Source organism: Girardinichthys multiradiatus, chromosome 12 (assembly GCF_021462225.1).
Source record: "Girardinichthys multiradiatus isolate DD_20200921_A chromosome 12, DD_fGirMul_XY1, whole genome shotgun sequence".
In the NCBI taxonomy this organism is placed as follows: domain Eukaryota; kingdom Metazoa; phylum Chordata; class Actinopteri; order Cyprinodontiformes; family Goodeidae; genus Girardinichthys; species Girardinichthys multiradiatus.
The window spans coordinates 16,020,731-16,164,909 of record NC_061805.1 but is presented as its reverse complement, the minus strand read 5'-3'; the positions used below and the strand labels follow the sequence as shown (position 1 = coordinate 16,164,909).

The 144,179-nt window shown below is 40.0% G+C and overlaps 2 protein-coding genes across 6 annotated transcripts; both read right to left on the bottom strand.

Annotated features, from left to right (window-relative positions):
• Positions 1 to 33,257: 33,257 nt before the first annotated feature.
• Positions 33,258 to 107,470, bottom strand: hmcn2 (hemicentin 2). The gene is made up of 81 exons (XM_047380853.1): positions 106,688 to 107,470; positions 103,791 to 103,861; positions 103,338 to 103,496; positions 102,409 to 102,531; positions 96,446 to 96,617; positions 95,278 to 95,384; positions 95,065 to 95,185; positions 94,709 to 94,972; positions 94,460 to 94,604; positions 92,500 to 92,621; positions 91,993 to 92,265; positions 91,458 to 91,599; positions 89,720 to 89,847; positions 86,916 to 87,029; positions 86,666 to 86,824; positions 86,384 to 86,578; positions 85,342 to 85,437; positions 85,116 to 85,243; positions 84,876 to 85,020; positions 83,251 to 83,363; positions 81,887 to 82,046; positions 79,685 to 79,844; positions 76,018 to 76,145; positions 75,584 to 75,835; positions 74,021 to 74,104; positions 67,455 to 67,646; positions 67,233 to 67,363; positions 66,968 to 67,112; positions 66,446 to 66,572; positions 66,211 to 66,368; positions 65,100 to 65,378; positions 64,874 to 65,016; positions 63,922 to 64,072; positions 63,583 to 63,795; positions 63,364 to 63,477; positions 63,102 to 63,289; positions 62,908 to 63,004; positions 61,581 to 61,742; positions 61,351 to 61,464; positions 60,972 to 61,168; positions 60,528 to 60,609; positions 60,296 to 60,427; positions 60,063 to 60,206; positions 59,807 to 59,966; positions 59,294 to 59,418; positions 58,448 to 58,631; positions 58,265 to 58,362; positions 57,900 to 58,178; positions 57,614 to 57,804; positions 56,136 to 56,217; positions 55,342 to 55,478; positions 55,105 to 55,246; positions 54,042 to 54,186; positions 53,801 to 53,928; positions 53,531 to 53,687; positions 53,298 to 53,419; positions 53,053 to 53,217; positions 52,362 to 52,469; positions 52,113 to 52,247; positions 51,800 to 51,934; positions 51,346 to 51,615; positions 51,074 to 51,264; positions 49,834 to 50,047; positions 49,594 to 49,728; positions 49,300 to 49,490; positions 48,614 to 48,695; positions 45,292 to 45,462; positions 45,012 to 45,164; positions 44,468 to 44,605; positions 43,520 to 43,641; positions 43,140 to 43,380; positions 43,001 to 43,060; positions 42,797 to 42,916; positions 42,532 to 42,666; positions 41,341 to 41,460; positions 40,136 to 40,261; positions 36,995 to 37,123; positions 36,613 to 36,906; positions 36,384 to 36,503; positions 36,168 to 36,294; positions 33,258 to 34,674 (listed from the first exon to the last, which is right to left on the bottom strand). The coding sequence occupies exons 1-81, from the start codon at positions 107,004 to 107,006 to the stop codon at positions 34,296 to 34,298; spliced, it is 12,660 nt and encodes a 4,219-aa protein (XP_047236809.1). The 5' UTR covers positions 107,007 to 107,470; the 3' UTR covers positions 33,258 to 34,295.
• Positions 107,471 to 110,221: 2,751 nt separating this feature from the next.
• ncs1b (neuronal calcium sensor 1b) lies at positions 110,222 to 139,462 on the bottom strand. 5 transcript variants are annotated; one of them, XM_047380848.1, is made up of 10 exons: positions 139,104 to 139,458; positions 138,797 to 139,024; positions 137,718 to 137,838; positions 136,517 to 136,656; positions 128,779 to 128,803; positions 120,623 to 120,761; positions 114,452 to 114,530; positions 113,215 to 113,303; positions 113,057 to 113,134; positions 110,222 to 111,922 (listed from the first exon to the last, which is right to left on the bottom strand). In XM_047380848.1, the coding sequence occupies exons 4-10, from the start codon at positions 136,578 to 136,580 to the stop codon at positions 111,824 to 111,826; spliced, it is 573 nt and encodes a 190-aa protein (XP_047236804.1). In that variant the 5' UTR covers positions 136,581 to 136,656; positions 137,718 to 137,838; positions 138,797 to 139,024; positions 139,104 to 139,458; the 3' UTR covers positions 110,222 to 111,823. The 5 variants fall into 5 exon arrangements, with proteins under 5 accessions (XP_047236804.1, XP_047236805.1, XP_047236803.1 ...); XM_047380849.1 differs by having other exon boundaries at positions 138,797 to 139,020; XM_047380847.1 differs by lacking the exon at positions 138,797 to 139,024.
• Between the last annotated feature and the right edge of the window lie 4,717 nt (positions 139,463 to 144,179).

Genomic DNA, 144,179 nt, shown 5'->3' with positions numbered 1-144,179 from the left:
AGCATGGCGAGATTTGTTTCCCTAATAGATCTGATTACTCTACACCGTGAAATGTTTTATGTAATGATCAAGCAAAACTCTCAGATCAAAACTGATTTATGAATAATGTCCAATTGTATCCATCTGTACTTTTAATTAGAACCTTTCCTAGAGAGTGCCACTGACTTTAAACTTGAAGGGAATTCCCACTCAGCTTTACGTGATGAAACTCAGTATGGCATTTTCCATCATTGTATCTCTACAAAGCATGCCTGTTTGCATGACCCTACCATGAATATTGACCCTACTGTAAATATTAAATTCTTGGCAATCCAGATGAGGACTTAAATGTGTTAAAGTAATCACTTATGCTGCCAATGATCTCCAAAGTACTTTCCAGCCAAAAAGTCGGAAGACTTTTTATAGATGTATTCTTTTTTTTTTTTTTTTTCCCCTACGGTTTGAGTGTGTTGACTGAAGGTAACAAACTTAAAATTTACTTACAGTGTCTTTGTCATATCCCAGACCATCAAAACCTTCCAACAAAGTTAACAAACAATCTTTGTAAGACTTTGGGGCTTTGAGGTATGCTTTAGTCTGGAAGTAGTTCTTGGTCCCCAAGAGTTCAGAAAAGTTTGTGTTCCTGCCACTGTACGGACCATGACCGATGTTGCTATTGTGGGGCTTTAACAGAATTTGAAATCAGACACTTCCTTCACAAACAGATGACTAATTTAGTGGTGAAGGTTTCCAAAATTTGACCCCCTAAACTATGTATCTTGCAGGAACGCAAAGTTTCTTTCCAAGAAATTACTGAAAGTACAACTAACATTTGGTGAGGTAAGGTTATGGAAGCATAAGGATAACATTTTTAGATTGTAGGCCAACACAGACCCATACATTGCCTTGTTTCACTCTCCACTACTTTTATCCCATCAGCCTGCCTTGGATTGTTAAACATCAGTCACCAAGCAAATCTAATATGGTCACATTAACAATTCAAAATTGAACACACCTTCCTGGTTCATTCTTGAACTGCATAGTCAACACAAACAGTGTAACAGGCATAACCCGATGATCCTTCTCAAAGTGTACTTTAACAGAGGGGAGGAGGAATGTCAAACTGTGGCAGACACAGAGAGGATGTGTGGCCGTTTGTCTCAACCAGTTGTCGCGAGGGTCATCTATCTTTTAGCCATAAAATTAATAGGTATACTTCTTTTACAGCTTAGTAATAAGCAACATATTCAGGTACATTGAACTGAATTCGGTAAAGGTAAAGTTAAGTCATGTCTGAAGAGAATCTGAGATTCCTAACTTATGACCTTAAAATTGGTGTAACCTTTGTACAGTGCCTTGCAAAAGTATTCACACCACTTTAACATTTTCACATTTTGTGTGTTTTCTCCATGTGTGTTCAGACCCTTGTAGTCTGATACCCCTACATAAAATACATAGCTACCAGTTGTCTTAAAAAGTCACCTAATTTGTAAATAGAGTCCTCCTGTGTTTATCTCAGTATAAATGCAGAGAACGTTTGTGAACAATCTGTGTCATAAAGAACACACTAGCCAGGTCATGGATAAAGTTGAGGAGGGGTTTAAACTAGGGTTAGGTTAAAAAACCACATTCCAAGCTTTTGTGAGACTAAACCTGAACCTTTTGGCCAATATAAAATTCTCCATATGTGTCAGAAAATCAACAAGGCACCTCACACCGCACATACCATCCCTACAGTGAAACATGCTTAAACATCTCTTTGAAGAAACCTACATAATATGAGCTATAACAACATTTAATTTCCCTTTGGGATTAATAAAGTATTTTTGAATTGAATTGAATTGAAATACATATAAGAAGGTTTTCAAGCCTATTGAGCGATGGATGTTAAACAAAACAAAAAACTACATTGTTTACATGAAAACTGGACCGCTATCATCTGTGCTGAGATTTGTATTTGCTGCATATCTGTAAATATAAAACCATTCGGCCATTTATAAAGAGACATCCGGCATAGAATGCTGCTTCATTTTTTCCTCTTTCAGCTGAAGTTATTTTATGTAATACAACCGCACAGGAAGCAAATGTGGATTAGATTTTTTTTTTCCTTTGCTGTCCCTGTAGTGAATTTTGTGGAGCAACATCTTACAAATCATTTGTTATGGTTTCCTCTATGAAAACAGTAGTTAATCAGGAGGTGGAAAACGTCGGCTGTCTGAATGTCAAAAACAGAAGGGAATCATCCTGCTTTGAAGGAAGAGCTACTTGCTCCATTTGTTATGATTACTTCTCCTTGTGTGAAGAACAAGCTCTTGAGTGAACACGGGAAGCTTTCCGCACACGGCCGCAGGGCTCAGCAGTACATCAGCATCTCCTCTTTCTGCTGTAATAGTAGGAGGATTGCAGAGTCACATGAAAACTTCAGAAAGCTTTAAACACTCATCTTTTAAAGGATCTCAGGAATTGAACTGAAGGTTAACTTGACTAAAAGTGTTACCTGTTGGTTTTCTCCCGCAGCCATCCTACTTCATGTGCTGGTCAGGACAAAAGGGCACTATTAGAGGGATATGGAAAAAGAGCAGGAAAGGACGGGGGCCAAGCGGGTGGCTGCGGTGAGCCAAAATTGCAGACTAGAGCGTATCTCGAAATCACAGAACCCATAGGATGGAAGAGGAATCCTCCTACAGTTATTGTTTCCCATGTTCTTCCACCCCCAATAATATTTTCCAGATTAAAGCATTCTCCCTGCTCTCACTTCAATGACAGGCCCCAGTCTTACAGGAGAAAACCAAATGAACCACAAAATGGGAATTGCTTTTCCACTGCATGAGAGCACACATGAGAATCTATGTGTGCTGCTTCGGCTGCCAAGGTTGAGCATTATTTCAGTTTTTCATTGCTCGCCTTTAAGCTTAGATAAGAGTTTCGGATTAACGAGAAGGTTACAGATGTAAAACAGTTGTAATAGTTGCCTGTAGTTTATTTAATTCAGCAGCTTTCAATGATGTAACGAGATTCCATCCTCTCTGGTTAATGAGAAGACAAGTCTGGAAGGATTTTTTTTTTATAAGGACGCTATACCATGAGCTTTCCCAATGCGGAGAAAACTGGCTACAAAATGTTTACGGCTGCAACCTAAAAATGGCTTAAGAAGCGCAGTGAGGCATTTTTTGGACCACATCAGAAAACAAGAGAAGTTTATTAAGCCTACACTTCTGTTCAAACACATGTGTGCACTTAGTGTCCTCTCAGCAGAGGCTGCTCATTTCCTACAGTAGTGAGATCATAATTTGGCTCAGTGTCTGCAGGCGTCTTGTACCATACGCTGCCTGGAACCACATAAAGACCAGGGTTGCATTCTTATATTTAAAAAACAACAAGGGCATGTTTAGTTTGGAAATTGATTTTGGAAACACAAATGCATGCAATTTGGAGCCTTTTGGTTCTCCCACTTCTTTGTTTCAACAAGGACTTTAAAGAGATTACCTTGAGATTTTATGTTGGAGTACTCGAACTGAACAGGCATGGCAGAGGTACGAAAGTAAATTCAATTTCCACTTGAGTCAAGGCTTTCATGAAATGTTCAGAATGGCAGCTCTTTAAAATGCGCTTTCACCAGATTCAAACAACGCTAGGGTCCCTTTTGTGCTCAATACTGAAATGCTAAAGTAGTTCTTCTAACTTCCCTCCAGAAAATAATTGCATACAGTGCACAGTTCATGGTGTCAAGTGTTTAATGTCATAAGTAGCCCTTTCATAGATTATGTACATGCCACATGTCACCAAGGACCTGAAGTTGGGAAATAACGATCTTGCTGAAGTTTGTCCTGTGAGTGCAATAAATTGAAACATTTTCTTTTACTGAGCTGGCAGTCAGAATCCCTATGGAACAATAGGGTTCCTGTCAGATTAATTGTCTCATGTGGATAAGTTTACAACATTAGCTGTTCCTCCAGAGCAATGCAGCGAATTTCTTTTCCAATTATTTTTCGTTGCACCCTTGCCTGGATGATGTTAAAAAGAGCGGTGTGCTGCACACTGTCTCAAAAAATGTTTTCAGTTTAGAGCAGCGCTCCAGCCAGACTCTTGATCAGACCAAAGCTCTAGTTTGGACAGCTGTTTATGCTCGATAATTTGTGGAAAGAAGACTGTTGTGAGCTAATTACTGGGATAATGAGTTGCAGACAAAAAACTGTTACCTAACAGATAAATTTAAACTCTTCACGTCATGTTTATTATACAGTATGTGTTTCAGCAGTCCGTTGACATTGCGAGACTCAAACTGTTACCTAATGTTTTAGTCAGAACTTCCATGTGCTTAGTGGCAATATTTAGTCTTAACAGGTTTGCCAGTTTGGTCAGTTATTTCCACTGGCCAGGCAGAGCGTGCCATCAAAAGGTCAGAAGCTCAGACAGACACCATTACACCAGTCTGTTGCTAACGATTTAAACACTGCCGAACCTCATGTTAGAGATTATTATGGTTAGGATTTATTATCAGGATGATTAGACTGGAGGATTGCTTTTCTTAATTTAGGAACTTGAGATGAATTTCAAAGTTTTTGTCTAGTCTTCAAATAGCCCTCCAGTGACCTAAGTTCTGTTCCGTAAATGAATTATAGATTATATATAAACCCACCATCTGTATTTTTACATTCTCTTACATGTACTAAATATACCTTTTTGCTGTCTGCAGCTGTCTGATTTATTAAATGATCTTAAACAGAGTTTATATCCTCCTCCTGGCACTGTAAGCTGAGAGTGGAGATGGTATAGCATTTTTGTGCTTTGACACAATAAACAAGCAATGGCCATATGGCAAAAATGTTTTATTAATTTATTATTTTACCAAATATTTTTAACTGAACTTCTTTTCTTCCTCCACAAGTCAACAAAAAGAGAACTTCACATGTTGCTCCTCGCCCCACAGCAGGTATTCAGATAAAATTGAAATCTGGAATCCTTGTTTCCCTTGTGGCTCAAAAAAGCTCTTCATGCTGCTTGTTTGGGGTCATGATCATGCTGCAGAACGACTTTTGGACCAATCACATGCCTCACTGACAGCACTGCTTGAACAAAAATGCCTCCATTTAAGTTTATCAAAGGTTTTTGCCCAGCTGTGTTACTTATTTTGTCTTTTGGGAATAAACACCACTATTTCATAAATTGACTTGTGTTTTCTGCATATAGTTAATAGACAACTGAACTTAACCATAAATAGGATAAGAGATGTCAGTTTTGGCACTACTGTTTGGTACATTTGCAAAAGCTGCAGAGCAAAGACATACAGTACAGACCATTCACCAATCCAATCCCAAGTTTTGGATTCTAATCAAACCTTTTTAAAACATTATCATCAGAGAACCCCTAACAAAACTCAGCTTCCGATAGTAGTTGTTGCTATTTTGTATACTATACAAAATAGTGTATAGTATACAAAAGCTTATCACATTATTTGTTCGGACAAATCTGGGGTTTTCCCAATAATCTAGGTGTTTTCACTCTTTACTTTGACATTCGCAGTGGAAGAGAGACTGCATTAGGTGCTGCAGGTCCCTCTCTCTTCAGCTCCGTCACGTCACTGCTCTGTGTACTGTGCTAAGACATCCCCAAACAATTCTCCAGCAAAATTAATAAAGCTGTCAAACAACTTTTCATAAATTTTTTTCACACACTATTAACTGAAACTGAACTGAAATATGTTCAGATCCCAGTGAGTCCCCAAAAAAGAATAAACATGGCCACAATTTCCAATAACCTTAGCTAACTGTTCTGTATAACAACATGATCAGCAGGAGGAGGACTTGAGTTTATTGGGGAATGTATTTCTTTGTCTTGACTGAGATACAGTACAGACCAAAAGTTTGGACACACCTTCTCATTCAAAGAGTTTTCTTTATTTTCATGACTATGAATATTGTAGCTTCACACTGAAGGCATCAAAACTATGAATTAACACATGTGGAATTATATACTGAACAAAAAAGTGTGAAACAACTGAAAATATGTCTTATATTCTAGGTTCTTCAAAGAAGCCACCTTTTGCTTTGATTACTGCTCCACACACTCTTGGCATTCTGTTGATGAGCTTCAAGAGGTAGTCACCTGAAATGGCTTTCCAACAGTCTTGAAGGAGTTCCCAGAGATGCTTAACACTTGTTGGCCCTTTTGCCTTCACTCTGCGGTCCAGCTCACCCCAAACCATCTCGATTGGGTTCAGGTCCGGTGACTGTGGAGGCCAGGTCATCTGGCGCAGCATCCCATCACTCTCCTTCTTGGTCAAATAGTCCTTACACAGCCTGGAGGTGTGTTTGGGGTCATTGTTCTGTTGAAAAATAAATGATGGTCCAACTAAACGCAAACCAGATGGAATAGCATGCCGTTGCAAGATGCTGTGGTAGCCATGCTGGTTCAGTATGCCTTCAATTTTGAATAAATCCCCAACAGTGTCACCAGCAAAGCACTCCAACACCTTCACACTTCCTCCTCCATGCTTCACGGTGGGAACCAGGCATGTAGAGTCCATCCGTTCACCTCTTCTGCGCCACACAAAGACACGGTGGTTGGAACCAAAGATCTCAAACCTGGACTCATCAGACCAAAGCACATATTTCCACTGGTCTAATGTCCATTCCTTCTGTTCTTTAGCCCAAACAAGTCTCTTCTGCTTGTTGCCTGTCCTCAGCAGTGGTTTCCTAGCAGCTATTTTACCATGAAGGCCTGATTCACACAGTCTCCTCTTAACAGTTGTTCTAGAGATGTGTCTGCTGCTAGAACTCTGTGTGGCATTGACCTGTTCTCTAATCTGAGCTGCTGTTAACCTGCGATTTCTGAGGCTGGTGACTCGGATGAACTTATCATCCACAGCAGAGGTGACTCTTGGTCTTCCTTTCCTGGGGCGGTCCTCATGTGAGCCAGTTTCTTTGTAGCGCTTGATGGTTTTTGCGACTGCACTTGGGGACACTTTCAAAGTTTTCCCAATTGTTCGGACTGACTGACTTTCATTTCTTAAAGTAATGATGGCCACTCGTTTGTCTTTACTTAGCTGTTTTTTTCTTGCCATAATACAAATTCTAACAGTCTATTCAGTAGGACTATCAGCTGTGTACTGTATCCACCTCCTACACAACACAACTGATGGTCCCAACCCCATTTATAAGGCTTGAAATCCCACTTATTAAACCTGACAGGGCACACCTGGGAAGTGAAAACCATTTCAGGTGACTACCTCTTGAAGCTCATCAACAGAATGCCAAGAGTGTGTGGAGCAGTAATCAAAGCAAAAGGTGGCTACTTTGAAGAACCTAGAATATAAGACATATTTTTAATTGTTTCACACTTTTTTGTTCAATATATAATTCCACATGTGTTAATTCATAGTTTTGATGCCTTCAGTGTGAAGCTACAATATTCATAGTCATGATAATAAAGAAAACTCTTTGAATGAGAAGGTGTGTCCAAACCTTTGGTCTGTACTGTACCTTGGCCAGATCTACCTTTTGTCTCAGATTTAACGTCTGCATGTTTTTTGTCTGTTGGTATATTCTGCCATAAAGACAACATGCTGATAGATTATACTAAAAACATCATACATTGCATTGTTAGTATTCATAAACCTTAATCTTTTAACAGCTTTTCAGGTTACAACACCAAACTTCAATGTGTTTTTTATGCAAGACCCACACAAAGTAGTGTATAACTGTAAGTGGAAGATATAGGATTCATTGTTTTTATAATTTTTTTTACAAATAAAAATCTGAAAAGTATAATGTGCTTATAAAATTAGCCTCCTTTACTCTAATTCCACTGAATAAAAACAAGCGCAGCCAATAAGTCACCTAATTAGGAAGCAGTGTTAACCAGTGGGCCATTTATTCTCAGTATTAATCCAACAGTTCTGTGAAGGTCTCAGAGGTTTGTTAGAGAACATTAGTGAACAAATAAGGTAGGGTCAGAAGCTATTGTGGAATGAAAGCCATAAGAAGTCCCATTTGCTGTTTGCCACAATCCATGTAGGGGACACAGCAAGCATGTGGATAAAGGTGCTCTGATCAGTTCCTATAATGTTGCTATTTTTCTGACATGCAAAACACTGAGTGGTGGAAATCCAGTGCTGGCAGTGGCAGCATCATGCTGTGGGAGTGCCTTTTTGAGCTGGGCAAGGGAAGCTGGTCAGTCTTGATGGTAAGATAGATAACTAAATACAGGGAAATCCTGGAGGCAAACATGTTCGAGTCTGTCACTGGGGAGGATGTTCATCTTTCAGCATGATGACTCTAAACCTACAGCCAGATCTACAATGGCTACTACACAACCATGTTCATGTGTTACAATGGTCCAGTCCTAAATCCAATTAGAAATCTCTGGCATGACTTGAAAATTGTTGTTCATGGACATTGTCTATCCATACAGATTGTGCTTGACCTATTCTGCAAAGAACAATGGACAAACATTTTGATGTCCAGGTGTGCTAAGCTAGCTGTAACAAACACCCACAGACCTGCATCTGTAAATGCAGCAATAGTTTCTCTATAAAATACTGATTCAGCAGGGCTGCAGAGAAGGGCTGCAGGGCAAAAAAATGCATGCAAATTTCTTTTAGGTTTTTATTTGTAAAGAGTTTTTAAAATCATATATACATTACCTTCCGCTTCATAATTATGTACTACTTTGTGTTGGACAAAGTGTAAAAACCTTCAAGGGGTACAAATACTTTTACAACACACTGTACTGTACATACCACATCTCCATCACACAGTCTGGCACATAATGAGGCACATTACAGGTCCTTCTCAAAATATTAGCATATTGTGATAAAGTTCATTATTTTCCATAATGTAATGATGAAAATTTAACATTCATATATTTTAGAGTCATTGCACACTAACTGAAATATTTCAGGTCTTTTATTGTCTTAATACGGATGATTGTGGCATACAGCTCATGAAAACCCAAAATTCCTATCTCACAAAATTAGCATATTTCATCCGACCAATAAAAGAAAAGTGTTTTTAATACAAAAAACGTCAACCTTCAAATAATCATGTACAGTTATGCACTCAATACATGGTCGGGAATCCTTTGGCAGAAATGACTGCTTCAATGCAGCGTGGCATGGAGGTAATCAGCCTGTGGCACTGCTGAGGTCTTATGGAGGCCCAGGATGCTTCGATAGCGGCCTTTAGCTCGTCCAGAGTGTTGGGTCTTGAGTCTCTCAACGTTCTCTTCACAATATCCCACAGATTCTCTATGGGGTTCAGGTCAGGAGAGTTGGCAGGCCAATTGAGCACAGTGATACCATGGTCAGTAAACCATTTACCAGTGGTTTTGGCACTGTGAGCAGGTGCCAGGTCGTGCTGAAAAATGAAATCTTCATCTCCATAAAGCTTTTCAGCAGATGGAAGCATGAAGTGCTCCAAAATCTCCTGATAGCTAGCTGCATTGACCCTGCCCTTGATAAAACACAGTGGACCAACACCAGCAGCTGACACGGCACCTCAGACCATCACTGACTGTGGGTACTTGACACTGGACTTCTGGCATTTTGGCATTTCCTTCTCCCCAGTCTTCCTCCAGACTCTGGCACCTTGATTTCCGAATGACATGCAGAATTTGCTTTCATCCGAAAAAAGCACTTTGGACCACTGAGCAACAGTCCAGTGCTGCTTCTCTGTAGCCCAGGTCAGGCGCTTCTGCCGCTGTTTCTGGTTCAAAAGTGGCTTGACCTGGGGAATGCTGCACCTGTAGCCCATTTCCTGCACACGCCTGTGCACGGTGGCTCTGGATGTTTCTACTCCAGACTCAGTCCACTGCTTCCGCAGGTCCCCCAAGGTCTGGAATTGGCCCTTCTCCACAATCTTCCTCAGGGTCCGGTCACCTCTTCTCGTTGTGCAGCGTTTTCTGCCACACTTTTTCCTTCCCACAGACTTCCCACTGAGGTGCCTTGATACAGCACTCTGGGAACAGCCTATTCGTTCAGAAATTTCTTTCTGTATCTTACCCTCTTGCTTGAGGGTGTCAATAGTGGCCTTCTGGACAGCAGTCAGGTCGGCAGTCTTACCCATGATTGGGGCTTTGAGTGATGAACCAGGCTGGGAGTTTTAAAGGCCTCAGGAATCTTTTGCAGGTGTTTAGAGTTAACTCGTTGATTCAGATGATTAGGTTCATAGCTCGTTTAGAGACCCTTTTAATGATATGCTAATTTTGTGAGATAGGAATTTTGGGTTTTCATGAGCTGTATGCCAAAATCATCCGTATTAAGACAATAAAAGACCTGAAATATTTCAGTTAGTGTGCAATGAATCTAAAATATATGAATGTTAAATTTTCATCATGACATTATGGAAAATAATGAACTTTATCACAATATGCTAATATTTTGAGAAGGACCTGTAAGCAACTGACAGCAGCAGTGATGTAAACAAACTGAGGCTTTAACTTTGTCCCCCTATTCTTCTTCTCCAGCTTACAAACAAAGCAGACAAGGACAACGAGCAAAAGTGTGAAAGGGATACTGTTTAGATTGTTGGTTTTTTTTGTTGTTGTTTTTTTGCATTTCCATTCCGGCTTATCTTTTACCAGATGATTTTTTTCCTGATCTGATTGATAGCAAAATAATTAACCCAGGAAAGAGTTATTCCATAATAAGAGATGTGGGAATTGATCCCTGAGCAGTATAAATCGCCACAATTTGCTTTCACTGTGAAGCTGCTACTTTAGGTACCACACTGCAGGTTTGACCTTCACCTGAACAACAGAGCTGGAGAGCTGATGAAAAAGCCATCTCTGCTGAGAGAGAGAGTTTATTGCTTTCCAGGCTTGCTGTCGAGTATGATGATATGTTAATGGAATGTCCAAAAAAGTGAACTTAAAGTTAAGTAAGACTTCCTTCCCTTTTTGTTTTACTCCTCAAAGCTTACATTTTTTAAGCAAGAAGAAAAGCAGCTTCAGTTTCTTGAATGTCAGCAGTACCCGAGCTCTAACTATCATGAAGCTTGTAAAAAAAAAACAAGACTTGTTTCTGCACACATGTTCTATGTGAAATGCTTGTGGAAGACATAGCTGCAGGGATGCCTACACTGTGAAAGTGAAAACCAATTAGGGAAGTAAAACTGAGTCCCTGACTTTCGGGCCATGGTATTGGGAGGTTTCACCAAACCATTTCTATATCAGATTTTACAGACTGGCCTGAGTCTGCAGAGTTTTATGATACTCACAGCTTAACCCTGAAATGATGTTGCTATCTTTAACTCCAGCCAGGTCACAGTTGTATTATGTATCAGTAATGAATAAAAGGAAAACAGCATTGCAATGTCTTTGCTCTTCAAAGTGTATGTTTAGATTAAAAGTTTTGAATTCAGGTAAGACATTTGCTTTTAATTTTTGGCCATAAAATGAACTTAACAGAATGTGACAAAAAAAGAATTTTGGCTTTTTATACAAGGTCCAAGGTTAAACCGTCCATTTAAGCTCAACAGAAAAATGGACTGCATGTATTGTCTCAGGTTTTGGGGTCAATGCAACTGAGCTAGGAAAATCCCACTGGTGGAAAAAGCAAATACCTATTTAATTATTTTAATGCAATCTTCAGTTTCTCTGGATACATTCCCCAGGTAAATTTAGACACATTTGGCAAATACATTGAGTTCCAGCAAAGGAAGGCTTTCTTTCAGAGCTTTTTTGACAAAACAAATCAGTGTTTTTTAAGTAATATAACATTTTCCCTGGTAAATGAAACATGAGAAACCAAACCATAAATTTGGCTTTTTGAAAATTTGAAGTGTTTACAGTATATTGTCATATTTTGCTGAGTTTTGGTAGGACCAACGTGCAGACAAGAGTGCTGAAGCCGTATGGCAAGTTGCTGAGTCTTTAATAATAATAAAAAAAATCTGATAACTTATAGGAGGCAATGAACATGGACAGGTATCCCAACATAGAACAGGTAGTGATCAAGAGGAACCAGTGGAGAACAATGAAACCAGAGAGTCTAAATACTGAGGCAGGGTGGAGAATGGACCAATGAACAAGGGGAGCTAATCAGAAGAAACAATCAGGAGCAGCTGGCGGGAGAGAACATGCAACTGAAGGAGGGAGGTTAACTGACACAGATGAGCAGGCAATCCAGGGGAATAGAAATAGGTGAACAATGGAACTAACTAAAAACATTAACAGGGAGGAACCAGATCTACAAATACAAACTAAAACATCTAACTCAGGAATACAAGAAGGTATTTAGAACACAAGACTTATGAATCATGATTCTAATAAACAATAATGAACTGAAATAACAGTTACTGAAGTAGAGAAAACAGACAAAGACTAAATACTAACACAGGCGGATTATGACAGATATAAGATGTTTACACAAGAAGTTATTATTTTACAAAAGTCCAAGAATACAGTGTAAGAAAATATATTTTCTAAGACGAATGTTGTTGTTTAAATGTGATGAAGCACCTGAGTTTTGTATTTAAGTAACCATGGCAACCACTGACTACATCCTTTTGGGCATTTACGTTTGCACATATTTGGCACGTACATTATATTTTTTCCTTTATATTTTGCTAAATTCTGCTTCCCTGTTTTGTTTATATAATTTGACTTCCAGAATGAAAATAGTTTCTTTTAAAGGTTTTTAAACCTGACAATTGTAGGTTTTGCATAAGTTTCCCCAATAAATTAAACATAAGAAAAAAAAAAAAGAAATTCTAGGAAATGTAATCTAACATTTTGCATGTTGTACTTTTTTTTATTTTGTTTTTTCTTGTGGACACCTCAATTCTTGATGAGATGATGCCCTTGAGGTTGATTGTTGTTAATGAGGAGGTGATGATGCACCTTTGGAGGAACCAAAGGACCATGGATTGCTCAGCCTCCCGATGTACATAGACATTTAGGCATTTTATATAAATAAATTAAAAATAAATTCCAGAAAATTAGCTCAATGTTAACATATACCTCTGTGTATTATTCATATAATTTGAAGTCCATCGCTGAAATAGTTTTTTTCAGAGTTTTTTTGACAAAGCATCAAACTATTTAGACTTTTCTTAAAGTTAAAATGCAAATCTCAAAATTTTCAATTTTAAATATGTTGATGTGCCTGAGTTTGTGTTTAAATGAAAATGTAATGATGCACCTTTTGAGGAGCCATGGTAACTGTGAAACCCTCAGCATCCTTGTGTACTTGGTGATTGTATTTTATTCTAATCAAGGAAGAATCTTTCCTGTGTACATTTCTGTTTTTGTTTTTATGTGAAGATGCACAATTATCCCCTTTGGAAGAATAGCAACCATGGCATAGGAACAAGAAAACCATTTTTCTTTTTTTTCTTTTCATAGAATCAACAGATATGGCATTTGTATTGTTTAACTGCTCACAACTAAAGGATGAATCCCTAACATAGTTGTAATGGACCAAATATTTATGGACTGTACTGTTTGTTGATTTTAAATGGTTGAAAATTATTCATCGTTTCTAGATTTGGGCTAGTAAGAGATACCCACAGAATAATCAACTTTAAAGAATATGTTTTCATAGTAACACAAAAATTATTCCGAAGTTTACAGCATTATATTACTGAAACCATTTCTTCCTACTCCGATTAAAGTTTTAGAACATGTTGAATAATAGTTATCTGTAATATGATTTTATCCTTTTTCAATTGATACATCAACTGTAGCAAGAATATGGAAGACGTGTCTGTTCTGTTTAGTAGTAGTTTGCAAGTGTTTTTTGTACAGAATATTATACCTTTTCTGTACTTTATTTTGCCCTAAATAGACTAACGCGTATAGCAAGCTGATAGGAGCTGGTCAATTAGTGGAGCTATCTGTTCAGGTAGCTACCCTGCAGTCAGTTACTTAGCAGACATGCTGCTCATGGCTTGCTAACTGCATTTCTAAAACAGTGTTACTTTAGATGGGTGGCACTCATTTAGTTTCTATGCCATGACTGGAATCATTCAAATAATAAATAGTTAGACAACAGAGTGTTTTCAGTCTGAGGCTTCATAGAGTTTGAGTGACTACAACATTTAATTTCCCTTTGGGATTAATAAGCAAAGTGTAGGAGCCTTCTCTCAGCCAGTTACCAAGCAGTGTGCTAAAATATTTGGGGAGGGGCAGCACAGCATTAAATATAATACTTCATGCAGCCAGAGAAAGCACTGATCACCCTGGCACTTTCTGTGCATCTCAGTAAAAAGGCACTTTAAATCACAAACACTGTATAACAGAACACTTTAGAAGTTTTAATACTGTGATTTGTTGGTTTGTTGGATACATGCCAATACCTGCAACCAAAATGTGCAGTTTTTTAAAGTCAGATACTCGCTCCACTGTTGCGAGCAATTAAATGCCAGCCTTAACTGCAAATAAAAGGCAGATCATCCCTTAATATTAAATGTTGCCATTTTAGTATTCACTTGAGTCTGAGTTGCTGATTCTTGCCTTCAAAGCTTACAGTAGGTCATTGCAGTTCTTTCACTGCAGCTGCCTCTGGACACTTTGCGTTGTTTTTCTTTTGATACCTTTAAGTGTTTCAGTCCTGTAGTCACATTGACCAACTACTTTCTCCAACAGATTTGGGGTACATGAAGAATGGCACATGAAAATAAAAGAGCATTTAATATAACATCTATGTTCATTGTAATATTCATAACCAATACAAGTGTTTTGTTTCTCTGTGAGTGCTGGACTTATTTGCTTCTTTAAAAATGAGATCCTCCATACAATTACAATCACAATTACATTGCAAGACTGAATGGTTCTGACAGTGAGATACTTACTGGGCAGACACATGCAGATGACAACCTGCCTGATGTCCAAGTTGTGTAAGTCTTTATCCTCCTTATACATGACACACACACACACACACACCTAGTGTCTTACTATCCTTACAGTGACCTAGCATTGAATTATATTCGTTGCGATAGCGTAACCCTGACCCTGACCCTAACCCTTACCAGTATGTAACTTACCCTAAACCTAACCTAAACTCAATTCATTTCTTAGTCCTCAACACAACCATTTACCCACATAAACCATTTTTCCTTGTGTGGACCAAGGAAAATGTCCACACATTGTTGATGTTCTGTCAGGAATTCATCCACACAAAGCTAGACAGGCATGCACACGTCACTCAGTCAGACCTTCTCATATATAACAGCTACAACAAATGGTTGTAAAATGGAATTAAAGTTGTGATTTATATGAGAACAATAAAATAATCTTAATGTTACTTTTATGTTGGTAACATCTGCAGCTCAGTGTTGTATCGCTAAAACACTTTTCTCCCCTTGTGCCTCACTCTTAGCCCTAACCTTTGGTTTGTGCATTCATACAGAGGGGTAGAGTGTCCTAACTGTTTCTGTGATGGAGATTTGGGGTATGGCTTACTAGTATATGATCGTGATTTTACATGTGTGCACTTGGAAACAGGGTAGTATGTGCTGGAAATACACATTTTCAGTATTTAAATATTAACTGGTGAGCTTCAATATATTACTCTTGGGTCCAGCCATGGATTACAACATTTAAAGGCCAGTTTGATCTTTTCTGAAATTTTCAAAATAAATCACAGTAATCTACTCCTAACTCAGCCCAGCAACAGAAGGCGTAACAGTGGACTTCCCGTGATATCACTGTTTGAATAAAAACCCCCGTTCCAACAAATAGATCTCTTTCCATGCGGAGACATAAGTTTCCTTGCTGGCAAGAAGACATGACTCTTCAACTTAGATCCAAAAGTGACTACGATCACATGCAATGAAGTTAAGTAATGATTTGCTGTTCGAGTATTCGGCATTCATTCATATAACGAGTGTAATGAGACAAGCTTGACTTGGCTTTTATTCTGAGGCCTCCAGAAGCAGCCCTAATCAAAACAGATTTTCCCCACAACCTGGAAAAGAAGGCTGGGACCGCATCATACTCCTTCCTGCATGCACGTCCAGGTAGCGAGAGCTACCCCTCAACATCGCAGCCACTAGAGGAGCCAAACGTGCCTTTGTCGTACGGTTCGGATAGGCCAGCTAAAAGCCCTTCCCCACAGCTACGGAGGTTAGCTGCAAGCTAACCCTTTGTTTACCCACACGTGGATTTTTCCTCAACGCCTATGGAGGTTAATTTGTCTCAATATTATTCAATCAAACAAAAAACTAATTTCCATAAAAAAAAATAATAATCTCAATCAAAAAAATAAATTGTGGTCAAACCTTTTGGAATATTCAATAAAAAAAAAACTAATCTCAATCAAAAAATATTAAGTTGTGATCAAAACTTTCAGAGTTGTAACAATTATTTTTTTTTTAAATGGAAATTTTTATTTTGGGGAGAAAAAAAATTGTTTGATAAAACTTTTTTTTGATTAAAATGACTCATTTTTTCTCACGAAGAAAAAAAAGTTTTTTGCAAAACAAACTTATTTGCGCATGTCAAAAATCTTTGGTTACGAGTCTCGCTTTTTTGGTTTTGACGCTCTCTGTTTTTGGTTGAACTCAACAAATTTTGAGTTCTGGGAACATGAACATACTGGGCGGGGCCTAAAGACGAACGATGTAAGACGTATCCCTATTGGTTAGCGCCGACTAAAGCCGCATACTCTGATCCCCCCCACCTCTGAACTTCTGCTCGAACTGCAGGGCTTGCAGCGTCGCTTCATTGAGGAGACATCAACTGTACAAAAGAAAACTGCGGTTAAGTGAGCCGACAGTCAGAAATATGTGGTCACGCCAGCCGACACCAGCTTTCTCTTGAAGATTAGCGTCGCGCATACAAGGTGCATTACGGTAATGGAGCAGAAAGGACCCGATCCTGGCAACGGTTGAGAAAATAAGAGGAAAACAGAAAAGTAACCTACAGAACATTTATATTAATTACATTTTTACAACTTTCACATTCATGTTTTATGTAAAAGAATAAATATTTTATATTTTACTGTACAGTTTTGGATAAATATCTTGTCAAAATACCTCAAAATGCCTCAACCATTATATGCATTTGTCCCACTTTCAGGAATTTATTTCTCTAAAACCATGAGAGGTGACAACACAATCTCTTCAGATTTTATTAGAGGGTTATCTATATTATAGCCAGAATTAGTATTTCATAATTTTACTGTAAAGGTTTGGAGAAATACACAACTACCCCAAGTGTTGTATAAAACAGAATCCATGTCGGGCAGATGGCATCCCATAATCCTGTGTGTTGTCCTCACCACCTGTGATATTTCCTTCCTCTCCTGTGCAGTTCCCACACCACACTGTCATGCTGAGACACAGAGTGCTTTCCACCGTGGCCCTGTAAACATCTGTAAGCAGCTGAGGAGATGAAGAAGAGCTGTTGTTGTACCTTCTTCAACAGGCGATGGGTGTTTCCGATCCAGGAGAGGTCAGAGGAGATCTGGATGATCTTGCACTTTAAGCTGTCCTGACCACTTCCCACAGGACCTCATCGACCTCACCAAAAATAAGCGTTTGTGGTACTTTGTTGGGGTAGTTGTGTATTTCTCCCGAAACCTACAGTGAAATTATGAAATACTAATTTTGGTTATAATATAGATGGCCCTCTAATATAATGTGAAGAGATTGTGTTGTTGCCTCTCATGGTTTTGGAGAAAGGAATTCCTGAAAGTGGGACAAATGCATATAATGGTTGAGCATTTTGAGGTATTTTGACAGGATATTTCTCCAAAACTGTACAGTAAAATATGAAATATTTATTCTTTTACATAAAACATGAATGTGAAAGTTGTAAAAATGTAATTAGTATAAATGCTCTGTAGGTTACTTTTCTGTTTTCCTCTTATTTTCTCAACCGTTGCCAGGATCGGCGTCCTTTCTGTTCCATTACCGTAATGCACCTTGGATGCCCAACGCAATCTTTAAGGAAGTGCTGGTGTCGGCTGGCGTGACCACGTATTTCTGACTCTCGGCTCACCTAACCGCAGTTTTCTTCTGTACAGTTGATGTCTCCTCACTGAAGCGACGCTGCAAGCCCTGCAGTTCGAGCAGAAATTCAGAGGTGGGGGGGATCAGAGTCTGCGGCTTTAGTCAGCGCTAACCAATAGGGAAACGTCTTACATCGTTCGTCTTTAGGCCCACCCCAGGATGTTCATGTTTCCAGAACTCAAAATTTGTTGAGTTCAACCAAAAACAGAGAGCGTCAAAACCAAAAAAGCGAGACTCGTAACCAAAGATTTTTGACATGCGCAAATAAAAGTTTATGTTTTGCAAATAACTTTTTTCTCTTCGTGAGAAAAAATTCGTCATTTTAATCAAAAAAAAGTTTTATCAAACAATTTTTTTTTCTCCCCAAAATAAAATATTCCATTTAAAAAAAAATAATCGTTACAACTCTGAAAGTTTTGATCACAACTTAATATTTTTTGATTGAGATTAGTTTTTTTTGATTGAATAATATTGAAACAAATTTACCTCCATAAACTCCCAGGACAACCTCCCCAGCACGGTTCACATAAGAGGTAGTTTGGGGGCAGAGAAGATTCGTTTAGAGTTAAATAATCTAAATAATGTTCGTTTAATGACGCTTGTCTTTACTTGTGTTGAGAAACTCAGCTAATGGTGTGTTCTGTGTTGTGTTTTTAAAGTGAAGACAAACTTTATTCAAAAGGTCTTTTTTAAACACATAAGATCGGTCATAACATGCTGTCCATGCTTATGCATTCCAACCCTTTTATTAGTGGTATTTTAAGGTATGTGTTTGATTCTGATGACAAGCTATACGTTTCTTTTGTTAGCTCCAACCGCTAACGGCTAAGAACACTCAGCATATTCAGTCGATGTTATTTTATTAAAATAATGTGTTATCTGATCTTGCATTGTGAAAGGTTGTTTGAAGGTATACCAATTATTGGCTAAATTCTGAGATTAACTTAACTTCATTTCCAGATTCTTCAAAATGATGCTTGGTTCTCCAAATAAATAACATTTGATTATGGTTTTCAACCATCTTTGATTCACTTGTTTATAGTGTACATAGCCCATTAGTCTTCCTTATTCTTTCATTGTGCTTGGTAGTTTAGTTGGGCTGTTTTAGCATAGTAAAGAGTTTGTTGATTGAAATATGTTTGGCTTTGAGTTTCCTTATTTATTTGTTTTATAAATTATTGTATTTTAAGAAATAGTGTGATTTCATTCTGTGTGTGTGCAGAGTTTTGGTGTTCAATAATGCCAGAGCTAGGCTCATCCCTTTCAATTTTGTCCTTGGGCTGATATTCACAGGACAACCCTTAACAGACCAAATTATTATTTAATAAAAAATTAAAGTATTAAATATTAATTAATATGTTCATAATCACAACATCACATTTGGGATAATTGTTTGCTTCTGTAGCACAAAAAACATGGATGCTGACAACGGGCTTATTGATAATGCATCTGTTTCTGTACTGGAAAGCAGGGCCAACGGTGTATCATCCTCATTAAAACAGATTTGCATTGACAGTGGATTATTTTTAATTACTGCTCTTTGTGGCTAGATTCAAGCAGCATGAATGGGTATCACAGGAAATGTGTAGTGGGAGGCAGAAACTGTGTGCAAAGGTGGAAAGACCATTTGGATGAATGTGATGTTTAACCTTCAGGCAGCACTGAAAGAGGAAAATTTAGGAGAGCCCGGGAAAAGCAGTTGTACTAGAGCATCTACTTATTAACCATAAAATATTTAACACACGGACTCGTGGTTTGTGTTGTAGTGACCGAGCTGTATTTCTGTGTTTTGTGAAAGTCATTGTTTCACTATGCAGTGAATCAAAAGGTACACCCCTTGAACCTTTTCAAATTTTACCTATTACAACCATAGCTTTACCTGTGTTTTATTGAGTGTTATATGATAGATCAACACCAAGTAGTGCTTAATTGTGGAGGGAAAGGAACATGAAGCATGGTTGTCACATTATGTTACAATAAACAATACATAAGTCTAAATCAAACGGAGCTGTGACAAACGGGGCCGAACAATGATTCATGTTTATCTTGCCTAAAGGCTCTCACGGCAGGACGGTATTGAAGAGGGAAATCTCTACAAAGATCCATGTGAGGGAACGACATCCAAAGGTTAAAACCTGTGATCACCAAAAGAAACACTTGTTGTAAGAGGTTGTTCACATCGTTATTAAACATGGCAATGATTGGAGGATGCTATACATCTTCATGGACTTGTTAATATAAAAAAATCTTTCACTGAATCAATGACTGAATGTTGTTCACCAACATTGCTATTTATTGAGATTGGTGTTTTAAAGTAGCTGCCAGTAATATGATACACTGTTGTAGTTTAATTTATCAGCATACATAATCTACAACACTGTGTGGTTTTAAGAAAACAAAATCTTGCCGACACGCATTGTGCAACAAAAGGTATGTATTTCAGGGGACTCTGACTGCCGGGGAGCTGCCCTTAAACTTGGTGAAAGGTTTTAGGAAACTGACTGGTCACAATAAAAAATTCTCATTACTTCACTGTGTGGCTTGATTATCCAAAGCTGACTTCCATTTTAGGTACTTATCAGTTTGATTACTTTTGGCTGCAGTGTTATTCACAACAACAAAGACGCAATGTAGCTCAATTTTGTTGCCCTGGTTAATGTTTCATGCAACAGCCATAAAATGTCATGTCTTATAAGTCTGGAGTATTTGTTGGCCTAGTCCACGTTGTAAAACATAGAGAGGACAAGCTAAATATAAGCAGGCATTGGATTTCAAGAAGCATGAATTGGTCAGTGCTGAGAGTAAAGGCTGTTGTAGCCATATTCCACAATATGCCCCTGGGCTCTAACCTAGATGAATGGCTGTCAGGACCTATACTACCACCCCACTTCCTGGGGTCACGCTGTAAGAGGTCAAATCTTTGTGTAAGTGACTCACAGGTCCTCCCAGCTCCAGGAAGAAAATCTCAGCTTTCGGTCCATCCTGATCACACATAAACTACAAAATGGAGCCAAAGCAGCACATGTTATTAGAGGACAGGAGATAACTAAACTGAGAAGCTGCCAAGGCAAACAGAGTTTATCGTTTGGGATGCTGTCTTTTGGTTGCCTCAGTCTTTTTGAAAAAATATACAATGTTGACTGACTCTTAGAAGTGGTAGGACATGGCTTCACTGAACCCATGTTCAGCCCATTCTTTTCTTCTGAGGTAATTCAGTGTTTTCAGTTATAGAGGGAGTGGATCCACTGATGTCACCCCCAATTTCAGTCTGTGTTTGCAGCTTTCTTGTCAGAACCTCAGTTTTAAGCAGAATTATTGCTTAACTGCAACATTTGATTTTTATGGAACTGGCATAAATGCTCAGAGTCATTACCATATTCATGCCCCAGCCACTTTGTGGGCTGTTTTCATCTTTACATCTGTGCTTTAAAGCCATTAATAACAATGGTAGCTGCAGAACATCCAACATTCTGCAAGTTGTAACTTGATGTCATTGATCATACTAAAGATATTTGTGCATTAAAGCTTATGTAAAAGTTTGGAAGGATTGATGTTGCTGATGTCTGGAGATTGGAGAGCAGCTATTGAAATTTCTTTTAATAAACAACTTGAGCTTTAAAAAGTATTTTTACAACTACGTGATTACAGATGTGGGTTGGTGGGCATCCGGCTGAACACGGGGAATGCTGTTTAATGTCTCGGCTTCAAGCTCGGTGAATAGTAGCATCTCTAATCTGCTGTTCATAAGGAACCTCCATCTATAAGTTGGAACTAATGGCGTATTTTAATTTTGAAATATGTTGTCTCTGTTGATGTTTGTCCTGTTCAAAGGGAGATGCAGCTAAAAAAGAGAGAGTGGTTTTCTTACTTTACAATATACTTTAATTTTGCCTTGTAATGAAACACCTAACATGTAATTGCATTGTTTCTCTGGGTGCTACCTCTTAGCCTTGAGCACTGGCATGAAAACTATTTTTGTAGCATCGGCCCTTCATGGCATGGGTTCTGTTTTCAGAGTAATAACTGAAGCAAGCTAGACAATTACCTGTTCTGTCTGGGTTGTAAATCTCTGCAGAGTGATTAGCGAAGCAACTGTGCGTCTGGTAAACGGCAGTTTCGGTCTCACTAACAGGGCACGCTAACTGAATATCCTGAGGGCTCGTCAAACTTGAATGGTGTGCCAAATGTTTAGCTCGCTGGTGGAGGGGGAGCGTTGCACAGGTACTCAGACAAAAGTCTTATTATCAGCAGTTTATTGAATCACACGGGATATCTATACAGCATGGTTACCTTTTGTTTAGTGCTGTTTTGCTTTTATTCACAACTCTTCTGCTTTTGCTTTCTACCAAATGCTGAGTATCCACACCCCTAAAACTATTTCACATTTTGTAAAGTTACAACAAAAAACTTTTAATGAGAAACAAAGATAATAGCGCGTTATGTGAATTGAACAAAAGGATACTTTTTTTTAAATGTTTTACAATTCAGAAAAATGTGGCGTGCATTTGTATTCCTTCCTCCATAATCTATCCTCCATACAAAACATTTATATGTAGCCCAGAAAGTTCAATTTCACTCATACCTGGTCTGTGTACATAGATGTTTAAATGTTGCTGCAGACACATGAATATGCTTTGAGTTAAGCCATTTCATCCTCAATATATATGGCCAACTGTGGCTGGTTCAACCACCCAGAGGACACCTTCCTGCTGAAAGGTGTCCTCTACCCCAGTCTCAAGTCTTTTGCACCTTCTAACAGATTTTCTTCCAGTGTTGCCCAGGATTTAGCTCCATCCATTTTCCCAGCAACTCTGACTAGCTTCTCTATCTGTGCTGAAAATATATCCTCCCCACAGCATAATGCTTCAACCTGAGCACAGTTAAAATTCGATCTCACGTGACCAGAGCACCTTCTTCCACAAATTTGCTGTGTCCCCTACATTACTTGTAGCAAACTGTAAAAGACACCTCTTTGGCTTTGTTTAACAACTGACTTTTCTTGCCACATTTCAAATGATGAGTTGAACAGTGCTCTGAGATCCAAAAGCTCCAAAGCTTAAAATGTTGTTCTATAACCTCACCCTGCTTTAAACATCTCCATAACTTCCTCCTGCTGTGTTCTTGATCTTCGTGATGCTGTTTGTTCATTAATGTTTTCTAAGAAATCTCTGCTTTCAAAGAATTGCTAGATTTATATGGAGATTAAATTACACACATCTGGACTCTCTTTACCAACAAGATGAATTTTGAAAGCAATTGAGTGCACCAGATTTTATTTCAGGGTATCAGAGTGAAAGGCACACCGCACTTTAAGGATAAAGAAAACTTGCATACTTTTCTCTCCACAAATATTGCTTATTTTGTGCCGGTCTATCACATTAAACCCCTTTAAAATACGTTAATGCTGGTGGTTGTAATGTGTCAAAATGTGAAACAGGTCAAATTGTTTGAATACTTTTGCAAGACACTGTAAATATGCATCTCTAGCTGAAAAATCCTCCTCTGAATTCTGGAACCTTTTAGCTGTCAAATAGTGCAAGTAAAATCAGATGGGTGCCTAAAAATGTTGGAAAGCTTAATTTAAGGGTGTGTGGCATTATACAAGCTGTGAATATTAAAATATAAATGGCAAAGTTGGCTCAATCACACAACAGTGGCTTTCCTGTACCTACCGTAAATACTTATCACTCACTTGAGTCTGGAAAATCATTTTCTTTGAAACAAATTATGAGTGTGAGGGTTTGGAACAACCAAAAAAAAATCTGACATCTGTGGTTCTGCTGTGTTTTCTGGGCTGATGTGAAAGAAATGAAATGCAAAACCAAACCCAGAACAGTAGCTTTGAGACTTCAGCTCTGAGGGCTGTGCATGTGCTTGCCATTCTACCTCTTTCCATTTGTAACAACCAAACGCTTGATATGATACAAGGCCCCCCTTTTTCCCCTTTTATGTGTACATGTCACTGGGAGTAATGGTAGGAAACAGGACTTGGCTGGCAGACCGGGAAGCAGGATGGATGGAACTACTGTGGTGAGGGTTATGGTGATGAAGTCAGTTTCTCGCTCACATAAAAACCCAAGCAGGCACATGGACTCACACAACAGCTTCAATAGAACCAACATGTTTAGAGCATGTGGCGGTGTTATTTTGATACAGACAATCCGATGCGTTTCCTGTTGTCAGCTGTTTGGAAATTAGGGAGCGGTGTGTGTGGTTCTGACAGGACATCATCCCAGTTATGATATCACTGACTGCAAATTCTCCAGACAGCCATAAGAAGTCTCACATGGGCCATGTAAAAGGTAAACGCTCTTTCAAAAACGTACTGATGTTCTTGGCGAGCCGGCCCCTTACGTGTGCAGGAAATACTGTCGAGCTGGCTGAAAAGAATGATGTAAAGGAAATCTGCCACACAGCATTTTGTGGTTTTATTGCCACGCTGTGAGAGGAGACGGCTTTGGCGGCTTTCATGTTGGTGCTGTCTCTTTGTGAGCTCATGCACACTCTTCAACACTTCTGTTCCAGATATAAATCTATGTCCATGTTCAACTCTTTCATCATCTCTCCAACTAAGATTAAGCTCAATGACAAAAATACATAATATAATTTACTTGCAAAATAGCCTTTCTCCACATTATCCCCTTATGCCTATTTTGTTTTTGTGCTTTTGTGCAATTTGTGCTTCACTGGTTCTATGGCAACAAGTAAATATTGAGATCTTGTCTTGTTCATTTGTGTACAGCTATTTGGCAGACGTTCAACAGGCTTGGGTAAGAATATACTGGCTATGTAGGTTGATTCTTAACATCATTATGTGCTTAAGAGGCATCTGAAGCTAGAAACCTGATATATCATCTGGAACATATGTCAGTGTTATAAATTTGTCTTCACATTTTTGACAAAGTGTGTGCTAGCAAAATCTATGAATGGCTTTCAAATATGTTGTCAACATCTTTATATTCAGACACTATGAATGAGGAGTTGTTTCACACATAGACAGGCCAGGGGATTACCAAAAGGACTGGACCGCTCAGTGCTTAACTGATTGTGGCCAAATAATCTCCTGGAAATTTAAGCTGTTTAGGTAATTGTGACATAGATCTAAACTCTAAAATGAGACCGCTTCATTTGTAACCTTTATGTTTTGTAAGTCTAGAGCTACAGTGCCTTGCATAAGTATTCATGCCCCCTGTACTTTCCTACCAGAACCTTGCTACAGATTCTCAAATGGATTTAGAATTGGACTTTGACTGGACTATTCTAACATATGAATAGGCTTTGCTCTAAACCATTCCACTGTAGCTCTGGTTGTATGTCTTGGCTCATTGTCCTGTTGGAAAGAGAACCTCTTGTTACAGGGTTTCTTACAGGGTTATGCTATATTTAGCTACATCCATCTTCCCAAGAATTCTGACCAGCTTCCCAGTCCCTACTGTAGGAATGCATTCCCACAGCATGATGCTGCCACCATTTTGCTTCACAGGGGTGATGGTATGTTCAAGCTGATGTTCAAGCTGATGTGCAGTGTTAGTTTTCCTCCATATAATGATTCTCATCTTATCACAGCGCCTTCTTCCATGTGTGCTGTGTTTTCCCTACATGGTTTATGGCAATTTGCAAACAGGACTTCTGATGTTTTTTATTTTTTTTACCAATGGCCTAATTCTTTCCCCTCTTCCATAAATATTAGACTTGGGGAGTGCCCATAATAGTTGCATAATCTCTCTAATAGTTGTTCTGTCAACAGATTGTCCCACCTGAGCTGTGGATCTGTGGAGTTCTTCTGGAGTTACCATGGGCATCTTGACTGCTTCCCTGCTTATTGCTTCCCTAACCTGGACTGCCAATTTACATAGGCTGCCTTAGTAAGTTAGTAAATGTGCTATACTCTCTTCTTTTTACATTTTTTGATGGACTGAACAATGCTCTGTAAAATACTCAAGCTTGGTATATTGTTTTCTAACCTACCTCTGCTTTAAACTTCTCCACAACTGTCTCGCTAAACTGTCTGCTGTGTTCCTTGGTCTTCATGATGCTGATTGTTCACCAATGTTCTCTACTAAACCTCTGAAACCTTTACAGAACAGCTGGATTTAAACCGAGGTTACATTACATACTTGTGAACTCTATATACTAGGTAGGTGACTTCTGAAGCATTTGATTGCGTGACATTTTTTCTAGGGATATCAGAGTAAAGGAGCCTGAATACAAATGTATACCAAACTTTTCAATTTATTATTGTAAAACATTTTGAAAAGCATACATCTTTTTCCTTTCACTTTACAAATGCACGGCCCTTTGTTTTAGTCTATAACATAAAATCACATTGAAATATATTCAAGTCAGTGATTGTAACGTGACAAATGTAAAAAGGTTCAAGCTGTATTGAAGCTGTTGCAAGCCACTGGAGATGTCTGGCATTGCTTTTTCTGCTCAACATCATTTACCACACATTTACCGTTAGTTCTGAGTCGCCACATCACAATTTTACTCAGTTTCCCCACTCATGGTTGCAGGCACACAAGCTTAGACTGTCTGAAACTTAAGCATTACTCATGCTTCTTACTGGTTTGGATTCCAGTTTTGGAAGTGCACTGTTGTCTGCGTATTTTAATGACAACTTTGTGGGGTGTCAGGACAGTTGTGTACTTAACATTTCAGTGGAAAAAGTTCACTTTTACTTTTTTACTGCAGTGTAAGGTTTTAAAATCTACATTGACCTTGACTCATTTTGTACTAATTTGCAAAATGTGGAGGTACATTTAAAAACACCAATCACATATCAATCTAAAAGACTGATGTTTTACTCTTAGCAGTCCCGTTCCACACTTTGCAAATTTTATTTAGTTGATGGGCACCTGATAAATGTATTTACTCTCTTCTTAGGCACATATCTGTATTTTTAGCTGCCTATTATTTCACTGTTTGCACCAGCTTGGATTATTTAAAACTGATTTTAATCTGATTGTTGAGATGTGCTGATTTGCTTTCCTTTCTGAAAACAGCTGTCTGTGTCTGGAAGCAATATTGACGAACCAAAAGATTGTGTGCAGGTTGTAAAAACTGAAACACTAAGACAATATTCAACCTTCTATTATCATTACTGTAACCCAAACATTTCCAGTTGTTTGGCATAATTATTTATATGAAAATGATGATGTGTGCAGCTGGATCTTGTTTAGGCTCTGGGATGTAAAATCAGGTCTGTATGGCTTTTCATCTGGTCATCATGTTGGACAAAACCAAATGTTTGACACAACTTTGACGTGAAGATTTTGTTAGCAAATCTAGTTTGTTAATGACGCTCTGAGTCCCATTGCTTATATCCTCTAATAGGCAGTAGCACTGTGCTCATTACTGACCTAGTACTGACATCCTAAGTGTGTAAAGCAGTAGGGGAGATGGCACGTGTGGCCATTCCTCGGCTTTAACTGTTCATTTTCACTAATAATAGTTGTTTTATGGTAAAGGGGACCCAGTCTTCAGTCTGCCTTACAGTAGTTTACACATGTTCATTAGGCTTAATGAAAACCTAATGAATGAATTGCCCCCAGGTCTAAGTGTATTCCTGCTGTTTTTCTAAGAAACTTATTTCTTTTTTTCTTTTACATGAACTCTTCTCAAGATATTTGCAACCTCTGCTTGTTCTAAATACATGCATCTGTTGAAGTTCAGGTCTGCAATGTGCAGCAGCATTGTTCTTTTAAATTGGTTGGTTTCCAGGCTGTAATCATAGTTTTCGAAATTAAAGTGTGGTTGATGTTGGGTCCATTCCAGAAAAGTCATCCTGCTGGAACATCTAGTCTTTCAAAGTTTTACTGTCTTGCTATCGCCTTGAAGCTCGGCTGAATAATAAGACGGGATTCCTCCTTTGTAATTATTCCGTGCACCTTGTGCAGTCTAACAATATCAATAACAGTAAAATACACCTTCAGCAGGGTGCCACCACCACCACCTTGGCAGTTTGACAGTTTTTGTAGGTTTAAAGCCTTTTCTTAACTACTCCAAACACATTTCTTGTTTTTACGAGCAAATCACCTAATTTTTGTTACACATGAAACCTTCTCGAGAAGGCATTTGGCCTGTCCATGTGGGCAAATTTCAACTGTGCTTAGAGGTGTCAAATTTGGAGCGGGTATTTCTTTTTTATTCAACACCCTTGAAGTAAGCTCTGTTTACTGTGGCCAGTGACGATGCTTTTCCAGCATCTTCCAGTTTATGAATAATATAAGACTCAGTGGTTCCTGAACCATTCCTGATTACGTTATACAATTGTCTTTCCACTAAAAGGGATAGTTTGGCTAAGATGGTTGCAACATGGACACAGCTGGGTGTTCCAACAGGACAATAATCCCAAACACACATCAGAACTGAGTTTGGAACAGAAAAAGAAGGCTAACATGAGGCTCCTGGTGCAGCCCAGTCTTCAACCTAAATGAAAATTAATGGACTACCTCTGAAAGCCAGGTACATGTCAGGAAACCTACCAACTTTAATTTAGTTCCACCAAAAAGGTGGCCAAAAATCCAGACAGATTTCTGACAGAAGCTTGTTCATGGACTGAAAATGTATGTTTCTTTTGCAGCTTGTGAAAGGACATTTATTTAAACATTAGTATATATTTGAGCCTGTATGTATAATTCTGACCCTGTGTGGCTGAGAGAAAATTCACAAAAAAATGTAAAACATACCTATGTTAGTTGTATCATCATTCTGCCCTGATGAAAGGTCGACATATGTCTTTAAAAGGTCAAAATAAATGATATCTATGCTCACAATGAGTGTAATCTTTTCACTGGTGCTATTCTTTTTTAACCAAATTCAGATTTTTATTGAAAACCATTTTTGACATAAGGTGGATTTTGCAGCTGTAAATAAAAATAAACCCTAAATATTTTAATATAACATTACATAAAATAGTGTTGATACTGTTTAGTTATTATCAAGAGTTATTATTTCAAAATAGCAAAGCAACCTCCTGCACACTTCAACACACACGCACTGAAGCGTCGGCACTGCCCCAGTACAGACCTTTCTTTGACCTCCTCCCATTTTTTTGAGAAATGAGTACGATAAGAGATAAAACCAATTCTTTGTATAGAATATGCCAAGTTGTAGAAGTTCTCAATTTTCAACCAGTACTTCTAAAAATACAAGGTGGTTTGTTTTATTTTTGTTGTTTTTCTGAAGTCTATTATTACAACTAGAACTTTAAGATATGAAATTAGCGGCAGCTGAAATACCAACAGTACTCTGTCATGCTGGGTGTAAGAGAAATGCTTCAGCATCTTGAGGATAAAACAACTGAGCCCTGCTCCATCTACTGAGCAGCTGAGGTATTACCTAAAGACAATGACCTCACTGGAGATTTCCTGTCAGCAAAGTAAACAAAAGGCAGAGACTGATCTAACTCTGAGGTCTTGAATGTTAATCTGAAATATGCTTTGTTTGTACTTCTGCCTTTTAGAAGGACTGGTCAGTGTTGGGATTTGCATTATTACTTATTTAGAACAATTCTTAGTTTAATCTGAGGCCCTGAGACAAAGACCACCCATTTAATAAGTTGCATAATTCACCCAACTTCTTCTAGTCAGATACCTGTATTAAACATCTGTGCACCTAACATAAAAATCCATTACATAAATACACAATTGCACAAAATATAGATATGTTTTCTGTTTATTTAAGTAACTTGTAATGTTTTTTTCTATTGTGTGGAAACTGTTTTTCTGAGTTTATTATAGACCTGTTTTTCTGTCTTAGTCAGCCTGTCTTTGTTGCTCATGCTTGGTCTGTCACGCATGATCTGGAAGTTATGTCATACAAAAATTGTTGTGTTCACAAACATCACATCTGATCTTTCTCATACTTTTTAAGTGTTTTCATCCAGGCCCTCCAACATGCCTTTGCTGAAAGTCAAAACAGCTTAATGCTGATTGCATTCTAAGGTTTTAAAACATTGTTTTGGCCCTGAAGAGCTTTGATCAAAAGTAATGTCTGACTGCCTGTGGACGTGCTTGAAAATATCTGTTATTAGATTGTTTTGATAGTTTGGAACTTCAGAAAAGCTTTTTAAATATGCTCTTAGTTAACTTTAAATGATTGTGTTAAACTCTAAATGTGGACTTTAAATGTGGAATGACTTTAGCAAGGAGATTGTGGTTTTACATTCCCAGTGTTTATTAAGTTTAAATATGGTAAAACGAAATATCAGAATCCAATTTTTGTATTGCCTGGCTAGCGCAACATGGCCACACATTTCCCAAAGTCTACTTCAAGTTGGCTGATCTGGCCCTTGCGACAAATCCTTCCCCTGGAGGCAGCGGGTTCCCAAGGGACCAGAGTTCTTAGACTTGCACTGTCAGAAAAATGTCCTTGTTTGCTCTAGGCCATTGTTACTTTTATCAAATTTTTGTGTGAAATTCCTGGAGATTTTCTTTTTCCACCACACCGCTGATTTTTTCCCCGGAGTGATCCAAATTGGATTACCATCCTAACATCTAAACATAACCAGCCACTCCATCATCAGAGCCGTTCGAACATCTGTTATGACAAGACTAGCCCCATCAGCCAACCTGGGAAACAGGTGTTGGAATATCAGGTGAAGAGACCCAGTCCGGTTTAATGAGAGGTGACACAGCTGGATCTGGGTCAATGTAAGGCGTTCTGCTTCTTCTGCAGAGACTTGGACTGGGTTATTGCAACATCTTAATTAGTTTTTTGCTTTGTTTTGAGCCATTTTGTTGTAGATTTGCTGCTGTGTTTAGTCAGATAGTCTTATATCTGTTTTAGAACTGGTATACAGGTATACAGAGGAGTTCATGGTCAACACCACCACCACTGTGCTTGACATTTGGTATGTCGTCGTTATTCTACTGATATCCTCCTCTTGGTTTTTTCCAGACATGGTGCTATGCATTTGACCAAACATTTCTACTTCAGTCAAATCTCTCCAAAATTGTTTGTGTTTTTGTACTCTTAAGGTTAGATTTATATAACCTCTAAAACCTGGTAAAGACCATACAATTTTTCCTATGCCCTCAACTGGAAAAGAGTGAACTCTCTTGTTCCCATGTCTGTACTGTAGGAATAAAAATTCATTAGTTCTGGAAAAAACTTAAAACACCCTTAAGTTGTTAAATTTGCAGATTCCTCCAGTATGCTTCTTGGTAAAAGTCAGACTGAGATTCCAATCCCTGCAATAAACCTCCATGATTTGTAGCATCAATGTGTGAATGGAGCACTAAAGCTGTTCTGGGGGTACATAACAGCCCTGCCTCACACTAAAGACACTTTAAAGCTGTGTTTTTTTTTACTTTTTGAAAATTAAAGGATTGACAGCAGAGATAAAGGCTCCTTTTATGAAAAATGTTCTGTCCCTCATAAGTATTATTTCATGGTAAGCTGTGGCAGACATGCTGTAAACAGCAGATGTTAGCCTCGGTTGAGGGGAGCAGATTGTAAGTCTGCTAAAGCTTTGGCTTATACTGGGCACTTTATTAGGTAGACCTTTTTAATTATGGTTATTTCAGACAGCGAGTCAATCAATCACATGGTGCATTTCAGTCTATATAGTCACCGAGACATGGGGAAGACAACTTGCTGAAGTTCAAACAGAGCATCAGAATTGGGGGAGGAGATTTAGGTAATTTTGAAGATTGCATGGATATTAGTGGGAGATGGGCTGGTGTGAGCATTTCAGAAATGCTACTGAGATTTTTAAGAACACTGATTTATCTGGTTTACTAAAAATGTTCTGAAAAATAGAAAATCTCCAATGAGGGGCAGTTTATGTAGCTAATACCTGGTTAATGTCAGCGGTCAATGGGCAGGCTGGCTTATCTATATAGTGTGGTTGTTGTGATACTAGAATCTCAATGCTGATAGGTTGCTTTGCAATATAGCAAGAACAGTGCACAAAATAACACTTATGTTAATATCCTTTATGCAAGTATTTACCTTGGTCTTATTTGTATTACTAATTTGGAAAACAAAATTTGTTTAGAGTAGAATAGGATCTGTTGAATTTCTGTTTTTTTCAATACCCTGAAGAATCTGCAGCACCTATGTGATGATTATTTTAATATAAACCCTAAAATCCCAGGAATGTTTCTGACACCTTGGTGAATTTATGTTGCAAAGAGTTAAAGCAGTCCTGAGGCAAAATGGGGTCCGACCCGGTGCAATCAAAGTTGACCTAATAAAGAGGCCGGTGAGTGTACAATAGAAATCAGGATAAACAACATAAGCAGGGATCATTTTGGTACAGTGTTGTAGAAAAAAAAGCCCTTTTATTAATACAAATATTTGACACAGTTACAACAACAGGGAGATTCAAACCTCTACAAATATTGTTTATAGTTAATGTTTTCATTAGTTTATCTTCTTGGTCATTTATGGCCCTGGTTGTCTAATGCCCGTTTTCCACTGGCTCTATTTAGCCCAGCTTTTCTCCACTTGGCCCGCTGTTTTTTTGTACCTACTTTCATACCTGCTTTTTCCTTGTTCCTAAGCAGGTACAACCGGGGCTGAGTAGGGGCTACATGTGACATGAACAGACTGCTGTTTACTGAAATGAGAAGGTTTTCAAAGAGGTAGTGGAGGGAAAAGTTAATAAAACTCAAGAGCGACTAAAATAATATTAAGGACCAGAATGACTGGAGTGGTTCAAATCAAAATATATTTTTACTATTTAAAAATCATAAACCATGTCTGAAGGCTGACAGAAAAGAGAAAAGACAAATCAGCTTTCTGAAATAAAAGCAGGTCATGCGCTGATTTTAATAACATCCTAAATCAGCTGATCAGGTAAAATCAGCTGTTCAGATGCACAAACATTTCCTCCAAAACACACAAAACAATACCACCAAGAAACAGCGTGTTTGGTTCAGACATCATGGTCCCTACGCAAACCCCCATCTGAAAGAGGAGGAAGCAGGCAGAGAGCAGCTAAAGAATTCCTACTAAATCCGAGGAGCGCAAATATCCAATATCCAACCTAAAACTAATTTCACCACAGTCAAAAGTCTGCGGTTTAGGGGTTTAAAGTCCTTGTCCTTGTTACTGCCATGGCTGACAAAAAAACTTTCTCATAAAGTCCAAAATTGTAACATCTTCAGGCAAACTTTGAAGCATAACCAGTCCAGACAGCAGCATCTCTACTCTCTGCTCCCCCCCCCCCCCCACCGCCAGCCCCCCTCACACCAAAACCCTTGAGCCTGTTCTGGCTGTGTTGTGTTCTAGACAATTATCCCAATTGATCATTTTATACATAAAAAGAAAACTAATTACAATCTTGCATATACAATAATACAAACATTTGTATTTTGTTTATGTTTTTATTTTCAATTTTTTTATAGTTTTACACAGATTACTTAAATGTGACAATGTCACAGCAACATTAATAGCGGCACAGCGCACTACACTGAAAGCTGGAGGCGGGGCTTCAGTCGCCGTAGCTCCAGCCGTCAGTGGGTCAATGGAAACAGAACAGGTTCTGTGCTGAGTACAGAGAGACCGAGTGGAGTGGAGCTGTGCCATATAAAAAGAGCCGGTGGAAAAAGGACATTACTGCTAAACTAGTGTTTATCAGGAAAGTATTAATCTGCTGAGGTTTATCTCAAGATACAAATGCTGAAAGGCATGTCTTGATTATTTTTTTTTAAGAACAGCCTTTTTCCTTTACACCAGCTCCAATCACACAAACTGAAAACACCTCAGTGACATTCAAAATAGCACCTTCTGACAGGACAAATCTAACAAAAAGGAGTATAAAATCATATAGGACTGTTTACAATGTGCCAGTACACCAGTAGATCTATGACACCTTAAACTCCATGTTGCTAAGATTTGTTTAACGGAGTCCTCTTTTCAAATGAGTTAAATAAATAATATGAGGGGGATATTAAACAATTTCATAGCTGTGGAAAAATTTGCTGTTTACTCGTACTTTCAAGTGCAAACTATAAAAATATCTATGTACCAAACTTGGATTTTCAACATAAGAATCAAACACTAAACAATGGATTACAGAACATTCTGGAGGAAAAAACCCTCTAGATTGTAAATGGAGACCAGACGATGTTACTGGTAGGTTTCCATTCTATTTTTTAGCATTTTCCTTTGGATTTGCATGTTAAAGAATATGAAAGTGTCACTTCCTTCCCATTAGGGCACTTAGCAGACATCTTCACTACAGAATGCTCAGCTCCGTAATCACATGACAGCTTTCTCTGATGTTGACAATAAAGCAATGTCTTTTTTTTTTTTACAGGGGTGCTAAAAAAAACTGAAATAGAGTTTCTTTATTTGGTCTTATTTGTGCTGGGGAGGATAGAGTCATCTGTTGAGCAACAAGTGAGCTCAGTAGGGGTATGCTGAGATGGAGATGTAGATGATGAAGATGCTCTGGTATGTTATGCGACCTTGTTCTGAGATGGTGGTGGCCTGCACCTTAAGCCTTACAAGTCCAGGTCTATCCAGGACCCGTCGAGTGAAGATGATCCCCCTACCAGCCTCGTCTTTGATGTCAAACACTCGGCCCACCATACCCGTAACCGATTCTTGCTCAAGTATAGTGAAGGAGGTACGCTCTTGCAAGATGCCTGACTCTGAGAATGCTGACAGTCGTACTACGTTGTGATTGAGCGGTATGCCAGAGGGAAGAGTGAGCAGCTTGTACTGCAGGAGCAGAGGAGAGCCTCCCGTGGTGCAGTCCAGGGAGCAGGGCCTAAAACAGGTCCTTTAAAAGTAAGAATGGAAGAGGAAATATGGAATTATTAAACAAAACCTAAACGTGTTTGCAGAGACATGGTCAAAAGGTTTACAACTGAAGAAAATGCTTTGCACAGATTTTACCGTTTCAATGTTGTTAGATCTCTTTAAAATATAATGGAAACATCTGATAAAGTTCAATATGTTTCAAAGGCTTTTATAGAGAAATGCATGAAGTTTATCTGTTCTTTTCTTTTTAAGATTAGCATCCAGGCAGTTTCCTGGCAAATCTAAATATCAATGATTTGACTACTGAGCCATTTAATCATCACTTTTGCTTTGAGACACAGTGTTCTGACATGCTGGGAAAAACATTGTTCATCAACAAATTGTTCCTGGATGTCAGTCAAAATTGCATTTTGACTGTTTTTTTTTAAATGATTTTTCTTGTGGCACTAATGGCCTTTATTTTTGTTATTTGAAAGTAGGCAGACAGGAATTGGGGTAAAGAGAGGTGGAAGTAATGCAGCACAGGTCGCTGGGGTCAGGATCCGAACCAGAGACAGCTGCTTCGAGGACTGAAGCCTCTGTAAATGGGTCGTGCGCTCTACCACTACGCCACACCCTATATTGAGGAGGTTTTGATCCCATTCTTTCATTATAGCAGTGTTTTAGGCAGAATTGTGAGTGATCCCAGGCGTTCGGACTAGAAGTAACTCCACACATGAATGGTAAGAATGATGGCAAGACGCAGCGTTGACTTTTTCTCCACACAGTCAGTTTTCCAGATGTCCCAACCGAAGCTTTCCTGAGTCCTCTTCAGTTCAGTCCTGGTACCTCCTGCAGAAGCCTGTCCTTGACAACAGACTAGGATTCAAATCTCTTCACCTTACTGTGTGTGCAGAAACATTGTCTACTGCAATTCAAGAGCAAGCTTTGCACCAGTCGCGCCCTAATCCATCAGCTGACCTCTTTTTAGGAGTTGGTCATAACACTTACAGGACTTTTCTTGGGGCGCTAAAGCTTTCTCCCCAGCAGCTGAACCCCTGACTGAAGTTCTTGATAATTTGATAATGCAGAATTCTTGGCAATGAAGGACTTTTGACACAAAGCAATGAAAACTGCACCTGTTTCCTTGGAGGTAACCATGGTTGACAAAACTGAATGATTTAAAGCACAACTGCATTTTAAAACAACCATTCTGCACTTTTAGTTCAATCAGAAAAATAGAGTGATATGAGCCTCCCAGCCCTTGTTAACATTTTCCCCTGAACCAACAACAAGATCATTGCAATGATGCTTACAGCTCATTTTGTGGGGCAAAATCACTGTTGTCACAGATTTCTAATCAATTGTTTTTCAGCTAAACACTCCTTATGCAACGAAGAATTGCTGCAAACTGCCACCTTAAACCCTGAAACATTAAAGTAAAAAAAAAAAAGATTACCATCAGCCTTAAAACCTAATATTTAGAGACTGATTTGTATTTTAACTGCAAAAAGAAACTGATATCCTATTTACCCAGGACGTCCTCCACTTTGGTAGGAAGCAGGGCAGGGCGTATCCAGACACTGGTATCCCCCTCTGGTATTAAAGCACATCTGACTGTGTCCACACTGAATTCCTTGTTCAACGCACTCATCAATGTCTGTTAAAAAGAGGGGATACCACTTATCTGTATTTATAGGGCGTTTAGAGGGTTGACGTTCAGAGCAGTGTGGTACAGGAAGCTCTTACCTTTACAGCTCCTGCCATTGGGCAGAAGTTTGTAACCCGGGGGACACAGACAATGAAAGCTGCCAATTGTATTTCTGCATTCATGTTGGCATGGCTTCTTCAACAAACACTCATCCACATCTGTGTAGAAAATAATGTAGAATTGTTAAAATCTCTGAGAACACATTTGAAAGCAGCTGTTCTGCTGTCGTTAAATGCTTCCTTAAAACAAGCATGGATTCAAACCTACCCACACACGACCCATCTCTGCTGGTGTAGCCCACAGGACAGCTCTGCCTGGTAATGCGAGATACTCCGTTAGAGCGAGATAAGATTGGCCTGCCATGGGATGACACCAGCTGTGGGCGGAGTCTTGCGCTGATTCTGGTGCCATTGGTGAAGATCTGCCCTCGCTCAAGCCCTGCACAGGAGCGTCCATCCCCCAACAGCAGAGTCCCAGGAGGGCACAGACACCTGAAGCTGCCAGGTACGTTACGGCACTGGTGCGCACAAGGATTTGGTGTTTGCAAGCATTCATCAATGTCTGAAATGTAAAATAAAATTAAGGTTGGATTCTATACGGGATCCTTTGAAAGAGGTGTTTCATCAAACAGAGAGAAATAAAATCCTACCTAGACATGGAAGTCCAACTCCCTGAGATCTGTAACCTCTGGGACAAACGCATCCGTACCCCCCGACTGTGTTCTGACAGATCTGACTGTAGCGACACATGTGACTCCCGTTCTGGCACTCGTCAATATCTAGGAAAAAAAACAGGAGACAACAGTAGTTTTTTAAGGTTCTACAAAACTTTATTCAAAGGTTTGTTGTTCACATTTTGTTTGGTGCTTAAAACCAACTTAAAAAAAACTAACATTGCCCATAATATACTCATAATATTGAAATTAAACAGACAAAAAGAAGTTAGTTTTGTTTTTCTAATTCCTTTTACACGTCTCTTCTGTTGTTGAAACTATGAATTCTCTGTAATAAATACTTGAGTCTTTTTGAGGATCAACTCTGAATCAATCATTTTGGCTCTCTGAGTGACAGACAGTGTCTGCATAATTACCCTAAAACATTCCTATTAAAGTCAGCCTTTTGTCATGCGTCTTAAAGTGCCCTTAAGCCTAAGTAATTTCAGTTTTTTACTGTGACTCTTAACACATGCACTTGATTGAAATCAAACATTAGGGCACTTTTGATCATTAATATTTGCTACAGTTTTGTATCTATATGTAGCATATACATGTTCTAATGTTAAATTTAACACAGTCTAAATCAATAGAGTAAACACACACAGGGATTCACCAATCCAATCCCAAGTTTTGGATTCTAATCAAACTTTTTTAAAACATTATCATCAGAGAACCCCTAACAAAACTCAGCTTCCGATAGTAGTTGTTGCTATTTTGTATACTATACAAAATAGTGTATAGTATACAAAAGCTTATCACATTATTTGTTCGGACAAATCTGGGGTTTTCCCAATAATCTAGGTGTTTTCACTCTTTACTTTGACATTCGCAGTGGAAGAGAGACTGCATTAGGTGCTCAGGTCCCTCTCTCTTCAGCTCCGTCACGTCACTGCTCTGTGTACTGTGCTAAGACATCCCCAAACAATTCTCCAGCAAAATTAATAAAGCTGTCAAACAACTTTTTGTAAATTGTGCTCACACACTATTAACTGAAACTGAACTGAAATATGTTCAGATCCCAGTGAGTCCCCAAAAAAGAATAAACATGGCCACAATTTCCAATAACCTTAGCTAACTGTTCTGTATAACAACATGATCAGCAGGAGGAGGACTTGAGTTTATTGGGGAATGTATTTCTTTGTCTTGACTGAGATACAGTACAGACCAAAAGTTTGGACACACCTTCTCATTCAAAGAGTTTTCTTTATTTTCATGACTATGAATATTGTAGCTTCACACTGAAGGCATCAAAACTATGAATTAACACATGTGGAATTATATACTGAACAAAAAAGTGTGAAACAACTGAAAATATGTCTTATATTCTAGGTTCTTCAAAGTAGTCACCTTTTGCTTTGATTACTGCTATGCACACTCTTGGCATTCTGTTGATGAGCTTCAAGAGGTAGTCACCTGAAATGGTTTTCCAACAGTCTTGAAGGAGTTCCCAGAGATGCTTAGCATTTGTTGGCCCTTTTGCCTTCACTCTGCGGTCCAGCTCACCCCAAACCATCTCGATTGGGTTCAGGTCCGGTGACTGTGGAAGCCAGGTCATCTGGTGCAGCACCCCATCACTCTTTTTCTTGGTCAAATAGTCCTTACACAGCCTGGAGGTGTGTTTGGGGTCATTGTTCTGTTGAAAAATAAATGATGGTCCAACTAAACGCAAACCGGATGGAATAGCATGCCGTTGCAAGATGCTGTGGTAGCCATGCTGGTTCAGTATGCCTTCAATTTTGAATAAATCCCCAACAGTGTCACCAGCAAAGCACCCCCACACCATCACACCTCCTCCTCCATGCTTCACGGTGGGAACCAGGCATGTAGAGTCCATCTGTTCACCTCTTCTGTGCCGCACAAAGACACGGTGGTTGGAACCAAAGATCTCAAACTTTGACTCATCAGGCCAAAGCACAGATTTCCACTGGTCTAATATCCATTCCTTGTGTTCTTTAGCCCAAACAAGTCTCTTCTGCTTGTTGCCTGTCCTCAGCAGTGGTTTCCTAGAAGCTATTTTACCATGAAGGCCTGATTCACACAGTCTCCTCTTAACAGTTGTTCTAGAGATGTGTCTGCTGCTAGAACTCTGTGTGGCATTGACCTGTTCTCTAATCTGAGCTGCTGTTAACCTGCGATTTCTGAGGCTGGTGACTCGGATGAATTTATCGTCCACAGCAGAGGTGACTCTTGGTCTTCTTTTGCTGGGGCGGTTCTCATGTGAGCCAGTTTCTTTGTAGTGCTTGATGGTTTTTGCGACTGCACTTGGGGACACTTTCAAAGTTTTCCCAATTGTTCGGACTGACTGACCTTCATTTCTTAAAGTAATGATGGCCACTCGTTTTTCTTTACTTAGCTGCTTTTTTCTTGCCATAATACAAATTCTAACAGTCTATTCAGTAGGACTATCACCTGTGTTCTGTATCCACCTCCTGCACAACACAACTGATGGTCCCAACCCCATTTATAAGGCTTGAAATCCCACTTATTAAACCTGACAGGGCACACCTGGGAAGTGAAAACCATTTCAGGTGACTACCTCTTGAAGCTCATCAACAGAATGCCAAGAGTGTGTGGAGCAGTAATCAAAGCAAAAGGTGACTACTTTGAAGAACCTAGAATATAAGACATATTTTCAGTTGTTTCACACTTTTTTGTTCAGTATATAATTCCACATGTGTTAATTCATAGTTTTGATGCCTTCAGTGTGAAGCTACAATATTCATAGTCATGAAAATAAAGACAACTCTTTGAATGAGAAGGTGTGTCCAAACCTTTGGTCTGTACTGTGTATCATATTTAAAAAGAAATGGTAAAGCTATACAGATTTTATTTTTAGGACTCCCTGTGAGGAAAGAAGAGGAGTAACTGTCAAGAAAAACAGATACGGCAGTGTGGAGAATGTCATTGGTAACTAAGTGTAATACAAGCAGTGGTATTTTACTGCACTTTAAAGGTACCGTGTTTTCAAGGATGTATGTGGTATTGATTTTCTAAAATGACTCAGATCAGTATCAGGGAGAAAAATCCAGATGGACACATCCCTTGACACAGTTAATGTGTGACACAGTCACTAACCTACACAGGCTCCATTCTCTGCCATGGTCATTCCAGGCGGGCAACTGTCAAAACACTGATATCCTCCATCGGTGTTGCGGCACTGCTGATGCGTTGGGCACACATTTCTCATGCACTCGTTGATGTCTGGTAAAGTGAAAACATTACCACTCAACTGGTAAAATAATGTCACATGCCACATGACTTTCACATATTTGATAAGTCCTGGAGTACACACTGACAGACTGGTTTCAGCAGACTTAGGATCATACATCATACGACTGCCCCTGCTGAGGGATCCAAACTCACGAGGTTGACATGGTAAACAAACAGACCAAATAAACAGGCGGTAAATATAAGAAATTCTCCGAATTCTGACGGGCTATATTGCTGTTCCAGTCAAAACACTTCAAGCTTATCCAAGCTTATTCAAGACAGTTTGATTTGGACAGTGTATTTTTTGTTATACTGATGTTGAGAGTTTGGAGTATTCATTTATTTTCAAGTGAGGCTGTTAGTGGGTTTCAGAATTACTTTCAATGTTGGCTTTAATCTAAAAATAGTTTGCTTTCTACCTTAACAGACAACAGTATAATATTTGGACTGAATTGTGCAAATAAAAATTTCAAATTTATGATACATACATTTCTTTAGGTTAAGCTTAAGCTTAAGTCTTTTTCCTTTTTTTATATTTTTGTCTCTCTCTTTATGTTGTTTTGTGTTTAAATATGTAATGTATAGGTACAAATGTATTTAAAAAATAACAAAAAACAGCTCCCAGCTGATTTTGTGTTCCAGCCTTTTTTTTTCATTGGCTGTTGCAGTCTGGTAGGTAATCAATACACACTACCCATCTCCCTCAACGTTCAGCTCCAAAAATTCAAACATGTTTGTTTAACTTCGGCTGATGTTGGGTCGAGACGGTTCTCCTCTCAGACCTGCGGACTGCAGTCATTACTCTTTTCACACCAACAGATTTTAAAGCCAACTCGCCCTGCTGACTGTCCCAAACTACTCCAGACCGATGCAGACTTTTCCCTACTGAAAACCGGGGGTAAAACCTGGCAAAAGAAAATCCAGTAGTGTGTCCTCAGCTTAAGCTGTTCAGAAATAAATCTTTCTTATCTGTGTTTGAACCACTTTCAGAATTTTCTGTCACTAAACCAAAGTGGGTCCTCTCAAACACAATGTAACCTTCAAAAGGGAAAAAGAGTGAACTGACTGACCAATGCAGCGATGTCCTGACAGCTGGTATCCAAGATGACAGATACAACGGTAGGAACCCAAAGTGTTGAGGCACTTATGGTGGCACGGGGAGATAACAGACTCCTGGCACTCATCCACATCTGAAATACAAATTTGGCATGCAAGGTTTCATCAGTCCTTCTATATGCCGTACCTTCTAAAGTTGTTTATACACCTTGAACCATTTTACATTTTGTCTTCTTTACAGCACAAACTTTAATGGGTTTTATTCAGATCTTATGTGACCAACACAAAGTAGTACAAAATTGTACTACTTAGGCAATACTTTCCAGAACCACATTTTTCTGCTATTGCAGCTGCTAGTCTTCTGGGGTATCTCTTTAGCTATGCACATAAAGGGACTGAAATTTAGCAAATTCTTCTTTGGAAAATACCTCAATCTCAGCCATGGGCAGGAAAATGTCTGTAAACAATCATTTTTAGGTGTTGGCACATTTTTCTAATTTGATTTAGGTCTGGGATTTGACTGGAGCATTCTGATATATGATTACGCTTGAAACCCTTCCGTTGTAGCTCTGGCTGTATGCTTAGGGTTGTTGTCTTACCCCGTCCTAACTCTGTGGCAGTCTGTATGGGGTTTGCTTCCTGGATTAACCTTTGTTTACCTCCATCTGTCGTCCCATCAACTCAGACCAGCTTACATGACCCTGGTAAAACCCACAGCATGTTGCAGCCACCACTTTGTTTCACTATGGGCAGGTTGTGTTAGGGGTGATGCGTAGTGTTAGTTTTCTTTCGCACATAGCAGTTTGCTTTAAATTTTGGTCTCATTTGACCAGAGCACCTTCTTCCTCACATTTGCTGACCCCTGCTTGGCATGTGTCAAACTTTACAACTGGCGTTCTACAGACTTATTTTTCTTCCTTAATGATTAGATTTGTAGAATGCATAACTAGCAGTTGTCCTGTGAACAGATTCTCCCACCTGAGCTGTGGATCTCTACAGCTTCTAGGTTTGGGATATTGTTTTATAAGTTATGTTATTAATTTACACAAATAAAATCCAAACACAAAAAAATTTTAATTTGCAGTTGTAAAATTACCAAAATGAGAAAAAGAGATTTATAAGGCACTAGCAAATGTTGTACAGAGTGCTTATACATTTGATAAATGCCTGTAGTACAGTATATCAGAGATTAACAGTGATAAAACCTTCACAGCTGGTTCCTGTGATACTGGGTTTATATCCTGGTCCACACCTGGCCTGGCAGCGGTATGTGCCTACTGTGTTGACACACTGCTGATTGTAGTGGCACATGTGGGAGCCCTGGGAGCACTCATCAATATCTGAGAGGGATGTATATAATAAAACAACAGAATGAAAAAATGACCACAACTAAGTAAATGGTTAAAACAGATAATATTTTTTGTTATTTACATATAATATTACTATCCCTCAAGTTATTTAGTGTCTCACCGTGGCATGTGTTGGTCTCTGTAGAGATAGTGAAGCCAGAAGGACAGACACAGGTAAACCCTCCCATGATGTTGTTGCATGAATGAGAGCAGGGAGACTGCGGCACACACTCGTCTTCATCTAACAGGAAGATGTTTTGTTACATTAATAAAACTGCAGCATTTAGAAAATAATGCCAATAAATGTTACCAGAAAATGTCATACCAGCACAGTAGGAGGCTGTGTCAACAGTGAAGCCTTTTGGGCATGTGTCTTCATAACCATCTGCAAGAAAAATTATTATATAATAATTAAAGGGATGTAGAAATGTTAGAGGTTAACTTATTCAATTTTTTTTCCAAACCTGGTACGAGGAGGCTGGTAGTGATCTGGAAGTCCAAACTAAGAGTAAATATGTTGTAGACACTGTTTATTCCGGAAACCTTGAGCAGCTGAAGTACAGGGCCTTGGCGCTCCTCCTGGCCCTCATAAATGATGGTGTGATTACAGCGCAGCCCCATGGGGCTGCCTCCTCTCTGGTGGGTCTGCGATGACCATGAGTACAGCTGTCCTTGGCCCGTCTGCACATATGACTCATCAAAGTCCTGTGGGAAGAAGGTGAAGTCAGGTCAGATAAATTGAAGACTGTGGAAATATGATGAGATCCAATTTTGTAGTAATGTAACAGGAACTCAAGATATAATTGATGTCCTTGGATACACATAATCACTTCAACAAACACACCTGAAGGCCCAGATTAGATGATGATAATGATGGAGGAATAAAGCCGTTCATTACAATGTCAATCAGCAGAACTCCCTCAGAGTCCAATCCCCTGGCAACATGGGTCAGACGGAGAACCTCTCCTGTGACAATTGAATAAAATATTGTTCCTTATACAAACTTGGAAATGTTCAAGATAGCGAGTGCTGCCATCTATGGGTTGTGTTACAAATAAGGTGTCACAGAAGATTTAAGTACAATGTCCTCAAAGAAAAGAGGACATTATAATAATGTAATATTGTCCTCAAGATTGTTTTGTGAACTTTTCATTAGATAACAAATTAGTTTTACACAAAAATGTGATGAGGTGAAAACTGCATATTATGTGAGTAAATATTTTATTCACCAAGCATTCTAAATGTTACTATAAAAAGAGTGTTACCCTAAAGGAATTGAATGCAGGAAATATTGATTATTTAATGAGCAGAAACAAAAATGCTGAAAGAGTTTAAATAGTTTAATAGAAAGGTGAAAAGACTGGCTGAAACACAGCTAAAGAGACGATTGGATAATACACAGCATAGATACTCTAACTTTACCAATGAAGTTTTTAGTAACTGTAATGTTGATATGGTAGTTTGTTTAGATATTTAAATACATTATTTTTTGATATTGTAGTTTACATATGATTCTTACATGTTGAAACCTTTTCCTGTTTTAAATTGCTGTTTTCTTGAGGCTTTGAATGTATTTCATAATGATGTGTTATGACTATTGTTGCTTTGCATTGTCAAGTAGCTTAACTGAGGATAAGGATAGTAAATTTGTTAATGGCAACAAAAATCCTGTATTTAACACGTGTAATATGTTAAACTAACCTGTTATAATGTTCTGACTGCATTGTATTGGACAAATAAATACATAAATGAAAATAATGTTGAACATGGTTTCATTGGGACCAAAGCTCACCAGTCTCAAACTCCAGCTGAGACTCCTGTCTGAAGTGGCCCTGTGTAAAGGAGAACCCATTTCTGGTGGCTCTGCTTTGAAGCACAGTGGTCCAATAGATGGGAGTGAAAACAGACACCAGAACCTTCAGCAAGGGACCTACAGCAAAGCATTAATTCTTCATCCGTTACTGAACCACAGACAAACAGCACAGTTCAAAGTTTAAAGTGTAATATTTTAAGCACTTTACATTTTTTCCCTTTTCACCTTGTAAAGAAATTACAGATGGGTGTACTCTCCTGTAATAGTTATTTAAGTATTCAATAAAGATTAGTTAAAATGCCACGTCAACAAAAACAGATAAAAAAACTTGAAACACTCTTTTTTTTTGTCAAAATGGAGCCTGTTTTTCATCCAGAGCATTTGAATCAGTGGGATTTATTACAAAGGGTTTCTAAACCCCAGTACAGCAAACATAAAAGGGTGAGTGAACAGTGTGACTTGCTGGAACAACTCATTTGTACTGCAGATATGAAGCTGCAGTATATTATGTACAGTGACTCACCCACAGTGGGAGGGATGTTGTCCAGACGTGCCTCCAGAGTGCTTGTGCCTTGTTCCTCGTTGTCTGTAATGTTGGCCTCCAGGAAGGACACACCAAATTCTCTGTCATTCACCATCCCTATCAGACTGCCTCTAGTCTTGTGTGGAACCTCACCTGTCAGGAGAAACCCAAACATAAAGATAAACAAGAGTTATGTATACCTTTACAAATGGTGTGTATATGTTACCTTGCTGTGGAAAGTAAAAACCAAATGAAATATAATATGGTCTGTCAACGCTACCTGGACACAAACCAGTCTGACATTTCCTTGAGTCGGTGCTTGGACCGCTGCAGGTGCGGCCTCCATTTGCTGGTGCTGGATTGTTGCACAATCTGATTCGTTCTTGAAAACCTTGGCCACATGTACTGCTGCATGGACCCCATTCCCCCCAGCTGGAGTAACCTCCATGAACTACGGTAGAGAGGAAGAGACAATAATAATGGCATGGATGAGTTGGTTTTTATCACCAACCATGTGGAAAAAGGCTCTTGCATCACACAAAAGCACAGTGCATTATTAAGAAATGCATTTTAACTTAATCTGCCTCCACATGCAAGCTTCAGTTGGAAACTCAAAAATCTGATTTTTTTTTTTTTCTTCAAATTATTGAATACACCATACTAAGGACCACCAGCTGACAATATCACTCTTTAGTGTGAGCGCAGTTACTGAGGGAAGAAGGCTGTTATGCTGTTTTCAAAATAAAGACAGAGGAAGAACAGAAATGTAAGAAGCTCTTTACAATGAAACTGTATTATCCATGACACACAATGACATGTCTTCAGCTTATTCAGGCTGCAAAGGAGAACAGTGGATAACAGAAAGCTGAATGAAGTACCCAAAAGTTGTTCAGTTTTATCATTTTGATCTTTAACATCTCTGTTATGGAATGTACTAGCTTTGAAAATGTTGGCACCCTTTTGTAAATCTCAAGTTAAGGTAAGGATCTACATTCCCTAAAATACACACCTGGACTGCTGTTTCTGTAATGCCAGCCTGGCAAACAGTGCTAATTGCTAATTTATGATGCTAAAGAGAGTTTAAAATGTAAGATCTGGAATCATTCTGTTTTACTGTAAGAGTAAAAAAATGTGCTCTCTGAAACTAACAGTAAGACCTCCCCAATGCTCCTAATAAAAATTATTATTGGCTGCTCATGGTAGAAATGGTAGAAATGTTAGGAAACGTTTCTTTCAGTCGAATTACTATGGGATATTACCGCTGCATGGTTTGGCTGAAGCCACCTCTAATCACGCCTCTAAGCAAATGATGTGATGACGACAAATGACAGGCCCTTTTTTCACTATGTACCCATTTGTCATCACCATCATTACTCAGATCTTACGCCCTTCACCTCGCTAAGAACATCTCTTGAAGTCAGGCTAGCTGGCTGCTGCTGGTTAGCTATGTGTTTAGTGAGGCTACCTGGTGTTAGCTTAACGGCTTCTGTTGGAATTAGCCACTGCTACCTGCTGGTAAGCCTGTCTACCCGCAAAGCGCTAATATTGAGTATTCTAGTCTGGCTTTTGTGGTTCAGGATGAGTACGAAGTTCAATTCGTCCCTGTCTCCAATGGGTGCAGCTTCTTGCTTCATGTCAAAGACCATCCCCGTCTGTCTGGGGATTGTTAATGCTCGGAGAGCTTTGGCGGAGCCTGAAGCATGTCCATCATGCCCTGAGCTCCATCACTATGCTCCAGATGTACCATTTGATGTGCCTGGTAAAGCTCGGAGCTCAGACCCCGCTGGAGAGCCTTCTAATACCACTCCTAAATGCGATAAGGATCACCGCACACTACATCCTCTGTGTGTTCTGCTGTGCAGTGCCCTGGGCAGAGGGATTGAATCAACAGTGGTCGTTGTCTACCTGGATGAACCAGTGCTGGCTGCCGGGCTGCCTCTTGATGCCATACAGGTGAAATCTGAGCTCAGGAAGTAGATGCAGACAGAAGCGCTGCGCTGCAATATTCCCAGATATGACGTGAGACCCAAATCCAGTTCGGGCACTCACAAACCTGCTGTTTCACCTCCCCTAGCAAAGAGGGTGGTGGGCTTGAGTTCCCAGCTGCCACAACCACAGAATCACAGCCAAGGTACCTGCCAGATGGCCTGCAGCAAAGGCTCCCCACTGGGACTTCAGAAGGACTCGATGTCATGCAGTAAGAGGAGACAGTACTAGCTAAAGGACTAAAGACTAAGGGGCATCAAGACAGGGAAATGTGCTCACTATTTTTCAGTGGTTGACTAAAAGGTGATTTGTTGGTGTTGTTTGGGGTCCCAGTGCCATGAGGCGCTGTTGTTTTCCCAAAAGGGAACCCCCAGTTAGGATGCATTAAATGTGTCTAAGGGCGCAGCAATTGTTTCAAATGTTTGTATGAATGTTTTAAATGTTTTAATAAAGACTACCTTTTCAATGGAAAGAAGTCAAAATTAAAAAACTGTATGCACACTCCAACCTTGGGTGAAAAGAACCATGGCTATGGGTTATCGCTTACAATTTCACCTGAGACCTTGTTTTGTTGGTCTGCTAAACACTGTGGTCATGACGAAAGCAGCACTGGTTCTGTGGGAGAAAATAAATATGCTGTTGGCAAAAGGAGCTATACATATGGTTCCTGCTTTGGAGGTGAAAGGTTGGCAAAGCCGTTATTTTGTTGTTCCGAAGGAAGGGGGCAGGCTATGTCTGATCTTGAGCGTTGAGAGTTTTGAACAAATACATCAGAACATACAAGTTCAAAATGCTAACAGTTAAACTGATTTTGAGTGATTCTCTACAATTGACCTGACAGACGCTTACTTTCACATAGCGATACACGCAGACCACAGACAGTTTCTGAGATTCGCTTCCAAGGACATAGCCTACGAGTACCTCATACTTTTGTTTCGGTCTCTAGCACCTTGCACCGTTAGAGAGGCAGCGCTAGCATGCCTCAGAGTGCTTAACTGGACAACTGGGCTTTAGGAACTCCAGAGAGCAGGTGACAGTACAACTGTCTTGGGTTCTGTCACATATTCAAGCTCTGTGGTTTTCCCAAAAAGCTAGTTAACCCCAAGTCAGCAGTTTTCATTTCTTGGGCTGTAAATATGCTCCCTGACAAGCAGAGCGCATCTTCCAGACAGTTTCAGTTGGGACACAAACTACCTTTCCAGATGATCTTATGGCATGATGGCGTCTATGATCGCAGTGGCACCACTCGGCCTGCTGAAATGCGCCCGTTTCAGCAATGGACCCACTCCCACATTTGTGTACCGCGAGTCACCCCACAGAACGCTAATGATAACCACTTCTTTTATGTTGGCTCTCCACTCTTGGAGGGAACTCGGCCTGTGCTGAGGTTCACCGATCTGGAGAGTTTTCTTTTGAAAATCGGTGTCCACAGATTCCTCCCTGAGGGGGAGGTGGGCTCTGTGAGATGGCGTGGCAGTGAGGGGGGTTTGGATGCCAGTATAATTTAAGCTCCACATAAACAACCCAGAGATTTTAGTAGTTTTACAGGCTCTTCAGTTCATCTTGGTAGTAATAGATTTATGCATAATCTGTGAAGTTACATTATCTGAACTTACTCTGAACCTTGAGAGTAATGGTCCTCTCAGCTGTTCCAGCCTCACTTTCTGCCACACACTGATATTCTCCTTCATCTGCAGCCTGTTGATTGAAAAGGTGGATGAGACAAATTTATCTCAATTAATATTCTACCATCTAATAGTGGCATCACAATTCTTCCAAACAAAACTATCTTTAAATCAGTTACTTTTACAAAGAAATAAAACCGAACATGTTCAGTAAAGCAGCTGATTTTACTCTATTATGTTTGCCATGACAAGCAAGGTTTGTCCAGAGAGGGGAAGATTTAACATTAGAGTCTTCTGTGGGAAGGACAGTTATCTGTCTGTGAGAGTCTCAGCTGCAGGCTGTTCAATTACAGCTGCAGTAACAGACCATAACAAGGTTACAAATGAACGCAGGTGGGGCAGGTCTGGGAATATGTACCGCCCTCTTCTTTACTTCCCTCTGTGGCTAATGCTGTTAGCTTCTGTGGCTGAACTAAATCTGATTTGGACGGAAGAAGGAACACTGCAGTACAGTCACAAACTGTCCCTACACCCAAGGGGACTGCAAATGAAGCTGGAATTGGATAAATGATGTAAAACTTTTTTTTTTGCTTATTTGTTCGAGGTTAAGTTACAGTGGTTAACAATCTGGATATAGTAAGATGTAAAATGCAGAATGATAAAATAAATATAATTACAGTGATGCTGTAAATGACCAAAGATCCATTGTGGAACGTTTGCATTCGGAGAAGGCGGTGTAAGGGCTTCCCATTTCTTAGCCAGCGGAGGATAGGGCTGGGATCTCCATGAACTGGACAGTTGAGAATTGCAGCGCCACCATGGACAACTGTCTGAGACATGTGGGCTTCACCCTTTAACACTGGAGGCTCTGATGTTGCACCGAATACATATTTAACAAGGAAAATTAGTAAAGTATGGTTTATTTGCATGTAAATCTTAAAGTAGAGAGAATACTTTAATTTAAATCTCACCTCTGATACGGACAAATGACAGTGCTCTGATGGAGCCCACACTGTTCTCTGCTAAACACACGTAGGTCCCAGCATCATTCAAAGTCACATTCTCAGTGAGGATGGAGCTCCTCCCTGCCTCATCTATAATGGCTCCTGAAACAGTTTGGATGGAGTTAGAACCCAAAATACTGTCATAAACCAAGATAACTATCCATCACAGAGGAGCAGACAACACAGTGCTGCACTTAGACTGAGTACCTCTATAGGGCTTGTTGTTGGTCGTCCAGGAGATGGTGGGAGGAGGTGTTCCTTGAGCATGGCAAAATAATGCCAGACTCTGGCCTTTGTTCAGGGTTACATCACCTGGCAGCTCTTTAAAGACAGGCCGGGAGTTGATGGACAGGCGGATGTCTCGTCTCACAGAGCCCGCGGGGTTGGTGGCCACGCAAGTGAATATACCAGCATCTCCCAGCTGTGTAAAGAAAACTGTCAAAATGAATTCTTCTGCAACAGCTAGAGCCAAATGTGCGCTATTAAGCAGTTAACAGCGGAGATGCAGCAATCAAAATTTTAGAGCAGATTTGAAGTGATTGGGAAAGCATTCACCTTCAGGTACCATCTTTAGTCGATTCCTATATCTCTTTAGGAACTATAATATAGGATTGAATATACAGATCTCTCTAGCCTTCTTGCCATGAAAACGTATTAATTATGTTTAGCAAAGGTAACTTCACACTGCATCTATGTAGCCTTTATTACTTTGTAAAATAACTGCTGTTTTACTATGATTATAATATAACTACAATAACTCTTAATAAATCATGTAAAGGGGGAAGCTGGTATTGAACTTGCAACTTTCAATTAGCAAACCGTTACTTATCCTGGGACAGTCATGTTGGCTGTGGCTTGGTGGGTAGAGTATTTCCTGGGCAATCAGAAGGTTGTGTGAGTACAGCTTCCTCCACCACACGTTGGGCTAGGCACCTCACCCCAAGTTGCCTAACCTTCTGTATGTTGGTGTATGAATGTTCTGATTATAGTTGGGTGATTATGATGGTAGTTTCTGTGTATGACTTGAAAATTCAGACCCTCACATGACCTCTGATATTTTCAAACGGCTGCCAACATTTTCAAATCTAGTGGTAACTTTGTAGTGATAAATTCTGCCTTTCTGTTTGAACCACAGATATGTCATGACATATTGTAGAAAATAAAGTTGTCTTTTAAATAGTTTCTTATTTACCACCTCAGTGCTACCTCTAATTTCATTTTTAAAACACATTTCTCATACTGAAACAATTAACTTAGAGTTTTCTTCACCCAGTAACAGCTTCCACACTGAAGTGTCGTCCCTTTGAGCTGGTAGCGCTCAAGTATGGTTTGTTGCCTGATTTTTGACTTTTTAATCAACTGCTCAAAGACAATTGAGCTAATAATTGGACGATTCCATTCAACAGCCAAATTCTCTGCGAACAGTACATATGATAACATGTACTACCTCTGCCCTCTCGATAATCAGCTCTCCAGATCGTAGGGTGGTGAATTTGCCAAGCAGGTTTGGGACAGTAGCACCATCCTTCTCCCATAGCACTCTGGGTTCTGGTAAACCCTGAGCTGCACATGGTAGTAGAGCCTGAAACCCCTGAATGACTGACAGCTCAGTCTGTGCTGGCTGTATCATGGGTGGAACTGAAATGTAATAACAACAGTTGTGAATGTCTTATACTCCATACACAATGTGAGGTGCAGTTAAACAGAGTCTCTGATCACCTTGAACAATTAGCCTCATATCATGGCTAGCTCTGCCAGCCAGGTTTTTAGCTGTACACGTGTAGATCCCTGCATCACTCCGCTGTGTGGAAGTAATTGCCAAAGTTCCATTGGCAAAGATGCGCATATGACCACTGTCAACCACAGGCCTCCTCTCTTTATGCCAAGTAACTTCAGGTTGAGGCTGACCATCAGCCACACACTCCAGACTGACTGACTGGCCTAAGACAGCAGTGTAATCAGTTTGAGGCACACTCAGAACCGGTGGAACTGGAAGGAAAAGCAGGGGAGAAAATTCACATTCATAATTCATAATGCCCCATAAATGCTTCAAATAAATTTTTAAGGAACGAGTAGTAACACTTTAAATACGAGAGAAGAACTGGAAGTGTTTTTGCATTTGCACATGGCATTTCTATTGCGACAACAAAGCATTCATGCTGAAAATTTTCACCTTGAAGAATCAGTTTGGTTCTTGCTACAGCTACACCAGCCTCATTCTTTGCCAGGCACTGGTAGGTCCCAGCATCTCCAAGAGTCACACGAGAGAACTTCAGAGCTCCATTTGAGAGCACAGCCAGCCTGTGACCTGTAGTAGTCACATGGGTGCAATCAATAAAATCGGAATAAATAATAATTCTGTGAGGACTGTACATGACAATGCCATTATCCCAGCAGTAAACATGTCAGAAATACTTTGAATATCAGTACATACAGTACATTACATTTGATTTTGTTTAAAAAGAAAACTCTCGTGTTCTTATTACCAGCTGCTATAGGAACTCCTTCTCTCTGCCAAGTTATCGTTGGTCTGGGGAATCCTTGAACCTCACAGGGAAGAACAGTTCCATGATTCAACAGTACCTGTACTTCCTCTGCCATTGGCCTGATCTCTGGTGGTTCTAGGGAGGAGGAAAAGGACACAGTTTATTATTTCAGAGGGGACATGTTATATGAAAATAATACTCATCTAATTTTTTTACCCAATGACTGGCCTCAGGTCCATTAGGGCCTACCTTGTATGGTCAGAGAGATATGCTTGTGAGCCACTCCAGCTGGGTTTCGGGCTGAGCATGTGTATTTGCCAGCATGACTCGGCAAAGCAGCTGTTATCTCCAACACCCCTTCATCAAAATGACCAAAATGCAAATTTTTAACAATGCATTTACACAATATTCTTGTGTAAACCTGAAGGATTGTTATTTCAGTAAAAAATGTACAATGTAAGGAGCTATAAAACCTGCAGAGCAGGCACAGATCGTTTTCTGGTAAGAAGATATACCAAGGATTTAAAAAGTTACGGTTTCAAAACAACTTACATTTTACAATCACACTGTTCTTACAGTCTAAATTCTTTTAAATGAAATCCCAGAGAAAGCAGCAGTTCAATTTTGCATTATAATCACTTCAAAACTACTTTTAAATTTTGCAGCCTATATATTCTATATTTTTATTTGATCTATATCACAATCATTATTATAACTGCAATAATATATCCATTATATTTACTTGCAGACAACATTACAGTTATGTCAACATTATTATAACTGTATTGATAAATGTTGGATCATTTTATCAGCAGAAGAATTACTTTGTTTCTTTGTTCTAAATGGAAACAATTAGATCATACAGTTTTCTTTTCATTTTATTTGGAAATCTCATGCTGGCCCATGCCTGCTGAAGAGTTACTCAAACCAGTTTTCTTACCAGTGGGAAGGACCCGATAACTTCCTCCCCTGGTGCCCAGCATGGCTCCTCCCTTCGTCCAGGTCACAGTGGGTTGAGGCAGTCCTTGTACATGACAAGGCAACACCACAGGAGACATTTTCGCAGCCTTCACTGTTGTGACGTCATCCACAATAGAAGGTGGGACTACAGGGGAATATAGAAAGTCAAGTATTAAGAGATCTGTAACAGCATTCTGCATGTGGTACAAAACTTCAAATCATTACCTTGGAGGATGACTTCGATGACCCTGCGCTCCTCTCCAACATCGTTGAAAGCTGTGCACTCAAAATAACCTTTATCTTCATCAGATGGAGACAATAGAACAAGAGACCCAGAAGATAGTAACCTGGATGAAGAAGGGATAAGGCAGAACAGACTTCTGTATCTTCAGCTCTGTGTGTTAGGTTGCATCTTAATAGCATATTCAAAGGTAGTACACACACGGCTTTGTGTTTACCTGTATGCACCAGGTTGCTGGTTAATGTCAAGTGGAGTACCATTCCTCTTCCAGGATATTTTAGGTGGTGGTATGCCTGTGGTCTCACAATTAAGCACAGCTCTACTTCCAATGGTTACTGTCACATTAAATGGACCTGGACTGATAGACGGACCCACTAAGAAGACACAGAAAAACGTTCGATTAGAGGGGGAAATACTTTTTTATAGGACCTATAAATTACAGACAATACAGTGGCTGATTAATAAAGAAACTACATGAGGTATTTACCAAATACACGAAGATCTGTTGCGTGGTGATCTGAGCCAGCCTGGTTGGACACTGTGCAGTAGTAGCGACCAGCTTCAATTGGTTGAGCCCCATGTATATGCAGGGAGCCCTCAGATAACATTGTGTATCTAAAACAAACACACAGTTAAAAAGTTAATCAATATGCTGTAATAATATGTGTATGTGATGCTTCAGGAAGTGTGAAGTGACAGATGCTTTGACTTGATATCTTAGGACATACTTTTTGGTATCTTTAGGCACAGGGAAGCCATCTTTCCTCCACATGACTGCAGGTGAGGAATCACCTTCAACTTCACAAGGTAAAACCACATCCTGGCCAATATGAACTGTTACTAAGGAGCTGCTTTCCTTTATTACTGGTGGCACTGCAAATAGAGACAAGTGGGTACAGCTGAACATATATGGATTCCAAGCATTGCGCAAAGCATTATTTTCTAAAATCCATTAGGGGTTGACTGTTTGAATACAGAAATTGCTGTTTAATATTTTGGAAAAAAAATATACTGGTTTTGGCAGATAGAAAAGACTCCTACAAATCACTTCACACAACTAAGTAGATCATAATAACAAATAAAGAGAAGGCATTTTAAACAATTTAAAAGCCTTTAAACATGATTTATTGCAGCTTCCTAAAAAGCCACATTAAATTAATAAACAGTATCACCAGAAACACAAAAAGTCAAATGTATAATAGTTGAATTTGAAAGAATGATGTAAAATGATTTTGGGAAATGGATCACATATAACACTTTGCAAAAGCATTCACACATTTTGTCGCCTTACAACAACAAACCTTAATGGATTTTATATGGATCTTATGGGGGAACCTAACCTGAGTACATAACTGTGAAACAGAAGGAAAATGGTAAATGGTTTTACATTCCCTTCTAAGCACAGTAATAACAAATCTGAAAAGTGTGGTGTGTATTTGTATACAGGGCCCTTTACTCTAATACCATGCAAAGCATCTAAATAGTAAATAGTTTTCGCAATTTATTCTCAGTATAAATACAACCGTTTTGTATGCCATAGAGGCATACATTCACAGTGAAATCAGTCTTACTCACTAAATGATTCAATAAAATCAGTGAAAAGACAAACACACTTGAAGATGTCCCTTATTTATTAGGGTATTCCCTAATAGATACAAATTGAGAAAATGTAAACTGAATGTAAACTTAAAATGTATTTTAAATAAAATTAGGATAAATGCATTAAGCTTTTAGTATATGCTGTACTTTTTATGTATATAAAATGTTTGAACATATTTTGATTATACTTACAGAGAATCTCCACTGTGAAGAAGAGACTAGTGCTTCCAGCCATGTTAGTAACTACACAGCTGTAATGGCCACTGTCCTCAGGCTTCACCTCCTGAATCTCCAGGTACTGACCTCCTGCCAGCCTTTGGATACGACCACCGAGCTGATGTGACAGGAAGAGACAAGGAAAGGGCAAAGTAAGAGTCTGAGGAATGCAGTATTATATAAGTGTTCAGCTTTTTTTGTTCAACTCTGTACCTGCAGCTTGGCATCATCCTTGTACCACTCTATATCTGGAGGGGGCTCACTGTCAGCCAGGCACTCTAAGGTCAGATGTCCATTAAATGGCATGGTCACAGTCTTCACCTCACCAGAACCAAGGAGTGTCGGTGGGACTGAAATACAAATACAAATGGCTTTCATTGAAATGAATTACTGACAGCAAAAATCCTGAGGTGATTGATGAGCTCATTTTAAGCCTTAGAGAGTCTGATCAGGGGGTGGAACAAATAAGCAAGCAGATTAGAACATATTTGCAACTCAAGTGTTCAAACTGCAAAAATATGTGCCTATCTTTCCACGCAACACAACCTATGGAAAAAAGGATCAACTGTAAAAATGTCACCATAGATAAGGTTCAGTCAGATTAGTTGAGACAAAAAGGAGGTTGATGATTGCGCCTTTACAGGTTTTACTTACAGCGTTAATCTTAGCAGTTTTGCAGGCCCCAATAAATGTTAAATTCACATTTATAGAAGCCTCAATTTGTTATAGCATGAAACAGGAGGTGGAATAAATGAAGTATGCTTAGAGTTTTACAAATCAAAGCTGTCTCATCAATCAAAAAAAAAAAAAAGACACATTTCCTCACAGTGCATTTTGTGCATAATATAGCAGCAAACAGCAGAAATGTCTGTCAAATGTCATGTCTGTTTCAGCAGATATTTTCTTCTGAGCTTTATTCATCATGTCCTAGGTGTAATTAGGAAAGGAAGTGAGGACACAATGTATTTCTCTAATGTCAATGATTTAGAAAGAGCAGCTTTTGTCACCTTGGACTCGGACCCAGTGATTTTTTCCATCCTCTCCAGCAAGGCTGCTGGCCAAGCAAGTGTACAGACCTGCATCCTCGACCTTTAAAAGAGAGCACATTTATTGGTTTGGATGCTTGAGGCAGGGCAGTCTGTTTATCACCTAGAATGGTGTTATCTAAATTATGACTTCCATTTATTATCATTATTATTTATATTTAGAGGAGTTCTCAGGCTGTTTTGATTATAGCATATTTTTAGGTGTGACTATGTTTATAAAGAAAATAAATAATTAAGGGCATCTTTTCTATCATGCAACCAGTTTTCATCTAAGACGTCTTCTAAATAGTAATCAGAATCCATCTGAGTCAGCATAAATACAGCTATTCTGTGAGGTCTTCAGAGGTTTGTTAAAGAACATTAGTGAACAAACAGCATCATGAAGAGCAAGGAACACATAACTCGGGGAGGAAGTGTGGAGAAATTAAATCCAGCATTAGATTTTAAAACAATCCTCCAATCCTTGAACTTTTCGGCTAAGTTTATTGTTTGCAAATCAAAAGACTTTGCACAACTGCTAACAAACTGACTGGACTGTGCAAGAATAGCATTAAGCACACAAAAGTACCATAGTAACTCCGTAGGAGCTGCAGTGGTCCACACCTCACGTGGAAGAATTTGCTGACTAAACAAATTATAGTTGTGCAGTCCAGAAATCTGGTTGCTATGTAAAAGTGGGTAGAAGAAAGTCATTGCTGAAAGAAAGCTATTAGATCTCCAGTTGCTGTTTGCCATATATGGCACACAACAAACATGGGGAAAAAGGTTGCTGTGGTCACATGAGACCAAAAATGAAATTTCTGGCCTACTAACACTGCACCTCACCCACACGACATGCCATCCCCATGGTGGTGGCAGCATTATGGTGTTGGGATGTTATTTCTTAAGTAGGGACAGGGAAGCTGTTAACAGTTCATAGAATGATAGGAAGGCTTGAGACTGAGGTCCAACTTCCAGCTGAACAGTCCGAAACACACAGCCAAAAGCTACAATAAAACTGTTTTGATCAAAGTAAAATAATGTGTTAGAATGACCAAGGCAAAGTCCTAAATTCAATGGATTTGAAAAATCCTCTTCAGAGAAACACACTATCCAAACTGATTGATCTAAGTTATTTTACAGAGGAGATTAGGCAAAACAGCTCTCTAAATGTGCCAAGCCAATACACCACAAAAGATTCACAGCTGTAATTGCATTAAAAACTAGCTCTACAAATTATTGTCTCAAGAGGGGCTGAAAAATATGGACACCTTATTTGTTAGACCTCTGTTGTAAAACATTTGAAAAGCATGTATTGTTTACCTTCCTTTTCACGATACTACACTACTTCATTTTTATCTCAAAAAGTCACAATAAAATAAAGCAAAGTTTCTTGTTGTAGTAATGACAAAATGTAAAATAGATCAATGGGTATGAATATTTAGCAGGGCACAGCATACCTGAACTTTACTGATCCGGAAAATGTGTCCATCCTGCTGAATGATGGCAGCTCCCTCCAGAGGGCGACCATCCTTCAGCCAGCTGATGGTGGGAGGTGGGACACCCACAGCCGAGCACTCCAGCTCAAGTGGACTGTTTACTGGTATGGTCAGCTCTTCCGGAGAGCTGGAGTGGGAAATCTTTGGAGGCTCTGGATCAGAAAGTAGAATGTTTTGCTTCCTTGTTTATACAATTTTACAGAATGACTTTAAGATGTAGAGAGAATAAATGCAACGATTGTTCTACCAAGCACGGTGAGGTTAAAGCTTTTGGTGGTGCTTCCCGCCTGGTTACTGGCCACACAACTGTATAAGCCTTCATCAGAACGAGTCACATCAGGCAGCTGCAGCTGCGTCTCCTGTCCATCCAGCAACAGGTTTCTGTGTAAAGACAGCGGCTGTCCATCCTTCATCCAGGTCAGTGTGGGAAGGGGAAACCCACGTGCTTCACAGGTTAAAGTCACCAAGGATCCCTGGACTACTTTAACTGGCTCCACTGGTTCAACATGATCGACACCAGGGGGCACTGCAGACCAGGGACACATCCTGAATAAACTCTTCAGATCCACATTTATTTGTCTTGTCTGTAAGGTAAATTAGTTTGGATTTTACCTTGGACTTGCACATCATAGTTGATCTCAGCAAGGCCAGCTTGACTCCGTGCCACACATGTATAAACCCCCGCGTCAGATTGTTGCACAGGAGCAATCCTTCATTTCAAACAAAAACATGAAGAATGACTTCATCTCTGATACTCTGATTATTTACGAGATATCTGCTATTATCTAAACAAACCTCAGTAAAGAGTCACCAGAGAGAAGGCGTGTGCGAGGAGAGAGCAGCAATGGATGGCTGTTCTTCAGCCAGCTGATATGAGGTGGAGGGTTTCCCTCTGCGTGACACTCCAGAGTCACAATGCTGTCCTGAGTCACCTGCACCTCTCTGGGGACGGTGGTCTCACCAGAAATAGATGGTGGGACTAAGATAAACAAAGCAAGTTGGATTAAATTATCTCATACAGATGTGGACAAATATGTTGGCATCCATGGTAAAGATGTGTAGAAAAAGTTAATATAGATTTATCCTTCATTGTGTAGCATAATCTTACACTGGAAATTTTAAAAAATCCAACCTCAACCCAACCTTTGAGTACATTTATTCAGTGAGGAAAAAATCTGGTTAACACAATATTGTTTTAACAGATCTATCGGTACCTCCTAACATCCATCCAACTATCCCAACTTATCCATCCAGGGTTGCAGGAAGGCTGGTGCCTATCTCCAGCAGTCACTGGGTGAGAGGCGGTTACAACCCGGACAGGGCAACACAGAGACTCACAGGACAAACAACCATGCATGCACACACCCATACAGCATCTAAAGGCAATTTAGAGAGACCAATTAAACTAACAGTCATGCTTTTGGACTGTGGGAGGAAGCTGGAGTACCCGGAGAGAATCCATGCATGCACGGGGAGAACATGTAAACTCCATGCAGAAAAAGCCCAGGCCAAGAACCCAGGACCTTCTTGCAGCAAGGCTACAATGATACCAGCTATGCCACTGTGCAGCCCTTACCTATAACAAAACATTCAAAATAGATATAACAGATCACTTTTTACAAATAATTGATTAAAACCAACCTAAAACAACAAGTGTGTAGATTTTGCTTTCCTGGCCTGCGGTGTTGACAGCCAAGCATGTGTATGTCCCAGAATCCTCAGGCCTCAGCCTCCTTACAGTTAGTGTGCTGCCACCAGGGGTCAAACTGCAGGGTTACACATAAATACACACCCACGTAATGTTTTCACATCCATTTCCCCTGTCAAAACTACTCCACCTCTGAATCTAAGCATTATTTTCTCATCATTATCAACAACATTTTCCCATGGCTTTCACGCAAACACATATTTGCTCTCTCTGGCTGATGCGGTTATGATGATCATATCATGAGGAGAACAGCTGTGACACAGCTGCTCATAGTACCCCTGTCATGGTGGAATTAAAGCCATTTGTCTGTGCTTCCCTTGGTCATGCCTGTTATTATGTATTATGATTCATACTGTATTACTCAGAAACCTCCATGGAACAATTTTAATCACTTCTGACATTTTAAGTGCTAATCACTTCATACAGTAGAGCAGTGAAAGTCTTACGAGATGAGATGTGTGTCCGATCCCTCTAAAGATTCTCCATCTTTCAGCCAGCCGAGGCGGGGTGTGGGGATTCCATTTGCTCTGCAGTCAAGGGTCAGCTCCTCTCCCACAAGTCCACTCACATCAGATGCTTGGTCAAAGTTCAGGATGGTGGGCGATACTTGGAGCCACACAAATTACACAGAAGTACCACCTGTAAATCTTTGCTCTCATACAAAATCAGAATAAATCAGGGAATGTAAGGAAAACCCCTTACCTAGCACTGTGAGTACGTAGTCTTTCTGTGTTTGTCCTTCGCTGCTCTTTACCAGACATGTGTACATCCCAGCATGAGACAGAGTGAGGGGGCCCAGCTCCAGCCTGTTACCTCGAACAGACCACTGCCACTGTAGACTGCTTTCTGGATTGCAAGCATGTCCACTTACTTTAGCTGTCACACATCAAAAGTTCATACTTTTCTTTTTTCTCACATCATTGTCTTGCTCTTACCTATAGGAGTTCCATCTTTCAGCCAAGTGATGCTGGGGACAGGCACTCCTGTGGCTTCACAAAGCAGGGCTACATGGGAGCCCAGGGTGTAATTGACAGACTCACGTTGAGGCCCATCAAGCACCGGTGGAACTTTGTGAATAAATGAGCATGGTAATCCCGCACATATTACCCATAACTTTTCCTAGATAGATGCTTAAACTGTTAAGGTGCAGTTTAGAGATATTCTTACCATGAACTGTCAGCTTGAATGTCCTGTCCACCTGTCCAGCCACATTGGACACTTTGCATGTGTATATACCACCATCTGTAGTCTGTGTCAGAAAAAAGTGCTCCTTAACAGGGTTTTTTCCATCCATCCATCCATCCATCCATCCATCCATCCATCCATCCATCCATCCATCCCTCCACAGTATTTTTTTGCAGGCTTTGTGTTAAAAGCCTGAAGCTTGTAGAGATATCAATGTGCATATTTGTCGTGAAGTTTTGCATTTTTTGAGGAAGGCTGAAGACAAACAGATGATACAAGCATTTGCTAGCTCAAATATGTGCTCATCGGACAACAAACATCAACAATCTGGTGAACAGGTCATGCTGACAGCCACTTAATGCCCTTATAAAGATTTTGTTTTATTTCCAGCCTGACACACACATGATGTAATGCATTTCTTCCGACCTGAACTCCTATGATCTCCAGCTGGTGATCATTTATCTTCAGCCCATTCCCTGCAGCCAATTGCCGCCCATTCTTGTACCATGTGACCTCTGGCTCAGGAACACCATTAGCCTCACATCGCAGGATGACTGAAGAGCCAACTTGAGGGGTCACATCATCAGTCCCAGCATCATGCCGAGGTTTCAGGGAGGGCGCGACTGTTTGTTTGAAGACAATGGAGAGTTTGATCTATTTAGACTCTGTATGATTCAAAGCTAACCTGTCGTCAGTCACAGCTGGTTAAAGATAAACATATTTTATTGCATGGACAAAGTGTCAAGATCTGATCATCTGTATATGAATCTGTAATGTGCAGATGGGTCATCGTGTGTTTGCTCACCATAAACACTGAGGAGAAAGCTCTTCTGGTCCTGCCCTGCTGAGTTGCTGGCTGTGCACACATATTGACCTGCATCTTCCAGTCTCGCCCGAGGCAACTGTAACATCTGGCCACCTTTAATGCATGTTTAGATTTATATATATAAATGTAATCTCAGTGTGAGGATTCGATTGAGGGACTAGAAATGTAGCTGATGTAAAAATGATATGAGCAGTTGACCCCTGGCTGACCTGGCAGAATGTGAACTGTGGTGCTAAAATGGAGAACCTGCCCATCCTTGGTCCAGGTAATCTCTGGGGGAGGGTACGCTTGGACATCACACAGCAATGACATCATAAGGCCCCCAATCACGCTCACCTCCTCCTCTTTAGGACCAGTTATTCTAGGAGGCACTGAGAAATACATTTGTTTAGTGCATTCAGAGGCGTATGGTTATTGCAACAGTATTTATACCCAAAACCTTGTTTACATTTTGTCACATTACATCCACAAACTTTCACATGGCGTACCAATATAGAAGAATGCAAAGTAAAATGAAGTTAATATACGGTGTTTGAATTTTTTCTTCCCAAATAAAAATCTAAAAAGTAAAGAATGCTTATGTGTTCAGCCACCCCCCGGAGTCAGTGCTTTGTGGAGCCACCTTTCATGCTTTGCACATCTACAGAATGAAAACGTTGCCCCATATTTCTTTTTCGAAACAACTGAAGCTCAGTAAGATCAGATGTAAGATCAGTCTGTAAAAACAAATTTTGAAGTCCTGCCACAGATTCTCAGTTGGATTTGGGCCTGGACTTTGACTGGGCTATTCTGACACATTCATATGATTTGATCTAAACCATTCCACTGCAGCTCTGACTATATGTTTAGGGGTGTTCTGCTGGATTGTGTATCTCTGCTCCACTCCAGTCTTTGCAGCCTCTGACTGTTTTCCATGAAATCTGATCCTTGTCCCTGGCAAACTGTAATTGGAATTTCTGTTCTTTCAACAAAGTCTCATTTTTTGACATTCTCTCATAAAGACCAGGCAAGAGGACAAGTTCACCCACCTGAGCGGACAATCTTTGCTGCTCCTCCAGTTACCATGGGCCTCTTAGCCTCTTTTCACTTTTTGATGATGGATGAATTGAACAGTGCACAATTATGTGTCAGGATATTGTTTTATAACCTAACCGTACCGTTTAAACATCTCTACTACTTTATTAACCCTGACCTCTCTGCTGTGTTTCTTGATCTTCGTGGTATACCTTCACAGAACAGCTAGATTCATACTAAGATTAAATTACACACATAGACTCTATTTACTATTTAGATTACTTCTAGAAGGGATTGGATGCACTGGATTTAGGGGTATCAGAGTAAGGGGGACTGAATACAAATGCTCACCACATTTGTGACTTCTATGAGTATTGTATTTCCAACATTTCACCTCAAATTATGCATTACTTTGTGATGGTCTATCACAGAGAAATTCCAGTAAAATACATTGAAGATGTAAATGTAACATGAGAAAATGTAAAAATGTGTATGGGGGTATGAATACTTTTAATGTCTTACCTTGAACTGCTAGATTGAAATGCTTCTCAACTGTTCCAACCTTATTTTCAGCCACACACAGATAGTCAGCCATGTCTGAAACCTGCACACTGAGAAGCTGAAGGGTTGAGAACATTGTGTTACTCCTCAGTACAAAACCCCCTGCTAGATCTGTCTACAGACTGATAAAACTCTGCAAGTAAAATACATCTAACCTGAAGTTGTGTTCCATCCTTGCTGATGTGGTGCTGCAAGTCTGTGTGCACTGGCTGGCCATCTCTCAGCCAGGAGATCACAGGAGGGGGGTGTCCAGTTGCGTCACAGTGTAGAACCACAGTGCTGTTCACCACTGCTCCCATTTCCTCCACAAACTCATCTGATGCTCCCATTATAACAGGAGGAACTATGAAAGGAGAAAATGAATGTGTATGCATGTCTTTTATTACAAATATCAAAGCAAAAAGGGTGTTTGCTTACTGAGGACCTCCAGTTCAAAATGCATGTGATCCTCTCCGGCCTCATTTACAGCTTGGCACGTGTACTTTCCACTGTCCTCCTGTTGCACACGTGGGATATGTAGCACCTGTCCTCCTAGCAGGATAAACAAATAACCCTTAAAACTGCTTGAATTATAGATATGAAGTCTTGGTCATACAGAACAAATTAGAGATCACAGTTAAAAGAGTTTCCACTGACCTGGTTGCAGCATCACTCCGTCAGCAGAGGTGAGTTTTCTTCCATCCTTGTACCAGCTGAGATTTGGTGGTGGGATGGCATTGCTCTCACAGGACAGACTGACTGAGTGACCTAAGGCAATGTGCTGCTTTTCCACCCTGTCCTCATTGTCCCCTTCATGTCCCAAACCCCACGCTGCTTCCCTGTTTGTCACCCGCTGGAGGATTGGTGGAACTGCCAAGAAGACAGCACTCTGAGTCTGATCACTCTCCACTGATGCAAAAAAAAATCTTCAAACTCAACAAGAGATGTTGTTTTAACAGAAAGTTTAAACCAAATCTAAACCAACTGTGTGCATACCTTGAACAGTGATGCGAAAGTCTCTCTTATCCTCTCCAGCAGAGTTGGACACCACACAAGTGTATTGTCCTTCATGGGAAAGAACGGCATTCTCTATGTGGAGGAGGTAACCACTCTCCTGAATTCCAGCCTGATAGTTTCCAGTCAGCAACTAAACAAAAATATGCATACATCAGATTTGAAAATCTTTATGTATAATTCTTAGAGTGGGTCAGTATAAAAAAAATGATGAGATTAAAAGCATTTTATCAATTTATATGTTGCTGGTACGTGTGCTGCCTTTATGTTGGTATAACAAATGCATTCAGTGTCATGTAAAATCTGCAACCCACTGGTTACAGGACCACCTTAACCCCCAGTTAGGTTTAAAATTGTCTTTTAGTTCTACCAGCATGTTTCATCTGACTGTAAGAAATTATATTGTGGAGTGCCCCAACCAGAGTTCAGACTTGAATCTGATAGAGAAAGGTGAAGATTTGGGTGATGACAAAGAGTCCTTGCAATTTCAGCGACTTGGAGCTCATCACCACAGATTAATTGTCCAAATACTTGAAAAAATATGTTCCCAAACAACCATACTCAGAAAAAAAATTATATATAATTTAATTTTTGCTTTAGAAGCTTTACAAACTGTAAAATGGGGAATAGGGGGGGGGATTTACATAATGGACAAAAACGTGCAGGTTGAGAAAGGAAACAAATGGCAGTATTTTACTGTCAAAGACATTCCATTTATTTACTAGGTTCTATTGGGACATGATTTTGCTATAATTAACATGCTTACTCATCACCCAAAATCTGTAGTGGGGGTGATTTGTGCAAAGGGGTCTTTATGTTGTTGAGTGTCTTGTAATTCATACTTATCACCACCAGAGGTTGATAGAGGTTAGATCTCAATGCATGAAAATCTGAGGTTTTAGCTTTGAATATATATCTACAGCACCACACCAACCTGTCCATCTTTAAACCACTGAACTTTGGGTTCAGGAAAACCTTTGGCCAAGCAGGACAGAGTCAAACTTCCGTTTATCCGCACCTTCCTTTCCTGGCCAGAAAATGTGAAGGATGAGGAGTCTCCTTCTATCCTTGGTGGGACTGATGAGATGGAGAAAACAGTTAATCTTCCAACAATAGTTTCTCCAGTTTCTATACCCATCCCTGCTATGAAGATGTCTTACCCAGAACACTGAGAGAGTAATGCTTAATGGCTGTTCCTGCTGGATTTGTGGCCCTGCATGTGAAAAGACCACCGCTGTCTCCCTGTGCTGAGCTCAGGCGCAGAGCCTGCCCACCGTGGGTGTACGTCAGCTGAGGGGTGGACACGATGGGCTGACCATCCTTCAGCCATGTGATGATGGGTGAAGGTGAACCCTCAGTATTACAGGAGAGGACTGTGGGGAAACCCAGTACAACTGACACCTTTGAAGTTTCATTTGTGCCCTTGATGATGGGTGGAGCTAGAGAAAACGAGAGCGAGTAAATTTAAAGCAAGGCACAGAATCCACACAGCCCTGCATGAAGCCTCGCACAAAGAGAATTATGCGCTGAAACACCAGAGGACCTAAGCTATGAAGCAAAATAACCATATCCTGTGTTTTATTAAGGAATGTATCTTAACTAACCATTGTGTAATGCAGATTAGCCTTAGTGATACTTTTAAGTTGTTGAGAGTCATTATTTTCCACTGTTGCCACATGCTTGCTCAGGAGAAGAGACAACTGCATAGTCGATGACTTAATGTAGTTGGTTAGATGTCCTTAAATTTATAACTTTCTTGCTTTCTAAACTTATTTCAGCTACATTTTTTTTTTATAACTAGGATTACATTGGAATGTATCTGATTGAATCTGTATCTGTGTGCATGACTGGACTGTACTGGATTTATTTGATTATATACTCTGTATATGAATTCACCCGGTTTGTTTGGTAAAGTGTCTTGATGCAGTATTTGTTATGATTTGGCGGCATTTAAAATGAACTGAATTTAATTAAATTATGAACTTGAAAGGCCAGCTCAAAGTTTCTAGATCTGGATACATGCGTTTGTGTAAAACATGTGGACTTGAAATCAGAGGATTAATAATGAATAAACAGGAAGAAAGCTTGTAACAGAAAGAAAATTAAAAATATGCTAATAGGCAAATGAATCTCAAAGCTTCATCAATACAGAACACATGGACTTAACATTGACCATTGCATGCTTCGTGTAATTAATTTGCTGCAGGTGTTTGTTCATGATGACATGATGGAAGATTTTAACCTTTTAACTAAAGCAACTAAAGCAAATACCTTGAACTGTGAGTCTGAACTGACGCATTTGAGTTCCTGCACTGTTCCTGGCCAGACACTGGTAAAGGCCCTGGTCCCTCAGTCTGACTGATTTCACCTTTAGGACCTGGCCATCTTCCAGAAACACCACGTGAGGGTCTCCATCAGGGGACAGAACCCTGGACACAGATACAAGAATCAATGATCAAATCAATGTTACTGTTCCATCCCTCATGTGCCGCCGTTAATTACTTACTCTCCATCACGGCTCCATTCCACTCTTGGTGCTGGTCGCCCGCTAACCCGACACTGAAACTCCACCTCCTGACCCTGCACCACAGTTAGCTCCTGAAGTCGGGATGCTCCTGAGATCACTGGAGGAGCTTGAATAAAATAATGCACAGGTGCATGTCACAAATCAGAACAACATCTAAAACTTTATTTATTTTAATTGTTCAAATTAAAAAGTGAAAGCCAGATATTATACAGGTTCATTACACAGAGTAATATATTTCAGGTATTGATTTTTGAGTTAATTTAAATTAATTATAAACATTTTTCTGAGAAACTGAATGTTGGGTTTTTATTAACTCAATTTCTAAAATTACTTAAAACAGAATAATCTAACTTAAATTAAAAATGTTGATAAAATGGTAAGATAAAATATTCATTTAACATAGGAAAATGTGAGCAGTTTTTTTTTAATTCCTCTGTTTCTTTTTTTATTTTGTTGCCAGATAAAATAAACAACACAATGACAGTGGGTTAATGAACTCACCTTGCACCACGATGTTGTATTGTCGTCTTGCCTCTCCAGCTGAGTTATGAGCTGTGCAGGCAAATTGACCTGCGTGTTCATGCTGAACTTTGTAGATTCTGAGCAGTCTGTTCCCGTTCTGCAGATACACACCAGGGCTGTCCACCTGGACACAGTGATCAGCTCTGTAAACCTCTGCATTTCTACTGTCAATGGCACATCAGCCACTTGGTGGCATTGCACAGCTAGAGATAGAAATGATACAGTGTACAGGTGACACACTCACAGCATGACCATCTTTAGTCCAAGTTATCAGTGGGGCGGGGATGCCAAAAGCATCACATCCCAAAGTGAGGGGATGCTTCAAGGTAACGGTAAGGTTCAGTGGCTGGCCATCATCCTGGATCTCTGGAGGAACTAAAGACACACAATAAAAGTATTTGTGTCATTACTATGTCTGCTGTTAGGGGAAGAGAAAGCAGGTATGCAGCTATAAATAAGTCCGCACCGTTTACTTTTAGCCTAGTCTTCCTCTCCACTGAGCCTGCCTCATTGGTTGCCACACACTTGAAGTCTCCACTGTGGCTGGCAGATGCTGCACTAATTACAAGAGCTCCATCCCTCACCACAGAATACTCAGATTGTTCTGGATGTATCTCTAGGCCATTCTTAAACCAGCGTACCCTAGGATGGGGTGAACCTGCAGGTGGAAGAGAGGAGCATAATTTAGATTCTGAGTGAGTACAAAACAAGCTTTATATTGACCATGCCCAAAAAAAAAAAGAGAAGTTACTCCCATCTCACCGATTGTCGAAAGAACTTATTGGGCACGCAGCCCAGACTAGAAAATACCAGCTCTCCATTTATCTGCAGGACAGCAGGCAAGACGCTGCCAAAATGGTTAGAGTCCTAGCAGCCAGAGGCATTCTATTTCCAAGGTCAGTCTCATATAAAACCGAAAACAAAGTATACTGGAGTGAGATGTAATATTTAAGACTATGGCCTCCAGATTTATTACCCAACAATTAAATGAAAGCTTTAATCTGCAAGAAAAGAAAAGAACAAGCAGTTCAAAGGAAGTGACGATTCAAGCGAGGAGCCTGAAACATGTGTTTTGTGGATTACCGAGCAAAGGAGAGGTGAAAATGGTCCACTGGAGGAAGCTGGAAGGTGAGAAAAAAAAAAGGATTTTCTACTCGACACAACAGAGTGACAGCGCAGCAGTCCTAGAGGAAATACCGCTTGGTCTATTTCCAGAGGTGTTACATACAAACACCAGCCCCGTGAGGTGGGGGGAAAAAAAACACTTTTCCTCAATCTGTAAAACGCTCACCACAGGACACTGCAGGCAATGTTATCATGTGCTGCTTCTTTTAACACATGCTCACAGTTAAAGAGCTTTAATGCAGATTCATTGTCATTGCTGGGAGGAAATGCATACAGATGGTCTGTCTGTTTTTGATGCTAACAGATCTCATTAGTATGCTTTTTACTTAGAGTCGTTAGAAGGAGAGGATATCTTCCATGCGTTTCTTAAATATTTACCTTGATCTTCTGGAACACATTTGTATTAATAATATCCTTCTGCCAGAGATTTGGCTTATTGCCATGATCTGCTTAAACAGATTGATCTCAATAAAACAATGCAGGGAAGCTTGTGTTCTGCTGCAAATTGCCTCTCTACAACATCAAGTACTTCTCCATGAGCCCCATAAAGCACATGGTGGTATCTGACTTCCTGTATAGCAAAGATGTAAGAAGGGCTACTTTGGCTTTATCTCCCTCTTCCTCTGCTTCATGGTGCACCTCAGACATCTCTGTCCTTTATCTGCCAGCAGCAGCCTGTAATTAGGATTCCTCTCCCAGCAGGCCGCGTCACACAGGAAAGCAGATGTGGCTCACTGTGGCAGCCGGCAGACTGATGTTCCAGCTGTTCCTCCACATTAGACACAGTCCTCACCTTCTCTCATTGAGCTGGTTACCATGGCAGAGCTCCACACAAACAATGCTTGTTTGCAGGAGCTGTCTAGTAAGTATCACTCAGCGATTCCAGGGACAGGCACCTACACCTGTTTGCTGTGATAAACCAGAAAGTTCTTGGAAAGCCTAGCTTGTTAAGTGCACAGATTTCTAAATATGAGGACAGCAAAGGAGGACGCTGCAATCATGCAAATTCACTGTGAAAGCTGACCATCCCATTGAAGAGGCACAAATATAGAGTCCCCTTTTCACAGCCTTGCAAAAATATTCACACCTCATGAACTCTTTCCAAATTTTGTCATTTTACAAACACAAACTTCAATGTATTTGTTTGGGATAGTGGAAGACAATGACTTGTACAAATACAAATCTGAAAAAAAGTACTATGTGTTTATATGTAGCCCGCTTCACACTGATATCCCTAAAAACAGTGCAACTACGTGCCTTCAGAAGTCATCTAAATAGTAAACAGAGTCCACCTAAATAAGTATAAGTTCAGCTGTTCTGTGAAGGCCTGAGCAAACAGCATTATGAAGACCAAGGAGCATATCGGGGCGCAGTTTTAGAGAGGTTTAAAGCAGGGTTAATTTATAAAACAATTTCCCAAGGTGTGAACATGTTACCGACCACTGTTTACTCCATAAGCCTAAAATGGAAAGAGCATGGCCCAACTGCAAACATACCAAAACAAGTCTGTTGGGGCCATCCATTTTGGTCGCACATTTTGACACACGCAGCTCAACAGATGTCGCAGCTCTGACGTCACTAGGAGTATAAACCAGCTGAGATGGAGAGTTTTGTTGCCATTTCCCGCCTGTCTTACAGGACAGCGCAACGGAGGCGGATATCTGGAGAAAAAAAAGCTCGGAGGCAAACTTTTGCTCCACAAGGCCATTCCCAGAAGAGCTTGAAAGCTGGAAATCTGTCTGATAGGAGAAGATCAGAGGATTTATTTGCCGATCGAAGACCACGCCGACACCTGGCGCAGGTGGAAACCCACAGAGGTTCTACAGGTCCTTCTCAAAATATTAGCATATTCTGATAAAGTTCATTATTTTCCATAATGTCATGATAAAAATGTAACATTAATATATTTTAGATTCATTGCACACTAACTGAAATATTTCAGGTCTTTTATTGTCTTAATACAGATGATTTTGGCATACAGCTCATGAAAACCCAAAATTCCTATCTCACAAAATTAGCATATCATTAAAAGGGTCTCTAAACGAGCTATGAACCTAATCATCTGAATCAACGAGTTAACTCTAAACACCTGCAAAAGATTCCTGAGGCCTTTAAAACTCCCAGCCTGGTTCATCACTCAAAACCCCAATCATGGGTAAGACTGCCGACCTGACTGCTGTCCAGACGGCCACTATTGACACCCTCAAGCAAAAGGGTAAGACACAGAAAGAAATTTCTGAATGAATAGGCTGTTCCCAGAGTGCTGTATCAAGGCACCTCAGTGGGAAGTCTGTGGGAAGTAAAAAGTGTGGCAGAAAACGCTGCACAACGAGAAGAGGTGACCGGACCCTGAGGAAGATTGTGGAGAAGGGCCGATTCTAGACCTTGGGGACCTGCGGAAGCAGTGGACTGAGTCTGGAGTAGAAACATCCAGAGCCACCGTGCACAGGCGTGTGCAGGAAATGGGCTACAGGTGCTGCATTCCCCAGGTCAAGCCACTTTTGAACCAGAAACAGCGGCAGAAGCGCCTGACCTGGGCTACAGAGAAGCAGCACTGGACTGTTGCTCAGTGGTCCAAAGTACTTTTTTCGGATGAAAGCAAATTCTGTATGTCATTCGGAAATCAAGGTGCCAGAGTCTGGAGGAAGACTGGGGAGAAGGAAATGCCAAAATGCCAGAAGTCCAGTGTCAAGTACCCACAGTCAGTGATGGTCTGGGGTGCCGTGTCAGCTGCTGGTGTTGGTCCACTGTGTTTTATCAAGGGCAGGGTCAATGCAGCTAGCTATCAGGAGATTTTGGAGCACTTCATGCTTCCATCTGCTGAAAAGCTTTATGGAAATGAAGATTTCATTTTTCAGCACGACCTGGCACCTGCTCACAGTGCCAAAACCACTGGTAAATGGTTTACTGACCATGGTATCACTGTGCTCAATTGGCCTGCCAACTCTCCTGACCTGAACCCCATAGAGAATCTGTGGGATATTGTGAAGAGAACGTTGAGAGACTCAAGACCCAACACTCTGGATGAGCTAAAGGCCGCTATCGAAGCATCCTGGGCCTCCATAAGACCTCAGCAGTGCCACAGGCTGATTGCCTCCATGCCACGCCGCATTGAAGCAGTCATTTCTGCAAAAGGATTCCCGACCAAGTATTGAGTGCATAACTGTACATGATTATTTGAAGGTTGACGTTTTTTTGTATTAAAAACACTTTTCTTTTATTGGTCGGATGAAATATGCTAATTTTGTGAGATAGGAATTTTGGGTTTTCATGAGCTGTATGCCAAAATCATCCGTATTAAGACAATAAAAGACCTGAAATATTTCAGTTAGTGTGCAATGAATCTAAAATATATGAATGTTAAATTTTCATCATGACATTATGGAAAATAATGAACTTTATCACAATATGCTAATATTTTGAGAAGGACCTGTATGTCCAAGGAGAGGAGTTTTCCCTCCTTGTGTAATGCAGTCAACTAACGGTTCATCTTTTCCCCTCCTGGACAGATGAGAAATTACCGTTTTTTTCTTTAATTTGATCACGGACCCGTGGTCCCCCTCCCCTCCTTTTTCTTCAAACCTGATCCATCCTAAACTGGTGGAGAGGAGAAATCAACTTCAAAGTAATTTTGTTCCTTTCATATTAAACCAGATAGGTGCATTTAGAGGTCTGGGCAGGATGAGGCAGTTAAGGTGATGTAGGATCACCAGTAGTTAATCACAGGTATTAACGTGTTGTATGCAATACTGATGGAATTATGTTATGCTGAGCTGTGTTTTGATTTGGTGCGCAAGCGCTGCGGAATTGTGGTTAATGTTTTTTCCAGGTGATCTCAAATCGGCCAGGAGTTAGAAGTTGGACTTTTAAAAGTTTTTCATTCAAAGCAACTGCGGTCTCGGCCTCACCCGACCACTCTTTGTTCCAGTTTTATTGCTGGAGATTTTCCACTGAGTTCCCGCCTCAGAGTTTTATGACTCTTTGTCAAGATTTGAAGCGATCAGCTGATAGTGGCTAAAGGGGCGTGGCCTCACCGTTATATCAACTGATTACTGCAATCGGAACATCAGCACAACAAGAGGACTTCTTTCCATTTAACCCAAATTACATATTTTGTCCATAAAACTAATGGTTTGTTCTTCATAGACACTAAATGTGCATATATATTTTTCTTTTCTTATTATTGTTAGGTAGTCATTGTTATCCCCTTTGTGTAGAATGGTGCTCGTTGGTTAGGTGAAGGTTTTTGGACCAGAATAATGGTATATCAGGATTATTTGGCTTCAATAAATCTTCATATACATAATTAAGAGAAGCGTTTGTGTTTATTTCGTGCAAGAGTGATTTATCTGTCAAAACAAGGTCGAAGATCCCCCAGCTTCAGTGAAGCGGTTGAATAAACAGTGACAGTTTGTGGTTTTGGTTAATAATTTGTAATTATTAAAGAGCTTTGAGCCCATAATCACAACACCAGAGGACATCTCTGATTTCTATTCGTAAGTAATGATTTTGGTTAAGAAATTATTATTTTTTTTTATTATGATTTTAAATTATAATTCTTGATAAATATTAATTAATCAATAATCATAGTCCTTACATGTCCGTTTAAATAATCTGACAGACCAGGAAAGGAAAGCATCACCAAAGAGGCTCAAGGTAACTGGAGGAGCTGCAGAGATTCACAAACCAGGTGGGGAAAACTGTCAACAAGACAACTATCAATTATGCCTCCACAAACTGGACCTTTATAGAAGTGTGGCAAGAAGAGGCCCTCTTTAAATTTGGCTACAATCTATACAGGGCACAGCAAACGCAGTAAAGACAACATGTTAGTCCAAAGATTCAATAACCAAACATATTGACCAGCAAGCAAAGTGATATGTGAGGTTAAAACTAGTACTCTCATCAACATGAACACACGGTGGTGCAATTAGACAGACACTGAAAAAAGAGACTGCATAGCTGATTAGACTTAATGTGACAATGAATGGAGTTATCTTGGATAACCCTGGAAGGAAACCTGTTAGAAAATACAAAGAACAAACCCAAAACTAAATCCAAATGAGAATCTGTGGCAAGACTTTTACAGAAAACGTTTACAGAATCTTAAGCTTGAGCTATATTGCAAAGAATAATGGGGAAATTAGTCATTTTATATACAGCTGTAACTGAAGCAAAGGGTGGTTTTACAGAGTAAAACACTGGGGCTACAAAATGTATATTAAGTCTCAAAAAAAGTGATCGTATGCATTAATTATATTAGTGTCATGAATTGATGTTCTGCATACCATTAATATAATTGGTGATGTTTATTGTTCAGAGAAGTTAGGGTGTACTGCACGTCATTGAGAAAATGTATTGTCAAGCAACTAAGCTGCTTCATTTCCTTAACAGTAACTGTAGCCAGATGCAAATGTGTCCATATAATCAAAAAAATGAGATTGAAATAAACTCTCTAATTTTTTTTTCAGTATGTGCATACACAGTTCACTATCTGGGATATTTGTTTGCAGGGAGCCCGAAGCAAAACGACATCAACACTGTATACGTCGGCATGTGTTTGGTTACTAGAAGTCATCATTCTTACATTGCATAGCATTATTATGTCATTTGTTTTTAAGGTATTGTTCTATAATTGAGGCCTACAGAATACAAATGCAGGCTATACCCTTTAAAGTACTTCCCCTTCAAAGTTAGGTAGTAATTGTGGTTTGTCACCTAAAATCCCAATAAGAACAGTGAGGTTAGCATTTATGGTGTGACAAACTGTGACTAGGTTTAAGGGTTATGTTTATATGTATATGTCTTCTCACCAGGTTGTGGACGCAACTGCAAGAGACATTAATGGTGGTCAGGTAATGCCTCACCCAGCAAAAGTGCAGCTTTTCAGTTTAAATCATTTCATACCTTTAGCATGACAAGGGATGACAACTTTGCTGTTCACTACTTTCTCCATGATGGCATCTCCAGGCTCTGCAAAGGACGGGGCCTCTGTAGGGACAGAGAACCATGATAAAGTTAAATGTGCATAAGGAGAGCTAGTCAGATATTCATTGTGTGGAAATAAGAAAGCATCAGGATGCCTTTGGGCATATGACTAACTTCTGTTCCTGTGACATTTGAGATCACATGTGTAATCTGAGGTCATCAACAAACACTGTACTACAGTGACTGGCAATGAAAGATTTGCACCCAGACAGAGTGCAGTGCAATGATTACCAGACAAACCCTTGGGCTTTCATACAACCAGTGATGCACTTGGACCCACTGCATCCTCTCCTATGGCTAGTCAGCCCACAGCTTTTGTAAGTGGCCTTACGATTCAACAAATCGGCACCAGGTTGGAGTAGAGTCCAAATTTATCCCACACATGCTCAGTTGGGGAAAAATCAGGAGCCAGCTGGCCATGAGGAGGACATGGCTCAGACTGTTGTCTAAAGCCACACGTGGCCTAAATGTACAGGTATTGTCCTGTTGAAAGACCTCACCAGCATGCTGTCTCAGGGGGTAATTGGAATGTATGTACCTGACTTTTGTGAAGTGCCTTGAGACAACATGTGTTGTGAATTGGCGCTATATAAATAAGCTGAATTGAATTGGGGTAAGACATGCATATGAAGGAAATAAAAGAATTGGCATGGTCATAGTAGACCTGAAATCACACTCTATGCCTCTCCACATCCTGAGGCAAGAAGTAACTCTGCTGTGTCCTTCCACAACACTGGCGGGAAGGGTTCTGTCCTGTTAGCGCAGCCATGTCCATGGAAATCTGATGACTGTCATCCTTTGGTGTTGTACATCTTAGATAATTAGAAACTTTGCAACCACTGTGGGATTTGTTAGCTACCTATTGGTTCTAACTTTAGGCTATTGTGACATCTGTCCTCACCTGACCTCACGTGTTGGGTAATCTCACTGTATGACTACCTGGGCTCATCCAAACCACAATGTAATCAGCAAGTCCCAATAATGCTGTCTACTGAGTCCTTGTATGAGGATGTTCCCTCAGTGTTCTGATGGACTGTCAGAGCCTCCTGATATTGCCTGATGATACCATCTCTTTGCTTATGTACCACCACTTGAGGCCCGGAGGTGCCTGTTCTACATGTGCCAGGTCCTTGGAAATCATATTATTTACATGCCTTCTATTGATCTGCACGTGTACCAACTCAAATGCAGATTGGAACATATATTCCAGGTTCTTAACTGTTACTGAGTGTATTTCTATGCATTAATGGTTGCTTCTTTAAGGGCAACAAATGTTTTAATATAATTTATTTTGTAATTTGTAATTTCAATTTCAATTTCAAGACTGATGAATTAATGTTTTGTGACCCCGAATTTGGGAACATCTATTGTATACAAATTGAGCTAAATTACACGTATTGCTTAATTTATTGGTTTATTGTTTTTTGTATGCATTATAAATTGTTCATACAGGGTCTGAAGATGTGAAGTTGTGATATTCACCAAGAATCTCTAGCTTAATCTCTAATGTCTCCTTTCCAGCACTGTTTTTGGCCACACACTCGTACGTGCCCTGGTCAGCAAGGCCGACCGGATGGATCCTTAGGGGTGTGGAGTTCTTGTTGCCAACACGCTGGCCATTGTGGAACCAGCTGATCTCAGGCCTCGGCTCTCCTTGGACCACACAAGGCAGAGCCACTGTATGACCAAGCATGGCTTTCAGGATAGATGGTGCTGGCTGGATTCTGGGCTTGGCTGAGAACAGAAAGAAATATAGTTAGTGAACTGGAATACAACTCAGTAACAACCCTCCTTATTTAAATATTCATTTGTATTGAGTATTGTCTCCACATAGGTCACATGACAGACAGCATCTCTGCAAAAAGTTCTAAACTTTAGAAGAAATTCAATTTACAAATGAACCTCCACCAGGTTACCTTGAATGTGTAAATTATAGCTTAGGGACACATTCCCTGCTGGGTTTTCTGCAGTGCAGGTGTACAGTCTACTATCAATCAGACGCACATCAGTGATCCTCAGAGAACCTGAAGGCAAAATGGTGAACCTGGAGCGGGGTAGGGTACAAAGACAAAGCAATGGAGAAAACACGTTATCACAGCAGAATTGCAGTAACTGCTATTTAAAAAGCAGCTTCTGTCTTGAGAAAAATAATTTTCTAATAATGTAATATTAAAATTGTAATGAATGCACATGGATATATGAAAACAAAGGTAGTGAAATTCATTGCCCCCCAAAAAATATCATAACCACTTTTTTAACATTACACCCCAGAATTGTTATAGATATTATTGGGATTTTAAAAGATGAATAATCACAAAGTCAGGTATTATTCTGAGGTGAAAGGAATTTTCAAATCTTTCCACAGATTATCGATAGGATTAGGCCTGGATTTGGCTGGACCATTGTGACATGTTCTATTGTATTGTTCTACTGTATCACGTTTTTTTTCCGGAATTGCCCTGGCTGTAACTCCATCCATTATGCCATCAATTCTCACCAACTTCTCTGTCCCTGCTATAAAGAAGCAATCCCAGAGCATGATACTGCCACCACCATGTTTTACTGTAGGAATGGTAAATTAAGGGTCATGTTCAGAGTTATTTTCCCCCCACATTCCTCATGGCAAAGTACAGTGGCTTTTTTCTTGACATTGTTGACCTTCTCTTTCCACGTCACAATTATGAACTACCTTACGTTTGCCTATCATATGAAGATCCAATAAAATACATTGAGGTTTATGGTTACAACCAAATGTGTAGAAGTCCAGGGGTGGGAATACTTTCATAAGACACTGCAACTGTTGAATGCAGCCTGTCTGATGTTCTTATAAACTTCAATCTCCAGATACAATAAGCGCATTTGTTTAGTTTGTTCTAATTTATTTGTTTTAATCGTTTTAAGAAAATTATTAAAATGAAGAAATGTAAGGGTGGAAATACAAAGTAAAGCAGCCATTTGTTACCCTTTATGATGTCATTGTTTTGTTGCAGAGAACATAAATGGATCTGTGATGACTGACAGAGATGACTAAGTAAAGTCTGGACCTCAACCACACCATATTTATGTTCCCATTGAGCAATTAATTTCACATTTATAACTGCGTAAAGCAGTTACAGTATAAAAAGGTAAGGGAAGCTTGACCATTATGGTCAAATTCTTAAAAAGACCAATTAATTACTTCCTGTTGGGAACAATACTGTGATTTCTTTTTTTTTTAACACTGAGGGCTGAGGACACACAGAACATGTGGAAATCAGATGTTTACTAAAGGTGATGTTAAAATGCAAGGTCATTAAGGTCTTCATAATCAACGTTTTGCTTGTCAGAATAACCAGGTACAGACACTGTTTATGTTGAAACATCCATTTGTTCTTTGGATGTTTGTCAGGAATAGTCCTCCATAGGACATCTATAGATTGTGGCGTTCACTTAAACTAAACTGTATGTGAAAAAGATGCTTTGTTGCAAAAACAACAGCAGGAGTTAAACGTATGTAAAGTTAAATGTAGGTCAGTCATGTTTCATGATTTTGTGATGATATAAATTACTTCAGAAGCTGTGCAGCTGTATAACTTTATACTATTCATAAAAGTAAACACACCTCTGCAATTATTTATCTTAGATCATTCTTTCTGCTAAGCAACTGAATTATAACAATAACATGTTCATGAAAATGGAGCCCCAGCTGCATGCACAAAGAGCTCTCTATTTCTCTATTTCTCTGTATCTGTATGCTATAATATCACCCCCACGACCACCCCCACCCAAACTACAGAAAGAGAAGCAGCAACATCTACAATCAGAACCGACTGGCTGCCCGGTCAGTCCCTGCAGCACTTATGCTCAGCAGCGCTCAGACACAGAATAGTTGAGCCATCTCTCTCATTCATTTATTCCTCACTCCCAACACTGGTGTCAAATCACCTGAGTAAATAGCCGGATTCAAAACCTAACTGGGACTCGTCAGCACTGGGTAGATAATAAACAGTACAGTAGATTAGAAAAGTTTTCATACCCCATACAAATCTATACATTTTATGTTCGAACAACTAATGTTAATGTATCTTATTGGAAATTTATGGAATAGACCAAAACAAAGTAATTTAAAATTGAGTAGTAGACTGAAAAGTATACATATTTTTTTCAAATCTGAAAAATTTGGCATGCATTTGTATCCAGCTCCCCTAAGTCCATACTTTGCAGAACCACCTTTTGCTTTAGGTACAGCTGCAAGTCTTTTAGAGTAGGTCTCAACCAGCTTTGCAAATCTAGAGATTTAAATTATTTCTTTGAAAAATACCTCAAGCTCAGTTGGATAAGATGGAGGGCATTTGTGAACATTGATTGTACAGTCTAGCTTCAGATTCTTAGTTGGATTTTTGTCTGGACTTAAGATTTGGCTATTCTAACACATGAACATCATTTGATCAAAATTATGCCATTGTAGCTCTGCTGGAACGTAAACCTTCACGCCAGTCTCAATTTTATCCAGCCTCTAACAGGTTTTATATCAAGACGGTCCTGTGCATATCTCCATCCATCTTCCCATCAACTCTGGCCAGCTTCCCTGTCCATTCTAAAAAAAACACATTCCACCATCATGATGCTGCCATGTTGCAATTGGACAGAATGAGAAAAATGCATGACTATCTTTGCAAGTCACTGCATCTCCTGATCCAGTGTCTCTGTGTCATTTTATAACTCCATCAGGGTTTTTGCAAAAACATTAATAGATATGGAAGGAAACTCCACTCCCACTCTTTCATGTTATTTCAACAACCAGTGCCCTCTGATCATTACCCCAGAGTTTGTGGTGCAAAGAGCAAATCTTTACACAACATTGCTGTTTTCACAGGTCCCCCATATGCAAACCATAGGATGTGGGTGTTGTTCTCAGAAATGTGTTATTGTCATCAGACAGAACTAGTAAAGAGTCAGCATGTTGTTTTCTGCTCAAACACACCTGGGAATCCAAGCATCAGGCAGACGGGCTTGAATCTCCATTTCTGTTAGTTCATAGCCCTCCTTTTTTCCTGGCATTCCCCACTCCACCCCCACTATTTCCTTTCCATCTTGCTCGCGTAAGTCTTACAGTAACTGAGTCAGCATGACTCTTAGCCCCATAGTCCCTGTCATTCTCCCATCTACCCTTCCCCAGCCTGTGTCTCATAACCAGACAGCATATGCTGTCTGGTTATGAGATTTTGCCCATGATCTATCCAATATGTTTCTCTGATCTGTCAGACTGTCTGCACCTAGGGTGACCACACATGAAAATAAGGAACCAGGCTATGTGGAACCAGATGTTCCTCCTCAGTTTAGACTGTGGGTGAGGCCTACACACAACTTCTCAGTAGACAGTCACTGACTCTTCCTTGCTCCAGTTTAAGGCATCATCAAATTAAATTTAAACATCAGCAGTTCTTTCAAATGGCAGGCTATCCTCAGCATCTCCTTGTAACTCTGGCTGGCTGAGATGTTGGTATGGTTATTGGTATAACAAAGGTGAGAACCTGGTTCATTTTCTGGTTAAGTTTATTATGATTGCAAACTGATTTCCGGAAAAAACAAAATAATTCTTACCCAGCTGTGACAGGGGGGATGGGGTACCCATTTCGGCTCCATGTGACCAATGGAAAAGGACTTCCCTGGGCCTCACAGGGTAGAACCACCTCAGTCCCCACCTCTGCAGCCATCTTTATGATATTGTCATGGCCACTCACGCCCATTATCTTTGGAATAGCTTAAAAAAATGGAAGAACGGGTTATGGCAAAATCATTCTGGGTCTTTTGTCTTGTAAAAGGTTGAATATATAACCTGTCTACTGAGTGGTGATTGACCCAGAAGACTGCACCACCTTGCTATTTCACATTATGTTTGGCTACAACCACAAACTTTGGGGTATTTTATTATGGTTTTATGTGACAACTCAAAGTAGCACATAATTGTAAAGTAAAGTAAAAGGGGATAAAGTTCTAAAAAGTGTGGTGCGTAATGCTCACCCTCTACCGATGATCCACATGGGCCTGTCTTTTAGTGTTTAACCCTTTCTCTCTCCTAGACATGGTGATTGACTGAGCTTTTACTGTGACTAACTCTATGTGCTCTCTTTCAGACTCTAACCATGAAAACTGGCTCAGAGTTTATCTGTTCTTTCCTTTTAGGTGAAACGACTAAAGAAGCTACATCCATTAACATTTACTTTTCCTTCCCATAGAAAGTACTCCTGGATCAGTGCTTCTTTGTTCTCTTTGTGTCTCTGCTCTGTTCTCTCAAACCCCCAGTCGGTCGTGGCAGATGGCTGCTCACACTGAGCCTGGTTCTGCTGGAGGTTTCTTCCTGTTAAAAGGGAGGTTTTCCTCTCCACTGTCGCTACATGCATGCTCAGTATGAGGGATTGCTGCAAAGTCAACGCCAGTGACTGTCCACTGTCTCTACATGCTCATCCAGGAGGACTGAATGCTGCAAGTCACTGACTGGATGCAATCTCCTGGGTTTCCTTAGACAGAAAAACTTTTTATCCAATTTGAATAAATAACTAACTCTGACTGCACTGTTCAATGGTTAGGATTAATTGGAATGTATGTACCTGACTTTTGTGAAGTACCTTGAGACAACATGTGTTGTGAATTGGCGCTATATAAATAAAACTGAATTTAAAATTGAATTCAATTTAATCTGTATTCAGTCCCCTTTACTCTGCTACATCTAACAATCCAGTGCAAGCATGTGCCTTCCGAAGAGAGCCCATGTGTGTATTTTAATCTGAGTAAATTCAGCTGTTCTGTAAAGGCCTCAAATGTTTGTTAACAAACATCAGTGAACAAACAGCATCAAGATGACTAAGAAACACACCAGACATGTCAGCAAGAAAGTTGTGCAGAGGTTTAAAGCAGAGTTAGATTATAAAACAGATTCCCATCTGATGGAGAACACATAGTACAGCTGCATTCCTACCATTACTCTCTACTTAAACTGACTGGCCAGGCAAAGAGAGTATTAAACAGAGAAACAGCCAAAAGGCCTATGTTAACTCCAGAGGAGCTATGGAGGAGTCACAAAAAGACAGCCATAAAAATCCTGTTTGCACTGCACCACAGGTCATGTAGGGGACATTATAAACATTTGGAAGAAGATTATCTGGTCAGATGAGACCAAAATTGAACTCATTTGACTATATGTAAAGACACACTTCAGTGCACTGGACACATCAAGGGTGGCAGCATCATGCTGTGGGTATACTCTTTTCAGTATTGAAAGGGAAACTGGATGGAGTAAATGCAATGGCGATCCTGGAAGAAAGCTTATTTTGACATTGAACAGTACTCTAAACTGGGCTGGAGCTTCACTTTCCAAAAGAACAACAATCCTAAACATACAGCCAGAGAATGGTTTAGATCAAACATATGTTTTAAAATGGCCCAGTCAAACTTCAGACCTAAATCTAATTAAGGATCTGTGGACATCATGAAAACTGATGTTCATATTCTCCACAAAAAACACGCAGCTGCAATTACATTAAAAGTTGGTTCTACAAAGTATTGATTCAGAGGAGATGAATACTAATACCAATTTTTATTTGGAAACAATTTTGAATACCCTGTGTCCTTTTACTCTGACTTCACAATTTGCACTAGCATGTGCTGCTCTTTAACATAAGACCACGATGAAAAACATTCAAATTTGGGGTTGTAATGTGACAAAATGTGAAAAAGTTCAAGGAGTACTAATGCTTGCAAGACAGAGTATGTCTCGGACTTTGTTGTCAGGGTTTTTTCTCTTACTATTGACACTGAGTTGGATCTCTCGGCTAGCATATCCCACAGGACTGGTGGCAGTGCAGATGTAGATGCCTGCATCATCAGAAATGGGGTGGGGGATGTGGAGGTATCCGTCAGAATCGGGATGAAGAGAGGAGCTGTCCCTGTGCAGAGGCTGCCTTCCCTGGAAGAATGGCAGGCGTAATGCCCAGAAACAATTCACTGTAAAAGTTAGATCCACACCAGTGCAGAGATGTTCAGCTTAGTCTAAGGGTTACATCTCAGCCTTTGATGTCAAACGTAATTACAGACCACCCGTTGAAATGCTATCTATTTGCAAAATGGACAGAGAAGAATGCAGCCAGCTCTGCAAGTACTTGCTTTAGACATAACAAATGTGTTTACAGATTTGCTTTTATCTGACCAGAAAAAATATTTATGAAAGTGTAGCAGTCTGAAAACAAAGGCAGATTCAGTGAAGTATGTTGAAAGAGTAGCTTCTTGACCTTACCTCAGCATTTAGGAATGATAAAATGTGAGTTGACATGAGTCTTCATTAGCCCTGATTACAAAGGATCATCTCACTGCCTTTCCTGACTTTAGTTGCTAAATTAATTGTATAAATTTAAATGTGTGACCATGTGAGTCGACATTTGCTTGTAGAGAAGTTATTTCACTGATCAAACTGATCAGTGAATTCAGTGAATCATCAATCAGACAGAGGAGTTGGACAGTGTGATGTATAACTTGCAAGAAAATGTGATAAAGTTCATGTCTGGCATCCTAAATGAAGAAAATCTCTTTGTTTCTGCCTGGACGCATGAAACCTTCAGGGTTTTCCTCTCATGATGTGAAGAAGCTGTCACAAGAGGTTTTAAATAGATATCTAAGGTATTATAAAATCCTGAGTTATTTTCCACAGCCGAGAAGCAACAGGGTAGAGTTGCCATGGTTACATCATCTCTTTTTAGAGGATAATCAAGGTTTGATTGCAGCACAAACTATTGTTGACAGACAAAAGAAAGCACTGCATCGAAAAAAGGAAAGTGCATAAAAAATAATGTTTATGTTAATGTAATCACAATAAATTACAGTGAGTGTTATTTGTGTAAAAAGTAATGGCCTCGCAATAATCTGGTTATGCCTCTAAAACCCTAGTATTGAAAATGTTTTGCATTATTAAGGATTTTGAAGTTAAATATGTAAAATGTTACATTAATTAATTATTAGGAGAAAAATTTTGTTTAATCTTTGATATTTCTAATAAAAGGACAGGAATGGCTTGCATCCTGGTGTTACATTAACGGTTAGATATAGTCGATTATATATATATGAGATGCAAAAATCGGTCAGTGATGAACATTTGGGTTTTGTGTGTGATAACCTACCTTGGACCAGACAACAACTGGTTTGGGAACTCCGCTGGCCTCACATGACAGTGTTTTGGCTACTCCCTCGTTGGCTATGTACTGATACGGTCCAGCTCTGATCTCTGGGGGCACTGCGGAGGAAGTGGGTTGTAAAACACAGCTGTCTGACCACAAGGGACCTGTCCATAGCACCATCACTGCACAGAGCCTGCCAGTATTAGTAGCATTTGAGGTATGCCCTTATTACAAACTGATGATGAATTATAATCTGTCCAGTCTGTCAATGCCTGCCTACTAACAAAATTGCCCACTCATCGAAGCATGCAGTAAATGACTCTCCTCTCCGTGATTGGAGCAGGTGGATGAACCACCAACATATTTTGTTTAACACTGTCAGCATATTTTTACACCTGCCAAGGAGAAACTCTAAACAAAAAATTGAGCAAATAAGCTTTTCTGCACAGTTAGATTGTAAATTAAAGTTTACTTTGATTCATCAAACAATGTGAAGCAAGAGGATTTTAGCCTATTAGCTTAGCAGGAAGTGTGAACAAGAGGGTGAAGCAGGTGGGGTGGCTTGAGGTGCACTATGACATTTCTGCAGATAGAATGAGGTCCATTAAAACCTTCAATTATTGACCTGAAACTTTGGCTACCTCTGCTAACTATCTGCTAGTTTTAACTTTAAAGTAAATATGACTACTAATTAGGCAAGAAATTGTTACATATCTTCAGCTATACTAAGGTTTTTAAATGTTAGGGTTGTGAAACCTGACAAATGTTACTTCATGCTGTTTCTATTTTTTAAAGTGCTGTTCTGCCACGTAACCCTCCAACTCGGGGTACTATGCAATGTCAATGAACTGGCTGAAAGAAGTTTTGTTCATACATACAGAACATAATTAGGCTGTTTGGAAATATTTATGGTTATGAAATATACCGGCAGTTATTCTGTGGAAACTAAGAGAGCACCATCCATCACTCCTTAAGATAACAATGTTTTAAAACCACAACTGGCCAATCAAGAGCTGGCTGGCAAGCTGTTTAAAAAAAAAGAAAACTGTTAGATCTTGTATACATATTGTAACACTGTTAAACAAATTGGTATTTGTACTGAAGATAACCATAAGGAGCATTTTCATTGCCGGGAACTTTTCTGGGAACCAGGGTTGATTTCCGGGGCCATTCGTTTTTAGCCGTGGTGTTCTACAGCAGTAACAAGGGCCAGATCAGATTACCAGGGTAGACATTCATCCCAGAAAATGGCACTGATAAGGAGGGAGTACTTTTTGAACGGAACCCGAGCTATGGGTGAAGGTTTTTGGTGGAAAAGGAGGTAAACATTTTTCACTGGTTGACTATTCATATAATTTTATTTCACTCATCTCCCAGTTAATACTTGTTGACAGTCAAAGCTTTCTGTAAACTTTAAATAATAAAAAGTATTTGGTATTTGTGTTTGCACCCACTTTAAACCCATTCACTCAAATACATTATTAAATTCTGCTAATCTTAGTTAGATTAGTGAGATTCTTGTGTTTTGAGATAGTCGAAACAAACCCATAGGGTGAGAATTCTTCCCAGGCCTACTACTAATAGAGTGACTAAGCTTTCTAAGCTTTTCCCTTGCATTAGTTTCCTACCTTGGATCTCCAAGTTGACTGTAATGTTCATGGAGCCTGCGACATTCACTGCAGTACAAACATATGTCCCAGTGTCTTCTGGGAGGGTTCTTTGTATGTACAAACTGCCATCACTCCTTATGAACATTCTCCCATTCACTTGGACCTGTTCAAGCAGGGGAAAAAAACAAAACAACCAAACTCTTCAAAAAAAGAAAGAGAAATATTCTGAAAAATATATTTAATTCCAGTCAGGCTTACAGGTCTTCCATTTCTGGACCAGTGTCTTTCTGGAAGAGGTATTCCATCCAGCAACATGCAAGGGATGCTAAGGGACTGGCCAGCTCCTGTGGTGATGATTGGTGGAGCTTGGGCTAGGACAGGGGGCTCTGTAGGGAAAGAAAGTTAGAACAACCACCAATAAATAGAGTAGAAGGGTGTGAGAATTAGGCTTTTTGGATTGGTATTATTGTTGCTGAAAGCCTACCCAGTCCAGTGACACTAACTCTGGCCTCAGCTTTAATGGTTCCGAACTGGTTCTTGGCTTCACAGATGTATACGCCTTCGTCATGCAGCCACACACCTACAGTAACAGTAGTGTCTTTAGAAACAGATCACATGTGGCACTGGAACATCTCGAAACTCACTCTGAGAAAATGCTTTATGTAGAACATCAAGCCCCTGTTAATAGCGGTTAAAACCTCTTCTCAATAACCAGTGTTATTATTGGTTTGACGGCCCTGTAATTACTGGTTTAAAAATAGAAAAAAAAGAGGGATTAATGGGCTGAGCTCAGCTGCTAGCCAGCTGACACACAATTCCCCTCTTTGGTAAACTCCCTGGACATTACATGTGGTGAAATTGACCTATAATTAAATTCTTGCGATAGGCTAGCCAGCTGATGGTTATAGCAGGTAATGACATAAGCATTAACGACACAGAAAGTCAGGAGAAAAAGCATGAATGTAAAAATAAGAGGTGGATTTGTGCATTACAGAATGCTCATTGCTTGCTGTTTAAAACAGAACAGGTAAAAATTTAAGGAATGCAACACATCGAATAAATTAGGTCGGTCAGGCACTTCAAATGGAAACAGTGACAAACAGTCCATGCAAGTATGTCCATTCCTCTGCAGGGTTATAAATTTAACACTATAAACATTTAGTCTCAAAATCTGTGACCAAGCCAAAGGCACTACTAAATACTAAAGAAAAATGTATAAATATCTGACTTTTAAAAAAGTAAAAAATAATTATCTCTGTCATTATTCTGACGTTCAGTAAATCTGATCTAAAATAGAAAATATTTAGTCTGATTTATTGTCAGACAGTGTGGAAAAACAAAGCTGTAACCTTTTCTTCATTATATGTAAGTATCTGGTTTCAACGATATGTATATTATGTATGTATATATATATGTATATTATATATTATGTTGGGGAGGAGTTACACAATATAAGGCATCAAGTCATGCAGAGTGACTAGGAATATTTTAAAAACAGAGGACATATATGACCAAAACTCACTCACTCTGAATTAAAAGATGGCCATTCTCTGTCTGCATTGTCCGGCTGCCACCGTCTGTCCTTGCAAGAAACTGTCTGCCATCCCTCCTGTGCCAGCTTACGGTTGGCGGCGGGAAACCTCGGGCAATGCATGGAAGAGTGATGTTCTCCCCCACGTTAGCACTCATGTCAGCCGGAGCCTCAGAAAACAATGGGCCCGCTGTGTAAGTGGCACAAAATGACTTTTCGTTTGTTTGGGTTTGAGAGTAACACAATCTTTATAAAAAACAGTAAATTGTGGTCTTACCTCCAACCTCCAGATGAACAGCGCCAGTGGAGGTTCCAGCAGAGCTGCTAGCCACACAGTTATACTGACCAGCATCAACTTTCTGCACCCCTTGAATTTGCAAGGTCCCACGGTGCACATCCTGCTCTACAAAAGGAGCAGAGCCCACCTCAAGCTCACCTGGAATCACAAACAAAGTAGGAAGACTGCTTTTTAACAAAAAATGTCTCCACACTTGTGGTAAAGATTCCACTGCTTGTCTATAACTAACCTTTGAACCAGTGGATGAGGGGAGGAGGAATGCCTGTGGCTTGGCACTCCAAGGTTGCATCACTACCAACAGATACTAGCACAACTTGCTGTGTAACCGTTATTCTTGGCATCTCTGGAGAAAAATGTGCCAAAGATGTTTATATTTTAGCAAAATACAAATAAAAAAAAGTAAAGTAGAGACAGCGCCTTGGAAAAGTATTCACAATGCTTTACCTTTTACTCATCTTGTCACATTATAATAGTTAACAGTATTGTTTTGGAATTCTATTCAATAGACCAACACAATATCGTGCAAAATTTTAAAATAGAAGGAAAAAAAAATGGATGATTTTCAATTTTTTTTTACAAATGCAAATCTGAATACTTTTGCTTGCATTTGTATCAGTAATTGATATCAGCATTGATATCATTGATACACATTGTTAAAAGAAAGCCATGAAAAGTCCCATTTACAGTTTCCCACAGGGCATTTTGGGGACATGTAAAAGAAGCTGATCATGATTTGATGTGATCTAAATGCAACTTTTTGGTCTGCAGCAGAAGATCAACAGCACACATGATCATGAACACACCAACTCCACCAGGAAACATGGTGGTGGCTGCATCATGCTATGGGAAAGAATATCTTCAGAGCAGATAAAACTGAATAGAGCCAAATATAAAGCAGTCCTGGACAAAAAAACGCACAGTCAAGGACCTAAGAATGGGGCAGAGGTTTACCTTCCAACAAAACAAGAACCTTATACAGGTCCTTCTCAAAATATTAGCATATTGTGATAAAGTTCATTATTTTCCATAATGTAATGATGAAAATTTAACATTCATATATTTTAGATTCATTGCACACTAACTGAAATATTTCAGGTCTTTTATTGTCTTAATACAGATGATTTTGGCATACAGCTCATGAAAACCCAAAATTCCTATCTCACAAAATTAGCATATCATTAAAAGGGTCTCTAAACGAGCTATGAACCTAATCATCTGAATCAACGAGTTAACTCTAAACACCTGCAAAAGATTCCTGAGGCCTTTAAAACTCCCAGCCTGGTTCATCACTCAAAACCCCAATCATGGGTAAGCTGCCGACCTGACTGCTGTCCAGAAGGCCACTATTGACACCCTCAGGCAAGAGGGTGAGACACAGAAATAAATTTCTGAACGAATAGGCTGTTTCCAGAGTGCTGTATCAAGGCACCTCAGTGGGAAGTCTGTGGGAAGGAAAAAGTGTGGCAGAAAACGCTGCACAACGAGAAGAAGTGACCGGACCCTGAGGAAGATTGTGGAGAAGGGCCGATTCCAGACCTTGGGGGACCTGCGGAAGCAGTGGACTGAGTCTGGAGTAGAAACATCCAGAGCCACCGTGCACAGGCGTGTGCAGGAAATGGGCTACAGGTGCCGCATTCACCAGGTCAAGCCACTTTTGAACCAGAGACAGCGGCAGAAGCACCTGACCTGGGCTACAGAGAAGCAGCACTGGACTGTTGCTCAGTGGTCCAAAGTACTTTTTTCGGATCAAAGCAAATTCTGCATGTCATTCAGAAATCAAGGTGCCAGAGTCTGGAGGAAGACTGGGGAGAAGGAAATGCCAAAATGCCAGAAGTCCAGTGTCAAGTACCCACAGTCAGTGATGATCTGGGGTGCCGTGTCAGCTGCTGGTGTTGGTCCACTGTGTTTTATCAAGGGCAGGGTCAATGCAGCTAGCTATCAGGAGATTTTGGAGCACTTCATGCTTCCATCTGCTGAAAAGCTTTATGGAGATGAAGATTTCATTTTTCAGCACGACCTGGCACCTGCTCACAGTGCCAAAACCACTGGTAAATGGTTTACTGGCCATGGTATCACTGTGCTCAATTGGCCTGCCAACTCTCCTGACCTGAACCCCACAGAGAATCTGTGGGATATTGTGAAGAGAACGTTGAGAGACTCAAGACCCAACACTCTGGATGAGCTAAAGGCCGCTATCGAAGCATCCTGGGCCTCCATAAGACCTCAGCAGTGCCACAGGCTGATTACCTCCATGCCACGCTGCATTGAAGCAGTCATTGCCAAAGGATTCCCGACCAAGTATTGAGTGCATAATTGTACATGATTATTTGAATGTTGAGGTTTTTTGTATTAAAAACACTTTTCTTTTATTGGTCGGATGAAATATGCTAATTTTGTGAGATAGGAATTTTGGGTTTTCATGAGCTGTATGCCAAAATCATCCGTATTAAGACAATAAAAGACCTGAAATATTTCAATTAGTGTGCAATGAATCTAAAATATATGAATGTTAAATTTTCATCATTACATTATGGAAAATAATGAACTTTATCACAATATGCTAATATTTTGAGAAGGACCTGTATGTTAAGCCAAAGATACCATGAAATAGTTTACATCAAAGCCCATTCATGTGTTAAAATGGCCCAGCCACATTCCAGGCCTACATCCAGCAGAAGATCTAGGGCAAAACTTAAAAAACAAAATGTTTAAGAGGTATTAATTCATTTGCAAGACTGTTCATATCTTATAAGTAATATCTGATTTGATACATGAGTGTTAAACATGACATTCAAACTCAGTGGGTGTATAACACCGGTTGACTTAGGAGGAGGCTGCCATACTCCATCAGTGTTAATGTTTTCGTCAAGGATAGACTGACAGCTCTAACTGACAATACAGATCTACAACTGTGAGGACTCAAGAAACAAGAGGAGAAATATCTGAGAGTGTGAGGCAGAGCAGGATGTGGCCACATTCACAACACTTATTACAGCATAATGATAACTTCCAGCAGACATGGGTAAAGATTACCTGCATACGTTAGTGATGCAGACTGGGAGGCACTTCCAGCTTCATTGGTTGCCAGACAAATATAGTCCCCAGCATCCTCTGGAAGGGCTCTCTGAATAGTCAAAACTCCATCCTTGTCTAGAGTCAACCTGTATTTTACAAATGAGAAAAATTATTTTTTCTGACATATTCCAATGTGCAGATAGAGAAGTCCTTCTTCTGTAGTGTGAATATTCATTTTTGTTATGTGGAGGGTTCAAAGAGATTTAAAAAAACTGTTTCAAGAAAGTACATGATTTGGTTTAACACTTTAAACATGAGCATGAGATTGAATCTACTGTACAGTGACTTGCAAAGGTATTCATAGCCCTTGAACTTTCTCACATTTTGTCATTACAGACCATAAACCACCATGGATTTTATTGTAATTCTATGTCCTAGAATAACACTAGGTAGCACATCATTTTGAAGTAGGGGTAAACTGATATAGAACCACTTTTTGCTGCAACTACGGCTAAATAGTCTTTAGGGTATGTCTTAGCTTTCATTGCATATTTAAAGACTGAGATTTGTGCCTATTCTTTGTTAAATAGCTCTAGTTTGTCTGACGGAATGGAGAACATCAAAAAACATCAAATTTGACCTATACTGAATTATATTTTTGTGGGAACTTTGATCGGGCCATTCCAGTACACAATTTTGTGATCAGCTAAACCATTTTAGGTCACTCTGGTGGTATGTTTAGGGTTGTTGCCCTGCTGTAACCTGAGGCTCACTCTCTAACAGGTTTTCTTTCCAAGATGTTCCTGTATTTAGCTCCATCCATCTTCCCATCAACTCTGACCAACTTATCTGTTCCTGTTGAATAAAAAATCTGATGGATTCAGAGTAATATGCAGTGTTAGTTTTCTGTAAAACAAAGTGTTCTCCATGTTGGTCAAAAGGTTTGGGTTCATCTGACCACAGAATGTTGCTCTGTCCCCAAAGTGGCTTGTGGTAAACTGTATGGGAATGGGAATTTTTATTGCATTCCATCTACAATGGCTTTCTTCTCCCCACTCTTCCATAATCGCCAGCTTTATGAGTCGTCCTGTGGACATATTCTCCCACTTTAGCTGTAGATCTTTGCATCTCCTTCTTGACTGCTTCTCTAACTAATGCTTTCCCTGTCCACCTTGTCAGTTTAAGTCTTAGTAGGTTTACAGTTGCGTCATACTCTTTACCTCTTCAGATGAAGGACTGAACGCTGCTTAGGACATTGTTTTATAATCTAATCCTTCTTTAAACATCTCAACAAATTTCTCCTTGACCGGTCTGCTGTATTCCTTGGTCTTCATGATGCTTTTTGTCCACTGATGTCTCTAACAAACCTCTGAGGCCGGAGCTGGATTTCTACTAATATTTATACTTATAAGATTGAACTACACTGTACACAGGTGGACTCTATTTACTCTAGGTAGGTGATGTCTGAAGACATCACCTGTCGGAGTACAGGGAGGATTAATGACTTTTCAAATTGGATTTGGAAAAATATTTAGAAAAAACAACTTTTTTTGTGGCTTTACAATCATGCACTACTTTGTTGGTCAAAAATATAAAAGTCAAATAAAATCAAATTAATTTTATGGTTGTAATGTGACAAAATGTGAAAAAATAAATTGAATAATGCATATTTTAAAAGGCACTGTAAAGGTGAATTATGATGATACTGACTCCTCCACAGTGCCAGAGGTGTTGAGTTGGCTGAGCATTCCCTTACCTTGGCTGATTAGTTAGGAACATATTTCCATGGCTCCAGATGATCTGAGGAGGGGGGGAGCCGGACGTAGAGCAGACAAAGCGAACCTCATCCCCTCGGGAGAACATTTGGGTCTGGGGGTGAACTTCTACAGAAGGAGCCTCTGCAATTTGAGTGAAACACAAGCAAACAAAGCAACGGCGATGAGTCAGTGCATTTTCAAGGCAGCATGATGTCATTTATAACTTCCTATCACAAGATTAACAACAGAAAACTTAAATCGATTAAATGTCTGACATCATGACCGCGAACAAGTTTCACATTTATTTTTCTGTTTTAGATACTTACTGAGGGCATGTCTACAATGAAAAACACATTTTTCTTTAAACATCACATTTGGCTGATGAGCTCTTTTTCTGTAAAGGAAGTAGCTCACTCTGACTGCATGGAGGCTAAGAGAGTAATGGAAACCAGATGAAGCGAGCCTGAGGAGCCATCAGGGCCCAGCGTGTTAAGTGTTTAAGCAGATGATCCACAGGGTATCTTCCTTCCGTACCTGGAACAAGAAGCCACACTGTGATCCTGCTGTCTCCGTGGGTGTTGGTGGCCTCGCACTGATACGCTCCAGCATCCTGAACCCGAACTCCACTGATTTGCAGTGACGAGTCAGCCAGCAACTTCACCCTCCCTACTCGGGCATGGATGGGTTGACCAGCTCGATGCCATGTCAGGTTGTGACGCATGTGACCATCCACCTGACAAGACAGCATGGCCACGCCTCCCACAGAGGAGGTCACGTTCACTGCAGGCTTCAAGACTGGAGCAGGCTCTGTTTTTGTGGAAACGCAACCAAAACATAAAAACTGGAATTATCAGCGGTAAGCAAGCACTACAAAAATAGTTTACCTTTTAGAGCAAATGTTTGTGCTGGCATGCTCAGCATCTGGTAGATAAAGGAAGGATTAAAAAAAAAGCCTGGAATGTATTTCAAAGCTTTGCAAAGACAGTGATGCATGGATGCTAAACTCCTTAAAACTTCAAATCACATGTGTGTGTCATATACCTTGAACAGTAAGCTGTGTTGAAGCCCGTCCTTGTCCTGCACTGCTCTGTGCTACACATTCATATGTGCCCTCATCCTCACCGGATGCATGTGCAATCTCCCAAGATGCTACAGCAGAATTCCTAATATAAAAACACATGTGGTAGGTGGGAGTATGACAACATTTAAATGCCAGAGATGTTAATAAGTCATTTTTTCCAAGTCAATTATTATGTTTCTATTGATTTAGATTAACATTAACTGACCTTAACTGCAGCAATTGAGGCCTGCAGTGCTTTAGATGTGGTTCTGGGTGCTTTGTGACCTCCTAGATGAGTCATCAAGAGCTCTTGATGCAATTTCGGTAGACTGGCAAGCTTTACAACTTTTCTATGCTTTATTAATTTGTGAATATTGGCTTTCACTGTGGTTTGCTGGAGTCCTAAAGGCTTTGTAATCCATATAAGGATAGATAGATAATTAAGCATTTATTTCTCATCTAAATTTCTTTAGACAGGACCATGATTTTTTTGTTTTGTGTGCCGTCTACTTCATGTTATCAGACAGGTTCAACTAAAATAACTTCTTGATTGTAGAGGTATGGCAGTAATCCAGCCTTGATATGGCTGGTAAATATGACCCCAAAAATTTTATTTTTGTAATTTGAGATTTAACAAGGGCGGCTAGTTTAGTTTGGATAACTGAATTTCTCTTCACAGCTCATAGATAAATGAGTCATATGAAAACTATGTTTTATAATCAGGTTATCCTCGTCTTACCATTTGTTTGATCATTTGAAACATTTAAGTTTGACAAAAAAAAGCAAAAATATAGGTAAGCTGTAAGGGGCAAATAATCAGGGCACTTTTTAATAAAAATATGTCAACAACTGTAAATGTTGGATTTTCAAAGTAATGAAACAGGAAGTGCTTTTTTTGACGAACCAATAGTGCCTTCGTATTGACATTGTTAAGACCTGTAAATTAAATGTAGCACATTAAATGTGGTTTAGAGCAGAGGTTCCCAACCACTGAGCCACAGGCCAGTACCCGTTTTTCCATCAACACCGGCCAGTAAGTTAAAAACTGAATATGTTTCGAGATTTCCATGGTACTTACAGACTGTAAAAGCAAGTTTGTTTTGAAAACGTAGAAGCATCACTCTGCTTCTGTTGGTGTTCTTGGCAATTAGGAAGAAAATCAGCTAAGAAGGAGCAGGGAGATAAGCATGTGAGCTACCATGGATAACGGAGCGTGTGGCACAAAGGTTAGTTACTATGTTCATATTTGTGATTGTCACAATATCCCAAAAAGTAGAAAACATGGAAGCTGCTGTTATTGACTTTTAGTGGCACATACTGTTGAATATTTAGTACTATGGCATTAGGTTTTTAAACGGTACAGCAATTAAGATAAAAGCATGTTCTCAAATGATTCACACTTACTAGCTTGGGTTCACCTTTGATTAGATGAGATAATGACTGTTCATTAGGATCAAGTCCCTGACCTTGAGTCTAACTAGAGTCTTGATTCTTTAGAGAGTAAGTCTATGTCAAGTATGCAGTTTCTGTTTTTGCTACTTAACTGCAACTCGATTCTTAGCCACAGGCTCTAGCCCTCATCTCTGGATAATGCACATAGTTTTTACCAAAGGTCAGTCACACTTTATAAATGTAATTCAAAACAGATTATCAACAGACAGAAAATGGAGAAGCTTTAATTTTTTATGATGACATAATTGAATATGTCATTTTCTCTAAAAGGCACTGTGTAGACTTGATTCTTGACAGATGAGACAACAAAATGCAAGAACCAGGAAAACTAATGCCTTACAGCCATGCTCAGTGGGGGGAGTAGGGAGCAACTTGATTAGCGCCGTCTTTGCTGGTCATGGGTGCTTGAAGGTGCAGCATCTTAAGGAACCTGATTGAATGCAAGGCTAAATTCTGCAGAGAGCAAAGGAAAAACAGGAAAAGACTCACTGAAAATGTTTCTCCTCTTCCAGAATGATCCCACTTCTGGTGAATCTTAGTCTGTAGGGAATGTCACTCTGCACCGAGCAACCGATGGCAGCAGGCTGCATGTAAAAGCCCTTCACTACATTAGGCATTCTCACCACTGGGGGATCTACACGAGGGATGAAACAAAGGTTAAAGTTACTAAAGAGAAGATGAGGTGTTAAAGTGGCTTTGGTGAAATATTTCTGAAAGGATAGCAGGTCGTAGCCTTGCCTGGAATGATAGTGGTGTAGGAAACACTTGACAGCCTGTGGAAGCGGAAGCCACCCTCATCATTGCCTGTTACCTTGATGAAGAAGCTCTGTGGTGGGGTGCGGAACTCCGGAAGAGTCCATAGCCCCTGTTGGCCCAGGTCAGTAGGCAGAGAAACAGGGATAGTGCGTAAGGAGCGTCCTGAGACTGACATGAGCTCCACCTGGCTCAGATAACCTGGGGGCTTCAGGCCCGTACATTTTAGCATGACATGGGTTGGAAGCCCTGGGAGGAAAGAAAATATTGTGTGTCAATTATCTTAAACACACTTTCACCTTGACATGAAACTAAAAAAGCTAACAGCAGCCTGTCAGCACCTTTAATTGGTCTCTCCCTGGTGTGGTTGAACTCTGAAACAGGCAAAGTGGAAAAGCCGGCCCGGAAGTCTAGACTGCTGACCCCAGTAACCCTCAGAGTATGGCGCCCACTGCAGCTCACCTTTAAAAATAAAATAGCACAGGTAAATTAGCTAACTGTAAAAAAAGGACCTAAAGAACAATTTCCAATGCACCATTCCCAAGAACAGGTACCTTAAGTTTCCAGAATCCAGGCCTGGGAAACTTCAGGTTAATGACACGAGCGGAGTTTGGAATATTCAGCAGTTCCTTAAGGCCCTGCTCAGCACCAACTACCCGACCTTGGGAAAGAAGCACAAACAGAGATTATTCAGAGTAAAAGGGCCTTGTAAAAGACTTTTTCACTTTTTACCAGGTTACAGCCACAAATGTAATGTATTTTATTGTGATTTTATGTGATGGAGCAATACAGAGTGGCCAACAATTGTGATGTAAAAGAAAACTGATTAAAGGGTTTATTTTTATTTTTTTTATAAAGAAATCTGAAAAATGTGGCATGCATTTGGATTAAGCTCTTCTGCGACTTGGGGCCAAAGTGTCGTTTGAGGAATGTTTCTACCAACTTTCTCCATCTAGAGATTTACATTGTTGCCCATTTTTCTTTGCAAATTAGCGCTAGCTCAGTCAGACTGGATGGAGAAAAGCAATATTCAAGCTCCAGAGATGTAATCGTGAACTCCGACCAGCTTTCCTGTCTTTGCAGAAAAATAGCATCCCTATGGCCATAACCTGTCATGTTTTATCATGATTATGGTGTGTTCTTGTCAATGTACAGGGTCAGTTTTCTGCTATACTCTGCATTTTGAATGTAGGCCAAAAAGTTCAGGTTTGTCCTCATCCAACCAGAAGTTCTTCCAGAAGTATTCTCTGTCCCTTCATGGCCTGAGGTAAACTATAAACTAGATTTCATCTAGCTTACTTCAGCAATGGTTTCTTCTTCCCACTCTTTAATAAAGGTCAGTTTCATAGAATCCACATCTAATATGTCATTCTCCCAGACTTAGTTGTGGATCTTTGCAGCTCCACCAGAGCAACCATTACTTTTTTTGGCTGGTTTTCTGCATACTGATCTCTTTTCCTGGCCTTTAGGTGAACGACCAAACATGTCTTGGTAGGTTTTTTCCATCTCTGGCAGATTGTTTGAACAGTGCTCTGTGACATGTTGAAAGCTTGTGACCTGTTCACTCTGTGTTGGTTCATCACAATACATCTAATTAAAGAGAAAACGTAAAACAGCAGTTTGCTGTTTGCCTTCCACTGTTAGATGTTCATATTTCAACATTCACTGGTAATTCTGTGAAAGAATAAGTAAAGATGCATGGAAAAAAAACTGTGTAACAACCAAAGGGGTCAGTGAGCTCGATCTGTGGCGCCGGTCCGCTGAGTGAGACGGTGACCTCTCTGAGGCTGGGGTCAAAGGGCACTTCCCACTTGTTTTCCTGGGCACTGTCGTGGTTGGAGGACAGCAGGTGGACTTTCATGGCCTGAACCGTCTCTTCTACCCACTTTAAAACCTGGCAGGAGAGTAACAACAGCATTATAAAACCAAAAACATTTTTTAAAAATCTGAAATGCCACTCGAGACATGATCATTAGGCTAACCAAAGGTCTCCCTTCTTAACCTAAAATACACAGCACAGGAACCGGAAAGACTTCCTGGCACACATCCCCTTCCCTGCTCTTTGTCTTTAGACTTTTCTTTTATAGTTAAGTATTCCAGAGAGAGGTTTTTGCATAAACAAAGGACAAGTGAAATGCCTCAGCTGTCAAACTGATAACATACAGTTTTCTGCACTCTCAAGCATATATTCCCAGAAGAGCGCCTCGCACAGTGGACGTTTTTAAGGCAGTAGCCCCTCCTGCAGCACAGATTTCATGAATTACGGCTTCCTACTCAGAATGAAAAGCATTGATGGATCTGGGGAAACAAACTTGCATAGTGAACTGCATTTTTTCCCTTGGTTCAACCTGAATAAAACAATAACAGACACAGAAGTCATTCCACCTTTCCAGGGAATCCATTAAATGTACACAGCCAGATTAGGTCAGGTGGTGACACACAGGGCTCACTTTGTCATCCCAATGCTCAAAGAAAAGATTTCCCAAAAGTTGAAATAGCCACAAACAGGTTGATTATACCTAAAAGGTAATGGTAGTTATTACTCACAATATCAAGTCTCTCAGCAGCTCTCAGGACACACATCTGATATTATAGTCTCTCGGTTTTGACAGCTGCTTTACTCTATATGTATAGTAATTATTATGATAATGATTACCAAATACAATTTTACTCTCATTTTCAACTGAAATGAAGACAGAAACAGCAAAAGCCATTGACATTTCCCAGCGTCTCCTTTAATTGGACACAACAGACCCAAAATCTTCCATCCTCTGAAAGCTTAACAAGCAACTGATGTCTAGTGTTTAGTTTAACCTGCTTTGGCCTCTTAGTCTTTATATTGGAACTGGGTGTACAAGGGAAACAAACTGAATCGCTTTATTTCTAGTAAAACAGTCATGCAGTCAACGAAACATTAAAAGAAGTTTTTATGTCTTTGTCAAGTCTCCCCTTTTTCTACATGTTTCAATTGAGTGCTGATAGCAACTGGTCTCTCTTTTAAAACTGGAAACAGTTGTAATGACTGCCACATGTGCAGTCATCACCAGCAGGGCAGGAAACTGCAAACCAAGAGTCCTACATCTGCCTCAGGACAGCGTCCGCTCCTTGTGCAAGACAGGAGGGAGGAGTTAGAATTAATCTGCTCTAAGAGCTCAGATAAAAGAAAGGGAAGCACAGACATGGGACAACTTTCTGTCCAGGCCACGGTGGGGCTCTGCAGCCACACCTCGTCTTAAACACCAGGAAGGCAAAAGATCTTAAGTCCTGAGTAACTTCATCCTGTGTGTCTCAGATGAACAGGGTTACAGGAAGGACTCCCCTCTGTTAGTCAAAGCAGCTCAACAGATGGGACAGAGAAGGAGCGGTAGCACAAGCTTGAGTGCTGCTGGATTCCCCCAGACTCATGCATGTATGTTACCCAAAGAGAAAAATATGCATCAACGCTGCGGTTATAAAGCTTGACTCCAGACATCCCAGTGGGCAGGGGTCAGTTTAGTCTTTACTCAGGTTTAAACACTGCAACCGCAGACATTTGCTGTGAAATGTCCCACTACAAATAGAGTGGGCCGCACCAGATGGAGCCTCTGCTCCTTCTCAGCGGGGGCCTTGACATAAAGAAACTCTTGCTGTGAAAGGGAGCTGTAGTAGTGGGAGGCAGCTCGGACTTGGAGTGAATGATACCTACATTTTTATTTAATGCATGAGAACCATTACCACCCCCTTAACTCACAACTGAATCCACATAATGAGAAAACCAGAAGGGCGACACCACACACAAATTTGAGCAAAACAGAACTCCTTCAACAAAAGCCTAATAATTAAATCAAATCAAATCCAATTATTTGAATACTCATTTGATAGCAAATTATTGGCTATTATAATATTAAAAGTCATTTACCAGCATTTAAAGATGTATTTGTAGTTTATTTTCGCCACTCTTCCATTTAGTTACGGCCTCTGGCCTTGCAGTCGTTTCTTTTATGCAGATTCAGGTGTGGGAGCACACTCAGATGATTGGCTGCCTGGAGGCTGCTGAGGAACCTGATTGGACCTGCTGAATCACCAAGCCAATTGGTGGATGATGAGACCCACCTGCATCCTACAAAAGGTTCCTGGATTCATTGTTTTAGTGGGGCAGCTTTTGGAAGAGGTTTTGTACAGCTGACCCCTGCTTTGCTTTGTGTGGTTTGTTTGGAGACTGTTTTGGCAGCTGCACATTATTTTGGTATTGCTGACCCACCTTGCTCTGCTTACCAGTTTGGTTAAGTGCTTGTTTGTTTTAGCTGGTCAACCCATCCATGCATAAAATCCCAATAAAATATATTGAAATGCGTGCTTGTAACGTGAAAAATGTGGTATTAAAGTATTAATGCTTTTGCAAGTAAACCTGTACCTTTTAAAAATGTTTTCTCCTGTCAGTAGGCAGGCATGATAGCATAGCTTTAATTATCTGGAGGCCAGCAAATAATAAAAAATAAAAACAATCAAAGCCCTCATGTGGAAACAGGATTTTAAGCATTATTATAAATGTCCAGCTCACACTCCAGCATAATAATGCGCGCTTTCCCTCTCTGTTCAACCTACTCGTTTACACATTCCCTCTCAGATCATGACTGTAAGGACTGTGTTATGTTGAGATGAGAATGGGCTGCAGTGTGAGGACCTAAGCAGCTGTGTTGGAAGGAGCAAAACCATTACAGAGCATATCCTGGGATTAGAGAGTAAAATAAGTGCTCTGTATTAACTCCACTCCCTCCCTGCACACAAAAAAAAAAAGACTTTGTATGTGTCATTTGTCTGCACATTATTAAACTGTTATTAGGGGGAATGTTTTGGTCAGAATGGAAGTACATTTGAAGTTTTTAGGAATTAAAGGATTTGCAACATTTTCTAGAAATGTATGCCACACAAGAAGTATAATCAAACAGGTCAAAAAAATAAAACAAGTATGCACAGGTTTATGTGTAACCATACACTGAGGATCTGGTGATATACAATACTTACAAGAGTGAATCGTCTGGAGATGGGGTGTGAGTATGAATCCAGTCTCCTAATACTCCATCAAAAAAATCACATCCAGACTCTCTTTAAACAGCTGGCAGGATTATGGTGTGATAATAAACCCGAGCTGCCCCACACGCAGGCAAATGTATGCTATACATACAAGCATAATTTGACAGGAAACAGATCTACACACGCAAACACTTCAGAGTTCAAAGGTTCAGTGGGCCACTAGTATCCAGCACGTCTGGCTCCAGCCCTGTGCTGCCCAGCCATCTCTTGTGTTGACATGCAGGATACCAGTGTATCTTCTATAGGAAACTCTGGCTTCTTTTACATCTGACTGGGAAGTGAGCCCCGCTGTCTTTGGCCCAGAGAGAGGGGCTTCTGTTACAAGCTCCTTCCGATATAAAAGGATCCTTCATCCGTGTCATATGAACAGGAAGTTTTAATATCAGCACGGGAATCGTTTGATTGAACTGAATGAAATTGCTGCTGTAGCAGTCAGATAGGCTCTGTGCCTGGTCTGCTTCTGCTCTTTTTCAGACCTGGTAGTAAATACAACAGCACGGAAAGCTTGGACAACCCTGGTCAAAATTTATGCAGCTATGAATAGCTGTGTAACTACCAGATGGCATGAATGCATTACATCTAAGCTGACACATTTCTTTAAAAATGCAGGCAAGCTTATTAGGTTTCAAATTTGTATGGTTTCACAGCAATGAAAAAGAAAATGAAAATGTTTTTCCCCCCAATATCATTTTCTTATTACGGTAATACCAAAAAGGGTTATAGGAAATGTTCCTAAATGGCCTGAGGTTTTAGAAGTATAATTTCTGAACACTTCTGTGTTAAGATTATTCACTGCTTGTTGAAGGCTAAATGTCATCATTTAGAGCCAGAAGATCTAAAAATGTTGTAAGTTAAAGCAAATAATTACACATTTTTCTGACAGAAAACGAGCGTGTAGAGCAATGACCCAATAAAACAGAACAGCACAACCATATATGGATGGCAACATGTCGCCAAGAGCTGCAGAACATCACTGTTTACTGTAAACAGAAAACAGGTTGTTTTTATGAAAAAAAGGTCATTCTAATTTTAATATGTTGAATTGATATATGGTCCCATATGGACAACACAGAGGGTGTATTCACCTCAGGAAAGTCCTTTGGTCTGCTTGTTTGGTCTGGACCAAAAGAGGACGTTATGTTTTTTTGTTTGGTGCAGTTCTCGGGGCGGGACAGAGCACAGACCAGGAAACGGAGGAAAACAATTGCTGAATGCAGCATTGCATATATATGTTGTTATTACAGCTGCAATATCATTGTTAGGGTCAAGAGCAGCTCGTTCAACACAGATTTTGCGACATTCTGTTTCTAATTTTGCAATCGTGTGCTGCAAGCTAAAGGAGACTAGGGCTCTACGTGCCCTGTTCCACAACATGCGGGTGGCAGCGTTGCTAAGCAACATACAGCTGATCAGGTATGATTTCAGTATACACCTTTGCGACCAGCTACGGTGGCTTGGTAAGTCCCAAGGTCCACTTCCAAACGCACTCTGGTCCTCAAAACACGGGTCTTGGTCTGCTTGTTTGATTCAGACCAGGGTTCGCTTGAGTGTATTCACACCTGCACAAAAGGTCCGGACCAAGGGGGGAAACAAATTCTGTTCCGTTTAAAGTAGACCAAAAAGTGGCAGGTGTGAATACACCCTGAGAGAGAATGGAGGGAGCAATGTTACCTTCCCCAAAGGTTCGGCTATGCCTAACAGCATAATCACTCTCTCCAAAAGTTCCTCTGGCATGTTTTCCCACTTTAGCTGCAGCAACAACTCACTTTCTCTCAGTGTCTGAGCTAATTAAACAGAGATTGTATATCAGCATTCTGACATCCCTTCCAAACATCTTATGTGTGACATTAGCTTGAATAGACTTTTTATAGCCAAACATATTACCATGAGAAAACTAATCATAGAGAATGAATGGGGGGACAGACATGTGTCCTCTGATTAACATTTTGAAAGAGACATTAGTACAGAAAAGTCAAACCCTCAAGGGAAAAGCAGACGGATTTTGTGTCAAACTAAGACTTTCAGCTGCTTTCATTCACTTCTGCTGTGTTTCACACAACCATGGGACATCTCTCTACTACCATATATCCCCTTTAAAACAATGCACCACTGCTGCAGAAAGTGCAGCATAATTATAAAAAGTATTTTCTAGTCTAACATGGACTACAAGACCAGATCTTGACCTAACCTGTTAACTGTCACTTTCTGTTTACATAACGCATGAATGGCACAGCTACCTGAAAATAATTAGTAACCTTCTCTCCTTCATTTGCTTTGTGGACAATGATTCTATACATTTTCAGAAAGTTAGGCAGTTGTTTACAGAAAAAACAACTGTATTGCTGTGGAATGTTGAGATATAGATCAAAGGTAAATCAGTCACTCCAAGAAATGTCTATTTATAAAGTCTTCATTCTGAGCACACAAAAACATGTTTGCATGTGAAGTATAAAATGAACAAAATGTTACAGAACGCATAATCTTTTACGTTGCCTTCAACTCACTCATTTACATTACCTTTAGTTGTTTCCAGATGTGTTAAAACGGTTTCGTACAATGCTTGTGTGGTTTCATCATTCATTACAGTAAAGTTCATTCTGTCATGCTCTCACCTCGTTCACCTGCTGCTTGTCCAAGTGAAATATTTGTCCTGAGGAGGTGGCGGCGATCTCCTCGTACGCCCTGTAACCAGGCTGGGAGCGGTCACCGCAGTCTCCGGTCAACACAAATACAACCTGCGGACAGAGGAGACAGAGAGTAAGGAAGTTTACTGTGTTAATTACAACATATTTATAGCTCTTAAAAGTTCACATAATTTGTCACATTATAATTACTAATGTCAATGTTTTTCTTTGGCATTGTATGAAGTAGATCAAATATTAAAGTAACGGATAACTGTGAGATGGATGAAGAAGAATACACGGTCTTCAAAAATGTTAGCAAATAAAACCTGAAAGGTGTGACATACATTTGTTTTCAGCCTTCTTAGTTAATAACTTGTAGAGCCACTTTTCACAGCAAGACATTATGTTTAGGGTGAAAACTAACACTGCACATCACCCTTAACACACAATTCCCATGCTGTCTTACGTAGTCCTTCAGCAGGGACAGGGAAGCTGGTTAGAGTTAATGAGAAGATTAATTCAGCCAGGGCTAATAGGGGGATGGTTTAGATCAAAGCATTTTCATGAGTGGCCTAGTTGAAGTCCATACCTAAATCCAATAGAGAATCTGTGGCAAAACGTGAAAATCGATGTACACAAAACATTTTATATCCAATCTGCGAGCTATTTCTGCTGTCTCTTGGCATGCAGAGCTGCCAGAAATATACACCAATAGAAATCTTTGACTCATGGGAGCTGCAAACACTCCACAATTTTTCAGATTTTCATTTGCAAGAAAAGGAAAACCATGTATCCTGTTCTTTCTAGTTCTGTGCTACTTTGTGTACGCTTTTCATGCAGGTCTTTATTTTTAAAGTACATACGAGTGTCTTCTAAATCAGTATAAAACAGCACAAATTTCAGTCTTTGGTCAGTACCTGTGATTGACGGAGCTGCACCAGCCGTAGGACGTCTCTTTTCAGGCGGTAATCTTTGGCCCGGGCATCAGTGAAGACATAGATGAAGGATCCAGGCAGTGAAACCTCCAAGGCCTGCTTTATAGCTCCTATACTCATCTCAGGGCAGTCGCCCCCACCCTGTATGACAAAAGCATGCTTACTTGTGCTATATGTGAAAGATGTGCCATTTAGGATGAATATGTCAGATTTTATATACATAATACCCTTAATCATAGCAGCACTATGTGAATAAAGACAATTTCTCCCGTGGAAATGAACACACACTCTTCATTAGAGAATTTACCAAAATCACACTATTGTTCCCTGTGGCTGCAGTGGTTGCTATTAACCTAGGGCTGTTTGTAAAGTGGAACTATCTGAATTTGTGTCTTAGTACTTTGAGATAGTATCTTTGTGTATTTTCTTTCCCACCTGGACAAACAAGTCTTGCAGATCCTGCTGGAACTTCTTTGGGTCAGTGGTGATGGACACAGGGCCGATATCTGTGAGGTGAAAAATGTCATCAAGAGATGTATCTCAATTTTTGAGTGAACACCTCAGATAAAGTAATTTCAACATGTTCTGGTAGCAAAGTTTTCATCATAACCCCATCAGAACAACTGATTTAGTTGTCCCATCTTAGCGGATTCCAGTTTTACCCTGTTGCATGTTCATGTTGCAGTGATAATAAAGATGCATTCAGCTTTATTTAGCTTGGCCACAGAGAACATTTACAAAATCAAATTGCCTGATAAGTAACAGCCAAATCCATTAGGACCCAAAGATGTCCTAAAGCATGTTGTGTGAAACATGGGTCTAATTTTTACACTGTGCACTGCTGTAAAAAGGATTAATGTACTAACAGAATTACTACATTCATTTTTTTTTTAACAAATCACTGAAATCTGGCCACAGCTTGGACAAAGACACAGGAATCACTTTCTAGTGCAGCTGTCAGCATTTTTATCAGAGTAACTTCCCAAGGTCTGGAGAAGCAGCAGACTCCAGATGATGGATAGGAGCCAGTTAGAGCCCGGTGCTCACTTTGAAAATCTCTGCAGTCAGTCAGTGAAGCAGTAAACATCAGCAATGACACAATGAATGTATTGTTCTCCCTATTGAACACTGTTGCTGCTGTATGTGGTGGTTCTTACAAAGAAGACCCTCATCAGGTAGGGTGGGGCCTCATGAGTTCTGTCTCTGATTGTTATTCTATCAACAGCCATTTTGGCATGTCTTTATAAGAGTAATGATGCAGAGCTTTCAGACATGTGTCAGGCTGATATTTCATACTCGATCATTATCTTTTTTAGTTTTGCTGCCTTTCAAGTTCCCTGCCTCCTCCTCGGTGCCTGTAAAACACTGACAGCACTGTCACGACTCTTTGTTTGTCAGCCGCTGCTGCTTCTTTGCAATCTTGAAAGTTTACAAGGTCCCCGAGGGCAGGGCACATTAAACACAGACAGCATGTGTGGTGTTAGCCACCGCCACCCCCACATGCTCTCCCCAAGGCTGGCTAAACTGGGGGGCTGTGAGGGTTTTCCAGAGGGTGGGGGGTTGGGGGTAAGCTAAGTGTGTGTGTGTATGTATGTTTGTGTGCTGAGACGAGGGGGGACGATTGGGGTAATTACACACAAGCAGTCGGCATATGCTTCTCATCAGAGGACAAACACCACTGGAGCACTCTTATTTTCAAGCTAAAGCCTTTCCAAAGAAGACAGATGCTGGTGGGGGAAGACACTTACCTGTTACTCTACAAGCTCAGACTTTCCTGCTTGATGTATTGCTTGTTTGGGTTTAATGTGCTGCTTCATGACAGTAAACCTCTGAAACGTACGGGCTGGACTACAAGTTCTACTTTTCTCATGTACGAAATTTTTTCCTGTGATTAAAATGTGCAATCTTCAGCAACATTTAGATCAGAGGAAATGGAAAATATACTACATTGTTAAATACTGGATATCCTCACAGGGTAATCTGAGCAGAAACTCAGATTACCTATATAGTAATCTATGCAGGAAAAGCAGTGTCCATGGCATTTGGTAACCTAATTCCAAGGCTATATAGTGCCTTGCGAAGTATTCATCCCTCAAACTTTTCCACATTTTGGTCTATTATGATCACAAACTTCAAGCAAAATGAGGCATTGTTCTCATAATTATTTACAAACATCTAAAAAGTGCGGCCTGCATTTGGATTTAGCCTACTTTAACTCTGATACCCCTAAATAAATTCTGCTCTAACCAACTGGCTTTAGAATACTAAATAGTAAATAGTCCACCTGTGGTGAAGGAACAGACAGACAGGTTGGGGATAAAGTTGTGAAGAAGTTAAAATAAGGATTAGTTTATTAAGCAGTATCCCAAGCTTTGAACATCTCACAGAGCTCTGTTCAATCCATCATCTGTAAGTAACAAGAATCAAGCAGCACATGGCGGTTCACCTGAACTGGCTGGCTAGGAGAGTCTTATTTAGCGAAACAGACAAGAGGCCCAATGTGACTCTGGAGGAGCAGTAGAGCATTCCAACTCAGGTGTGAGAATCTGTCGACAAAATAAAAACTAGTTGTGCCCTTCATTAATCTTGCCTTTATGGTCGAGTGGCAAGAAGAAAGGCATAAGACCTCGTTCTCAGCAATGTAGGGGACACAACACGTTGGAGAAGGTATCCAAGTCAGACGAGACAAAAACTGAACTTTTTATATATATATATATTTATTTTTTATGCAAAACCTAGAGTGGCTATATGGACATCAGTCCTAATACACAATCACCCTTGTAATACACAGCGGTGGAAGAAACATGTGCTTTTCTTCAGCAGGAAAGCCAAAGCTGGTCAGAGCTGATGGGAATAGAGTGGTTTAGATCAAAGCATATTTATGTGTTAGAATTACCCAGTGAATGTCCAGACCTACATCTAATTCAGAATCTGTGAATTAAAAATTGCTGCTCACATATCCTCGCCATCTAATCTGATCTCCAGCTGTTATGCAGAAGTTTCACTTTCTGGATGTGCAAAACTGGCAAGGACAAACTCTAAAAGACTTCAACAGCGAAAGGTGGCTTTACAAATATTGAGTGGGCTGATTGTAAATGTGTTAAAAGGTTATTATGGTAATGTCTAAGAAAAAAATATTAAATCACTTTACTTTCCATTTCCAATTATGTGCTCTTTTGTTGGTCTGTTACATAAAATCCGCATAACATACGTCAAAGTTGAATGAGTATTAATACTTTTGGAAGGCTTGTTACATCATACATCTTTTAAGAAAATAAACATGTGTATCTTTGGCGCTTTCTGGAACAGATTTGTGTGTTAGTAGACCGTACCTGGGTCATGGAAGGGAACCAGGACAAAGTTTTTGATGGGTCTGGTCCTCCGGCTGAGGGTCTTCTCCAGGATCCGTGAGGCCCCCTCTATCACCTGTTTCAAATCGTCGTACATAGAGCCAGTAACATCGAATACAAAGGCCAGCGTTGAGGCGCTGTCACTGGATTCATCTCCCTCCTCAAACCGGGGGAGCACCAAGGAGTCTGCCAAGAGTCTGTGCACGCTGACCAGGAGTGCCAAGACTAGGCACTTCAATAAGGCACCGGACATTTTTATTTCTCCACAATTTACAGCATCTGTCCACCGGAATGAACACATTCACATAAAAATAAAACAAAGAGAAAAAAATTAAACATGAAATGAAATGGCTATTTAAATGAGTCTGGGACGGCTCCAGGTAGAAAAGTTCTTTGGAACATCACGGCTCGGCTGAAACACATCGAAATCAGGTTTGCACAACTTCCAAAGGAGAACATCCGTGCGTAAAGTTTGGAGGAGCGTGAGGACTGGCTGTGCGCTGGAGAGCCCCGGGAGAGCTGGTGCTCTGACGCTTCAAACCGGGGGCGGAGATGGCATTAAAAGGTTCGCAAGACCCAACCTGCTTTTTTTTTTTTTTTTCTTTCCTTTTCTTCTCGTGCGTGTGAGTGTGTGTTTGTAACACGACCCCACTGGCTTAAACAATCTAACATACAGTTTGATTTGCTCTATGAATCGCGTGGGGCCCCTTGTGACACGGTTTTAAACAGATTTGAAGTGGGTCTGTAGTCTGTAACGTGGACTCGCTGACAACATTGTCTTAGTTACAGCCTCGTTTTTAAAAATAACCGAGGTTTATATTCAGCTTGACACCGGTCTAATTTTACACGCAGTCCACGCCGAGAAGCAGCCTCTTGGTAAGTGGTATATCAGGGTGCTCCCATCTTGATCTGGGTAGAAATGTTAGATCATTTAACATGATAAGGTTTTTATTTAAATATAGATTAAATGTCATTAGTAAGAAAAAAAGATCAACAATATTCGGTGGCGGTTTTTGTAAGAATGAGCAAAGCCACTAATATGTTGACCATAGTGTCTTTTGCTTCACTTAAAATATTTCCAAAACAAGGACATATTGACATACATTTATAGTTATATATATACACACAGACAGAAGATTGTTACTAAATATTCTGAAAGGGGTTTTCTGTGTTTTAAATGTCGTTTGGTTTGGTGTGCTCCTAACTGACAAAGCTGTCTGAGGCCTTTACAAAGAATATTGTTGCAGTTTATAGGCTGGTGAGGGATTTAAAAATGGAAATCAGCTGTATGGAAAATATTCTACAAGTGGTTAACAGTCATAACTACTGCTAACATCCAAGCAAGTTCATCCTAAAAAGCAAGCAGAAAAATGTTAAAACAAGTGTGCAAAAAGACTCCTGCTACTTTTGATATGAAAGTGCATGCCTGAAAAGAGACTGCACGGGTTTATTTAATGGGAGGTGTAAGAGGGGGAAACATTTGCTCTCTATGACAAACCTAAAGGCCAGACTGAAGTTCTCTATAGAGAATATAGATAAAGACCAGAACTTCTAAAAAAAAGTGTTTTTTGGACAGATGAGTCTAAACTAAATTATTTGGACACCAGAATATTGGACATATTTGGCATAAACCTAATACAGCATACCAGGAAATGAACTTAACCAACTGTGAAGTAGGAAGTGTCATGGTTTGGGAATGATTTGCAGCAGCAGGACCTGCCCAGCTCACCATAATGAAATCCACCATGAATTCTACAGTCTAAGGTTGGTAGAGAAAATTTGTGAGACCCTTTAAACTGGACACCCCTATGGGGAGAGCTAAATGCAATAATACATTTAGCTTTTGAGAATGAGATGATATTTTTTTTAAGAGTAGTGTTTCAAATAAGCTATTTTCAGTGTAGAATAACTCAGTGTGAACAGCTTTATCTTGCAATGTATCCCAGTGAATTGAAAAACACCTAGGTGGGTGTAAACACGAAGAAATGAGAGGAATTTGTTGGAACATCCAGTCATGTATGTCACTTTTGATCCTCTCCTTTCCTGACATGCACATAGGCGCATATGTACGTATCAATTGAGATCAACTGTTTGGGAATCACAGAACCCAACTACATCAGGAACCAGGCAAGTTACTTTAGCTGTGACATCACCGTCTTGTTTGTATTATTTTTATTTTGTCCACATTAGAAGGATCAATTGACTCACTTAAAATTAAATTCCAATCCTCAGAGAATCTTAAAGTGAGAGAAACCTCTGGATAACGTAAATTAACTTATGTCCTGGGTCATTGCATTGATATTTGAGTTGTAGTTGCATTGACTTTGCAGCAACAGTGCATTTCTGCGCTATACATGGCATGGGAGAGTTGGGTCATCTAACAGATATATTTATTATTATTATATATATATATATATATTTATTTGCTTCCTGTCTGGTTACTAAAGTAAGCAGACAGGAAGGATCCTGGATAGAAACACTGAAATAAGAGACGGGTGTAAGCATTTTAGATGATGGAGTAGATCAAATGCTTATCATAATCCTTAAAGACAAAAAAAAAGGCTAAAATATAACATGTCAAATCAGAAGCTTGAAAATCAGATTCCAACATGTTTGTCCTTTGTCCAGTGTAAAACCATGTTACATTACTGTGTTCACACAACACAGGGTGGCATCCTCTCCTTAGTGACTGGGTAAGCAAATAAGCAATAGAAAATACTTGCAACACAAGCGAGAAATAACCTTTTCCCCAAAGTGTTCCTGCTGACCCCACATGCTGTTGCGCCCTGGTCAGTAAGCCACACTGTCCATATTGAGAACTGCTACTGCATGAATAATACATGAATGCAAATAGGTTGTTGTTTGCCTATAAAGTATGTGGCGAAGAACCATTTTTGAAACACAAGGCTGGTGGTTCCTTTTTTAAACACGCTTGTGTTTTACTGCAGTTTTTAGTATCACATGCTACAAATACAAAATAAAGGAAGGATGGATGGCCTTAAAATGACATTCATACATTTGGATGTTTCTTCCTTCTGGTATCTCATGCATCTGTCTTTGAATTTTCTTAGCCTCGCTGCGATTTTTTGTTTCCCTCATCAAAAGCCGCCAGGTCTCATTAATTCATCCATCACTGCCACATGCAGCAGTTTTGTGTACTTCATTGTTCATTACACAGCCATGCAGTGGAGGTGTACACTGCAGAGTAAGCTGGCACATTGGATTCTGTGTTGGAAAGCAATAACGGGCACTAAAGCTTACCATGACTCTTCTCATTATACGTGATGTTGCAGTGGAACAATGATCCCAGAACACATCCCATTTTAGCCTTAATGCAATCTTTGCAAACTTGATTGATATTCTCCAAATAGCAATACAATCAAGGTAATTTGAAATTCTACAAATAAACATTTAAACAGGTATACTACAAAGCAGCCCCTTAAATTCATCCCAAATACTGCTTTATGAAAAATGAAACACTGTTTTCTACCCATTCCAAACTAAAATACAGAAATATAAATATTAGCCACTTAAATGCATTTTATTATGTGCTCTTACACTGCTTAACAGTTAAATGACCATTATAATTAGTAAATTATAACTTGCATAAGGCAAAAAACTATTAGGGGAGGCAATAAAATACCACAATGTTCTAAAATAAATAATTTAAATATGAAAAAAGGAATCAGCACATGCTCTGGCCTCACACAGGGCAAATTTCATGTTGACACTTGTAACTACAACACTTGCAAAGCTTTACGACCAAAACTGATGTCTTGTTTGCGCCTCTTGGTGACCCAGGCTTTGTGTTGCCAAGGGTGGAGTGCGGAGCTCTCAAAAAGAAACGCTCAGCCTCAATTCTGATGTAAAGCTGTGGGAATGCTCTCTGTTGTTCAGCCCATGTCATTCAGGATGTAGTTGTGCAACAGGGTCAACAAAATACACTCATGCTAACAGGGAAATTAAAACATAACAGGGTGCACAGACAGCAAACGCAATAAAAATCCTCCATAGAAAACTCTTCGCTAGTTCAACATTCCTCTTCTCTCAGGAAAACTAACCTCTGAATGGGAGAAAAGGAATGTTCCAACAATGGTAATGAAAAATACAGTGTAATACATTTCAACACATGATAAAAAAAAAAAAAAAAACATTCTATATTTACGAGGAAAGTCTCATAAATGCAGCAAAGCAGAAAATATATATTTACATTATAATATACACTATAATGCCTTGTAGCTTTTAGTGTTCATAACACATTTTTCCAGAGTGAGATCTAAAGTCTCTCCATGTGGTGATGAAGCACGATCCTTGTTAGCCGTTCTGATGATTTACGGCATTTAGAAGGGAAGAACGCAAGTGCTGTTGAGGGATCCCGTTCCTCGGATTGTCCAAGCCTTCACTCCTAGAAACGTTCGAACACAGTCCACGACTCTGGTGTGCTACACAGCTGTAGAAGCACTAATTGATAACTGGAGGTGGGGGAGCAAATTTGCATTCTCCATTATATCAGAATAAATTATTGTTTGCCATCCTTATTGTGGATGAGCACAAACAAGTGGATACAGTGACTGGTCCTCCTTTTGGGTGATCAGGATGTGATGGCACTGCATTGGCGAGCAAAAAGCAGGAGAACGCTCAACTGGACCCATTTGAAAAGTTGCAAGACGGATCACCATGCAAACTGAAGACAGAGTGTAGCGTTATAATACCTGGATGTTTTCAGAGCTAGCTAGATAACAACCAAACAGAGCATTTACACAGAATGCATATGTCTACACAAGCTCGCTTCACAGTTGACAAAACACTGAGCAGGATGTCAGCCACAATTGGCAGCAGCCAGTGCATTACATTACGCAGTGAGATGTGCGGGCTGTTTCCATCTTCATTCGGTGCTGCAACAATATTACACTGCCAGTAAACAAATAGGCCATTTCAAGAATTCATGAGAACAAACTGAGACCAGACAGTGGCTTAACCGTGTTTCCTCTGTTTTCCATAGTCGGCTCTGATGGAATAGGAACTCTACTGTATTAACAGAGATTTAAAGCATGAGCTGGGATCGGAGTGGAGCTAAGGAGGATTCCAGCTAATTTTTCCTCCACTCACCTTACATTCCTAAACAAGTCCATCATAGAGTGACAGTGCTTGAACAATAGAAGGGTCTGCCTTTGATCCTTCCTGAAACTCCTGAAGAGTCAGCTTTCCATCTGCATTCTGCAACAGGAAACACAATGAAACTAAAGCCTTGGAATCATCAACTTACAAATATCAAAAATCTATCTGGCCATGCTAATATTACCTGGCAAAACAATTCAGGCCCCCTAAATCTTTTCACACTTTCCTGCTTGATACTTATCCATAAAGGGGTCAGATTTGTGGAGAGTACCACTAATTGCTCTGCTGTTGATATCTTTCTCACTTGAGCTGTGGATCTAAGCAGCTCCTCCAGAGTTACAATGAGGCTCTTGGCTGCTGCTTTGAATAATGCTCTCCTTGCCCAACCTTTCAGTTTGGGTAGATAATCATGTCTTGGTAGGTTTCCAGTTGTGCAATACTCTTTTGTACTCCATTACTCAATTTTTGGATGATGGATTGAACAGTGTTCTCCCTTGCTTGGGATATCATTTTTAAACCTAACCTTGCTTTTAACTTCTCCAGATCCATGACCAACCTGCTGTTCTCTAAAAAACCTTCAAGGCCTTCACAGAACAGCTATATTCGAACTAAGGCAAAAAGATGTTACTTAGGGGGCTGAATAGAGATGCACATCACACTTTACTAATTAATTATTTGTTTAAAATGTTTTTTTCTTCCTCAACTTCACAACCACTACTACTTTGTGCTGGTTTATCCACAAAATCCTGACGAAATATAAAACACATTGAAGTTGTAATGGTGTATTGTGTAAATTGTTGTAAAGAGATCAAATGAGACCAGGTTCAGGGGTTGTCTATTCTTCTGCATGCACTGTATTGCTCATGTTGTATACTGATAGACTGATCTTAAGTTCAGAGAACCTTGTTGATGGTCACTCTCTTTATAGAAATAGCTAAGAGTTGCACTGGTAGTCTTGTTGGCTAACACTGGCAGTAGTGATTAAAGTGTGGGGCAGTGCTGAAAGTGACTAGAAATTACAGTATGTTTATAGACTGCAGGAAGTGTTAGTGATGCTATAACAGGTACAGCTAACAGCTCCAAGCTTAACAGTGTCTGTATCAAAGCTCTGAGGGTAGCAACAAGGGCAGACCTAGCCCATTTAATGCTAAACTAATAATTATTGCTGTGCAATTGCAGGTATGTTAAGTAAAGTTTAGGTTACATTATCGAGTGTAATAATTCCATACAAACCTTGTCCATCATTGCAAAAATGCGGTCCACTCTTTTTTCTGGTGTGTTTTCTTCCTCTGGCAGCTCCACAGTGTTTCCCTAATATAGACATCATATAATTACACTTTAGATCACTGTAACAAATCAGGAGTAGAAAACAGATGAAGCTCCACACTTACCACCATCTGATAAATAGCATCTACAATGTTTAACATTTCATCTCGAGTTATGTAGCCATCATTGTCGAGATCATACAGTTTAAAGGCCCCTGTACAGAGAAAAACATAATAATTTTAAAGCATAAAAAGATTCCAAGTTTTCCACATTTTGTCATAATTCAGTCACAAACGTCAATTGATTGTTTTTTGGTTTTTATGCGACAGGGCAAATCAAAGTGATGCATAATTGTAAGGTGGAAGCAAAATTATTTGTTTACAAATAAACATCTGAAAAGTGCCATAAATTTGTATTCAGCCCCCTTTACTCTGACACCCCTCAGGAAGATTCTGCGCAATCAGTTGTATTCGCCCAGTCACCCAGTAAACACAAGAACAACACAAACTGCAGCATAATAGTGAAGTGGAATGAACAGGATGTTTTTTTTCTTAAATCTTTACAAATACAAATACCAAAAGTGTGAGATGCCTTTTTATTCTGCCCCATTTACCCTGATACCACTAAGTGAAATCCAGAGCAACCAACTGCTTCCAGAAGTCTTATATTATTTGCAAACTGCTATAAATCAAGCTCTGAAGACCTCATAGAGCACTATTCAATCTCTCATCTGAAAATACAAAGACGATGGCCCAACTGCAGACCTATTGAAATATGGCCATCCATGTAAACTGACAGGCTGAGCAAGGAGAGCATCATTCAGAAAAAAACAAGCTGCTGCGGAGACCAGCAGCTCAGGTGGGAGAATCTGTTGACCGGGCAACGATTAGCTGTGAACTCCACAAATTAAAAATGTTACATAAAGTGTTGAAACTGTACTGCTGAAATGCACTCAATAATTACATTAAATCATATTTTCATACATGATGATGTTACATGATGCTATTATTGAGCCAACAGTGAAAAAAGAGCAATACTAAATACTGAAAAGGATCAGGGTTTATGAATACTTTTGCAAGATGCTGTCTTTAAGACCAGAATGATGGCAACGGTGGCAATGTTAAAGCCCATGTTGCAGGTTTGATGAAACACATATTGTTAGAGTATGATTACTGTGTTTTTTCCTGTTCTAGTTTCACTGAAAGGATCAAAAACCCAGGCTAAAGAAGTATAGTGCAATCGTTTTGTTTTTTTAGTTGGTGTTCTTTTGAACCCACCTGTCCTTTTTGATATGTAAAACAGCCCAATTAAAGCCAAAGCATGTCATTTTAATGTAGAAAATAAAGAAGAGTGTCTTCTTACATCTAAGCTTTTCATCCAGAGTCCCCCTGGAGGTCACTGAGAGGGCCTGGATGAACTCTGAGAACTCGATGCGTCCGTCCTAGTGGGTGACAAAAGTGACAAAAACTGAATACGAATGTAATCAGCCCTAGACAAGATGACCGTCCTACATCATACTTTGTCTAACTACTTTGTACTTTAATTAACTTTGTTTCTGTTTCTTCATGCTGTCCTTCCTGCATTGTGTTGAAAACTGGGTCAGACGTTTGCTCCAAGTGAGCTGCTATTTTTTGCCCTGCACCTGGCTCTCTCCTGAGGCTGAAATATGTCACCTATGGTCATTAGTGAGATAAATGCTACTGGTTCATCTGCTGAGACTCCCACCTAACAAACACAATCAGCGTGTTTTGGTGTCCAAGATGTTAAACATTTTCCAAACATTCCTCATCTTGAGTGAATGTGGAAGACATTTTTGCTCTAGAAGGGAGAAACTACTCCACTCTGATTTGCATGTTCCAGCATCTGTACAATGTTAAATTCCCTCATCTGCATGCAATTTTGGAATTAGGCTCTTAATATTTTCAGTAGTATATTTTAAATACATTTCAGCATGTCTCTATCTGTGAGGCCACACTTTATACAGGAAATAATGTGGAAGACAGTCAAATCTGACACGAGAGATTAAAGCAGCCACAGAAGTAACGACCCCATGTAAAGCAGCAGCAACAAATATGAAGACTCTTTAAATTGTGGAGCTTTCAGGGTTTATCGTAATTCATATTCTGGTTAGAAATTCCACTGTTGCATGAAAAAAGGTTTTTCAACATTCCTTCACAATAGTCGTCTACCTCTAAACCCCTCTGGTCCAGATGATTCCTTATCAAAATCAGCCAGGCCCCACTAATGGTGTTTGAGGTCAGCAAATTTCATCTCCCCTAGACATCTTCCTAGCTAAACAATGCTGAAGTCATGCACCGTTGATGACATCAGTCATAAAACCTGAGATCAATGCATTCTCTCACTATGGGGAGCCTGACACTAATTAGGGTCAAAGATAATCATCTGACATGGTGGGTTTTATGTGATCTCTCCAACACAAAGCCACTTATCTGACAGTGAATAAACCTCCAGGGGGCACACCAGCAACCCAGGAGCTGCTGGCTTATTGTTACTCTGCCTAAACATGATTTGAATAATTATTTGCAGTCGTCAGGAGGGAGGTGATTACGTCAGGCAGATATACAATAAGTTTGGCTTGGTTCGCACATGCGCAAACAAATAAGCAACAGTTGCAAAAGAAATAATGATATTATAAAATACAAACATTCCAAAAAAACTTTTTAAAAACAGTGTGTGGCTCATGGTTCATTTTTAAAGTAATATGATATGGATGTCCCAATCCTATCCCCAGGGATAAAGACTGGCAACCCCATCCATGCTTTTATAAATGATCAATATCAGTTTTCCTGACTCGACTCAACTCCCCATACCTGCTGGTACTCTGCTGTGTGCAATTTATCCAGCAGAGCCCCCAGCAAGCCATGCCACATTTTACTCAGCCTGTTTTTGTGTCCATAGCTTGCATAACTGCATTATAGGCCAGGCAGCTTATTTTTTTTATCTAATAAATCTGAATTTTCCCAAACAACTCATGTTTTTCAACCTTTATAATGACATTTACAGTGAAAGAGAGACTGTAATGGTTGATTCAGTTTCCTGATGACCTGCTCTGTGAGCTATGGTGTTGATGTAGGGAGATTTGTGCAGAGAGCAGCTCTGCCAAGAAACTTGTTTCTGACAGGAAATGAGACAGGCATCTCTCAAAAGATATAACAATGTAAAAGCAGAATCATTAAAAAAATGTTATGTCAAAAATGATTTATACTAGTTTTAATATTAAATGCAAAAACCTACTTTTAAGACTAGGTTTAACACTTTCCTTTTTTTGATAAAGTTTACAGTAAGAGTGGCTTAGGTTATCCTGAGCTATCTCTATAGTTGCACTGCTATAGGCTTAGGCTTAGGACATACCAGCTTTCCTCACTCTGCTACTTTCTCCAACTACTTTCCAATTACAGGTCCTTCTCAAAATATTAGCATATTGTGATAAAGTTAATTAATTTCCATAATGTAAGGATGAAAATTTTAACATTCATATATTTTAGATTCATTGCACACTAACTGAAATATTTCAGGTCTTTTATTGTCTTAATACGGATGATTGTGGCATACAGCTCATGAAAACCCAAAATTCCTATCTCACAAAATTAGCATATTTCATCCAACCAATAAAAGAAAAGTGTTTTTAATACAAAAAACGTCAACCTTCAAATAATCATGTACAGTTATGCACTCAATACTTGGTCGGGAATCCTTTGGCAGAAATGACTGCTTCAATGCGGCGTGGCATGGAGGCAATCAGCCTGTGGCACTGCTGAGGTCTTATGGAGGCCCAGGATGCTTCGATATCGGCCTTTAGCTCATCCAGAGTGTTGGGTCTTGAGTCTCTCAACGTTCTCTTCACAATATCCCACAGATTCTCTATGGGGTTCAGGTCAGGAGAGTTGGCAGGCCAATTGAGCACAGTGATACCATGGTCAGTAAACCATTTACCAGTGGTTTTGGCACTGTGAGCAGGTGCCAGGTCGTGCTGAAAAATGAAATCTTCATCTCCATAAAGCTTTTCAGCAGATGGAAGCATGAAGTGCTCCAAAATCTCCTGATAGCTAGCTGCATTGACCCTGCCCTTGATAAAACCCAGTGGACCAACACCAGCAGCTGACACGGCACCCCAGACCATCACTGACTGTGGGTACTTGACACTGGACTTCTGGCATTTTGGCATTTCCTTCTCCCCAGTCTTCCTCCAGACTCTGGCACCTTGATTTCCGAATGACATGCAGAATTTGCTTTCATCCGAAAAAAGTACTTTGGACCACTGAGCAACAGTCCAGTGCTGCTTCTCTGTAGCCCAGGTAAGGCGCTTCTGCCGCTGTTTCTGGTTCAAAAGTGGCTTGACCTGGGGAATGCGGCACCTGTATCCCATTTCCTGCACACGCCTGTGCACGGTGGCTATGGATGTTTCTACTCCAGACTCAGTCCACTGCTTCCGCAGGTCCCCCAAGGTCTGGAATCGGCCCTTCTCCACAATCTTCCTCAGGGTCCGGTCACCTCTTCTCGTTGTGCAGCGTTTTCTGCCACACTTTTTCCTTCCCACAGACTTCCCACTGAGGTGCCTTGATACAGCACTCTGGTAACAGCCTATTTGTTCAGAAGTTTCTTTCTGTGTCTTACCCTCTTGCTTGAGGGTGTCAATAGTGGCCTTCTGGACAGCAGTCAGGTCGGCAGTCGTACCCATGATTGTGGTTTTGAGTGATGAACCAGGCTGGGAGTTTTAAAGGCCTCAGGAATCTTTTGCAGGTGTTTAGAGTTAACTTATTGATTCAGATGATTAGGTTCATAGCTCGTTTAGAGACCCTTTTAATGATATGCTAATTTTGTGAGATAGGAATTTTGGGTTTTCATGAGCTGTATGCCAAAATCATCCGTATTAAGACAATAAAAGACCTGAAATATTTCAGTTAGTGTGCAATGAATCTAAAATATATGAATGTTAAATTTTCATCATGACATTATGGAAAATAATGAACTTCATCACAATATGCTAATATTTTGAGAAGGACCTGTATGTAATATCTGCAGTTATTACTGCATTTAACTCCATATTCTTTCTCCGTTTCTTCTCTTCATAGAAGTTCCAGATGAGCTGGTGTACTGTTGAATTGTGATGTGTTCCTGGATGAGGCCATCAGCTGAGGTACTGCTACCAATAGCTTGACGTTCTCCTTCTATTCTCTTTGAGAACACCCTATTCTTTAGCTGCCTCCAAAGAACATCCATCAGATTCAAGTTGGGTCACATTTTGGTGAAATTAAAAGATTACTTCCATCCAAAACCTGCCAGGAGTATGAATAAAAATGAAACCAGATATTCACATACACCATATAAAAAGATATTCTACCATTTCACTGTCAGACAATAGATCAGACTAACCTTGTTTTAGTTCAGCCAAGATTACCAAAATTATAATTTTTTTTGCTAATTGCCAGAATAATTCGATATTTCTTTTTAATCATTTTACTCAAATACAGATGGTTACATTCTGGTATTGTGCATTTTGGTAAAGCCCAGATGTTAATGTTATGCTTTGAAAGCTCCTAATAGGTTGATGCGCAACATTTTGATGCAAGTTTATTGGAGGCCCATCTGTGGATGTATTTTAAGGCAACACCTGCCTCCTTGTGTGACATAGAAATATAAAAAGAAATGGGGCAAGATCTCAGGAAGAGAACTGATGACCTCCTGATATCTGGTTCCTCCTTCAATAAAATTACCTGAAGGTGCCACGTTTATCTGTTCAAACAATTACATGCAACTATAAACAGCATGGAGCTGTCCAGCCATCATACTGCTCAGGAAGAAAGACAGGTTCTGTGTCCAATAGATTAATGCTTTTGCTGCAAAATATGTATGTGTGCTCCAGAGCAAAATACTTTGTAAAGATCCTGGCTGAAGCTAATAAGAGTATATTTATCCACAATAAAATGAGTTCTGTACCTATATGGGCTGAGATGCCACTTAGTGAGGTAGAAGCCATCACTCCAAAAGCAGCACACAAAACCAGGTAACAGCAAATGTACACAGGGGCACATACCGAAACTATTGGAGAACTGATAAAACAAAAATTGATCCGTTTGGCCATATTGACAATTGCTACATTTACTGGAATGGAAGAAACTTGCATACCTAAGAACTCAGTTCTCAGGCATCATGTTCTGGGGTTGTTTTTGTGCAGGACGGACACTTGCCCTTTACAAAGTAGAGGGCATCATGAGGTAAGAACATTAAAGCAGCATTTTAAAACATCAGCAAGGAAGTTAAATCTGACTTTAGACAGTAAAAAAAAAAGGATGCAAGTCTTTTTATACAGTGTTACGCAAACATCTGGTTTAAACCGAATGTGTAGTTGTCTTTCTATAAGTGTAGAAATCTGGGTTCTGAGGTAGAGTGTAACCAGTGTCTGTGTAACCTATTCTTGATTTATAAAAATGTTGTATGACCACCACACATGGTATTCTACTAACTGCTACACCTGAGAGAAGGTCCTTAGAGCACTCTGACATGGCACTAGCTGTACAGGTTTAATAAACTACTGAAAGGTAAATTATTCACTCTTAATCATTTCAAAGAGGGCCTTTTTAAAATAATTTAAATTGCAAAAGTAAAGAAAGAAATAGAAATTTCCAGATTGAAACTTTGAGATTTTTGGGGGGTTTTTAATGGCATGCTGGACATTTGAGTACAAAAAAAAAACATTTACATTTAACTGTTAGTATAGTAATTAAGTCTTATCTGTAGGTTTCACCAATTACGACACGTTGTTGAAATTGGATTCCGGTTTCCACTAGTCCAAAATCTGTAACCCTTGGACTTGTAGGACATTGTAAATATAAACTGAAGTATTCTACGATAAATGTTTATACTTTAAAAAGATCTGTGAACACCTTATTTTAAATCTAATTCAAGAAAAATAGTAGTTTTAAATCTTGTTTGGCACTTCAACCAGGTCCAGTCCAACCTTAATTTAAGGCTGTCTAGACTGCAAAAAATAAAGAAAACTGGCTCTTATTTGTTGTATTTGTAATGAATGTTAAAATCAAGTTGTGATCTGATGAATCACTGATAAAACATGTGATAAACCTATATTAAATCCACTACATTTGCTATGCATAACTAGTTGTCTGTCCTTTAGAAAATGAAAGAAGATGAAAAGTCTGGAAAACCAAACACTTTTCCATATTTGGTTTAGTTTTTTTTTTTTTTACTTATCCAGACCTGGAAAATGATAAAAGCAAATTCCACATTTTTTCAGCCTCTTTGAGACTGCTAAGGAACATTAAATAAATGAACCTTCATTATTTTATTTAGTTAAGACAATTGCAAAAATACAATTATTGTGGATGCAATAATTATGAGTTCTGTCTACAGAAGCCTTGCACAAAGAACTCTACTCCACTTAAAATCTGTTTTCAGACAGAAGGAGCTGTAGCCCCCACAACATTTATATATATATTAGTATTATTTTAATCACTTAATAGTGACCTAAAATCCACACTACATGGATTACTTTACCTTATTTTCATCAAACACATTAAAGACAAACGAAGCAAACTTGGTGGGGTCTCCAAAAGGAAAAAACTGCTTGTATATCTTCTGAAAGCCCACAGCATCCAGCTGCCCACTGGGACAATCCTTGATGAAGCCTTTGTACCTGAAAAACATATTGAGGGCAGAAATATTTCAAAAAGTATCAAAACATCTGTCTTGCAATTAGGTAATCAAGATGCAACTGGACAGGAGACTGAAGTCCCCTCGCCACCTTATCACCTTGACAGCAAGTATTACTGATTCAGCTTGAAAAAATGTGCCAGATCAAAAAGGTAAAGTGCAAAGCTATTTGTCTCACTCATAGATAAGATGATGACTGTAATCCAAAAGCGAGCCCAAGGTGGTTAACGCTAATCGAATTCCTTTCTGCTTCTCTTTGATAATATGTGGAACTGATAGATAAGTTGGAGAGCTTCCTCTTACTACAGCAAATGACATATCTGGAGAGCGACTTAACATCTCTATTAGCCTAAAAATAGAAGCATCTCGTAAGCAATTTGAAGCGCAGTCACTCAGGGATAGACTGTTTAAAGGAATGGTTTTGTAACAGAAAAACAGTCATTGCAGAATTGAACTAACAGCTTGAGGAACAAAACAGAGAGTGTTAGTTTCTATAAAAATAAATGTTAGATGAGCAACAGAAGGAGGAAGAAGGGGAGGATTAGCCCTCTGGTTATATAAAACATTGCAAAACTGATCAAGTACGCACAGGGGAACACTGCATGTGCATCTTTGATTCTGTAAAGGCATCCGCAAATTAAGGCCGGTCTGTAATTAGGGCATAGAGGAGCTCTGAAGAAAACTGAAGGCCAGCAGAGAGCTTCTCCGTGCACACACTGGCACCTTACTCTTCCTACCTGCCTCACTTTTAATCTGCCAGGGAGATAACAAAACCTGTTTCATATAAGTCTGAGATGGGAAGCTACTTTGAAAAGCAGCTAGAAAAAAAGTTTAGCAAGAAGAGAAGCGTGATGACGGCAGAACGATGTAATTCTCCCATTTGGATTATCTGGTGAAATGCAGCAAAATGAACGCCCAGCTCACTATAATGCAGAATATAACCTCATTGATATTCAAAGTCCAGGAGACACAATTCATATCATAATCCAAAGCCAACACTCATAGTGTCAATCCTTTATTCCTTTTATCAGGTATGACTACAGAAAATCTAATCCTTAGGCACTGAATGGCATGTTCTTTTTAGGTAATTTGTACCTTCCACTTTATATTGGCAATAAAGACACATACAGTGCCTTGCTCAGGCATTCCTACCCCTTTAACTTTTTCCTTTTTATCACATTAAAACCACAAACCTCAATGCATGTCATATGTATTTTATATTATATACTAAACACAAAGTAGAATGTTACTTTAAGTGGAAGAAAAAAAAAAAAGCACATCATCCAATATTTTTACAAATAAAGATGTGTCAAGCGTGGGGTGTACACATGAAGGCACATTCCATATTGGCTCTGAATAATTGTTAGTGCTGTTGTCCTGCTAGAAGTAAGAACTGAGACCTCTGCCGCGGTCTCAGTTCTTTGCAGGCTCTTAACAATTCTTCTTCCAGGACTGCCCTGTATTTACCTTAAAGCATCATCCCATCAACTCTGATAAGCTTCCTTGTTCCTGCTGAAGAAAAGCATCCCATCCCAACCCCCCTTGGTGGTGCCAGTCTTCCATGAAATCTAGATCTGTGGTATGCACAATTAAAAGGTGTCCTGTCAACAGTTCAGGTGAATGGCCATGTATTGGTAGGCTTTCAGTTGTGCCATACTCTTTCCATACTCAGATGATGAATCGGTTTGTGCTCTGTGAGATTTTAAAACATTTAGATATCATTTTATAACTCAACCTTGCCTTACACTTCTCCACAGCGTTATCCCTGGCATGTTCCTTTATCCTCAGGATGTTGTTGTTCACTAATGTTTTCTAACAAACCTCTGAGGCCTTCACAGAACAGCTGGATTTATACCGAGATGAATTACACACAGGTAGATTTTTTATTAATCATTCTGAAGGCATCTGGTTGCACTGCATTTTAGGGGTACCAGAGCATAAGGTGTTCACTAAAAATGCATATAACTCTTTTCAGAGATTTATTTGTAACATTGATGATCGCTAAAATGGTTCCTGTATGTTTCAGTGTGATTATAAAATTCTAAATAAATTGATAAAAATAAGACTTTGCTTACAGAGTACATAAAATTTAAACTGGTCTACAACTCAAAGCAACAGCAACTGACAAAATAAAGGCTTTAAAAAGGTAAACTGCACTTAGGTTTTCTACGATTTTCACTTTTAACGAGTAATAATTCTTAGCTTATAAAAAACAAAACCTTGCGTGGAATTATAATAGATTTCCAAGGTCTAAAAAACAACTTTTTCTTTTAAGCAGGTTTAAATACTCTAATCAACATATAACAAACATCATGCACTGTGTAAGCAGAACTATATTCCGTCTTTCATCACATTTACAGTAAGAATGGAGTTCACAACTTAACCTGGCTACAAGAAACCTGACTTCTGCTCCAATCCTTTTAAAATCCCTGAATTACTTTGCATTGTGATCTATAGATGGCATGACCTTAAGAAAAGGCTGTGTGCAAAATAACTCAGACACACTTAGCCAACCATTTCATTGTGAATTTTGCCTAATGAAGAAATGAAATAAATATAAACAAGTATTTCTAACTGTTAATGTGTTTTGTGCCCTCTTGTGGACTAATAGAAAAAAACAGATATTCAGTTGGTTCAAGCATTTTCTTAGCTTTATGACAAAAAAAATTAGTTCTTGCTAAGTTTCACCAGAAAGAGGGGGTTTATGTGTACAAATTAAATACATTTTAGCAAAAAAAAAAAAATCCTTCTGGAAAACCCTTCATAAAATAAAAGAGTAAAATTTAAAAGCTTTTCAGAATGTTCTGCTTTACTTTTAGACAACTTTTTATTTCTAACAAGTTATAACCAAAAGGAGTATTAAATCTCTCAAGTACTCCTTTGTTATTTGCCTAGAGTATGCTAGAAAGATAGCTTACTTTAAACATCTTAAAAGCACCTTATTGACTAGGCTTAAATGTGTAAACGTGCAGAGACTGAAGAAAAACATTTTATTGCACTTTTTACAAGTGACAGATTTGTAAGAAAATAGGATCAAACTAATGCTGCAGAACCAGAGAAATTCATGGACTAATAACAAAAACCTACATTTGTCTCCCATGACTGACAAACAGGCTTCCCCCCAAATTATTCATACCCCCTGGCAAATTTAGATTTAAAGTTATTTTTATTTAACCAAATAGTTTGTTTCCGATTGGAAATGAGGCAGGCAATTCTCAAAAATTTTAAAAAATAAAAAGAATTATTCCTAAAAGAAATATGTATATGTTTTACATTTTAACAAGAAATTGGATGTTAAACATTGTTTATAGCCTTAACAATCAGTTGAAAAGCCTTTATTAGCACTACAGCCATTGAACCCTTTTTTATTTGCTGACTGGTTTTAGCATGTTTTCTCAAGTATAAGGAAATATAAATGTAAGTATTAGACAGGTATACGCTATCTGAACTATTGAAACATAAAGAGCCTTGTAGAGGTATTCAACTGTTTTTTTACATGTTGTAACAATAAACCACAATATTCACTCTAATTTATTGGGAATTTATATGACAGACCAACACAAAGTAGCTCATTACTGTGAACTGAAAGGCAAGTGTGGAGTTCCTATGTATTCAGCCCCCTTTACTCTGATACTGCTAGATAAATTTCAGTTCCCTTCAGAAGTCACTTAGTTGGTAAACAGAGTCCACCTTTTTGTAATATAATCTCAGTATAAGTCCAGCTGTTCTGTGAAGGCCTCAAAGGTTTGTTACAGAACATTAGTAAATAGCTAGCATCATGGAGACCAAGGAACACAGCAAACAGGTTAGGGAAAAGTTTAGAGCAGACCTTTTTGTTAGATTATAAGACAATATCCCAAACGTTGAGCATCTCATAACACACTGTCCAGTCTATCATCTAAAAACACAAAGTATGGCTCAACCTCAAACCTTCCAAGCCATGGCTGACAAACTGACAAGGCAGCATAAATCAGAGAAACAGCATAGAGGCCTATACTAACTCTGGAGGATTTGGTCAGAGTTGATGGGAAGATGAATGGAGATAAGAGAGTAATCATGGAAGAAAACCTGTTCGAGCATGCAACAACCCGATAGTTGGAGTGGCAGTTCACTTTCCAGCAGGATAACCACAAACAACCAGAGCCAGAATAAAATGGTTTAGAACAAAGCATATTCATGTGTTAGAATGGCCCAGTCAAAGTTCAGATCTAAATCTCTATGAAAACATGCAGCAGAATTTGAAATTAGCTGCTCAATGATGCTTGCCGTTCAAGCTGAAAGAGCTCGAGTTATTGTCTAGATGTGCAGACCTGCTAAACGTATACCCCAAAAGACTACAAAACTACTCACTCAATGCTCAAGATTTCTTTTTTAATTTATCATTTTTTTGACTTTCACGTGTTTCCTGTTTTAATATAAAAAGGGGGAAGAAATTTGAAGGGGTGTGAATACTTTTGCAAGGCACCGTATATAAAGAAAGGAGATGATTGTAGATTTGAAGAGAAACAAGAATAGGTCAAATACTATTTCTATCATGGGAGAAGAGGTGGAGGTGATGGAGAAGTATAAATACCTCGGTGTTCACCTGGACAACAAACTGGACTGGAGATGCAACTGTGAAGCCGTCTACAAGAAGGGACAGAGCAGACTGTACTTCTTGAGGATGCTTAGGTCTTTCGGTGTTTGCAGCCAGATGCTGCATATCTTCTATAAGTCTGTTGTGGAGAATGTGATCTTCTGCCATCATCTGCTGGGGAAGCAGCATCAGAGCCAGGGACTTGAAAAAGCTCAACAAGCTAAGAAGGAATGTTGGCTCTGTTCTGGGGTCTCCTCTGGAGATTCTTCATAAAATAAGAACATTATGGAGAACCCTAAGCATCCTCTTCATGAGACTGTTGTACAACAACAGTGTCTTCAGTCAGAGGCTTCTTCAGATCTGCTGTAAGACGGAGCGCTACAGAAGGTCCTTCCTGCCCACAGACATCAGAATCTACAGCAACTCTTTGAAGAAACCTGCATAATATGAGCTACAACATTTAATTTCCCTTTGGAATGAATAAAGTATTTATCAATTGAATTGAATGGAATAAAATGCAATATATCTTATACTGATTAAAGTTTTTACATTTTAACAATAAAACCTTTTATTTCAGTTAACTAGGCTTGCTTGAGAAGTCACACAGCGATGAGATGTACGCGAGTTACTGCTGACATATCAGGACTTTCACTACAGTTCTCATCACTATTATATAAAGTGAATACACACACCAGTGTTGCTACAGTGGGTGCAGTAACCGGTGCATCAGGGAGTAGACATGGTTTCACTGTCAGCTATTTGCTTGATCCAGATTCTGTTTTTTGCCAGGAACACATCATGTTCAACAGATCTCTGTCGTGACACTAGTGGTAAGACTCACACACAGTTACACTGTACTTGATGTAGTGTGAAGCTGCAATGTCTAGGAACATAACAGATTTGATGTACTGTATCAGACCATGCTGGTGATCTAACAATTATAAAGTATTTATTATTGGAACTAGCAAACTCTCATTGGCATCTACCATGGTGGCTTGCTAAAGAACTGTGCAGGATGTTTCTCTTGCTCCTTGCCTCGCTGGCAGGCACATCACTGAGCCATGGGATTTTGTTATTGATTTCAGGTAGGCCTCCGGCATACTAATGGTGTTCCCTTACAGGAGAATTAAAAAAGGGAGCAAGCCTAATGCGCAACACAGGCATTTATCTAACCCTGCTAATTCTTCTGTGTCTGTGCCTGTGCTCTAATTACACACCATCTGGCATTTCCCCTGGTAAAATTCCCTCTCATCCCTCACACTTGGCCGTGTTGATTGCCGCTGATCTTAGAGTGAGGACTCATGAAAAAATCTCTGTGAAAGACACTGTGGGTGATAGTGACCTAGCAGGCTGCGCAGCCGGCAGGGTGGAGGTTTGAGAGGGCTAAAAGGGGGGGGGGGGGGGGTTATTCTGCCCAAGTGCACTTGAGCAGCCTGAGAGAAAGGCCAGCTCGAAGACTCGGGAACTTCCAGTAGCAATATCTAATGCTGCAGCCACTGCTGCTGCTGCATGGCCCGGTTTCTTCCCTCCATGCAGCTCCTAATAGGGGGCATGAAGAGCAATTCGCTCTCGAGTCAGAGCTCCCTTCATGCATGCAGAATTTGATCATGTAATGTGAAACCAAGGCAGGAGAACTGAAGTGTGAAGATGGAAGAGTGATGACTTCCGTACTATGGTCTCTTCTGTGATATTCGCTGTTCTTTGTTTCAACAGGACAACAACAAAAAAAGTGATGACTATATTGATGCTTAAGTCCTCTCAATGAAGCTGCACTTTCTTATGCAAGTGGCTGCATCACCACATGGTCGATCATACTCACCTTAATATTCTCTCTTATTCTGGTTGAAATTGTTTTTGCCAAATTAATAAACACTATGGATACAAAAGCAAAGACACCTCAAGAGGATGATGCAGGTAGAGGTCACACTGACTAATAGCTCCAAAAGCTAACAGGGAGGATTACTAATCTGCAGCTTTGTGGAAACTCAGTGCCCATGTACATGGCTTTGCAACAATTTGCTTACACATGTTCCATGTTTCCAAATATTAATGTACTTTACTGAAGAAAAACAGTGCATAAGTAAGTGTAAGGAAAAAGATAATTTTTTTTTTTTTACTTTTTGTTTTAATTAAAATCTGAAATGTGTGTCGAGTGTCTGTATTCAGTCTTCTTTAATGTGATATCCTAAATAAAATCCAGCACATCCAAGGGCTCTGTGAATATATCACAGAGCCCAGTTCAATGCATTATACATTATGTATAGGGAATGACAGTTTACAACTGCAGAACTAATCAGAGAAGAAGCAAACACTCTGGAGGAGCAGAAGAAATCCAGAACTCATGTGGGGGAACCTGCCTACAGGACAACTATTAGCTATGAACTCGATAAATCTGACCTTTATGGAAGAATGGGAAGAAGACAGCTGTTGTTGAAAGAAAGACAAAACATTATGCATTGTAGTTTGCCACGAGCTATTTAAACATGTAGGAGGGCACTTTGGTTGGAAAACAACCAAAACATCAGCTGTTTAGCTTATATGCAAAATGTTGTGTTGTGGAAAAATAACAGTTTTCATCCAGCTAAACCCATGATCTCCAAAGTGAAACCTGGCGACAGCAACATCATGCTGTGGGGATGTTTTCTTCAGCAGGGACACAGACACTGGTCAGAGTGGTCGGGAGAATTAACAGAGCCAAATACAGGGCGATGTTGGAAAACAAAAACAGCAAAACACTTGAGAACTGGGCGGAGGTTCACCTTCCAGAAAGACAACGATGCGTAACATTAGGGATGAACCAATACCAGACATATCCCAGCTGTGCATGCAGTGAAAGCTGGTTCTTCAAGGTATTTAAGATACCGAATATATATTTAATGTGAAAACATTTTAAAACCATGTATGATTTTCCACTGAATTAGTCACCACATTGTGTTGGTCTATTGCACTTTATAAAATATACTAAATACTGTGGTTGTAATGTGGCAAACTGCAAAAATTCAGAGGGTATGAATACTTTTGCAAAGTGCTATTTTCATAAAAACCTCCAAAATGAAGCAACCTTACAACCACCTTACCCATCCCCATTCCTCTCTTATCAGACATCCCATTTGCAAATAGAGTGAAAAGGTTAGGGAGGAATGCATCATGGAAATGTTTGTATCGGTATTATCAGCCTTCAAAGTCATTTAGCCACAGTGACGCTTCAAAGTTGTTCTATTTTCAGAACTCATCTGTCTTCAGGGAAGTGTGAGGGAGACGGCTTCAAATTGACTGTTAAAACCCTTTTCATGGTCTGAGAAAACCAACTCCTGGACAAAATACACTAAAGTGAGATTCGCTAATGGGCACTGTCAAACTTTTATATTACCGTCTTCAGGTGAAGACAGAAACAGTCTCATTAAAAGTACATGAACACACTTACCACTGCTGTACTTCTTTCTCTGTGACTGTAAGAAAAGAAAAGAGTGATTTTAGAAAGAAGCTATGTCCTAGAAAAAGTAGCCTAGTAGTAAATAATCTTGGCTTAAACCTTTCCAACACATGTCCTTTGAGCAAAACAATCATCAGCACACATGCAAATATTGGAATGTAGCACTGTTTCACTCAAAGAGGAAGGAATTGAATATCAAAAGAGACTAATAGTCATTCACAGGAAGAGAGGCTGGAAAAGAAACCCCGGCAGTCACCAAAAAGACAAAACATGTCAGAGAAAGTGCAACGGTCAGCCATAGATTTAGGAGAAAAAATAAGTTTTAGCAGCAGATATATTTTTATGCCCACACAAGCAGCACAATCTGCCACAGGTCCCACGTGGTTTTCCCACGACTTGTTACTTTCTCTGAAGCCACCAGAGCAATTTTCAGCTCTCTGACCCGAGTTAGTGGAAATGAGGGCTGAAAATCAATAACTTTAGTTTAACCAAGCCGTCCTCTGAGATTTCCGTCCAAAGGCTTGTTGCTGCTGCACCATTTCTACTGAGCTGGGGCTCGAGCAAAGAGCTTCTAACCACAACAGCCTGGCATGTTAGTTAAACAGTAATATCATCTAATGTAATGTTTAACCTAGAGAAACTCTTTGTCAAGGTTTCTATGTCTGTATACAACACAAAAGAAAGAAAAAAAGCTGATTTACACTTTCCACAGTTAAACACATATTTAAATGAGTGATACTGAAGAAGCGAATACGGCTTTAGATTACACAACATCCAAGAAAAGAAAAACCTTTTTTGTAAACCTTTCACATTTTCAGAAATAGAGCAGAATCTCATAGAAGCTTTTGATGAGGAGGCAGCTTTTGCTTGCATTTATTTCCATCTCAACTTGTTCTGCTCCTCCTTTAGCCAAGAAACCCCAACATGTGACCTCTTCCAGGAAAATAAATGTCAGGTCAAGCTCACAACTGACAGGTAAGTCAAGCTACTATTAAACTGGCATTTAAAGCCAGTGCAGGCAAAAACTGGGGCAATTTAGCACAGCTACAATTATCTTTAAAAAAACCTCTTTTATAACTTAGTGAGAAGTGATGGGAAATAGGAATGTACCAGTTTTAAAACCACTAAATTCTTCCATCATGCCCCTTCCAGATCTGTTGCTGTAAACTGCCAGTCAGCTAGCTGAAAGAAGGCTACACAAAAAACAAAATAGGACGGTTGTGACGTGTAAACTACAGAAGCAAAATCCATATCTTAGGATGTGTAGTTATCGTGCCGTCTATTATTGTCTGGAAAGAAAGCTATTCTGATGAGAATTGTGATTTATCATCACAATGATAAACTCTGATGATGTTTTATAATCCCAAAACCTGATGGCGAAGTTGGAGGCAATCATCTGGCTGTGTGAACTGTTTTCATTCACTGGTGACTCCAATAAATTTTTTAACATTTTAAAATCTGACTGAAAGCAGTTATTATGTATCTGTATTTTTGTTTGTAGGCTGTGACCATCTTTTCAAACTATTTATGGTCACCGTTATTGTCCCATTAAATACAGCTAAATATTGTGAGAAAATGTGAAGGCCATATCACCTATTCCAACCCACCAAACCCTTTAAGGTAACACTGTTTTTAAACAGCAGTTGGCGAGCTACAAACACCATAAGTGTAAAGCAGCTGACTTCAGGCTAGCTATCTGAGTAGATAGTCCAGATAACTAACCAGGTGATAACATTTTGTTATTTCTGTTACATTAAAAGCAGATTAGCAAAAGGGAATGAAATAGTACAAAATAGGTACTTGGACTGCTAAATTTTACAAGGGTGTATATTTTCTCTTAAATCTACACTGAACTGTCACTTTATTATTAGGTACATCTTGCTAGTATAAGGTTGGACCTCCTTTTGCACCCAGAACTGCCCTAATTCTTCATGGCATAGATTTATCAAGGTGTTGGATTTGATGTGATAGAATCATGGAGCTGCTGTAGTTTTGTCAGTGCACATCTTTGATATGAATCTCCTGTTCGACCACATCCAAAAGGTGCTCTACTGTGCTGAGATCTGGTGACCGTATAGGCCAGTGGAGAACAGTAAAATCATTGTCATGTTCAGGAAACTGGTTTGAGCTGATTTGAGCATTATGACATGGTGCATTATCCTGCTGGAAGTAGACATCAGAAAACAAATTGGCACACTGTGGTCATAAAGGGATGGACATGGTCAGCAACGATGCTTAGGTGGGCTGTGATGTCAAACCGTGTACCAAAGGGACCAAAACGTGCCAAGAAAATACCTCCCACGCCACCATCACCAGCCAGCAAGATGAATCCATCCGCTCATTTCTTTTCTGCCAAATTTTGACCCTACCATTTGAACATTACTGCTAAAAATCAAATCAGGCTGTTATTGTTCAGTTTTGGTGAACCGCTGTGAATTGTAGCCTAAGTTTCCTGTCCTTAGCTAACAGGATTGTTAGCACATCTGCAAGGTTCAACATGTTGTTTATTCAGAAATGTTATTCTGCACACACAGCTTGTGACGAGTGGTTATTTAGGCTACTCTAGCATTTCTTTTTTCCTAAACCAGTTAGTCCATTCTAACCTCTATCATCAACAAGGCACTTTCTTCCACACAACTGCTGCTAACTGAATAGTTTCTCCCTTCAAACCAGTCTCTGCACACTCAAGAGATGGCTTTTTTCATCAAAATCAGTGGATCAGCAGTTTTTAAATCACTTGGACCAGCTTGTTTGGCACCAACAACCGTACCACATGTAAAGTCTCTTAAACCCTCTTTGTTCCGCACTATGATGCTCAGTTTAAACTACAGCAAGTTGTCCATCTATTCATCCATCTATTCATTGTGTATACCCCAGTATGTGGGGCAGGGGGCCTTTGCTGATGCCTACCTCCAGTGGACATGGGGACCGGTTCATACCTAACGAGCAACAACATAAATGTTCACTGGCAGGCGAGTTCAGGGTCTACTCGGCCACTTGGGTCCTGCAGAGTCTGCTAAAACACATCCTGCTTGCGACTGTCAATGTGAGTGCCTTCATCTCTTCAAGGACTTACTCAACTGTCCTGACATTACATGGCTCTGCCCTACATCCCGCAGAGATTTGAACAGGACTGCTGCTCTGTCCATGTGATGCCAGAGTGGTTATTAAGGCAAAAAAAAAAAAAAACATTTCTGTGTGGAATTAAGCTCTTTAAAAAGAGCAGGTGAGACCCAGAGTTGTTTTCTTACAGCAGAAAAATCACTAGCTTTTAGTAACAATCTGTACAGCTTAATGGTGCCTTTGGCTTGAGAGTGAAAATAACTCAGAAATATTCAAAAAGCTTTATAAATATTGCAAAAAAAACCACAACAAAGCACAGGATTTGTTGTGCTTAGATACATTTGAAATAAAACATGGGGCATTATTTGCTGAGAAAATGTGCAGCTTCCTTTTCCACGTGACTAAAAAGAGACCGTAGCACAGAGAAATCTAAGTCCCCAATCTGTCAAGAACTAAAAGAAAGCACAGAGTAAAATGGTAGATGAGGCTCCTCGTGGGAGGGCAGGAGAAAGATGCAATAGGATGAAAGAAGGCAGAAATGATAAGAGTCTGAATTCAGGCAACAGAACGTGTGGGGTGGGGGGTGGGGGTGTATCGCAGTGGGAGAGAAAGCTCGGTGCCCCTCTCAGCGATGCTAACCAGATAAGATCCTAATTACACTATTCCATTCCCCACTCAAAGAGGCCAATTAGGGCGTAAAACGAAAGAGAGAGGCAGGGTGAAAGGGTAAGAAAGAAAGAGAAAGACAAGGAGCACAGGAGGGCAGCAAGCAGTCCAGCCCAGCATGATGCCTAATCTTCCTGCACGGCAATTTCCTGCAACAACAGCCCTCCTTGCATTTGCTGCTGAGACACCATCTACACAAATAACACTGTCATTAAGCAGCCAATGAAAGTCAACTCCCACCCACACCTGCATGCTGTACTGCTCAAACAATAATAATCCTGTGCTCCAGAAATAACACGCAAATGATTCAAATATAGTCTTCGAAGTGAATGCTCCTGGTGGTCATTATGAATCTTTATTCCTCAGGTTTGATTTAAAAATTATAAGGGAAAAATAAAAAAATAAAAAAAAATTGATTAGATTAGTCCTTTCTGTGAGGTCACCGTTTAAATCAGGATCTACAATGTAATAATAAAGTTTAGTCAGCAAAACAATTTCCACTTAATATTATAAATATTAATAATATCATAAATTCTTCAATCAATCAAAACAATGATTGAACACAAGATCTATGAAGAAAGTTTAAAATTAGAGATGCACCAAACAAAATCGGCAGATGATGGAATCCACTGATGCTTGACCTGCCTTGATCAGGGATCATCCTTTCAGAAACTAGAAATCTACATTTTTTTGACAGTCAGTGAATGCACCATACCTAAGCACAAACATTACCAAAAACCCTCATCAGTTGATACTGAGGTGAGGAAGACCCAGTTAGATGTTTTCAGTATCAGTGTGGTGTCTAAAAATAACGTCAAAGGAAGCACAAAAAGGTGTAAGAAACTGTTTAAAAACAATTTATTTTCTACAGAGCCAATTTAATTTGCTGTACAGTATTCTGGGTTATAGAGCAGCACAATACGTCAAATCATCACTGCATTATAAGTGTTTGCAATAGTGCAATGGACTGTTTTTCAATTACATTTTAACTATCATGCATTCAAACTCGGCATGCCAATAATATATTTGGCCAGCTGGAGGGACTCCTAACTGCCCTTTTGATGCCCACAACAGATTTCTAGTGACTAAGATGCTAAAGCTGAGAGAATATAGTGTGGACAATAAGATTTAAGAAATACAGGAGGACGTGGGTTAATTGTAATCAATATCACCCTCATAATATTGAGCAATTATATTGTAATTACATGTTTATCTGATACCATCCAGCCATGTTGGATTATAAAAAGTAAGAAGCCTTTTGGAATTCTCACAGTTAAAGTTGGGGCCCAGTTACGTGTCAGGAAACACGCCCTTAGTAATCCTAACACTGTTGAGCACGTTAAACATGCTGATTGCAAAGAAAAGAAAGCTTAGTATTTGAACTATATATTAATTTGGTCTTTATTTTTGAAATATTAGTGACGCTGTCTCATAACTAATCACGACAGAAAGCGTACTTTGTAGTAAAGTATGAGTAAATAATTTAACAATTTTAAAAACATCTGACAGCAAATCAGAGCTTTTTCCTGTCAAATATTAGGTTGGACACCTTTGTTATTTATAATAAAGGGATCTCGCATAAATAAAAATTTAGGTTTAGTCCTACCGGACACTTTTACATTTTTGGGTCAAAAAGGCATTGTAAGCTACACTGCCTGGCCAAAAAAAAAGTCCCCACCAAATAAAAAAGTTTAAACAATGTCTAATATTTTGTTGGACCGCCTTTAGCTTTGATTACATCACGCCTTTGCTGTGCCATTGCTTCGATAAGCTTCTGCAATGTCACCAGATTTATTTCCACCCAGTGTTTCATTAATTTTTCACCAAGATCTTCCATTGATGATGTTAGAGTCTGACCGCTGCACAAAGCCTCCTCCAGCACATCCCAAAGATTCTCAATGGGGTTAGGGTCTGGACTCTGTGGTGACCAATCCATGTGTGAGAATGATATTTCATGTTCCGAGCCCAATGAATCCTGGCATTGTCATCTTTAAATATGCCCGTCAGGGAAGAAAAAAAATCTATTGATGGAATAACCTGGTCATTCAGTATATTCAGGTAGTCAGTTGATCTCATTCTTTGAACACAGACCTGACCGACTGCAGCAACCCCACATCATAGCACTGCCCTCACAGGCTTGTACAGGAGGCACTAGGCATGATGGGTGTATCACTTCACCTGCCTCTCTTCTTACCCTGATGCACCAGTCACTCTGGAACAGGGTAAATCTGCACTCATCAGACCATATCGCCTTTTTTCATTGTACCAGAGTCCAATCTTTATGCTCCGTAGCAAATTGCAGCTTTTTTCCAGTTAGCTTCACTGATTAGTGGTTTTCTTAAGGCTACACAGCTGTTCAGTCCCAATCCCTTGAGTTTCCTTTGCATTTGCGTGTGGAAATACTTTCACTATTAAACATAGCCCAGAGTTCTACAGTTGTTTTTCTTTGATTTGATTTCATCAAACGTTTGAGTGATCGCCGATCACGTTCATTCAAGATTTTTTTCCAGCTACATTTCTTCCTCGAAGAAGACGGGTCACCCCATCCTTCCAGTTTTTAATAATGTGTTGGATAGTTATTAATCTATTTTGGTAGTTTCTGCAATATCCTTAGATGTTTTCTCTGCTTGATGCATGCCAATGATTTGACCCTTCTGAAACAGACTGACATCTTTTCCACGACCACAGGATGTCTTTTGACATGGTTGTTTGAGAAATTAGAAGCCACTCATTGCACCACTTGGGGTTAAATAAATTGTTGCCAGCTGAAACATAATCACCCATGTAGTAATTATCCAAAGGGAGGCTCGTACCTATTTGCTTAGTTAAATCCAGGTGGCGACTTGTTTTTTTGGCAAGGCAGTGTATAATCTGTAATGCAGAAAAGAAATCACGGCATAATTCTTTTTAGCTTGGTTTGATTTAAAGTGAGCCCTGTTACAAAAACTGGAGAGCTGGGCGATGTGGACAGAAAACGATCACGATAATCATCACAATACCATTTCAAATTAAAAGTCTATTTCTTAGGATGACATCTTCACTACAAACCTAAAAAACGAATTGAAATAGGTAGCAAAATATTAATAACTAATGAGATATATTTTCAAAACTTGTCATAAACTTTGGTTTATAATAATAATGACACCTTTTCAACTAGCAATATATTAAATGTATAAATCACATTTACAGAACTGTTTAAAAGAGCAAATAAGCTTGAGTACAACCAGAAAATAATGCAAATCAAATTCAATGTAATCAAATGTTAAAAGGCTTAAACATATATTGTCTGTCCTACTAAAGGTCAAAGCCTACCTTTATCATTATTACTGACATTTTCTGTTTCTCGATAAATTATTTATATAGTTTTATTGCCCAGCAATACCCTTATGGTATTTGTTTTCTTGATTTTCAGTAATGCAGAGATTGACAGCTTTGTGACTTTAAGTCTTTGACCCGTTTATTTAAAAGGTACAATAAATAATTGTATTTACATTTCTTGAAAAGAAAGCACTATAAAGCAATAAAATCAGCATAGGCAAGTTAAACTTTTAGAGAATCAGTCATTAGAAATTGGCCTGATCAGTGCATTTCTGCATAAAACCATAAACATGTACATCAATTACAGTTCAGATCCCTCATGTTTTCACATATCCCCATTGTGATGTAGAGGTGCAGAATACAACTTTCTACTCTACCTTTAACAAATTAAAACTTCCCACAAAACAATTAAATGTAAAACAAAAAAGGGGAGCTGATATTTAGATACAGCTCAGGTTCGTCAATAACGGAAAATTGAGTCCTAGCATGCGGGGCTGATCATTGTACAGCCAGGGTTGTTGTGCACAGTGGGTGAAAAATATCATTAGAAAACCACAGCACTAACATCAATAGTATTTTTTATATTATGCATTTTCAGTCATTCCTTTTAATCTTTATGGAGTTCAGAGAACTTCCTTCAGGCCTTTTGAAGTAGTTAAAAAAAGGAGCTTGGGGTACTCACAGTAGGTTTTTCTTGTCAAGTCCTCTACTACTTCTGGCTTGAGCTTGCTGTTTGATTTACCCATGATCTTCAGCTCTCTTCCACAGCTCCAAACTCACTGTGGCATGCGGTGATCACTACCTCCTCTCCGGCGCGCTCGTCTGCCAATGACATACAACAAACGTGGGCCGGTTAAGGTGCAATGACACCAACCAAGGAAAAACTAGAAACTTGCTTTTGTTTGGGTTTGCCTTGACCAGTAAAAAAAAAATCAAATTTAAATATCAAAAAAAGATAAACTCCCATTCAAGCTACACGAGTGTATCCTTCTCTCTAGCTGCCGTCATGATCTGCCCAGTCATCATCCCCGGCACATCAGACAGATGCATCATACCCAAATGGGGGAAGGGGTGGGGCTGCTCTGTGAAGCAGGGCCAGGTAGGTTGTTGAGTCCATAAGAGCACCACCGAGTCACAGCTCGTCCGCCTCATTTCTTCACAGCAGTCCGTGGGCGAAGAGTGGCGTTCGGATTCATTGCTATCCCTGTCCTTGGATACAAGAGTCACTCAAATGCTGAGTTAAGCACGCTCGCTCCTTCACAGTCGTTCACTGTTCTTCTCACTCCACCCACCCCTCCTTTCCCACCACTATCTCTGTTGCTCGGGGTAAGTTACTTTAGAACAGAATCCTCCCTCTTGACAGCCCAGATAAGGAGGCGTGTAAACTAATGCACAATGAACAGAGCTTTACTTGGATGCAACCCTTTTTGCACTTTGCACTCTCTCAGCGCTTTAACTCTAATCTGTGAAATTTATACACACTTGGTTTAACAGATTTTAAAGTATGTCAGTGATAATTTATAGGGCACAAAAAGATGCCAGATCTTCTTTAGTTCTATACTTTTAAGAAGCCAATAGGGCATCTGATGCTGCTCTTAAAACAGGCACACAAGCCGTCTACAAAGTTTAAAGGCGGATTTGAAGAGTGACTTTTTTTTTTCTCTTGTCTCCTCCGTTCTGACTCATAATTCTCCCTCCTTCCTGGCCCCATGACAAAAGAGCATGGTGATTTCCTTCTCCGTCACAGCCGACAAGAGTATACGGATAATGGAATTTCTTTGTATCACGGGCCCCGGTGCTGTCATGCAATGATGTCTAACGACAGCGTCAAACTGAGGCACAGAGTACACAGCATTACAACAAAGAGTGTAAGCGCTGGGCACCTTCAATGCAGACATCTGCTTTCTGTGTCCACAGACGGTGAAGCCCTCTTGAGGGATGCTACGCTGGTAATCACCATGTTTGCTTTGCTTAAATCTTGAGATCCGGGGTTTTGCTTAGACTCTATGAAGGCAAACAGAGAGCAGTTAGAATTGGTATGACAGGCATGAGCGCTGTTTCCGTGGAAATGGAGGCATGTTCTCACCTAATGCTACATGTTGACTGGAAAAACGACTTTCTTTGTCCATATGTCAGTGTACTAACTGTAGCCAAAATACATTTCTATATACCCAACAACAAGATTCATACGCCTTCAACCTTTTCACATTATGTCATGGAAAAAACGCAAACTTTAATGTATCATATTGAGGTTTTATGTAATGGATGCAACAGAAAGAAGTGCATCACTGTTAAGTGTAAAAACAATAATACATAAAAGTTCTGTTTGCAATTGCCATAGCAAATATGTAGAACATGTCCAGTCAGATAAGAGCAGCTTTGATTGATTTTTATATCTACATGCAAAACCATATGACCAGCAGGACAGTAATCCCTAAACATACAACCAGAGCTATAATAGAATATTATTTAGCATAATGTGTTAGAATGGCACACAGTGCAGACCTAAATGCAACTGTGTCAACAGTGGAAATATTGGTAGCCACAAACATTTTCTATCCAATCTGACAAAGCTGGAGATATTTTACTAAAAGTGGGCGAAATCTCTGTCTCTAGCTGTGCAAAGCTGGTGGAAATATGACCCCTGTTGTTTGCACTGGATTTTATGTTTGGGTATCAGAGTAAAAGGGGCTTAACACAAATGCACCCCACATTTTTCAGATTTTAACTAGCAAAATATGTTAAAAATTGTGTTTCCACTTCACAATTATACATTAACATTACATTAAATTCCAATAAAACACATAAAAGGTGCTGGTTCTAACGTGACAAAATGTGATTAAATATGAAAAGGGTACAAATACTTCCACAAGGCACTGGCAGTACATGCAAAGAACTTTTTTGTAAGAAAGGTTGATACAGACCAAAAGATAAAAGTGTTTGCAGAAGACGCAAAACTTACACGCTTGCGTCAACTTTAGGTGAAAGGCGCTTTGTTTCAGTCAATGTTTACGCTCTTGCCAGGGGGAGATAGGCTACGGTCGCGGCAGCAGCAGGTGGGATGTTGCCTTTTAATACCATAGCAACGCAATTAATGGCTACAGCACAACAGCGACAATGCGGGAAGCTTTGCTAGTCATTGTGGACTCGCCACGTTTGGTACCCACGCCGCTCCGCGTTTCATAGCTAGCTGACAGGAAGAAAACGGAAAGTGCGCACTGAAATGAATAAAAAAAAAATCTTTCCCAAGTAAAGCGAGAGGGTTTTACCTGAGGCGAGTGAGCTGCCGTGCAGACATGTCCCACTGCTGTCCTCGTCCTCTAAGCTCGGCGCGACTGCTCGGAAAGCCGTCCGCGCTGCTCTGGTGCCGCTGTCATGGAGTGACGTTGCTGCTGGCCCCGACCAGCTCGGCTCGGAGACGGAGACACTGACGTCGCGGTACCGACGGTCATACACTGACTCTTTGTGTGCCCAGAGCCTTCACACGTGTCATTCAACACTCTCACCTTTTAAAGTTATACTACACGCCTCAGTTTTATCATGAACTTATTAAAAGATGGTTTAGCTCGGATGAAATATCTCCCCGTTTTTATTTGCAGTCCACTAAGTGTTGGCATGGGCGGATTTTAACCAGCGTGCCATGTCTGGTGGGCACAGCTGTATGAAAAGCCCACCGGTCCCCCACTCACAAAAAGATGCTCTTACAACATTATATTTACAGCTTTTATAGTTGTATTTTATCCCGTTTTTGACATTTGATATCACATATCGGTTATTTCTGCTCGTTCTACCTCTGCTTTCATACCGTGATTGTGTGAGCAAAAACTTAAATAAATAAAGCATTCACGTTAGAATTTAATTATTTCACGATACATCTTGTGTCCTTGCATGGTTTGATGATTGGGTGTTCTCCTTATAAATCACATATGTAAAACAAACAAAATAGTTATAAATATCAGCTATAGCTATTTCTTACTCGTGGTCAAAGCAGGTGAGTAGAAATTAGAATTTGGTTTGATTTTCTTTGCATGTTTAAAAGGATAAAAAAAATAACATCTGCAAAGAAAAATAAAAATTATCTCACTGTTATCTCACATTACTCTCTTTACACCTTATTTTGCCCTATGTGCCTTACCTCGTGACATCACTGCCATATATGGTAAGGGTGATCAATGACATTCGTCTCGATGTCTTTTAAATACTTATCATAATCCAAACTGAAAATTGTTGATGTGATTTTTTTTTATCAGTTATTGGTGTGGTAAATTTCTTGGACAAGTCTTTCAAGGCATACAGAAGAAAGAGCACTTCCTACATTCACATTACACAGTGGTCTAGGAAAAAGGTGTCTGTCCAGACACCTTGTTCGTTCCTCTTTGCTGGTAAATTTTATGTTTTATGTTTTACTTTAAATAATAATTTACCTCTTAACATCCACTTTTGAAAAAATAAAAGCTGGTCTGTAACCTATATTAACTGATTTTGTTGTTGTTGTCTTGTTTTAAAAAAATCAACTATTCAGTTGTTTTTTGTTTTGGTTTTGCATTACACTCTACTGGCCTCTGACCGCTAACCATGATGGTGGAATGTGGATGAGTCCAGACAGCAAATCCAGAGGCCAGATGAGCAGTGAAAAGATTTACAGAGGAGGTCCTAATGTGAGTCCTGTAGTTGCGTCAGCTGGGGTCAGTCGGAGGGTGGGGTGGCCCTTGCCCTTCCGCAGTGCGCTGTGTGGTGGGGGGTAAGATGCAGCAAGGGTGCTTGGAGCGGGGCTGTGTGTGGAGCTTGCGCTGTGTGGGTGTATCTTCGTCAGCTCTTCGGGAATGGAGCTCATCTGTGGGGGTGTGCCCCTGTGGGGAGGGGATTCATGGCGTTTGGGTTCGGGGTCATGTGTTCAATATCTGTGACTTGGTTGGGGTGGCCCTGTAGGGAGATTCATGTTGAGGTTCATGGGGGGTGGGGGCTCATGGGGTTGAGACCGGAATACATTGAGGGGCTGGGACTGTTTCATCCTGTGGCGGCTGTGGTTGGCGGGCTCGTTTGGACCAGGTAGACCCCTCTTTTGGACATGGCCCCCTCTCCGGATGGGGATGGGGTTGTTAGGGACTGGGGTTGGGGCAGGGGGTCGGAGTCCAGGCCGGGGTCCCTCTGGTTTGGGCAGTGCCGGCACTAGTCTGGGCTGGTGCTGGGGCGATCTGCCTGTCTCCACCCCAGAGGGAAGGGTGAGTGTTTCTATGTGTACGCATGAGGGTAGGAATGTGTGATTGTGACTGTGTGTATGTGTTTTTGTGTCAGGTTGGGTCTTGGGCTACTCCCTCTCATGGATCAGTTTAGGCCCCCCATCAAATGTGGTTCTTATTTCCTACCCGCTACACCCCCTGCCAGTGGCTGGTGTCTCTGCCAGCTGGTGTATTTGTGGTTCTCAGTGTCCGGGGCTGGGTGCTTTGGTGTGTGCCGGCTCACTCCCGGTAACTGCTTGCTGGGGCCTGGGCTCTTGGGCTTTGTCGGGCCTCTGCTTGGGGAGGGAAGTGTCCCGGGGCCTTGGGTCTCTGGATCCATGGCTGGATCTGCTCCGGCGTAGATGGCTGCCAGTGGGGCCTGTGGGCTTGTTGCTGCAGCTCCCTGGGGCTTCTGCACTGTGGCTGCTGGGTGGTTCCCCTGGGACTCTCCCCTGCTCTTCTCTGGGGGGGTTGTGGTAGTCCCGGCAGTCGTTCTCCTGGGGTTCCCCATGCTCTGGGGGGCCTTTGTATGTCTGTGGCTCGGATCTCCTCTGTGTCTGTCTCAGGTCCAGGGGGGCAAGTCTGTGGCTCCTCACACTCACTATTGCATATTTCAATGGAGAAACCTTGTATACACAAGCGTCCTCACACTCAAACCCACAGGTGTTTAGACCCAGGTGTTAACAGATGCACACATGCTCTATATTGAGCCACAGTTACCACTAAATACATCTTGCATTCATTAGTACCGTGCACTTTTTGGTAACAATGCTGTTACTATATACAGGGGTTGGACAATGAAACTGAAACACCTGTCATTTTAGTGTGGGAGGTTTCATGGCTAAATTGGACCAGCCTGGTAGCCAGTCTTCATTGATTGCACATTGCACCAGTAAGAGCAGAGTGTGAAGGTTCAATTAGCAGGGTAAGAGCACAGTTTTGCTCAAAATATTGAAATGCACACAACATTATGGTTGACATACCAAAATTCAAAAGAGAACAAATTGTTGGTGCATATCTTGCTGGCGCATCTGTGACCAAGACAGCAAGTCTTTGTGATGTATCAAGAACCACGGTATCCAGGGTAATGTCAGCATACCACCAAGAAGGACGAACCACATCCAACAAGATTAACTGTGGACGCAAGAGGAAGCTGTCTGAAAGGGATGTTCGGGTGCTAACCTGGATTGTATCCAAAAAACATAAAACCACGGCTGCCCAAATCACGGCAGAATTAAATGTGCACCTCAACTCTCCTGTTTCCATCAGAACTGTCCGTTGGGAACTCCACAGGGTCAATATACACGGCCGGGCTGCTATAGCCAAACCTTTGGTTACTCATGCCAATGCCAAACGTCAGTTTCAATGGTGCAAGGAGCGCAAATCTTGGACTGTGGACAATGTGAAACATGTATTGTTCTCTGATGAGTCCACCTTTACTGTTTTCCCCACATCCAGGAAAGTTACGGTGTGAAGAAGCCCCAAAGAAGCGTACCACCCAGACTGTTGCATGCCCAGAGTGAAGCATGGGGGTGGATCAGTGATGGTTTGGGCTCCCATATCATGGCATTCCCTTGGCCCAATACTTGTGCTAGATGGGCGCGTCACTGCCAAGGACTACCGAACCATTCTTGAGGACCATGTGCATCCAGTGGTTCAAACATTGTATCCTGAAGGCGGTGCCGTGTATCAGGATGACAATGCACCAATACACACAGCAAGACTGGTGAAAGATTGGTTTGATGAACATGAAAGTGAAGTTGAACATCTCCCATGGCCTGCACAATCACCAGATCTAAATATTATTGAGCCACTTTGGGGTGTTTTGGAGGAGAGAGGCAGGAAACGTTGTCCTCCACCAGTATCACGTAGTGACCTGGACACTATCCTGCAAGAAGAATGGCTTAAAATCCCTTTGACCACTGTGCGGGACTTGTACAGGTCCTTCTCAAAATATTAGCATATTGTGATAAAGTTCATTATTTTCCATAATGTCATGATGAAAATTTAACATTCATATATTTTAGATTCATTGCACACTAACTGAAATATTTCAGGTCTTTTATTGTCTTAATACAGATGATTTTGGCATACAGCTCATGAAAACCCAAAATTCCTATCTCACAAAATTAGCATATTTCATCCGACCAATAAAAGAAAAGTGTTTTTAATACACTGCACGGTGGCGCAGTTGGTAGCACTGTTGCCTTGCAGCAAGAAGGTCCTGGGTTCAATTCCTGGCCTGGGGTCTTTCTGCATGGAGTTTGCATGTTCTCCCTGTGCATGCGTGGGTTCTCACCAGGTACTCCAGCTTCCTCCCACAGTCCAAAGACATGCCTGTTAGGTTAATTGGTCACTCTAAATTGACCTTAGGTGTATGAATGAGTGTGTGCATGGTTGTTTGTGTGTTGCCCTGTGATGGACTGGCAATCTGTCCAGGGTGTACCCTGCCTCTCGCCCATAGACTGCTGGAGATAGGCACCAGCTCCCCTGCGACCCACTATGGAATAAGTGATAGAAAATGACTGACTGACTGTTTTTAATACTAAAAACATCAACCTTCAAATAATCATGTACAGTTATGCACTCAATACTTGGTCGGGAATCCTTTTGCAGAAATGACTGCTTCAATGCGGCGTGGCATGGAGGCAATCAGCCTGTGGCACTGCTGAGGTCTTATGGAGGCCCAGGATGCTTCGATAGCAGCCTTTAGCTCATCCAGAGTGTTGGGTCTTGAGTCTCTCAACGTTCTCTTCACAATATCCCACAGATTCTCTATGGGGTTCAGGTCAGAAGAGTTGGCAGGCCAATTGAGCACAGTGATACCATGGTCAGTAAATCATTTACCAGTGGTTTTGGCACTGTGAGCAGGTGCCAGGTCGTGCTGAAAAATGAAATCTTCATCTCCATAAAGCTTTTCAGCAGATGGAAGCATGAAGTGCTCCAAAATCTCCTGATAGCTAGCTGCATTGACCCTGCCCTTGATAAAACACAGTGGACCAACACCAGCAGCTGACACAGCACCCCAGACCATCACTGACTGTGGGTACTTGACACTGGACTTCTGGCATTTTGGCATTTCCTTCTCCCCAGTCTTCCTCCAGACTCTGGCACCTTGATTTCCGA

What these genes read in the sequence shown, in the direction of transcription:
- hmcn2 (XM_047380853.1), bottom strand. Translation starts at nt 107,006, where the DNA reads ATGTGTTCATTCCGGTGGACAGATGCTGTAAATTGTGGAGAAATAAAA. An exon ending in AGTGTGGCTTCTTGTTCCAG is followed by an intron (nt 91,600 to 91,992) that starts GTACGGAAGGAA and finishes CTCAAATTGCAG; the next exon opens with AGGCTCCTTCTGTAGAAGTT. An exon ending in TTTTGAACTGGAGGTCCTCA is followed by an intron (nt 63,290 to 63,363) that starts GTAAGCAAACAC and finishes CTCCTTTCATAG; the next exon opens with TTCCTCCTGTTATAATGGGA.
- ncs1b (XM_047380852.1), bottom strand. Translation starts at nt 136,580, where the DNA reads ATGGGTAAATCAAACAGCAAGCTCAAGCCAGAAGTAGTAGAGGACTTG. An exon ending in CTTGACAAGAAAAACCTACT is followed by an intron (nt 128,804 to 136,516) that starts GTGAGTACCCCA and finishes CTTTTCTTACAG; the next exon opens with TCACAGAGAAAGAAGTACAG. An exon ending in ATGCTATTTATCAGATGGTG is followed by an intron (nt 113,135 to 113,214) that starts GTAAGTGTGGAG and finishes TGTCTATATTAG; the next exon opens with GGAAACACTGTGGAGCTGCC.